Consider the following 107,888-nt stretch of genomic DNA (forward strand, 5'->3'; position numbering starts at 1 on the left):
TATTTAGCACGGGGAGAGCAACTGGCCCTATCCATCCCCAGCAAAGCATCCCTTCAGTGGCTGCTGCTGGCATCCATCTTATGTTTTTTGTTGTTGTTTTAAGACTATGAGTCCTTATCTTATTACTTTGTTATTGTTTTCTCTGTGTAAACACTTTGGGAACTTTTGTCAAAAAGTAATATATAAATCTCCGTTGTTTGCTTTTTAAGGGCTTGCTGGTGCCAAATGGCTTTTGCTGTGCTGTCCTCCTGACTGAGTTTTAATAGTTTGAACAGTGTTTAAAAATATTGTTTTAAAATTTTAAATTGTAGTAAATTTTTGACTTTTTCTGTTATCATTTATTTGGTTTTAACTCATGTTTCAACCTTTTTCTGTTGCCATTTATTTCGCTTTGTGATAAACCGCCCAAAGGCATACGTTTTGGGTGGTATGAAAATATGTTAAATACATAAAATAAAATTTAAAAAAGAAAGCACCTCCAGGGTTGCCCCACTGCTAACTAGGCAAAGAGGTGCCTTTTTAAAGTGGTGATTCTCTTCCTTGAGCAGGGGGAGACCAGCTGACCCTATCCTGCTCCAGCACAGCATCCCTCCAGTGGCTGTTGCTGGGGCCTTATGTTTTTTGTTTGTTTGTTTTTTAAAGATTCTCCTGTGTTTAGCAGGGAGAGAGCAACTGGCCCTATCCATCCCCAGCACAGCATCCTCCTGTGGCTGTTGCTGGTGTCTGTCTAATGGTTTCTTTTTTAGATTGTGAGCCCTTTTGGGACAGCGAGCCATCTAATTTAATTTAACTTAACTTTATATTTAATTTAATAATTTTATTTTATTGAATATTTAATTATTTTATTTTATTGAATATTTAATTTAATAATTTAATTTAATATTTAATTTAATTTAATTTAATTCTCTATGTAAACCGCTTTGGACACTTCTGTTAAAAAGCGGTGTATAAAGATTTGCTGCTGCGACATGCAAACAGCTGCAAACCCATCTGCTCCGCTCAGCCCTCCAGCGGCTTCTGGACGACCACTCCCAGAATCCCCAGCCATAGCAGCCCAGAGCCGGGGATGCTGGGAATTGTAGGCCACCACATAGTCGGGACAACAGGCTCCGGGAGGCAGAGCGAGGAGGACGTCGGGCGGGCCGTCGCCTTCCGATTGAGGAGGAGGCCGCTTCCTTCGCGGCTGCTGGGCGATGGCGCTGCGGCAAGCGCTGGGCCGGGGGCTGCAGCTGGGCCGGGGGCTGCTGTGGCGCTGGCTGGGAGGAGGGCCTCCGGCGGCCGCCGCGCCCCGGCCGGCCTTGGCCGCTGCCCTTCGCCCTGCGCCGCCGCCACTGCAGCCCCGCTCGGGCTTCTTTCTACGCGAGGCCGCGGCCCGGCTAGGCCTGCGGGCTCCGGGGCTGCTGCTGCGCTCTCGCCGGCACTGGGGCGGCCCCCGCCGCCTCGGCGTGGCCTTGAGCCTCGGGCTGGCCCTGCTGGAGCCCGCGCTGGCCGAGAGGAGGCAGGTGGCCGAGGCCTGCCAGGACATCCAGGTGCGGCGGGCGGAGGAGTAGGCCGTGTTGCCTTGGCAACGGGGGGCGGGGAGGGGGCGGAGGAGGCCTGGCAGGACAGCCCTGTGTGTGTGTGTGTGTGTGTGTGTGGTTGGGCAGATGATCCTCTTCCTGGGACCAGGGTCCCCCATCACAGGGATCCCCCCCCACCCGATGCTGTCGACTACAACTCTCATCATCCCCCAGTGACTGCATATGTGGATGATGGGAGTTGTAGTCTACATCTGGGTAGCCCTGTTACAGGAAGCACTACCCAGCACAGCCCCCCCATGCTGTTGACTACAACTCCCATCATCCCCCAGCGACTGCATCAGTGGGTGATGGGAGTTGTAATCAACATCTGGGTAGCGCTGTTACAGGAAGCACTGCCTAGCACAGGTATCCCCCGACGCTGTTGGCTAGAACTCCCATCATCCCCCAGCGATGGATCCCTGCACTGAGCAGAGAGTGGTGTAGCAGAAGGTCTCCCCAGTCCTCCTCGAACACTCTAATCACTATACCACGCTTCTCCAGTTGTTAGCTAGATGGAACCTCCATATACAACAGCAGTATACTTATAAATTTAGAATGTAATTTTTAATGTTGCCCTGTTTGCATGTTTTTGTGCACCGCCTGGAGTCTTCGGAGTGGGAAGTCTATTAAATGTTTCTAATAAATAAATAAATAAATAAATCCAAGTTGTCAAGAAACTAGCAAGAAGGGAGAGCTTTGCTTTCGTGCCCTTCTTGTGGCCGACCACTATTGGAGGCCATCTGTAACGCCTGTATCTAGGTTCACTCTTAAAATGAGTGAACCTCATTTTACAGTCATTCACACAAACATGTATGAGTGTACAGACATTGGTATACTCGTATAGCATAATGTCTGAATCAGGCTTCTGTGGACTTGAATACGAGCAATACGATACAATTCTGTGAATAGGATACAATTCTGTGAATTGAATACGAGCCAGCTGGGTGATGCAGCTGCTAAGAAAGCGAATGCAATCTTAAGCCTCATTAACATAGTGTCCAGATCACATGAAATAATTGTTCCACGCTGTTCTGTGCTGGTCAGGCCTCACTTGGAATACTGGCCCACATATTATGCAATGTAGCAAGGGTGTTTCTGAGCTGCTGGACTACAACTCCCATCATCCCCAGCCACAATAAATTAAAGCTGGGGATGCTGGGAGTTGTCATTCAGCAACATCTGGAGGAATCCTGGTTGGAAACCATTCCCTGAAGGAATTGTCGGCAGACCTGCACTTCTGTGCACAAGTGCGAATATGTAACGTCATGTGTCCGCACTTCAGGATCACTTCCGATTGGAAGCAATGGAAGTTCATAGGAACATAGGCAGCTGCCATATACTGAGTCAGACCATTGGACTATCTAGCTCAGTATTGTCTACACAGACTGGCAGCGGCTTCTCCAAGGTAACAAGCAGGAATCTCTCCCAGCCCTATCTTGAAGATGCTGCCAGGGAGTGAACCTGGGGCCTTCTGCATGCCAAGCAGTTGGTCTTCCCCTGGGCTGTGGCTCCATCCTTGAAGGGAAATATCTGACAGTGCTCACACATGTAGCCTCCCATTCAAATGCAAACCAGGGCAGACCCTGCTTAGCAAAGGGGACAATTCATGCTTGCTATCACAAGACCAGCTCTCCTACCCCCCCCCCCCCGCCACAAAATGCAGGTGTGCTATTGTAAGCATTTGGACACCTGCACATTGGCAGTTCCTTAGGAGCTCAGAACTGCCCGTAGGCTGTGTAACATGTGGCCACTGTGTCCAGTTCTGGGGGCTGCATTTCAGGATGTTGATAAAACTGGAATGGGTTCAGAGGAGGGCAGTCAAGGAGTTGAGGGGTCTGGAAACCCAAGTCCTGTGAGGTTCAAGGAGCTGGGTATGTTTAGCCTGGAAAAAAAGAATATCTTCAAATATCTGAAGATAATTGTGTCATAGAAGGACACTTCTCTGTTGCTCCCCAGGCCAGGACTAAAACTGATGGAGTGTCATTTGATGGAAGCAGAATCAAGAGAGCAGATTAGGGAGGAGAACTGGGTGTGTGGCAGTGAGTGTGAGTTGTCGCTTTGGCTAAGCATGGTCTCCCCTGGTTTGCATTTGGATGGGTAGCTACATGTGAGTCTGGTCTGCTGTAAGATATTCCCCTTGGGGGATGAGGCTGTAGCTCAGTGGCAGAGCATCTGCTTGTATGCAGACGGTCCTCCGTTCAGTCCCTGGCGGCATCTCCAGGTAGGGCTGGGAGACACTCCTGCCTTGGAGAGCAGCTGCCAGTCAGAGCAGACAATCCTGAGCTAGATGGACCAATGGTCTGACTCAGTATAAGGCAGTTCCAGGCTAGGCATTCTGAGGATTTCCCTCATTGTAGGCACTGTTTGGCAGCGGAAAAGTCTGCCTCAGACAGTGGTGGGCTCTCCTTTGCTGAAGGTTATCAAACAGAGGTTGGAGGGCTGCCGGTCAGATTCTTGCATTCTGCAGGGGGTTGAACTAGAAGACCTCCAGGGTCCCTTCTGACTCTATTATCTTTCTTCTTTCAGACAATATTTATCCCGAGGAATAAGCCCCAGAAAAACCCCCTCGGTTTATTCCGCCAGCGGGGCTTCAATTTGGAAGAGTACTCCATCGGCCAATCCATTGGCAAGGGCTGTAGCGCTGCTGTGTACGAAGCATCCACTCCTTTTGCTGCCGGTTACGAAACAGGCACAGAGCCGAGAGCTGGAGGCTGCAGCCGTGATGGGGGCTTGGATGGCCAGGCTGCAGAGGAAGGCCTTTGCCATACAGCTTCTTGGAGAGCCAGCTTCCCCTTGGCTATCAAGATGATGTGGAACATTTCGGTGAGGATCTGGTCCTTGGTTTGCTCCTCAGGAAACCTGGGGGATTTTTTTTTAGGATTAGGGTATTGAAAGAAATTGGATTATGTTCCTAAAAACTTGGACCTATCCCCAAACAGAGATGCAGGCGATCATTAGTGACCAATACTGCTGCATTAAAACCATCTATGAGTCAATAATTCATCACAATTGTTTTTAAAGTTAATTTCATTGGCTGACATGCAGAGTAGGGATGTGTACGAATCGAAAATCAAGATTTGATTCGAATCTGAATCGAAACGCATGGCTTTGATTCAGATTCAAATCCAGTCGGCTTTGAATTGGATTCCATTTAAAGGAATAGCTTGGTGTTTCTTTGCCCAGGTTTGAGTCAAATTGATTTGTATTCGAATCAATTCGCACAAACCTAATCCAGAGCAGCCTCATGGCAGCACTCTGAATAACCAGGCTTAAATCTTTTGTGGGGGGCTTGTTTTTGTCTTGCTTTTTACAGTACACCAGTGTTGTGTTTTTCTGCTTCTGCTGTGGCTTTATTTGGGTGTTGTTGTTTCCTAGTTGCAATGTGTGTTTATTCTGCTGCATTCTTATGATTCAGTAGAAATGTCATGACTCTTGCAGGCTGGATCTTCCAGTGAAGCCATCCTCAGGACCATGTCCCAGGAGCTGGTTCCAGCCAGTGGTTCTGCCTTCCCTGGAGAATTTGGAACAATCTCTTCTCCCAGGTATGATTTATTAGCTATGGGGGCATTCACATCTGTCCAAAAGGGTTTATGCTCTGCATGGGAGAAAAGACCAAGGAGATCCTTTTCTTTCCTTTAAAATTTGCATCCTAAAATGTCAATTTGGTTCTAGTAAGGTCAACCACAGGATGGTGCATGCAGCCTGTACCTCAAGAAGCTGCAGAGATCCCACAAAATGCCCGTGATGGTAGAACGTGGTTCTTGAATCGCTCCCTTGGTGATTCTTCTGACAGCCAGCTGCACACGTCAAAAGGGATGGACTGGAAACATTGGCTTTTCAGGACGGTTAGGGATCTCTTGCTACTAAATCCATTTGATCAGTGGGGGAGAGGAAGCCATTTCTCTCCTGACAGCTTGACTCCTGCTAGAATATTTGGTCTGCTCTCCATTTGAATCTTTTTAAAATGTGAAGGATAAAACGTGGGATGCCACCCAACAAGGCAGTATTCCGTCTCAGCCATAACCAGACTGAGGTTACAGATCCTTAGGGCAAGGATTTGTGCTCAGATATTTTCTAAAGCACCATGCACACGGATGCATTTGATGATGATGAACAACAAGGATGAATTTGCTATTGAAATAATAAAGAGAGTGCGCCGTATTTACCCGAATACAAGACGACTCTGAATTTAAGATGAGGCCCTTAACAAGTAGAGGTTATACTACGACTACAAATATTTATATACCACACTTCTACCAAAGTTCTCAAAGTGGTTTACATTGGAAAATCCATAAATAAGATGGTTGCCTGTCCCCAAAGGGCTCACAATCTAAAAAGGGAACCTAAGAGAGACACCAGTAACAGCCACTGGAGGGATGCTGTGCTGGGGGTGGATAGGGCCAGTTGCTCTCCCCCGGCTAAATATAAGAGAATCACCCCTTTAAAAGGTGTTTCTTGGCTCAGTTAGAAGGGGTTATATCTGTATTTACCTAAAAGGAAGAGCACTCTGAATTTAAGATGACTTCCCGATTTCTGACATCTAAGAACTTGGAAAAAATCGTGTCTTGGATTCAGGTAAATATAATAATTGTGTCAGGCTTCACCTAACCTGTTTTTATCAGTGTTGTTGTTATTAACCTTGCAACAGGGTAGGTGGATTTAAATCTCCAAAGGAAAAGACTAATTTAAATCATTAATATTATTATTATTCTTTATTCACACAGTCAGACAGGTGTTATTGGCTGGTTTGTTTTATCCAGACATCGAGTCCTTCCCAAGGACCTGGGATGCCTCAATTTTATTGTCAATATTGTTGTTGTTGTTGTTGTTATAAATATTGTTGCAAAATGTAAGCTGTTCCCAGTAAAGTTGCTTTTTGTAATTGACTGATGGTGATTTCCGTGACCCCTGTGGTGTTGAAGTGCTCTTCAAGGTGTTTTGGAATTGCACCTAGGGCGCCAATTACCACTGGGATTATTTTGGTCTTCTCCTCTTCCTTCTCCTTATTATTATTATTTATTTTCATTACATTTTAATACTGCCCACTCAGTGTGTCTCCAGCTGTCAGGGGCCAGAAGAGACTGCTGGATCCCTATGACCCATCCTCAAATCCACCACGAATGGAGAACCCGTGAATCATGAGGGTCTCCTGTTCTTAGCTTTGAAGCTCTGGGTCCTGGCTCTTTCTTGGCTTTGGCCAGAAACTCTACCTCAGTTACTCTTCTTAAAACAGGGGGAAATAGTGCCGTGCCTCACAGAACTGCTGTCTAAATAAAGACTGTAAGAACACTTTGGCAGATTAAAGCTGTGCTAGCGGTGATAAGTGGCCATGATGACAATGCCCTTGTCTTGCACAGGAAAGCCATCTTTGGGAAGACGCGGCTGACACCTCACCCCAATATCGTCCAGGTGATCCGCGCATTCACGTCTCGCGTCCCGCTGCTCCCCGGAGCCACGGTAGACTATCCAGATGTTCTGCCCGCCACCCTGAACCCCTCGGGAATCGGGCACAGCTGCACCCTCTTCCTGGTGATGAAGAAGTGAGTGGAGAGGGAACGCTTGGTGGGTTGGCTTCGGGGTGTTTGCAAGCACATCAAGCTGCTAGCCCTCATGGTTTTCAGGGGGGGGATTGCCCTTTTGTTCTCCCCTCTTGCCTGTGGGCTCCCCAGAGGCATCTGGTGGGCCACTGTGGGAAACAGGATGCTGGATTAGATAGGCCTTGGGCCTGATCCTGGAGGGCTGTTCTTATGTTCTTAAATAATATACTTTTATTATTTATTTATTTATTTTTTATTTATTTGATCTCTTGCAAAAGTGGCTCAGGGCGGTTTACATTAGAGACTGATCCTGTTTCAGCCAGACTTGGTGCTGATTCTGGATCCAACCAGCCTTCCCTAAAGGCCTGCTGGTTTGTCCCTGCTTGTTCCATCCAGTTACCCATGCACTCTGCGTCAGTATCTCTGCGAGAGGAGACCCAACGCCCGCCTGAGCACCATGATGCTCCTGCAGTTACTGGAAGGGGTGGACCATCTCGTCCGGCACGGCGTGGCTCACAGGGACCTGAAGTCCGACAACATCCTGGTCGAATTTGATTCCGGTCTGTGGTGTATCCTGGACAGCCGCAGAATGCTGGGCAGGGGAAGGAAATATTGGACAGCTTTGTGGCGAAACCGCCCTTGCATTATTACGCTCAGTGTGGGGAAAGTGGGAGCTTTTCTCCCTCTCTCAGCATACTAGAATTCAGGGTCACCCAGAGAACAGAGGGACACCACAAGCAGCGTGTTCAGTCCATCTAGCTCAGGACTGTCCACATCAAGGCTGTCAAACTGCAGCCCTCCTGCAGATGTTGGCCTACAACTCCCATCATCTCTGGCCCCTGTGTTGGTGGTAGGCCAGCGACATCTGGAGGGCCGCAATCTGATACTCCTGGTCTACACACTGACTGGCAGGGGCGTCTCCAAGGTTTCGGGCAGGGGTGTTTCCCAGCCGTACTTGGAGATGCTGCCAGGGATTGAACCTTGGCTCTTCTGAATGCAAAGCAGATGCTCTTCCACGGCGTCCTGGCCCTATCCTCTAGGAAACTGCTGCCTACTGAGTCAGACCACTGGCCCATCTAGCTCAGTACTGTCTACACTGACAGGCAGTGGTTCTCCAGGGTTTCAGGAAGACGTCTTTCCCAGGCCTTCTTGGAGATGCTGCCAGGGATTGAACTTGGGGCCTTCTGCATGCCAAGCAGATGCTCTTCCACTGAGCTACAGCCCCACTTCTGAAAAATGGATGGGCAGGAGATTTTAATATTTTAATCTTAAAATATTAATATTTTAATTTTTTTTAATATTTAAATTCTGGGTAGGGATAAGCAAACTCTTCTTCAGACGACACGGAACAAATTTATGTTGCTGCACTTTGCAGTAGTCCAGGGGTTGGTACTATAAAATGTCTTGCTTTAGCGCTGTCATATTACTGATCCTCTGGAAAGGTCTGCTGGGCAAGCTCTGTTGAGCCCCTTCTGTTGCTCCCTTTAATTTCACCAGGGCTTGTGCAGGCCTGCTTCCCAGGGCCTTGTGCTCCATTTTCACCTCTTAGCCAAGGATTCTCAAACGTGGATTCCCAGATTATGTTGGACTACAACTCCCATCACCCCCTGCCACAATAGCCGCCACCATCCCAGCATAGCATAGAGGTTAGAGTGTTGGACTAGGACCGGGAAGACCCGAGTTCGAATCCCCATTCAACCATGAAACTCACTGGATGACTCTGGGCCAGTCAGGTATCTCTCAGCCTAACCTACCTCATAGGGTTGTTAGGAGGATAAAAATAACCATGTACCCCACTCTGAGCTCCTCAGAGGAAGAGCGGGATAGAAGTGTAAGTAAGTAAGTCAATAAATAAATAATCTGCTTGGCAACGAATTCTGACCCTTTCCCGTCATTTGCAGCTGGGTGCCCGTGGCTGGTGATCACAGACTTTGGCTGCTGCTTGGCTGATGCAGAAATTGGGTTGAAACTCCCTTTTACCAGTTGGTACGTGGATCGTGGCGGTAACAGCTGCCTCATGGCGCCAGAGGTAATCCTTGGTCTCGCTGGGGCTTTTCACAATAACCTCTTCATGCAGTGGCTTCTCCAGACAGAGTGGGTTCCGTTTATCTGTTCCTCTTAAAATGACAAAGGCAAAAGAAAGAAGTGAGCTCAAGATGGAAATTCTCGCGGACCATGGTTCAGAACCAGCTGGTGTCCTGGGGTCTGGTGTTTTGGCTTGGAGGCTAGAACTGCTGTTCCTTTCCAGTGGTCCCAGATTTTGGCGACCGTCTGGCTGATGGAAAAGTTGGTGTTCTTTTGAGAGGCCTGTTAGCATCTCAGGCAAGGAAAAACATGGGCAGTGTACAAGACTCAAGGATCTTAGGTGCTCATGGAAAGCACCTTTGGGTGCTCTTGGCTACTGGCCCTTGGATCGAATTCAGGGTCTCCTTCTGTACTGCAGTCCACCATCCCCTGATGGGGGCTTCAGATCCTTGGGGACCCGGTGAGCTCTCTGACCCACATATCTTTCAGGGTGTGTCTGGGTGATGTGGGTTTCAGCATCCTAAATCAATTAAGATCCTATTTAACATATTTGAAAAATAGTTAGTAAAATGAAACCTTTAAAAGTACACCTTGGCATGCTATGCAAATATCTCCAAAGTATCAAAATTAGTTGAATGAAATATTTGATTAGGAAGCTCAACAAAGTGCACGTAATGCATCTTACATATTCAGACAAATTCAAAATTTGACTTGGAAATTAGTAATAGTAAATATTCTAATATATGGGAACTGAAATGACAGAGGCTTCCTTTTACATTTTGCATGCCCATTACATTTACATTTTAAGGAGAGAGAGAACTGAAACCATGGACTTCAACATACTCATTTTGGTATGCCCAAACAGCTGAGTAAGGTATTTGTCTAGGCTTTCTTGGGATAGTCATTTCAAATAAGTGAGTGTCAGTGCTGAGATTGTTCAGTCTGGCTGGTACTGTAGCCATGTAATAGTTTTAAAGTTCTAAGTTTTAGAGTTTTTATCTATATTTTAAGTTGTTTTAATTGTGTTAATGTTCTAATTGACGTTGTGTTTTAGGTTGTCAACCATCCAGAGATATGTATATGGGGCGGTATAGAAATGTGCCGAATAAGTGAATAAATTCATTATGTTACAAATTCACGCCACAAAACCAGGAGGCTGTTCTCACGCGCAGCCTAACCCAGCCTGGGTTAGGCTGCATGTGAAAACCGCAGGGATCGGGCTTGATCCCGGAGAGGCAACGCCGCCTAGCCCTGCTTTTAAACCCGGCTGTTAGCCAGGATTAAGGGCTCAAGCGAGCCCTTAGCCAAGACTCTGGAATTGTGTGTTCGCTGGGGCTATGTTTAGGCCCAGCGGACACAGAGACAGGCATCTAGTGCGCCTGTCTCCTGGGGAATCCTCCAAAGCATCGCACATGTCACGCAGTGCATTGTGGGATATCCAGTGGCCAGGACATGTCATCCTGGCCTGCGGAGCTCCACGCTGCGGCATGCAGCATAGATCATCTGGAAGCAGTGAGCGCATCTGGGCCGCATTTCCATGAACGCATCTGGGCCGCCCCCTTTCTCAGCAGTGGCTGTGCCAGGATGGGGCTCAGTTTTCGCTCTCACAGGGTTTCCCATATGATATTGACTACAGCTCCCATAATCCCCAGACAAAAGCCAGCCGCAGAACAGCACCCTTCTGGGGTGAAGGTTAATTTAACCAGCCTCCCCCATCCTGCTGCCAGTATTCCCCTCTAAGAGGGATTCCCAGAGGTTGTCGACTACAACAATGGCTTTTGCTTGGGGATTTGGGGAGTTGTAGTCCACAACATCTGGGAATCCCTGTTCGAGGGGACACTGCTCACCACCCCGCCCAGCCGTGTGAACGGCCTCCCATGTCTTTCTAGAATAGAAAAATGTCCTTGGAAAAATTATGGGCGTGTTTACGGAAACTGCACTACTGATCATTACCCAAAAGCGAGAGAGCTGCTCTCTGGGATGCTTGTGAGGTCACGACGGCCGGTCTGGCACTCCTGCAGAAGGACCCTGGATAGCATCCAGATGCGGTATGGTCCTCCTTGTCCATTTCCCCTGGCCTCTCCCTCCTCTGCAGGTGGCCACCGCTGTCCCTGGCCCAGGGATGGTGATCGATTACACCCAAGCAGACACCTGGGCGGTTGGCGCCCTTGCCTATGAGATCTTCGGTGCCAGCAACCCTTTCTACGGCCAAGGCGCAGCAGCTCTCGAGAGCAGGAGCTACCGGGAGGAGGATCTGCCGCCCTTTCCCTGCTCGGCGCCCCTCGAAGTGAAGGAGCTGGTGGCGAGGCTGCTTCGACGCGATCCCAGGAAGGTGAGTCGCGAACTTGTGTCCGTGAGTGCATCTGGGCCGCCCCCTTTCTCAGCCATGGCTGTGCCGGGTTGGGGCTCAGTGTTTGCTCTCACAGGGATTCCCAGAGGTTGTGGACTACAACTCCCAGAATCCCCCAACAAAAGCCATTGCAGTTGAGGATTCTGGGAGTTGTAGTCAACAACCTCTGGGAATCCCTGCGAGAGGGAACATTGAGGGGGGCCCTTGCAAAAGCACTCCGACCTTTATGGCGCTCCATGGGCAGCAGACGAGATTCTACTCCCAAGCCGCTTTAGCTGCCAGAATGAAGAATGCCCTAACTGTCAGAGCTGCTTGGCATTGGAACACTCTGCCTCATGAAATGGAGGTTTTCAAACAGAGTCTGGGACATAGGAGGCTGCCTTATACTGAGTCAGACCCTTGGTCCGTCAAGCTCAGTAGTGTCTACACTGACTGGCAGTGGCTTCTCTGGGTTTGAGGCAGGAGTCTCTCCCAGCCCTGCTTGGGGATTCTGCCAGGGATTGAACCTGGAACCTTCAAGCAAGTGCTCTAGCACTGAGCAAGGTCCCCATCCCCTACAATGGTGAGTGAAGCCATTCAGCCAGGTCTGAATTTCCCCCTTTTTAAATTTTATTTTATGTTATTGTTAAATTTATATACTGCCTTTCATTAAAACAATTCCAAGGCAGTTCACACAACAATTAAAACGAGACTATGAAAAGTACACAATTAAAATATTAAGCTGAAATATAAAAACATAGGCTTGATTAAAAATATTTAAAATGCAAGCATAAGATAACCATACAAAATACAAAGCAGCAGCAGTAGAGATAATCATATTAAAAAGCCCAGGTCAAAAGCCATGATTTCACATGCTTTCTAAAAACTGTGATGGAGACCGAGGAGTGAATAGCCACTGGGAGAGCATTCCAGAGTCTGGGGGCCCTGTCCCACGTACACAACAGCCAAGCTTCCCTCATTACATAGGGACATAGGAAGCTGCCATATACTGAGTCAGACCATTGGTCTATCTAGCTCAGTATTGTCTTCACAGACTGGCAGCGGCTTCTCCAAGGTTGCAGGCAGGCATCTCTCTCAGCCCGATCTTGAAGATGCTGCCAGGGAGGGAACTGGGAACCTTCTGCTCTTCCCAGACCGGCTTCATCCCGAGGGGAAGATCTTGCAGTGCTCACACTTCTAGTCTCCCATTCAAATGCAACCAGGGTGGACCCTGCTTGGCTAAGGGGACAAGTCATGCTTGCTGCCACCAAACCAGCTCTCCTCCTCATTGTCAGCATCCGGAGCAGAGCCGCCACAGATGACCTCGTCGAGCAGGCAGTAACCCTTGGTTGCAGGCGGTCCTTCAGGTATCCCGGGCCCAAACCCTTAAGGGCTTGAAAGGTCAAAACCAGCACCTGGAATTGGACCGGGGAACAAACTGGCAGCCAGTGCAGCTCTTTCAAAATGGGTGTGATGTGATCCCAGCAGGCAGCTCCAGCTAATATCCTAGCTTCCGCATTTTGCACTAGCCAAACTCCTCTCCTTTCCTCCCCTCTCCTCCTTCAGAGACTCCCGCCCCGAGTGGCAGCCAACATCCTCCACCTGAGCCTCTGGGGCGAAAATATTCTGGACCCCAAGAATCGGAGACCTGACCCGATGACTGGCTGGCTGCTTCACCAATCAGCTGTCACCTTACTGATGGACCGGCTGGGAGACGGAAGCAGGGTGGAGACGAAGCTGAAGCGGTGCTTCCTGGCAAACCTGGAGTATGACGATCTCTGGGAGGCAGCAGCCTTGCTCCGCTCTTGGAGAAGCGCAGCGCTGTGATGGCAGCGCTCCCACCTGCTCTTGGCCTCCGCTGCCGTTTCCTCCGATGCGCCACTAAAAGCACTTCCCTGACTCAGAGGACTTGATTTGTCTTCTTTGCAGGCCTGAAAAACCTTTAGGTAAGAAGCAACTTCTAAGGCAGGGCTGGGCAAAGTTGGCCCTCTGGCTGTTGTTGAACTACAACTCCCATCATCCCTCGTCACAATCGCCGGGGATGGTGGGAGTTGTAGTTCAGCAACAGCCAGAGGGCCAAGTTTTCCCTCCTCTGTTCAAAGGGATGTAGTTAGAAGCACTGTTGGGTTAGATCCTGCTCTAGGAATAACGGGTGTTGTCACTACATTTCCTTTTTGCTTCTGAAGAAACACAAGTTGATCTGTTGCGTTGTGCTGCTTTTAAACTAGCTCTGGTGACTTCGCTTCCCTTCCGAGAGTTGGGTCGTTGCTTCCCTGGGAAGGGAGCGATTCTATATAAAACATGATGTGATCCCTCTGACGGATTCCCAGAGGTTGTGGACTACATCTCCCAGAATCCCCAAGCAAAAGCCATTGCAGCTGGGGATTCTGGGAGTTGTAGTCAACAACCTCTGGGAATCCCTGCTAGAGGAAACACTGGATGTGATGTATTCATTTTAAGCCCCACCCCACCCAATTCAGAAAACGGAGACAAATGGTTGAATCTCTTTCTCCCTTGCCCCACCCTGCCCCACGGGGGCCATTCACACCAGCATTTCTCCTGAGACTCTATCAATACTTGCCAGCTAATCTCTACACTGATAAAAGGCAAAGCTGCAGGGGGCTCCCTTTCAAGTGGGGTCGGGAGGCCTCCTCCTGGCTGGTAGCCATGGGCCACGAACCCAGCCTGCCCCCTTCACAGCCTGCCCGCTGCTATCTTTATTTAATTCCTTTATTAATTTATTTTCATTTATGCTGCTAATTAGCCATCTCCGCACAGGGACGGGCAACCTTGGCCCTCCCGCTGTTGCTGGACTACAACTCCCATCATTCTTGACTGGGAGTGATGGGAGTTGTAGTTCAGCAACAGCGCGCGGGTGTGGGGGGCAAGTTTGCCCCCACCCTTGTCTTCGCACCCCAGGACATTAAGAGCATCTTCAGATGATAACAAGGAAACTGAGGGGCAGTGTTGATTTCTAGAAAGCGGCCATCTGCACTCCTGGCAGTCATCCCAAAAACCCGGGAGTCGATTCCTGCAGAAACTGTGCCATGCCGTTGGTCTGGTTTGGGTCACATCTTTAAGATGTGCCCTTCAGGGGGGCTCCTTTGCCCCTGGATGGTTCCCACGTTAGCTGAGGCTTTGGGAAAGAAAGCGAAATACAGGCAGAGCCGTGGTTGAGTCCCCTTCGACTAAGTCTTGAGTCCCCTTCGACCTGTGCCAGCTTAAAAGAGCCCTCTCATTTGAGAGCAGAAAGAAGAGTCGATGATCAACTGAAGAGGAATAATAATCTTTGGCCGGTGGTGAGCATTTCTAATGACCCTCTCGTTAGACTTCGCCCCCTGAGCTCTTTTGTTGCCCGCTGTTTGTAGGGTTGATTATTTCCCTGCAATAAAATGTGTGTGCTCTTGCTCCGGAGAGGATGCTGCCGGTCCGTGCTCATTCTGCACCCACACTTGGTACCATGAAGGATGGATTCTGGGAGATCTGCCTCTGAGCTTCCTCACAAACAGTGGGGAGGTGGGAGGAGCCTGGGACTCTTGTGCTGGCCACTGGTTTTAGGACTGGTGAACCCCACAAGTGGAAGGCCACCTAATGGCGCAGCGGGGAAGTAACTTGCCTAGGGAGCCAGAGGCTGCCGGTTCGAATCCCCGCTGCTATGTTTCCCAGACTATGGGAAACACCTCTATCGGGCAGCAGTGATTTAGGAAGATGCTGAAAGGCATCATCTCATACTGTGCAGGAGGAGGCAATGGGAAACCCCTCCTGCATTCTACCAAAGACAACCGCAGGGCTCTGTGGGCGCCAGGAGTCGGCACCAGCTCGACGGCACAACTTTACTCTGCAAGTCTTGGTACTGGCCACATAATTCAGCCTACCCAAAAAACAAATCTCAATTTCATTGTTTTTAAAAACCCACGTTTCTAGCCCTCAATGTTTATTTGTTTGCTATCATCTATTACATTTATATATACCCTGCTCTTCCTCTGAGGAGCACATTTTACATGCTTATTTTTACCCTTACAACAACCCTGTGAGGTAGGCTAGGCTGAGAAATACATGACTGTCCCAGAGTCACCCAGTGAGTCTCATGGCTGAATGGGGGCTTGAACTCGGGTCTTCCCAGTCCTAGTCCAACGCTGTGAATGTGTGTGGACAGTGTCGGATTGTGCCGGATTTCCAGTGGTCTGGGGTGGAGTTTCAGTGGTCTGCATAGATCTCTTGACCTCCTTGTACCAGGAGCAACGAGGTGATGTTATGCAAGACACTAACTTGTTTGGTGGCTACACAGAGACGGCCCTTCTCAGTCACTGTCCTGAGATTGTGGGATGCGCTCCCTGCTGAGATACGATCTGGGAATCCTTGATAGAGGGAACACTGACTACAACTACACCGGAAGCTGCCTTCTGCCGAGTCAGACCATTGGCCCACCTAGTATTGTCTACCTATACTGGCAGCGGCTTCTCCAAGGCTGCAGGCAGGAATCTCTCTCAGCCCGATCTTGGAGATGCTGCCAGGGAGGGAACTTGGAACCTTCTGCTCTTCCCAGAGCGACTCCATTCCTTAAGGGGGCTACAGTGCTCACACATGTAGTCTCCCATTCAAAAGCAAGCCAGGGAAAACCCTGCTTAGCAAAGGGGACAATTCCTGCTTGCTGCCTCAAGGCCAGCTCTCCTCCCATCAATCACCATCGCCAGTTGTAATGGCCAAAGGCCACCTGGGGACCCAGGTTTGAGAACCCCTGTATTAGTTCAAGTCATCAATTCAGATTTCCTCCTTTTTAGCATACATAGCCCTAACTGAGCCTGATGACCCTCTCTGGATATAGACACAGGGATTTCATCCTGATGAGTTACTAATGAGTCCCTAATAAACTGACATTCTGCCAGCAAAAGGGTTGAATTTTGCATATTACAATACAGTACAAGACAACAAATATTTATATACCATTTTTTTCAAATATCTGAAGTGCTGGCATATCGGAGAAGGAGCAGGCATGTTTTCTGTGGCTCCCGAGGCCAGGACTGGAACCAGTGAGTTGAAATCACAAGGAAGCAGGTTCAGGCTAGACATCTGGAGTGATTTCCCAATTGCAAGAGCTGTTTGACAGTGGAACTGTCTGCCTCATGCCGTGGTGGGTTCTCCTTCGCTGGAGGTTTTCAGAGTCCGGACGGCCACCTATCGGGGATGCTGCATTTGATTCCTGCCTACTGCACAGGGGGGTCAGACTATTATTTATTATTTATTAATTTGATTTCTATACCACCCTTCCAAGACTAGAAGATCTCCAGGGTCCCTTCCAATTCTGACATTGTTTCCCCTTTTCACTTGCAATTTGGCTATTTAGACCCCACCCTAGGTTGGTTTAGGAGGTCCCAGAAAGTAATATATATTTAGAAGGGGGACCTGGAATTCAAACCAGACATGATCCTGGAGATCTGGGATCAGATATCCTGATTTATATTAGCCTGCATTCCTTATGGAAAGCAGTCTTGAGAGATCACCTGGCATCTGTGTGCACATGTCTGTGTCCGTCTGTCTGTCCCCCTAACAACTTCACAATGCCTGGACCAATTTGGACCAAATTTGGTACAGTTGTGGTGCCACATGGCAGCATCTCAACAGTGTATTTTGTGATGACATCATCCGCCCCAGTTCAAGATGGCAGATGTGTGAACTGAAAGCAGACTAACATTTGCTTCTTTAACATGCATTTATTTAATGCATTTCGATACCACCCTTATATCAAATCTCAGGGTAGTTTATGTTTATCTCACTGAAAGGCGAGTTGGTTAGCAGGCATCGGCAGGTCCATTTACATTTGAAAAGGAAACAAAATGTAAATAAAACCAGGCAATTGGGCCTGCACGTTTGCAGCACAATGGGGGCTTCTTTTGTGAACTTCGTTGTTTCTCAATCAATCCATCAAATTTATTATTACGGTCTGTGACCAGAAAACAAACAAACAAGGAATGAAAACAATACAATGCAATAAAACTATACAACATCAAAATAATAAATTCCATAAAACGGAGCTACAAGGATGGCAAGGTCATACACAGCTAAGTTTATCTAGTCTCATTTTCCCTGCTGCAGCACAGAATCTTGCACTCTTCGTTGTTTCTTTTACATTATAACATGGACTTAACGCAGACTTCAAAGAGCTCAATGCAAATGCGTTGAGGGCTGAGGGAGATCCCCAGACGCTGCCAATGATACGGCGGGGGGGGGGGGAGAGGATCCCATTCGGGACAAGAGATTTTTGCCTCCGATACGGGACATCCCGGGACTTTTGAGAACGCTAATCTCAATAGTTTACCCGGAGTTTAGAATGGAGAGCTGTAAAATTGCACACAGTGCCGAGAGAGTGCATGAGGAAAGTAGGCTTCATTTCCCAAGACTGAGCACTTGGGAGGGAGATTTATGTGCACAGGGTTTGCCCTTTGAACCGGGGAGGAGAGAAGGCAGGCAGGAGTGCCAGAGGGGGTGTTTCCCTCCTGGGTAGGGCTTGCTTTGCCCATTCCCCTGGCCCTGCCTTCCAGAATGGCTCCCCTCCACGGCTTATTGCAGAGGGTGGTCTGCAGAACCAGCTTCACTCTTGGCATGCGATCTCGGCCACTCTCAAGGTCTCTGGCGAGCGTCCTCCGCCCTGCTCTGCTCAGCGCCAGCAGCCAGCATGTCCGGGGTGCCACAGCTTCTCCTTGGACCGGTTCCCTGCCCAGAGGCCACGGCCGAGCCTTCGTGGAAAGGGCCTCTCCCAAGGGGTTTTCTCCTGGCCGCTTTGCCTCGGGCTTCAACGTCCCTCCCAGCGCTGAGTTTATAGCCAGGCCCGTGGGGGTCTGCTCCATGTTCAAGCTGCCCGTCCAGGCTTCCGCAGAAGGTCTGGATGCCGCCTTTGTCGGGGTCCCTCTCGACACAGGGACCTCCAACCGGCCTGGAGCCAGGTAAGCAGGGACTGGTCTGAGCAGGGCAGATATCGAGGAAGCTGCCACAGACCGAGTCTGGCCCTTGTTCCATCGAGCTCAGTATGGTCTTCACAGACTGGCAGCGGCTTCTGCAGGGTTGCAGGCGGGAGTCTCTCTCAGCCCTATCCTACGATGCTTACGATGGCTACTGTTTATATACCGCTTTTCGAGAAAGTTTCCAAAGCGGTTTACATAGAAAAAGGAAGAATAAATAAGATGGTTCCCCCAAGGACACACAGAAAATGGAAATGTAAGATAAACAACCACTGGGGTTGGACAGGGTCAGTTGCTCTCCCTCTGCTAAATATGAGAGACTCACCACTTGGAAAGGTGCCTCTTTGCACAGTTAGCAGGAGTCCTGGAAATGCCAGGGAGGGAACGTGGAACCTTCTGCATGCAAGCATTCAATTGCTCTTCCCAGAGCAGCCCTGTCCCCTAAGGGGCGGGGGGGATATCTTACAGTGCTCACGTGTAGTCTCCCATCCAAATGCAAACCAGAGCAGACCCTGCTTAGCAAAGGGGACAACTCATGCTTGCTAGCACAAGACCAGCTCTCCTTTGAAAGCTGAAGATTCTTGGTTGAAGAAGTTTGGGATGTTTCACCTGGAGAAGAGTTGGTTCAGTTCAACTCTGAACAGTCAAATTGAACCAGTTCGACGTTGAACACATACGACGTCAAACCTGTTCGCTCATCGCTACCGGGGGAATGTTCAGGGATGCATGTAAAACCAAACACATGCAGTTCTGTTCAAGTCCAATTCAGACTAGAACCAAACCGGGCAAACCCGTTTTCGGCATACCCCTAAGAAGGCATAATCTGCCCAGCCCTTTTACCCAGCAGATTACCAATAAAGGAGAACTTCAGTATTCACAGGGATTCCATCCTCCGCTACTACTGCAGATATAGAAACCATCGGGAAAAGTCCAAAAAACGGGGCAAAAGGCCTTAGAAATGTGGGGTGGTGAAATGTGAAATTGCTGACCTCCTTGCTAAAATATACGTATAACTTATCCCTGCAATCAGGCTCTCTGTATCGGAGAACTGGAAAGAAGCAAATGTAACTGATTACATTTACACGCTGGCTTATCATGCCCTTATGCAAAACTCTGGCGTGGCCAAATCTGGAGTACTGCGTACAGTTCTGGTCACCACATCTCAAAAAGGACATTGTAGAACTGGAAAAGGTGCAGAAGAGGGCAACCAAGATGATCAGGGGCCTGGAGCCCATTTCTTATGAGGCAAGGCTACAACACCTGGGGCTTTTTAGTTTAGAAAAAAAAATGAGGTCTATAAAATCATGCATGGTGTGGAGAAAGTGGAGAGAGAGAAATTCTTCTCCCTCTCACAGAACACCAGAACCAGGGGTCATCCCATGAAATTGATTGCCAGGAAATTTAGGACCAACAAACGGAAGTATTTTTTTAAACAACTTGCATAATCCACAAGATGTGGTGACCACCAACAACCTGGATGGCTTGACGAGGGGTTTGGATAACTTCATGGAGGAGAGGTCTATTAAGGGCTACTAGTCAGAGGGCTGTGGGCCACCTCCAGCCTCCAAGGCAGGATGCCTCTGAGTACCAGTTGCAGGGGAGTAACAGCAGGAGAGAGGGCGGGCCCCTTTCAACTCCTGCCTGTGGCTTCCAGCGACATCTGGTGGGCCACTGTGTGAAACAGGATGCTGGACTGGATGGGCCTCCTTGGGCCTGATCCAGCAGGGCTCTTCTTTTCCCAACTGTTCTAAATTTGATCCACCACCACCCCCGACCTGCAGGTTCATGGACTTAACCCTTTTAAAACCTCCCCACACACACGTATACTGAGGTCGGGTATCTGTTACCCGGCTGCTGATACACAAATCCTCAGATGCTGGATCCGTGGATATCGAGGTTCAAAAAATTTAGAAAAAAACTAGGATTCAGGTGAATGCCGTACAGTAGTACTTGGATTCACTTGAATCCAAGACTAGGTTTCCCCCAAGTTCTTTGATGTTGGAAATGGGCGGGGTGTGTGTGTGTATGTTTCATCTTAAATGCAGGGTCTCTTCCTTTCGGGTAAATGGCATAACCTATATTTAACCCATATTTTTTAGAGGGGGTCACCTTAAATTCAGGTTTCTATTCAGGTAAATATGGTAGTTATCTTGGTGGCTGCAAAGGGAAGCTGATTTCGTCACAGGCTACCACCGAGAAGGAGCTTGTGCCTCCCGAGGGCAGGACAGGAACCGATAGGCTGGAATTACAGAGAAGCAGATTTAGGTTAGACATCAGGAGGAATTTCCTGGCTGCAAAGGATGTTGGGCAGTGCCACTGTCGGCCCCATGCGGGGGTGGGATCTCCTTCGCTGGAGGTTTTCAAACAGAAGTTGGACAACCATCTTCAGGGATGCCAGAGCAGATTCCTCCACTGAGCAGGGGGGTGGACTAGATGACCTCTAAGGTCCCTTCATGCACTAACATTCTACAATTCTAAGACTGAATTTGTGGCCCTCCTGGCTGCACGTTTCACAGGGTCCTCAGCACTTCTAGGCACATGCACTGTGTCCAGGGAAGATGCGTCACAGACTCACCTCTGACCGCTTCTCTTCCAGGTTTGGCCCTCGCCACATTCGGGCTGAGTCCTCGATGGTGAGGCAGCATAACCCAGCTACCGGGGCCAATCCGTACGACTCCCTCATGGTCGCCGACATTGGGGACGTGAACGTCAACCTGTATAACCTGAAGGACAGCTGCCGACAAATCCGAGAAGCCTTCCAAAAGATTGTGGCGGGGGGCTGCAGACCCCTGACGCTGGGTAAGTCTGCGATGACAGAGGAGTAGATCCCCTTGAGGATGACTTTGCATGCCTTGACAGTTTCCTGGTCAATATCCATCAGAGCGAGATCCTGCTCTTTCGTGAACATATCAAATCCTTGCCATTTCTTCATGTGGCAATGAGTTCCAAAGTTTGTTTATGCCAGGTGCAAAATGCAATAAAGAGGTGGCCGAGCCCCACCAGCTGCTGGCAGACGATCCTAGAAAGAAAGACAGTCTTAGAAAGTGCTTGCTCCTTTAACCTTGTTTTGGAGGCGGGCTCCAGAGGCAGGCTTGCCACCACGATCCGAGCAGTTCTGGCACAATCCGGCCACGATTCAGCGGTTCTCACACTCAGGGGAAACCGGGCTGGGATTCCGTGGCCCGGTTTCCCCTGCGCATGAGAACAGCCTCTCTGATTCGTATGTGGTGTTTGTTTTTAAAGCCCCAAATGTCTGGCATCAGATCAACAGAGCAACTGTCAAATCATCTTAGAGTTTCCGCTCTTCTCTGTCGTCGCAGGTGGAGACCACACCATCACGTACCCCATCCTGCAGGCTGTGGCAGAAAAGTGAGTACGGATCGGAGGCACCCCTGATGAGCGGCTGCTCCTTCCAGTGCTGGGGGCGGCGTGACCAATACTCAGGGTTGCATCAGGGCTTACATCCTAAAGCAATTCAGTTCTGGGGTGGATCTGCCAAACCTCCAAGATGGGCAGAGGACATGCTGTGGCAGAGTCCAGGAGAGCTGGCCTAGTGGAGAGCAAGCGCGAATTGTCCCCTTTGCTAAGCAGGGTCCACCCTGGTTTGCATTTGAATGGGAGACTACATATGTGAGCACTGTAAGATCTTCCCCTCAGGGGATGGAGCCGCTCTGGGAAGAGCAGAAGATTCCAAGTTCCCTCCCTGGCAGCATCCCCAAGATATAGGGCTGAGAGAGAGACTCCTGCCTGCAACCTTGGAGAAGCCGCTGCCAGTCTGTGCAGACAAGACTGAGCTAGATGGACCAATGGTCTGACTCAGTATATGGCAGCTTCCTATGTTTCTATGAAGCAATAGCTACTGCTGCAGGCACATGTTCATTTATATATCTACAAATAAAGCATTATTTTATGGCACCCTTATGATATGCAACCTAATGGTGCTGCGGGGAAATAACTTGCCTAGTGAGCAAGAGGTTGCCGGTTCGAATCCCCACTGATGTGTTTCCCAGACTATGAGAAACACCTCTATCGGGCAGCAGCGATATAGGAAGATGCTGAAAGGCCTCATCTCATACTGCACGGGAGGAGGCAATGGCCAACCCCTCCTGTATTCTACCAAAGACAACCACAGGGCTCTGTGGGCGCCACGAGTCGACACCAACTTGACTGCACAACTTTACCTTTATGATAGGATAGGATATTATGGTACCCTTTTGGGGCCATAACTCAGTGTAAGAGCACCTGCTTGCTTGCATGCAGAAGGTTCCGAGATCCCTCCCTGGAAGCATCTCCAAGATAGGGCTGAGAGAGACTCTTGCCTGCAACCTTAGAGGATGCTGCCATATACTGAGTCAGACCCTTGGTCCATCTAGCTCAGTCTTGTCTGCACAGACTGGCAGCGGCTTCTCCAAGGTTGCAGGCAGGAGTCTCTCTCAGCCCGATCTTGGAGATGCTGCCAGGGAAGGAACTTGGGACCTAGATGCTCTTCCAAGGCTCCATCCCCTGAGAGGAATACCTTACAGTGCTCACCCATTCAAATGCAAACCAGGGTAGACCCTGCATAGCAGATGGGACCATTCCTGCTCACCACCCCCATGTAGCCCCACACTACACCGACCTGACCCCTCAGCCTTGCCACAGCGGCGATAGGTTTTGGGGGAAGACTCAAGCCAGATCCTGGATGGCAGGGTGGGTGGATTTCTCTTGCACACTTGTGGCATTGCTTTTCTCTCTCTCTCTCCATCAGGCACGGCCCCGTGGGGCTAGTGCACGTAGACGCTCACACCGACACGGGTGATCAAGCGCTGGGGGAGAAGCTCTATCACGGGACGCCTTTCCGGCGCTGTGTGGACGAGGGACTCCTGGACTGCAAACGGGTCGTGCAGATCGGAATCCGGGGCTCTTCCTACGCTTGCGATCCGTACAAGTATTGCAGGGACCAGGTAAAGCCACCAGTTTGTTACGAGGTGCCCAAAACTGCTAGGTGTGTGCTGCCCAAAGCGCATTCAGAAGACCAAAAGCCCTCCCTGCGGGGTCTGGGCAACGAGACCGCGTGAAGGCATTTCATTTATTACACACACACACACACACACACACACACACTTTAAATTCATAAAACAGATAAAAATCACAATCGATAAAAGCACATTTTAAAAAATTTAAAATTTGGAAGGTGATGCAATTTAATCTGTTTTAATGATGCAAAGAAGCAGGATTCTTTTTCTGCAATCTGTGTCTCCTGGGGCAACTCAGCCATTGAACTGAGTGGATTGAGCAATCCTCTTGCAACGTCCAGGTCCCTGGTATCTCCAGCAGGAAGGATTGCATAGCAGGGCTAGGAAAGACCCTGGTTTTATGGAAGTGAGCATAAATGGTCTCCTTTGCTAAGCAGGCTCCACCCTGGTTTGCATTTGGATGGGAGTCTACATGTGTGAGCACCGTAAGAGTTTCCCCTTAAGGGATGGGGCTGTTCTGGGAACAGCACCTGCCTGCTTGCATGCAGAGGGTTCCAAGGTCCCTCTCTGGCATCTCTAGGTAGGGCTGGGAGAGTCCTGTCTGCAACCCTGGAGAAGCTGCTGCCAGTCAGTGTTGACATTAGTGAGCTAGATAGACCAAGGGTCAGACTCAGTCAACAGCAGCTTCCTAGGTTTCTAAGGTGGGAAGAATGGTAATAAATGGTTGGAACAGCAAGAGCAGTACATTATTTCCATGTAGAAAGGTTCTCTGCAGTACAATCCCATTGCTTCTAAGCTTCCTTCAGGGCCCTCTGAGAGAGAGAGAGAGAGATTTGCCTCTGAGACAGCAGTTAACTTAGTAGGAACTCAGCCCTACCTGGAGGCTTTACAGACAGGGCTTCTACTCCGAATCTCCTTTGGGAGAGAGTGTGTGTTCACACACCAGCCAAACTTACCCCAAAGTCCCTTTGAGATCTTTGGATCCACTCCACACACAAATCGGGCTTTGTCTTGCGAATTCTAGCCTCTCTCGAGGTATTGCCAGGTTTTTAAAATGCAGGGTTTAAGCGACTTTTTCTGAAAACGCCTGAGCCAATAGGGAGAGGCAAGGCACTGACTAGAATCATTAGCATGATAAGAGGGATGCTCTCTTTAGAAATGCAGATATAGCTCTTTAGAAAGCTCCCCCCCCACCCCCACTGGCTAGAAGGAAAACACGGAAGCATGCCATGTGAACTTGCATCAAAACAAAACCCGAGAGCAGAGGGGAGGGGCTGCTTCCCCTCAATGCCCCGAGTGCGATTCAAAGGGGCTTCGCTCAACATTTACCCCGCAGCATGAAGCCCTGTGCGAATAACGCCCTGGAAATCCTGGGCACCACTAAATTACTCAACAAGACATAACCGATATGGGGGGGCTCTCTTCACAGGGATGGGTCTGTACTAGGATTCTCTGTTCAGAAGCTTTTCTTCTCTTCTTCTCATTCCAACAGGGCTTTCGGGTAGTGCCAGCAGAAGATTGCTGGTTCAAGTCGCTAGTCCCTTTGATGGCGGAGGTGAGAAAGCAGATGGGGGAGAAGCCCGTGTATATCAGCTTTGATATTGATGGCATTGATCCCGCGTATGCACCTGGCACTGGCACACCTGAGATTGCTGGCCTCACCCCCAGCCAGGTAAGATACCTGCAAAAGGCAGAAAGCATTATAGCAGACAGCAGCTGTTCCCTGCTAACTGAGCAAAGAGACGCCTTTTTAAAGTGCGGATTCTCTTGTATTTAGCAGGGGGAGAGCAACTGGCCCTATCCATCCCCAACACAGCATCCCTCCAGTGGCTGTTGAATAGTCTGAGGCCTATTCAGACATCCTGTTGTATGTAGACAGGTGTCTGTACACATACATATGCGTTTGTGTGAATATACACTCAGTTGAAAAGTGAACCTGGGTACAGATCCCTCAAATGCAGGACACAGATGGGAATTGTACTACTCTGCACACATTGAACATTATGTGTAGATTATTTTGCATATGGACCCTGCACTGGTTGTCATTGAACATAGGAACCTGCCATATACTGAGTCAGACCCTTGGTCTATCTAGCTCAGTATTGTCTTCACAGACTGGCAGCGGCTTCTCCAAGGTTGCAGGCAGAAGTCTCTCTCCCAGCCCTCTCTTGGAGATGCCGCCAGGGAGGGAACTGGGAACCTTCTGCTCTTCCCAGAGTGGCCCCATCTCCTGAGGGGAATAGGCCACATGTAAGATTAAGTCTGGTATTATGCAGATATTAAGGTATTATGCAGATGCAGCTAGTATGTTGTATTACTTGTATTATCCCTGGCGCAGTGGTGGTGCAGTGGTAAAACTGCAGCCCTGTAACCAGAAGGTTACAAGTTCGGTCCTGACCAGGGGCTCAAGGTTGACTCAGCCTTCCATCCTTCCGAGGTCGGTAAAATGAGTACCCAGAATGTTGGGGGCAATATGCTAAATCATTGTAAACCGCTTAGAGAGCTCCGGCTATAAAGCGGTATATAAATGTAAGTGCTATTGCTATTGCTATTGCTATTATCTTTACTGTGATTTTTACTGCTTTTCTTTCATGTTGTTGGGTCAATGGCCGTGATAAAGTATCTATCTATCTAAGCGAAGGGGGATATCTTCCTGTGCTCACACACGTAGTCTCCCATTCCAATGCAAACCAGGGTGGACCCTGCTTAGCAAAGTGGACACTGCATGCTTGCCATCACAAGACCAGCTTGCTACCACAAGGCATAGCATGCAAACACAGAGCTCCTCTTGCAACAGAAACTTAGGAAGATTCCCTTCTACTAAATAAAGGTCCACCCACTAATTCAAAGCAACTGGATCTCACAATTTCCCTGCACCCCTCACGACTTCTCTTGCTTTCAAACAGGCTTTGGAGATCATTCGTGGTTGCCAAGGTCTTAATATCGTTGGAGGCGACCTTGTTGAAGTGGCCCCGATATACGATGCTTCTGGTGAGTAGAGAGAAGACCACCGTGTATATTTTGACACCTGTCATTTTAGCCTGCAGTTGACGGGGCATTTGCTTCACCAAATGCTAAACTGCTATGCTGGGCATCTTTGACCTTAGCGAATTCCATTCTGCCTTAATTCAGATTTAACAAGAATATCTATCATTGATTCCAGCACTGGGGCATGCATCCTCTGTCAATTCATTCTCTCCTCTCCTCTCCCTTCCTTTCTCAATGTATTTTATTATTCTTTATTTATTTGAAATATTTATACCCCGCCCCTCCAGCACACTACTGCTTGGGGCAGCTTACAACAATAAGATAGATACAAGATACAATAAAAGTTATAAAATTAACCAAATTAAATGAGAAACGTTAGAAGTCAGATTAAAAACCACAATCAGTATTAGCTTCAAATTAAAGGTTATTTTAAAAGCTAAAAAACCTGAAAGTTATAAAACGCTAAAGAACTTACCAGATATAACAAAAAATGGAGCATTAAAAAGCCTCTTTAAAAAGATGTGTTCTTAGTTGTCTCTTAAAGACACTGAGGGAGGGAGCATGGCGAGGCTCTTCAGGGAGGGCGTTCCAAAGCCGAGGGGCCACAACCGAAAAGGCCCTGTCTCCAGCCAGATCTCTGTTAGTGGCATAAGCAGGGCCTGAGACGATGAACGGAGGGCCCTGGCAGGTTCGTATGGGTGAATACAAGCCGACAGGTACCCCAGCCTCAAGCCATGTAGGGATTTAAAGGTCAAGACCAGCACCTTGAATCTAGCCCAGAAGCGGACCGGTATGTGTACATATGAATTGGTGAAACACTGCAAAAAAGCAATATTATTTTTCTGCCATGATTTACTAATCAAGGAAAGCAAAACAAAACAAAACAAGAATTTCTGTTAAAAACTAATCTGCCTATTCCCCCCCCCACACACTATAATCTTAATTGATCATTATCTTCTCATTAATCCACTTCCACCTCAAACATTCACTTGGCCGCCATCTTGAATTGGGGTGGATGACATCACAAACTACGCCATTGAGGTGTTCCCTAGGTGTCCCTCCAACTGTACCAGATTTGGTTCAAATTGGTTCCCGTGTCCACCATCTTGAACTGGGGCAGATGACATCATCATGAACTACACCACTGAGTGCCCCTGTGTGTTACTACAACTGTACCAAATTTGGTCCAAATCGGTCCAGGCATTGTGAAGTTGATAGTGTGTGTGTGGGCGGGGGGATGGATGGACCAATGGATGCGCACACACAGAGCATCCATGTTATGAGTTATCTCATAGGCTTACTTCCCTTAAAGAAAGTAGGCTGAGAGGGAGAGGGAGAGAGATTGACTTTCTCAAAGTGCCTCTGCCCTTTATTACAGCTTTATTGTAATGCCTGATACATTTCAGATATCACACTCATTCACACCATCAGAACCTGGGTAAGAGATGTGCCCGGCCCGAGTTCAGTAGCTGCATATGCTCTCCTGTTTTCTGATTGATTGTGAGTTAAAAACAAGGTCGGAGATGGGGAGATTGCTTGTTTATCCCTACCCAGACTCTGTCCCCAACTTCGGGACAAGGTAAAGTCAAGTCGTGCTGTCGGGTCGGTGTCAACTCCTGGCGCCCACAGAGCCCTGTGGTTGTCTTTGGTAGAATACAGGAGGGGTTGACCATTGCCTCCTCCCACGCAGTATGAGATTATGCCTTTCAGCACGTTCCTATAGTGCTGCAGCCTGATAGAAGTGTTTCCTGTAGTCTGGGAAACATACCAGCGGGGATTCGAACCAGTAACTTGCTCCCTAAGCAAGTTACATCCCTGCTGCACCATCAGGTGGCTTTTGGGATGAGGTGCGGGGGCAGGTTCCTACCCAACTGGGCCTTGCTTCTAACATGCATGCGATCAGCAAACAGGAGGACAGGTCAATCAAGGGCTACTAGTCTGGTGGCTATAGGCCACTTCCAGCCTCAGAGGCAAGGTGTCCCTAAATCCCAGTTGCAGGGGAGCAACAGCAGGAGAAAGGGCATGCCCCTCCTCTCTTGCCTGTGGGCTTCTCGGAGGCATCTGGTGGGCCACTGTGGGAAACAGGATGCTGGGCTAGATGGGCCTCCTTGGGCCTGATCCAGCAGGGCTCTTCTTATGAGTGTGTCCAGCCCCAAGCTTGGAAAGGATGTTTCCTACCCACGTTCTGATCATGTGAACCTTTGCCAGGGGCTGTCTTAGAGAATAGTCCCAGACATCAGAATAAAGAGTCATCAACCAAAGAGTCAACTGAATAGGTCTGATGCTCCACTAGCACCTCCCTCATTCCTTCAGTGCACTGACTGACAAGCACCATCACAGGAGGATGGCTGAGTGGTACACAAACCAGACCACCCATGACTCATGTACAGTAAGGTCACACTCACTGGTGACAGAGGAGAGCTGGTCTTGTGGTAGCAAGCATGACTTGTCCCCTTAGTTAAGCAGGGTCCACTCTGGTTACATATGAATGGGAGACTTGATGTGTGAGCACTGGAAGATCTTCCCCTCAAGGGATGGAGCCGCTCTGGGAAGAGCAGAAGGTTTCAATTTCCCTCTCTGGCATCTCCAGGATTGGGCTGAGAGAGAGATTCCTGCCTGCAACTTTGAAGAAGCTGCTGCCAGTCTGTGCAGACAATACTGAGCTAGATGGACCAATGGTCTGACTCAGTATATAGCAAATGAGCCAATGGTCTGGCTCAGAATATGGTAGCTTCCTATCTTCCTATAATATTTAGTTGTACATGGCCAGCTGTGGTCATACAAACGTAAGAACAGCCCTGCTGGATCAGGCCCGAGGAGGTCCATCAGCATCCTGTTTCACATCACCAGATGCTGCTGGAAGCCTACAGTCAGGAGTTGAAAGGGGCCTGCCCTCTCTCCTGCTGTTATTCCCCTGCAACTGGTACTCAGAGGCATCCTGCCTTTGATGCTGGAGGTAGCCCTCCGACTAATAGCCGATGATGGTAGCCCTCCATGAAGTTATCCAAACCCCTCTTAAAGCCATCCACGTGGTTGGCTGTCAGCACATCTTGTGGTAGAGAATTCCACAAGTGGATTATGTGTTGTGTAAAAAAGTACTTCCATCTGTTGATCCTCAGTTTTATGGCAATCCATTTCATGAGATGACCCCTGGTTCTAGTGTTGTGTGAGAGGGAGAAGAATTTCTCTCTCTCCACTTTCTCCACACCAGGCATGATTTTGTAGACCTCTCTCATGTCTCCCCGCAGTCATCTTTTTTCTAACCAAAATAGCCCCAGGTGTTGTAGCCTTGCCCCATAAGGAAGGTGCTCTAGGCTCCTGATCATCTTGGTTGCCCTTTCAGTCGTTTGCATCTGTGCGCAGAATGAGTTTTGTTCTGGGCGGTAGTATCAAGGCAGTGTCACATGTACACATGCGTTGAGACTGGGGCCTTCCTGATTCATCCTGAGCAGGATCTAAAATTAACTGAGCAGACATTAAAAAAAACCTGTGACTGCATGCGCGTGCACACGCCTTAGAGGGAAAACCGATGGCCAGGAAAGATTACATGTCAGAATCACAGGGCCAGCTGTTAAGGAGTTTGGAATGAGGTCTCTCTTCTCCCATTTCCTCAGTCCCAAGACAGCAGATTCCTCTTGACCCTGGTTTAGAGACGTGCGCACTGAAGCTCGGAGAACGAGATTTTCTGCAAGCTTAACACCCTGCTAACTCTCCGCTTCCCGGCTAGTTAGGCTAGCACAGAGGTGCTGGCCAATGCTCAGTTCTCTTTACTGGCCAACTTGTTTTAATTGTTTTTATTATGCTGTAAACCGCCCTGAGCCATTTTGGAAGGGCTTCAAATTTGGAAGGGCTACAAATCAAATCAATCAATCAATCAATTTATGGGATGTCTTCACTCTTTTTGCTTATAGGTAACACAGCCCTCCTGGGAGCAAATCTGCTGTTTGAGATGCTGTGTGTCCTCCCTGGAGTGAAGACTACATAAGCCATTTCAGAGAAGTTTCCGTTTCCTCACAGAAGATGCCCTTAATATAAAATGGGAATCCTGTCTAGAACCCAGGATGTGTCTCCTACATGTTCTGGATCTGTGTCTCGCTTTCCACTCCCTCTCCCCTTTTCAGATGAAGTCTAAAACAATAATCGGAATAGCTGAGCATGTGCCTGGTTGAAATGGTAGAGACCATGAACCTACAACACAAGTCCTTGACAATCTTGGGGTGTTTTTTTAGCAAACCAAGTCATGGCTTCAGTGAAAACCCTAAGAGCGTTCAAGTCACTGTTTAGATCTTAGAAAGCAGAGCATTTTAGCAAGCAGAGTATTTGCATTTTAGAAAGCTGAGCATCCCACTGGTGTGGGGGGGGTACCATGGGGTGTGATTTTGAGAGTGGGGCCAGGGAAGAGAATTATAGCACAGAGCATGAATCTGCAGAATCCTAATCCTAGGCAAAGAACGTAATCTTTTGCAAAAATATATACAAATTTACTTTGTTAACTTGCATCTATGTATTCATAGCACAGAATAAGGATCTAAAAACAGCCCTGTAGGAGGAACCTGATAGCTCCATTTTAGTTCAGCATTCTGTTTCCTAAAAGACATCCAGAAGGCCTTCTCTTGTCCTCAGCACCTGATAATGAGGGGTATACTGCCTCTGAACATTTGGCTATCACAGCTGATGGCCATTGATGGACCCAACTAGCAAGTATCTCTCTAGCTTTTGTGTGGCAGTGAATGCCACAAAAGCATCATGTGGGTTGGGCTAGATGTCCTCCAGGACTCTGTGGGCAGCTTGGCAATAAATACAAAGCGACTAGAAAGGGATCAGAGATTCCTGGCAAGTGGGTTCTCCAGTCGGGCTTTGTCAAGTCGATTTCATAAGGACATAAGAACAGCCCTGCTGGATCAGGCCCAAGAAGGCCCATCTAGTCCAGCCTCCTGTTTCCCACAGTGGCCCACCAGATGCCCTTGAGAAGCCCTCAGGCAAGAAGTGAGGGCATGCCCTCTCTCCTACTCTTACTCCCGTGCAACTGGTACTCGGAGGCATCTTGCCTCTGAGGCTGGAGGTGGCCCACAGCCACCAGACTAGTAGTCCTTGATAGACCTGTCCTCTATGAATTTGTCCAAGCCCCCTTTAAAAGCCAACTTCATACCTTGGTGACCAAAGTCAGAGGAATCTTGGGAGAAAGGGGGCCAGGAACCAGAGTTGGGCTGCTTCAGATAACACACCTGATGGGACTCTCCGGTTCCCTTCCTTACTTTGGGGCATATGAAGTTGTCCTATAATTGGGGGCTACCAGTATGTGTAGGCTTTAGGCTGGTTCTGACCATCGTCACTAGGGGAGGAGACATCTCCTACCTCAGTTGAAGAGCTGCAAGCGCTCCACAGTTCTGCCCATTAGCGTGAATGTAGAACAAGGTTGAAAGTGGTCCAGCCAGGTTGCAGGGTTCCAGAGCTGGAAGATGTTCACCCTTCCCAGCTTCCACCAACCTTTTTTTTACATTCACCGGCCATCTGTAATCAGGAGCACCGACAGCTCTTACCCTAGTTATGACGGTCAGAACAGCCTGTTCTGCATGGATTCTGCCACTCTTTCAAAATGAGAGTGTTGGGGCAGCAAAGAAAGGTTAAAGAAAAGAAACCTGCCGTCTCCCAAACGCCTCTGAAGGTCTTTTCACTTCTCTCTAGACTTTCTTTATTGCATATAAAAGGTTAATCGAACAGGAATCTGTTAAAGACAAACTTTTCGACATAAAGACATCATTTTCAATGCTTGATGTTTAACACGGTTTGAACCGGCATTCCTCTATAGCAAAACGGAAACTCTCCCAAGCCAATCACCTGAAGCTGACGAAAAGCACAGGGGAGAAGAGATAAGGACACTTTCCCAAGCTCAGCACTAACGGGGCGAGGTGGAGAGGAAAGGAACAAGTTAGACAGTACACCCTTTAGAGGCCAATATCTCTTGGAATTTCTTTAGGTTCCTCTCTACCATTAACAACCAGGTTTCAGTTTATCAATGTACAACGCTTCTCTGATTTCCCTTTTAAGTGTGCAACGTTCTGTCTCCAAAATACACACTTTGAGTGGTGGTGTTTTTCCTTTGTGCCTCTCTCCCTTGTGTATCGACCAAAGTGTTTCCCGATTAATGCACTTTGAGTCTGCAAGATGTTCTTTAAACCTACCCCATAGAGGCCTTCCAGTTTCTCCCACAGAACATTCACCACCATCTGCACAAGCAATCTTATGAACAACACTGTTTGGTTTACAGGTGCCTTCCCTATCTTCACACACTGGGCAAGCTTCAGTTTCACATCTTTTTATCATATAGCCTCGATCTCACCAAATGTTGCCTTAAGGTCTTAGCTGTTCAGCAAGCCATACTGGCCTCAATTCCCTTGCTTCATTGAAATTATGAGCCTGTCTGATAAAAGTCTCAGAGATCACCAATATTGTGCTGTAACTGCAATCGAGAGAGGCTGTGTGCCACTTTGTGTAACACCTGGGCACTGGAACTCAGTGGTGACTAACATGAGACTGCCAGAGGCTGTTCCGTCTACCTGCGTGCTAAGCTGACGTGGACTCATTTCCAAACAGAGCCATCGGATGATCACACATTAAAATAGTTTATTTCAGTTGCGAATCTGTCAGAGTCTTAAAGCGACAAAAAAACCAATAATCGAAAACCCAACCAGAACTCAGTGCCTGTTGACAAATACAAAATAAAAATAATTAAGACAATCTGCTCAATAAATTACTTCTCCCCCACTCCCTGACAAGAGTATCAAAAGTGCAAAATATGTGGCTGCCTTTTCAAACCGCTCCCCCACCATAACCGCTGGGTTATGGCTAGCCGTCGTTCCTGACATTTGGGAGAGTGCAGAAGACAAGGTGGCCGCCCCGAGAAGGGAGCAGCTGGGTCTACCACGGTCATGTCAAAGGAAAAAAACAAAACAGCAGACGTGGAATCGGACACTCTACTAAAATTCCCCTTGAGGAGAGGATTGACATTCGGTTCTAGGAGTTCGGATAAGGCTGCTTTTCGCTTTCTGATATCAGGCAGGGGAAACCTTCCTTTCCTCTGTAAGCCATGAAAGCCCAACTACAGGGGAAATCTGCTCCTTGTCTCATGATGCAAGTTTCTCTTAATGAAATTAATGGATTAATTAGCTGAAGGCAGACATCTTTTGGCAAAGGAGAGCTGGCCCCAGGCCCAAAGTGAGGAGCAGTGATCACTTGGCGATCACTCGCGCGCTCTGCATGATGGCGAGCTGGAGTGCCGACCTCCTCTCCGCCCCAAAGGTGACCCACCTATGAATGGGGCGTCCCGCCCAACTGGGAGACTCTTGCCCACGGAACTGCACGGACTGGACCTCTGGGAGGTTGAGCATCAGCACGAGTGCCCACTTCAGGCATGAGACGGGCTGGGTGCTGGAAGCCGGGCTCCACTCTGCCCAAAGGAGCAGAGACCTCTCTAGTTTCTGGACCAGGACAAGAACCACCACCAACCAGAGATGTGGCAGCCGCTGTTCCTGGGAAGCTCTTTCTCTCCCAGCCTAATAAAAGGGCAGGCCCACCCCCGCTGGTCAAATCCATGCGTTAGCGTCACGCTGAGCATCCTCAAAAGATGTGCAGCTCATTTCTCAAAGACGGCTTTCCCCAACCCCTTCCATGGACGCTTCTCTCCGGTCGCCTTTCTTTAACCAGAAGGCTCCACGGCTGCACGCTAGAATCGTGTGCCCTATTAAGACCAAGCGCAGCGGGAGCATTCAGGGTTCTTGGGACCGGCCAGTCCGAATCAGGGGTGGGCAAACCCGGCCCTCCGGCTGTTGAACAACCCCCATGATGGGAGTTGTGGTTCGACAACAGCCGGAAGGCCACGTCTGCCCACCCCTGCAGTAGATCATCATTATTGTCGTGCGATTTATTACAGGACCCAAATCATTAAGCAGTGCCAGTTGTCTGGCCGGAAGAACCCCTATCTCTAAAACCAATTGCTGATTTCCCGAGGCGGGATCCTTCCGGACCCAGCACGGCTGCGTCATGCTGAGGTTCAGCTCTGCTGGACTCCGACGGCACGTAACAAGATCTCCCTGCCCGACTTCTGCAGAAACCCGAGACCGTCACAGCTGGCCAGGACTGACAGAAATGGATCCGGGAACAAGACGGACACAGCACGGGAAGAGAGTGTCTCCGGAACGGCACCAGCCAGTTTTGTGCCGGGTCGCTCAGCAGCAGTTTCCCAGTTCCGCGGAGGGGGCCTCCAGCAAGCCACTCCTGTGAGAAGGGAAGGCGAAGTCCACCAAAACCAGCTCTGCCGAGAAGGCCGGGGTCACTTAACCAGCCTCACGGCTTCATCCGCACAAGCTGTATCTTCTGTTTCACAAAGACCTGGAACACAAACCCGGCCTCCCCGCAGTTATGACAGCCAGCATGGCAAGAGCGCAAGAGAGCAGATGGCCAAGCCCGTCTGCACCAGGAACGAGCTGGCCGGATGCGGGATCATGCAGAGTCATGCAGCTTGAAAACTCCCTGCATGGAGAGAGCTAGTCCATCAGGGAGAGAGGCCTGTGTGGGATCCCTGCAATGGAGCAGGATGCTACAGACGTGGTGCTTGGTTGGTTGTTTTAAACACGGAGGGGTCTTCAAAAACAGGACACGCCCACCCACAGCACTGTCCAGAGTACCGGAATTTGACCATCATTGGGCAGATCAGGGCCAAAGGAGGAAACCAACCAGAGAGAGATGTTGGATTACACTAAATCGCAGAAACGGCATCAGCCATTCCCCACAGACGGTCACTCGGCAGTCTGGGGGGTGCTGCATCTCGGAAGGAGGTCGGGGGGCAGCCCTGCAGCTTTGTAAACATACCTCCAACTCAAGACCAGTTTCGGAGAGGCCGAAACTCCCAACCGGGGGACGGGAGGGATATTTACCCGCAGGAGACTCAAGTTTCCATGAAACACAGGGTCTCTTAAGTTTGCCCTCTCCCCCCCACCCGGGATGATGCTGGACTCCAACTCCCATCATCCCCTTTGGCTGTCGTGGCAGGGGGATGATGGGAGTTGTAGTCCAAAAACCTCCAGGCGGGGCGGGGGCAAGCCTGAGAAACCTTTAATTATTGACAGCCGTGTTAAGGGCATCGTACCCCCTGACCTGGGAGATACGATCGTTAAGAGGCAATTTAAAGTTCCTTGATACAAAGAAACATCCTTAGTTAGCGTCCTAGAGATGTACCACTTCAAAAAAGAAAGAAAAACGAAAAAAAGTCCAGATGCACAAGCAGGACTTCTAAAGGTGCCTTCCACACGATTCCTAGCAGCTTCTACTGACACAGGCACGGGTTCGAGGAGGGCGAAGAGACGCAGGTCTTTCACAACGCAATCACAGACCACGAGCAGTAAGAAGGCATCGGAAGGAAGCGACCGTTTCAATGGCTCATCGTTTCGTACAGTATTTGCAGCTCGGCTGGCCCTCTCCCCCACCCGTGATGGCTTCACGAAACTGCGAGTGGATTTATTGCGCCAGGCTGCCGGTGGGGGGCAGGCCTCCCCGCGTTCCTGCCCCATCAGCCATTTGGTACAAAAGGGAGATACCCCCAAACACACCCGAGATTGCTTACCACGCGCCGGGGTGTGTGTGTGTGTAAAACCAAAGACTCCCGATACTAAGAGAACCCTTTCCCCCCGTAGCATGCGCGGGAAGAGGGGGAGAGGAGCGTGGCCAGAACTGCACTTAAATGCAAAAAACCAAAAGTTTTTTTTAAAAAAAGGAAAAACGGTACACGCACAAAAAGTGTCCCCCACAGCAGCAAGGCCCGAGGCTCGCGGAGGAGACCCCAGAGGCAGAGGCAGGGCAGGCTGGGAAAGCAGGAGAGGGCGGGGCGCTGGTGCCGTCCGGCCCCCCACTTGTGGAGCCCCTGCACGCGAGGACCTTTTGGTACACAAGTGGGCGGCAGTGCGTTTATTCCCATCGCTCCTAGGCCAAGAAAGGTGGGCGAGAGGCTTCTAAATTCACGGGGCCTAGGAGAACTCCACTAAAAAGCTACTGTCTACCCGACACAAGGTCATGCCCGGAGAAGAGAGGCCCAGGTGGGTCCCCGCGCAGAGTCTGCAGCGACCACTTCCTCCGGCCAAGGCCTCGGCTCAGTCTAGCGACGGCCACGAAGGGATATAAAACCTCTGTAAGGACCCTTCCAAGAGTCGCTCCATCCACAAGGAGAGATGGCTGAGTTTGTTCCTCGCCGACTTGGCCTGCGGGCTGCAGGAGGGGGGCTTCCCGCGGGCCTCGCCGGGGTCGGGATCCTCGCCCGGCCCGCCCGGGACGTCCCCGCCGTCCTCCGACTTGGGCGGCTTGAAGAGGCAGAAGTATTTCTTGTGGCCGTTCAGGGCCAGGACGTAGCCCGTGTAGTCGCGCTCCAGGAAGTGCTTGTCGTACTGGTTGGGGATGGGGGCCGCATCCTGCGCAAACTCCAAGACGTACTCCAGCCACTCCCGGTGCTTGTCCAGGTTCAGGAAGGAGAAGTGGAGGCAGCTGCTCCTGGGGGCGGGAGAAGGAAAAGAGGGCCATTAGGCATCCCTCCCCACTCAGAAGATTGGCTCAGCTTGAGACGAGCTCTGCATGCAAGCCAATCTGAGTGGATTCAGACACTGCTGGGCCACCAATCAGGACTGCATCCCAACTTCCTCTCACAGGAAGCTGCCATATACTGAGTCAGACCCTTGGTCCATCTAGTATTGTCTACTCAGACTGGCAGCGGCTTCTCCAAGGTTGCAGGCAGGAGTCTCCCTCAGCCCCATCTTGGAGATGCTGCCAGGGAGGGAACGTGGGACCTTTTAGGGAATGTATGCATCTCACACTGCGCGGGAGGAGGCAATGGTCAACCCCCTCCTGTATTATACCAAAGAAAACCACAGGGCTCTGTGGGCACCAGGAAACGAAACCGACTCAATGCCACATTTTACCTGAATGATGGGACACCCACTGAAAAGCCCTCTTTGCTTCCAAAGAACCAAAGAATGCATAGAATTTCTGAATGACAACTGGCCATTTGGAAATTCAATGCATTCCATGGCCATCTGGAAGCTGCCTCCTACTGAGTCAGACCCTTGGTCCATCTAGCTCAGGATTGTCCACACTGACTGGCAGCGGCTTCTCCCACGTTGCAGGCAGGAGTCTCTCTCAGGGAGGGACTCCTAGGATCTTCTACATGCAAGCAGGAGCTATGGCCAGTGTTCCCTCTGACAGGGATTCCCAGATGTTGTTGACTACAACTCCCAGAATCCCCAGCCAAAGGCCATTGCAGCTGGGGATGCTGGGAATTGTAGTGAACAACATCGGGGAATCCCTGTGAACTAGGGCTAGGGCCCTTCTGTGAGCTAGGGCCAGGGCCCACTGGCTAGGGCCCTTCCAGTCCTCACAGGTGTTGTCTCCCACTCAAATGCAAGCCAGGGCAGACCCTGCATAGCAAAGGGGACAAGTCATGCTTGCGACCACAAGCCTGGCTCTCCCCCCACCAATCCAGTAATCCTTGGGATAACTGAGCAATACATCGAAAGCAACTCTTGCTAGAAACTGGCCGTGAAAGTCTGACAACTATCAATGGGTGCGATTCACTCACAACTGAGGACGGGGTAGGCAATCCAGAGGGAGGCCCATGCTGAAATGGTGGCCGCTGGGTTGTAGTTCCAACAGCTGGAAATATTCTGCAGGCACTTGCCCAGTGTGCTATTTCAACGGCCGCGGAGCAACCCACCCTGCCCACCCCCAGGTTGCAAAACGCCAACATTTCCCTCTGCCAAGTGGTGCCCCACAGGAAGGAACCCACAGCAGAGGAGGTCTGCCATACCCACCCGGTGAACGTGTAGACCTCCAGGGCAAACTTCTGCAGGAGGGACGTCTTGGTGGGGTTGGACAGGATCAGCACCACGTTCATGTGCCCGGGTCTCAGGCGCACCAGGTTGCTGGTGTAGGTGATGTCCGTGAGCTCTGTGACCTCCACAAAGCCCTTCTTGGGGATCCTGAATGGATGGGGGGAGAAGAGAGGAGAGGCCCAAACGTCAGGGATGAGAGAGCCACTCGGCGTGCGAGTAGCCCAAACAAGAGCGTCTCTGTATCCTAGCAGAGGCACGCTCGGTGTTTGCGAGAACGGTCCCGACACCAGGAATCTCTTGCCCCCCGTTCCCATCTGTGAGACTCAGCGGATTTCTCAAGCAGGACCGTCAGTCCATCCGGATCCAGACACCATTGTGCCGCCAGTCAGGACTGAATCCCTACTCTCTCTCACCGGAAGCTGCCTTCTACTGAGTCAGGCGGTCTATCTAGCTCTGCATTATCTACCCAGATGGGCAGCGCCTTCTCCAGGGTTGCAGGCAGGAATCTCTCTCAGCCCTATCTGGAGATGCTGCCCAAACCTTCTGCATACAAGCAGGCAGGTGCTCTTCCCAGAGCGGCCCCACCCCCTCTCCTAGGGTGCTCACATATATGTAGTCTCCCATCCAAATGCAAACCAGGGTGGACCCTGCTTAGCAAAGGGGACAATGCATGCTTATTACCACAAGGCCAGCCCTGGACAGGGCCCTTGGCCCATATTCTCTTTGTCCTTCTCCACTGTCTACAGCCCTGCAGTCTCAGCTGAGAGCAGCAACGTAAGAATAGCCCTGCTGGATCAGGCCCAAGGAAGCCCATCTAGTCCAGCCTCCTGTTTCCCACAGTGGCCCACCAGATGCCTCCAAGAAGCCCACAGGCAGGGGGTGAGGGCCTGCCCCCTCTCCTGCTGTTGCTCCCCTGCAACTGGGATTCAAAGGCATCCGGCCTCTTAGGCTGGGGCGGACTATAGCCCTCAGACCAGTCGCCACTGAGCGCCCCGTCCTCCATGAATTTGTCTGAGCCCCGCGTGAAGCGATCCAAACTGGCGGCCATCAGCACATCCAGGGAATCTCACAGATTGGATTATGTGAAAACGTACTGGGTGGAAACATGTCAGCCTTCTCCTGCCCGGCGTCAGAGCCCTCGCTAGGTGGGCCGTTCACGCTGGGGCCGAGGGGGCCGGTCTCAGCAGTCACCGGAGAGGATTACGTGGGCATAGGCACTGCCCTTGCCTCAGTTTAATTCACAGCCCCTGTCAAAAACTGATGGCTCACCAGGGATAGTAACACAGGAAGCTGCCTTCTACTGAGTCAGGCCTTGGGTCCATCTAGCTCAGCGCTGCCTACTCTGACCGGCAGCAGCTCTCCAAGGTCTCTCAAGAGTCTCTCCCAGCCCTACCTGGAAACACCAGGGAGTGAACCTGGGACCTTCTGCGTGCAAAGCAGAGCCTCCACCACTGGTCCCATCCTAGCTGACAGCAGACAGTGCTACATGTAGCCACCCATCCAAATGCAAACCAGGGCAGATCCTGCTTAGCACAGGGGACAATTAATGCTTGCTGTTAGGAGGTGGCCCCATTCTCCACCTGGATGGGCGAGGTCTACGTTTCAAGCTCCAGCCCCTCCAGTGAAGGGACCTCTGGGAGCAGGAGTGGGGAAGGGGAGGAGCTGGATCCAGGACCGACAGGAGCTCTGGACCTTTGGCCACCGAGACATACGCTTGGGGCTCAGCCCTTGTGCCTGCCTAGTCCCTGCCTGGAGAAACACCCCGAGAGCTACGCCAAGGCCCGCCCGCGTCAGGAGAAGGGCTCCGGAGAAACCTGTTATCTTTCGTGAAGCCAGTGTCGTTCTTTTCGCTCTTGGTAGGGCCATCGTCTTTCTTGGGAGGAGTAGAATCCCTCTCGTCACCCGAATCACTGCAAAACAGCAATTAAGAAATCACCAAGTTGTTCTAGTCGGAACTAACCTGCCTACTTCCCTTTCACTATCCCTGCAACTGGACTAAATTCGCTTCGAATCGGTTAGGCTGTTCACAAGTTAAGACCTCTGGCGCCTCAAGCATTCACTCATCGGCCATCTTGGATCGGGGTGGATGCCACCATCACAAACTACACCACTGAGGTGTCCCTGTGTGTCACTCCCTACAATTGTACCAAATTTGGTTCCAATCAGTTAGACAGTCCACAAGTTAGCCCAACTGCTCCACATTCAAGCGTCTGCCATCTTGGATTGGGGTGGATGCCAGCATTGCAAACTACACCCTCGGGGGCATCCCTATGTGTCCCTACAGGTGCTGCAAATTTGGTTCCAATCGGTTCGGCGGTTCACAAGTTAGCCCACTTGCGCCTCAAAAGTTTACGCGTCCGCCATCTTGAATTGGGGTGGATGACGGCATCGCAAACTACGCCACTGAGGTGTCCCTATAACTGGATGCAATTTGGTTCATATTGGTCCAGGCGTTGAGAAGTTGATGAGGGGGTGGTGGTGGGGACACTCGCATGGACGGACGGGAACACACACGCAATGCCGAGTGATCTCATAAGCCTACTGGGAAGTAGGCGAAAACTGGATTCCGTTTGGCGCGTGTGGTGGGGAAAAGGCAGGTGGGGAGGGGACACAACACAGGGGGATCCTTACCTAAAAGCCTGAACAATAACCGTCCCGAAGAGGATGAAGAGGGCCGAGAAGATCAGGGACAGGAGAGGCATCATTTCCCGCCTGCAAAGAGAAGGCCGCCCATGAAGGCCAGCTGCAAACCGGAACCCAGAGCCTTCCACGTTCCCAGGCTGCCTTCCACGAGAGAGTGAGATGGAGCCACTCGGGGACCAGTCTCCTCCTGGTGGCCTCTGCAGCCCTCCTTGCTATCCTCCACCCCATTTCCCCTCAAGGGAATCCCGCCTCCTTCCACTGCCCCGGAGGAAGCCAGATGTTCACAGAAATGAGAACTTGAAAAGGACCCTGCAGAACCGGAGCCCAGGTCCAGCTATTCCAGTTCCAACAGCTGCCCACGAAACACCTCCAGGGAGCCCACAATCAGGGAGGAACATGACAAAAGCCCCCTGCTCCCAGCAAGCGGTATTCCTAGATATACTGCGTCTGAACATGGAGGTTCCATTCCGCTTTCATGGCTGATATCCATGGACAGGCCTGCTGCCGCTGCCCATAGATATGTCTGATCCCATTGTAACATCTTGTAGCAGTTTGATCCATCACTACCACAGCCCCAAGGCAAGTACTGTCAAGGACAGAGGGCATTTGAACAGAACTGCATCACCTGGAGAAGAAACCCTTAAGACCAATTCATGGAGGAGAGGTCTATCAATGGCTACTAGTCTGGTGGCTATAAGCCACCTCCAGGCTCTGAGGCAGGATGCCTCTGAGTCCCAGTTGCAGGGGAGCAAGAGCAGCAGCAGGAGAAAGGGCGTGCCCTTAGTTCCTGCCTGTGGGCTTCTCGGGGGCATATGGTGGCCTACTATTTGAAAGAGGGTGCTGGTGCCTTGGGCCTGATCCAGCAGGGTAGTTCTTTTGATATGCAAGTACACTCTTGCAGACCCAACTGAATCCTGCATAAATGAGGAAATTCATTCATTCAAGAGTAACCTATGGAATTCCCTGCCACAAGATGGGGTGATGAGCACTAGCTTAGATGGCTTTAGAAGGGGCTTAAGACAAATTCCTGAAGGGCAGGTCTGTCTGGTGGCTATAGGCCACCTCCAGCCTCAGAGGCAAGATGCCTCCAAATCCCAGTTGCTGGGGAGCAACAGCAGCAGGAGAAAGGGCACACCCTCCGCTCTTGCCTGTGGGCTCCTCAGAGGCATCTGGCGAGCCACTGTGGGAAAGAGGATGCTGGACTGGATAGCCTTTGGGCCTGATCCAGCAGGGCTGTGCTTATAAAGGCAGGTCTGAACAAGTTTTCTTGGGTTAGGAGCCAGCCGGAAAATTCAGAAGCCGGAAAATGGACCCTTGACTTGTGAAGGGGGAGGGGAAACCGGCTTCTCTTTGCCCCCCTTACAGGAGGGGTTGACCATGGCCTCCTCCCGCACAATATGAGATGATGATGCCTTTCAGCACCTTCCTATATCGCTGCTGCCCGATAGAGGGGTTCCCCATAGTCTGGGACACACACCAGCAGGGATTCGAACCAGCAACCACTTGCTCGCTGGGCAAGTCATTTCCACACTGCGCCAGCAGGACAGAAACATTGGTCACATCCGTATTCATAAACCCCCAGCCACAATAATACAACTCCCATCACCCCCAGCCGTGTGCCGAGCCCTGGCTCAAGACGGCACCCGGCCACATCTGCCGGAAACCAGGGGCTCCCAACCGGGGGTCTGCCCGATGCTGCCGGACTACAACTCCCAGCACCCCCAGCCTGGGGACGATGGGACTTGGAGTCCAACCCCCTCCTTGAGTCCAACCTCCAAGCTGGCCCACTCCTCCTCCAGGGAGAACGTCCCCACCCTGAAGCACTGCGATCCCAGCCCCACCCTCCCGAAACCGTCCTGAGGTTTTGCCTCAAACGCTTCTGGGAAATTTCCGCTCTGCAGCCGCAGCACGAGAAGGTCGGGCCAAGTGTCGGGGTTTGGGGGAAACGCTGGGATCCTCCGTCCGCGGCAACGAGGGGCTCCTACATTCCCGAGGCACGGGATTCCCTGCCCCCCCCCCAGCTCCCTCTCTTCAGCGCAAGATGCTGAGCGGCCATGGGCTACTTCTGGGTTTCATACGGGGCGGGGGGGGGGGGCGGCAGGGGGAAATGCGCACGGAGGAGTCCGTCAGCCGCGGCCGCTTCTCCAAGCACCCGCACCAGTTGCTGTGGAAGAGGCTGTCCCAGCAGTCCGAGACGTAGTCCGCAGCAGAATAGAGCCACCGGAGGAGGAAGACCTGCCAGGGAAGGAGAGGCAAGGTCAGCGCCACGCAGGACCGGCAGGACGCCAACCGCAGGCCCCTTTCCAGGCAGGATGGCAGGCCCAGGGGCTGGCTGACTTTATGTACCTATTCCTTTATGCATTCTGTTTCTATACCGCCCTTCCCAGGCTGGTTTACACAGAGAGAAATAAGAAATAAATAAGAAGGCTCCCAAGGGGCTCACAATCACAGTCGCTGGAGGGTGGACAGGGCCAGGTGCTCTCCCCCTGCTCAATAAAGAGAATCGCCACTTGGAAAAGGGGCCTCTTGGCTCAGTTGGCAGGGGCAAAGCCGCTGGCGGAAACGGGCAGCCTGCAGGACGCCGAGTAGCGAGTCCCGGCTAACTTCCATCCTCACTGGGGATTCATCAGAGGTTAGCCGGAGTGCCCCCTCTGGGAGAGGGACGATGAGAGACCTGCCTCGCAGTCTCACGGCAAGACTGGATTAAGTCAGGAAATGTAAGGGGAAGAGAGCTGGCCCTGGGGTCACGAGTATCAACTGTCCCCTTTGCTAAGCAGGGCCCACCTTGGTTTGAATTTGGATGGGAGACAGGCACTCCCCTTAGGGGGTGGGGCCGAAGCTCAGTTCTAGAGCATCTGCTTACATGCAGAAGCTCCCAGCTTCAGTCCCCAAAAGCACCTCCAGGTTGGGCTGGGAGAGACTCCTGCCTGCAGCCTTGGAGCAGCTGCCGGCAGCCAGTGCAGACGATACTGAGCTAGATGGACCAAGGGTCTGACTCGGTATATGGCAGCTTCCCATGTCCCTAACTCCTCCAGAGGCCCTGAATCTGGAACCTGCGGATGCTGAACCCAGAAAGGCCTCCCTTCCAGACCCAGCCCGACCTCTCCATGACCACCGAGGAGACTTACAGGAGCCAGCTCGTCACTCAGGTCCGGCAGAACGGCGTCCGAAGAGAGCAAGCCGGGGTTGGTCCTGAGCTGGTCTAAAAGGTCCAAGAGGACGAAGTTGTCTTCTTTGCTGCCGCTCCAGGGCTCTTCCAGGACTCGGTAGGCCAGCCGCCCGGCGTTGTTCCGCCTCTCCAGGATGACCACCTGGACCAAGGGAGAAGGGTCAAACTAGGCAGGGGCAAAGCCGGCACCGATGCTCCTAGCCAGACTCAGCATCAGCAGGGCGAGGGGGTCACAGATCCCTGTGCAGGGAATCCAGGCTGCAAAAACCTTGTGGAGGGCAGGTCTATCAAGGGCTACTAGTCTGGTTGGCTATGGGCCACCTCCAGCCTCAGAAGCAAAAGGCCTCTCAATCCCAGTTGCAGGGGAGCAACAGCAGGAGAGAGGGCATGGCCTCACTTCCTGCCTGTGGGCTTCTCAGAGGCATCTGGTGGGCCACTGTGCGAAACAGGATGCTGGACTAGATGGGCCTCCTTGGGCCTGATCCAGCAGGGCTCGACTTATGTGATGTTCAGAGCGCCAGTGCTCTGGTGGGTGATCTGGTGGGTGTGTCTAGCTTAGTAAGTAAGAAAGAATTTATTACGGTCAATGACCAGTCAACATACGCACCAAAATATAAACCAGCAGAAAACAAAAATCTTTTAATTAGATACTGTTTTAATCGTGTTTTAATAGTTTTAACTTTTTAATTCTAATTGTTGAAATGTTTTAATCTTTTATTGGCCGTCTTCATTGTTTTGTAAACCGCCCAGAGAACTTGCATTCAGGGCGGTATAGAAATGTAATAGTCAATCATAAATAAATAAACAAAACAAAATCAAAACAGTAAAACAACAACACATCAGCTTGCGCAAAAATCTCAGTTACCACTACTCACTTGTTCCCGTCCCAGGTTGACAGGCAGCTGCGCAGAATCTTGCTGTGTGCCTAGCTTAGCTGACGGGATCAATGCAACACAAGGCATTTTACATTGCTAGGGCTGAGATTAAGTATTGCCAAGCTGATCGTTTGGGGTGGATTTGGGGGGTTCTGGAGAGCAGGACGCCCTTCTGAAATACTCCTGCTTCTCTTTAGCTTGCACCTTCTGTGTCTGCTCACACAGAAGTGAGTTTCTGCCTCTCTTTTTGCAACCTGCTGCCTCTTACCCAGAAAACATGGGGGGAGATGGATTAAGCACGTGGAAATAAAGCAAGCCGAGCCAAAAGGCTGGGCTGGGCGGAGACCCAGAACACTCACGGCTGACTTTCCCTGAAACCTTTCGTCGTCCATCAGCAACGCGTGCGCAAAGTCCCGCTGGCGGTGGCTGCAGATGTGCACAAACCGCAGGGTGTCTCTCGTGTTGGCCACGGCGAAAGCCAAAAAGGCCTCGTAGCCCGCGGCAAACTTGTCTCCTTCCCCGGTAATCAGGACCACACAGTACCTAGAAGGACGCAAGGGAAGAGAATCAGAGCCACGCCTCGTTTCCTGGTTGGACCAAAGTGGGAGGCAGGATTCCCCAGTGTTCCCTCTCAGGCGTGCGCACACAGGTTTCGGGATGTCCACTCAGTTAATTGTAGATCCCGCTCAGGTGGAATCAGGAAGGCCCCACTCTGAATGCGTGTGTGCGCACACTGCCTTGACACTGCCGCCCGGAACAAAACTCATTCCGCACAGAGATGAAAACGGTGAGAGAGAACCCTGATCCAAAAGGACAGCAGTCGGCAACCTAGCTCTCCAGCTGCGGCTGATGCACTACAACTCCCATCATCCCCGGCCGCAGTCAACTGTAATGTTCTTCATTGTAAGGCCTGGGGGCCGGGGTGGCCTCCCCATCTGCCCTAATTGTTTCGGGGGTCCATGTGAAGCGGGATACTCGGCACGGCCCTCTTGGTACCACGTGGAGACGGCTGAGCTTTGCCCAGAGCTGGGGGGTCACCCTTAAGGGAAACGGAGGCCTCTGGAGCCCTCTTGGCGCCCTCTTGGATGGCATGCATGGAGCGCTGGGAAGGGCAGCCTGGCCCACAGAGCTCTTGGGGGGGGTCTTCCATCTCTCTTAAAGGACCCGCCCAGCACTCAGGAAGAGGCTGTCGCTCTGACATGGAAGGCTTTTTACCAAAGCGGCCCTCGCTTGGAAAACAGTGGCAATCACTGTCATAAGAACATATGAACAGCCCGGCTGGATCAGGCCCAAGAGGGCCCATCGGGTCCCGCCTCCTGTTTCACACAGTGGCCCACCAGATGCCCTCGAGAAGCCCTCAGGCAAGAGGGGAGGGCCGGCATTCCAAGAGGGAATTCCAGATGTTGACGACAACTCCCAGCATCCCCGGCCGGGATGGCCTTTGGCTGGGAATTATGGGAGTTGCAGCCCAGAACATCTGGGATTCCTTGTTGGAGGGAACATGCCCTCTCCCCTGCGCTTGCTCCCCTGCAACTGGGATTCAGAGGTATCTTGCCCCCGAGGCTGGAGGTGGCCCACAGCCACCAGACTAGCCACTGACAGACTCATCTTCCAGGAAGGATGACAACTGAGGGAGACATTCGCAGAGTTAGCTTCAAGCTGCGAGAAAGCAACACAGAGATGCTTCAAGCACAGGGTTTGCGAAGTCACTGCGTGGTTTACAGAGAATTTGCATTCGCAGACCCCAGGTTCCAAGGCCGATGTAGAGTTGGGGACGGGTAGGACTCTACTAGTGCAAAGTTGCAGGGGAGCAACAGCAGGAGCAAGGGCATGCCCTCAACTCCTGCCTGTGGCTTCCGGCGGCATCTAGTGGGCCACGGTGTGAAACAGGATGCTGGACTAGATGGGCCTTCTTGGGCCTGATCCAACAGGGCTGTTCTGATGTTCTTAAAGGAAGTACTTTTTGCCGTCTTTGCAAAACTACCAAAGGGGCAGATTGCCATGAGGCAGGGGCTGAAACCAGGACTGTCCTTAGGGTGGGATGAGAAAGGGCACCACCAGGGCCCAGCTCTTTGGAGGGACCCCAAACACTTGTTGCCACCACTAACGTGAGCCCCTGGCCCCATTGACATAAATTGCTCCTAGCCCTCTTTCTCCTACACACAGCTTGCACACAAGTTGGATCGTGCAGCCAAAGTAGATTATATCAGTCAAGTGAACGTATGCATGGGAGGAGAGCTGGTCTTGTGGTAGCAAGCAAGAATTGTTCCCTTTGCTAAGCAGGACTGACCCTGGTTTGCATGTGCATGGGAGGCGACGTGAGCATTGTAAGAGAATCCCCTAAGGGGACGGGGATGCTCTGGGGAGAGCACCTGCCTGCTTGCACGCAGAAGGCTCCAAGGTCCCTCTCTGGTAGCATCTCCAAGAGATGGCTGAGAGAGACTCCTGCCTGCAACCTTGGAGAAGCCACTGCCAGTCTGTGAAGACAACACTGAGCTAGATGGACCAATGGTCTGACTCAGTATACAGTAGCTTCCTATGTTCCTCCTTCCAAATGGCCATGGAATGCATTGGATTTCCGAATCGCCAATGGCCGTTCGGAAATTGCATGCATTCCTATAGTTCTTTGGAAGGAACGAGGGCTATTCCGTGTGCATTCCCTGTCATTCATTTTAGTACATTCCCCTAGAGCATCTGCTTTGCATGAAGAAGGGTCCAAGTCCCCTCCCTAGCAGAATCTCCGAGAGAGGGCTGGGAGAGACTCCCGCCTGCAACCTTGGAAAAGCCGCTGCCAGTCTGTGCTGACATCACTGAGCTAGACAGACCAAGGGTCTGACTCAGTAGAAGGAAGCTTCTTATATTCCATGACGAGGGAATCTGGGCCTGTTGCATGCAAGACCCCCTCTAAATCTTCTTCTGAGGTTGCTAGGAACACTCGGCTCATATCGAGCCTTGAGAACAGCAAGAAAGAGGCTTCAAGTGCCCATGAGGTGGTGCTCGTATTGGACGATGGGTGACCCCTTCACAGAAGCAGGGAGGCACAAGAGAGGGAGGAGGAGAATGCCTGCCATGACTCACTTGCGCTGCCTGTGTGTCTTCTTAGCAGGGCACAGCTCCTGAAAAAGCTTCTGGCTGGTGACCCTGGAGGCCATCAAGAACTTGTTCTGGGAGAGGAAGTCATCAATGAGTTGCTTCTTCATGCCTCGAGCCTGGAAGGAGGAGAGAGGAGGAACCAACACACACACACACACACACACACACACACACACACACACACACACACACACACACCTGCTGAGACTGGAGCGGAATGAAGCCCTTCGATTGCAATGAGTCTGCAATGAGAGATGGGGCAGCTTTTCACTTGGTGCCTCTTTTCCGCCACTGTCTTTCCTCCCCCCGGATCTACCCGAATAGAAGACAACCTTGAATTTAAGATGACCCCCTTAAAAAAATATGGGTTAAATAGAGGCTATACCAGGACCCTGAATTTAAGACGACACCCACCCCCCATTTCTAACATCAAAGAACTTAAGGCCGAGCTGGTTCGCCATCGGCTAGCGGCTGGTTTGGGGGTTCTAAAGTTAATTTTAAAAAAATTAAACACTCACCGCCGGGTGTGGCTGGGTCATCACCCCGGCCACACAGATGGCTAGGGAGCATGCACAGCGGCCTCCAAAATGGCCACCGCTACCAGAGAAAGGGCCAAAACGGCCCTTAGAAGACCGGCAGGGGAGGGGGGGGGAGGCAGGCGGGGAGAGAGGGAAATGGTGGAGACCCTTCTGCAGCTACCGGACCCAGCAGTGAGTGTTTTTTTAAAAAAAAAAATTATTATTTTTACTTTAAAACCCCCGAACCGGCTCAAATTCAAGCCGAGCCGGGGGTTTGTTCGGGGGCACAAAACCAAACCTGCCCAGTTTGGATTCGAACCAAACTGTGAAAACTGGCTTTATGCACATCCCTAAAACTTAGTCTTGAATTCAGGTAACTACACTATTTGCCTGTTTGAGGGGAAGCTTGTAGGCAAGATCTTGTCATTAATCTTATTCTTGTACAGAATCCCGTTTTAATTGGAAGGAAAAACAAAATAACCAGCCTGCACCCCTTAATCCCTTTAACAGGTTACCCAAACCTCCAGGCATGACCCCTTCACAGATACCCAATGAATATTCATTTACTGATGGACTATTCATTTATTACACCTTCTCCCCGCCCTTCTCCAAGGAGCTCAGGGTGCTATGCATGCTTCTCACCTACTTGGACCTTGCACCCAACCTGTGAGCAGGCTAGGCTGATAAAGAGTGGCTGGCCCAAGTTTAACTGGGTGGATTTGAACCAGGCCTCCCTGGTCCTAACCCAAGCCCTTCCACATCCAGAACCACTGACCCTGTGGCATCCCTCTTGGATTCCCTCTGATGTCCCCCCCGCCCCACCACAACTTTAATTTAACAAAAGCTGCCAACAGTTGCTAGGGGAAAAAATAAAAACGTAAGAGAAACCCACCCAAACAGTCTTAAAAACCCACACAAGTGTGCTCTTAATTCTCAGCCCTACTAATTACTTTAAGTCTAGTGTGTTAAGATTTTGCTGGAAAGATAGTTTAAAAAATGTTGAAAAGGCCCACTGGCCCACTTCAATCACCCTCTTTTATTTAAAAGATTTAATACTCTGCCTTTTAGTGTGGCAGCTTCCAACGTCACAAGGAAACAACATGCCGAATCATCAGATCCATTTCCTCTTCCACCACCACTAATGCAGAACAGAAGGTTCCAAGTTCCCTCCCTGGCAGCATCTCCAAGACAGGGCTGAGAGAGATTCCTGCCTGCAACCTTGGAGAAGCCGCTGCCAGTCTGTGAAGACAATACTGAGTTGGACAGACCAAGGGTCTGACTTGGTATATGGCAGCTCCCTATGTTCCTATGCAGCTTTCTGCCTGGCTTTTCCTTGTCGCAATCCAGCCCCCGGTACCTCCCATCCTTCACGCTGCAACACCTGCCTCCAATTCCCTCTACCTGGCCTCCTGCCCATTCTCACATCCAGTGCAAACTCCAAGCCCTTCCCTTCAGAGCCACCCATATCCTCACACCCCAAAGAGTATCCATTCCCAAATAATATCCATCCTCACACCCCAAATCAATTCCTGCCCGTGACCTTCGTTCCTCCAGCTCCCCCATCCTCTCTTGCCCAAAGATTCCCTGGCCTCTTAAATAGCCTCTGCCCATTTTCCCTTGCTGGCTTCTAACGCCTGAGAAGCCCCACTAACTGAGCAAAGAGACACCTTTAAAAGGGGTGGTTCTCTTACATTTAGCAGGCGGAGAGCAACTGGCCCTATCCATCCCCAGCACAGCATCTCTCCAGTGACTGCTGCTGGTGTCTACCTTATGTTTCTTTTTAGACTGTCAGCCCTTTGGGGACCGACAGGGAGCCATCTTATTTATTTATTTCTATCTATGTAACTTTCTGTTGAAAAGCGGTATATAAATATCCGTAGTAGTAGTAGTAGTAGTAGTTTTGGCCATCTTGGGAGTTTTATGCATTTTTAATAATAAATAATAAATAAGAACAGCCCCGCTGGATCAGGCCCAAGAAGGTCCATCTAGTCCAGCATCTTGTTTCACACGGTGGCCCACCAGATGCCGCTGGGAAGCCCACAGGCAAGAGGTGAGGGCATGCCCTCTCTCCTGCTGTTACTCCCCTGCAACTGGTACTCAGAGGCATCCTGCCTTGGAGGCTGGAGGTGGCCTATAGCCCTCCGACTAGTAGCCGTTGATAGATCTCCCCTCCATGAAGTTATAATAAACAATAAAAGAAATAATAAATAACCAAAGGCCTACATACTTGCAAATACATTCACACATTCCCATTCCCACTCTCAGTCGTTCCCGACCCTCTCCCTGTACAAATGTAGCCCGCAGGATGCCTTGTTCTGTAGCATCGTCCCGTAAACTGCTACGGCGCGCAGATGGCCCGACTTCTCTAGCACTAAAAATCTAAAGAGGCACGTTAAGACGGGCAATGCATGGCCACACCGAGCAGCCGCAGGCCGATACCTGGATGACGTCAGCAGGCTTCTCAATGTGCTCCTTGAACACCATCATGGTGGGGGTGTAGACGTTGATGTTATACTGGCTGGACAGCTCCTCGGTCCCTCGCAGCCCCACGTACACGTAGCCAAAGGACAAGTAATCCTTGTAGGCAAAAGCCGTCAGCTGGAAGGGAGGGGAGGGACAGAGAGGTAAGCGGCCCCGGGGCATGTCCACTGCTCAGCCTGCAACCCTCCGGTCAATTCAGTCCCGCCCAGGCACAAAGGAGGGGAGAGCTGGTCTGGTGGCAGCAAGCATGACTTGTCCCCTGAGCTAAGCAGGGTCCGCCCTGGTTGCATTTGAATGGGAGACTTGATGTGTGAGCACTGGAAGATCTTCCCCCACTTAGGGGATGGAGCCGCTCTGGGAAGAGCCGAAGGTTCCAAGTTCCCCCCCCGTCAGAGAGAGCTGACAGAGAGTCTCTTCCTGCAACCTTGGAGAAGCCGCTGCCAGTCTGTGAAGACAACACTGAACTAGATGGACCAATGGTCTGACTCAGTATACAGTAGCTTCCTATGTTCCTATGAGAGCAAGGAGTTGGGCTTGCTAGCTCTACACAGCTCCTGAGAGAGAGCAGGGTGGTGGGATGGCAGTGGGAGGAACACAATATGGCATGGAACAGCTTTCTAAGGGCAGCTTCATTCGGCTGACGACAAGTAGGACCTAGGAACATAGGAAGCTGCCATATACTGAGTCAGACCATTGGTCTATCTAGCTCAGTATTGTCTTCACAGACTGGCAGCGGCTCCTCCAAGGTTGCAGGCAGGAGTCTCTCTCAGCCCTATCTTGGAGAAGCTGCCAGGGAGGGAACTTGGAACCTAGATGCTCTTCCCAGAGCAGCTCCATCCCCTGAGGGGAAGATCTTACAGTGCTCACACGTCTACTCTCCCATTCATATGTAACCAGGGCATACCCTGCTTAGCTCAGGGGACAAGTCATGTTTGCTATCACAAAACCAGCTCTCCTCTCCTCAGACCTCCAGGCTTGACTACTGTATTGCACTCTACGTGGGGCTGCCTTTGTACATAGTCCGAAAAAAACAATTGGAACAGAATATGGAAGCCAGATTGGTCTCTGGGTCAACCCGAAGGAACTATATAACACCAATTTTGACAGAAATGCACTGCCAATATGTTTCTAAACGAAATACAAAGTGCTAGTTATTATCTATAAAGCCTTTAACGGCTTGGGTCCAGCGTACTTAAGAGACCGCGTTCTCTGTCATGAACCCTGTCGCCTATTAAGATCATCTGGAGAGGCCCAGTTATGGTTGCTGCCAGCCCTTCTCTGCTTGCTTTTAGGAAGAACCTCAAGAGAGGGCTGAGAGAGATTCCTGCCTGCAACCTTGGAGAAGCCGCTGCCAGTCTGTGAAGACAATACTGATCTAGATAGCCCAATAGTCTGACTCAGCAGATGGCAGCTTCCTATGTTCCTATGTAAGATGTACCTGTTTCCCCAGGCTTTTAAATGACATTTTAAAATTTAAAATATGTTTTTATCTTTTGAAATTGGTTTTTTAAAAAAACTTGTTTTGTGAATTGTAACTGTTTTATATTGTTTTACATTCGCTATGTTTTAACTTTGTACACCACCTAGAAATGTCTGTATCAGGCAGTATAGAAATATGATCAATAAAATAAAAAAGCAACAAGTGTGCCAGACCCAGAGCAGACACTCACCTTGTATAACAACGGGACGAGGGGCATATGATCAAAGAGAAGGACGTGGGGCTTATTCTCTTTCTTCCAGTTCGACAGGAATCGGACATAGTTTTTATCTGTAATCTTCAAAGGGAAAACAGAAATATCAGTCTTCACACATTAAAGGAAATAGGAAAGGGTTATACTGGTGCCTCAGAAAGGGAATGCTTCAATTTCTAACAGCCAAACAATGTGTTACTGTTGAAGATCAATGATTCATTTTTTTAAAAAAATAAAAATAAATCTAAACTCAATAGTGGAGGAAGGTTGCAGGGTGTTTGGGAAAAGGCTGCAAGGCCTGGTGGCATTAAACCCGTCGCCTGAGCCATTTTCCTAATCTCAAACCACCAGCACCTGAGCTGTGATTTGTTCTGGGATGAGAGCGAAAAGACGGGGAAAATGTTAAATGACCACTTTGCCTATGAAGCTCTCCTGATCAAATGAGCGCCCTACCCATCTGGGCGGCCCTTGATGTTCGACAGAATAAACCAATAAGCTAAAAAAAAACCATGAAATCCGCCACCAACTCCCAGCAGAAATGCATACTTTGGCCCTGCGGCAGAAGTCGGATTTTATTTATTGTTAAATTTATATACCGCCTTTCATTAAAAACACTCCCAAGGCGGTTTAGAAAAGTTTTTTTAAAAACATACAATAAAAGTGAACAATTAAAAATATTAAGCTGAAACATATGAAACATATTTTTCATATTTATCGGATGCACATTATGCAGGCCAAGTTATTATCATATATCATTTTAGATCGCCAGTGATATTTTGTGGCCCTTTGCTAACGACAGGCTACCCCTTCTGGTGGGTCATGCGACACCCAGAGCCCTAGACTGTGAGCAAGGAGGCCCACCTTCAAGACCCTGCTCAGCCTGGAAGCCCATTGGGTGACTCAGGACACTCAGACACCCCCAGGGCAATTGGGAGGATGCGACTTGGGGATAACACTCTCTCTGGTTTTTTCCATCTGCACGGAATGAGGTTTTCTTTGGGCGGCAGTAGCAAGGCAGTGTGGCACACATGCATTCAGAGTGGGGCCTTCTTGATTAAACCTGAGCGGGACCTAAAATTAACTGAGTGGACATCAAAAAATGTGTGAGCGCGTGCACATGCGCACACATGCCTTAGAGGGAACAATCGCTATGAACTAATAGTGCCCCTCCTAGAAAATTACCCTGGCTGCCCAGATGAATTCTATGTTAGCTATTTTTTATCTGATGGATTAAGTGCCGTGAAGTCGGTGTCGACTCTTAGCGACCACATAGATAGGTTCTCTCCAGGATGATCTGTCTTCCACTACTATTCTGGACCCAGAATTCTATCATCCTTGCTGCTCTCTCCCTATTCCAGTTCTACCCGGAGTAAAGTGGGAACCCAGCAATTCTAAAACCTCTAAGTCCTTCTAAGAGTCAAGAGCCTAAAATGAACCCAGGAGTGCTCATTACCCTCTCAACAAGGTTCCCTGGAAGAAGGCTCTCCACAAACTGCCGTAGATTTTCCCGAACAACCGCGTTGTGGAAAAAGGTGATCTTCCCATTGATGAGTCCCAGAATGGACGGGGTGCTGTGTGCTCCCAGGTGGTGTGCCAGGCGCCTCTCGTAGCCGGCGTGAACCACGCCAATTCCCACTCCTGAAAAGGGGAGCAGGGTGCGAGTGCATTGATAACATGTTAGTGCTCCTCTTTCAGCCAGAACAAGCTGACAAATTCAATAAGAAACAGAACACAAACTCCAAAACCGAAGCTCAAACAAGCTGTAGGTCAAAATAAGAGACATCTGAACAAGGCAGAATTGGACTTCTTTGTGAAACTGCAACACGCTTTCAGGAAGTCTCAAAAACCAGAAAGCTGCGATGGAATCTGACACGGGGTGGCTTCACATGATAATTGGCTGTAAATGTGGTTAATCCTGGCAGGCGTGTCGTCTGAACCTGCCCAAGTTGGCTTCCTGAGCCGGACTGCTGAAGCTGGGTGGAGAACGTCGGGTGAATGTTGGCAGTCCAGCTCAGGAATGTGTAGTGGGACCCCCTGGGGGTGGAGTGTATGAAGCCACCCGCTGTGGAACATGGAGATCTCAGCAACTGACCATGGCTGCAATTCCTGCAACAGCAGAAGCAGGAGGAATGAGCCCAGTTCTGCGTGAACCAGATAGGATGCTTTCTGGCCTGCATTTCCATTTAATTCAATTTATTCAGTCTGTGTAGACAATCCTGAACTAGATGGACCAATGGTCTGACTCAGTATGAGGCAGCTTCTGATGCTCCCAAATGTGATATCAGAGGGATGACTGGCAGGTTCCCAACAGCCCCGAGGACCTGCCCCATTCACTCAGCGCCCGCCCCCAACCCCCTTCCTTCACTCACCCAGCCCTTCAAGTTCCTGAACCACCTCCTTCCAGACAGGCTCGATGTGGATACAGCTGAAGCACCAGTCCGACGTGATCTTAATGAGGTAGGGCTTCCGGAAGCTATCAGGCACAATCTCGTTGATGTAGTGCGAGAAGTGCAGTAGGTACTTCTCGTCCGAGGAGTCTCGGCGATCCGAGTTGAACGGGAAGTGGAAGAAGGAGTCATCGAAATAGAAGCTTTCGTGGAAGTGGTGGAATTGGCTGTGCTGCTGCTGCTGCTGCTGTGGGTAACCCTGGTTTTCACCCACATCTCCATAGCGATCGAAATTCAACCTTTTTTCTTCATTGGACAGTAACTGTTTCGAGAGAAAGGTGGAAACTGACTTAACCTGCCCAACTTTCAGTATTTAAACCACCTAGAGCAGGGTTTCTTAACCTTGGGCCCCCAGATGTTGCTGAACTACAAGTCCCAGCATTCCCAGCTATGATTTATTGTGGCTGAGTATGATGGGAGTTGTAGTCCAACAACATCTGGGGGCCCAAGGTTAAGAAACCCTGACCTAGAGCCTTTGGAGTCGGCCAGTACATAAATAAATAATACATGTTTGTCCTCCTTTCTAGGCATAACACCTCAGAAGGCAGCTCACAAAAATGTCACATACATTTGCAGCAAGATGTTCAGTTTACCACATTAAGCCAGGTCTGCTCAACTTAGCCCCCACCCCGCCCCCGCTGTTTTTGGACTTCAACTCCCATCATCCCCAGTGGCCAATAGCCAGGGATTATGGGAGTTGTAGGCCAACATCTGCAGGAGGGGCAAAGTTGAGCAGCCCTGTATTAAACGAACACACAAGAGAAGCAGAGTTAGACTGAATGCAAGACTACAAGTAAAGTCAACTGAAAGCCTCACGGACGAGCAGAGACCTCACAACAGCTGCAATGAGGCCAGGGATACAACTTGGTGGCTCTTTCTCGGGAGAGGGAAAAGAGATTCTGTGCTATGAAGTGCATCGGGTTTTCATGGAAGGTCCTCAAAGGCCCAGCAGATGTCAGTGTCTGGCTCTTGAAAGGTTAGCGGGCAATTACTCCTTTCGGGGTTGAGGAAGTGGCCTTATACCGAGTCAGACCTTTGGTCCATCTAGCTCAGTACTGTCTACACAGACTGGCCGCGGCTTCTCCAAGGCAGGAGTCTCTCTCAGCTCCATCTTGGAGATGCTGCCAGGGAGGGAACTTGGGGCCTTCTGCATGCAAGCAGGCAGGAACTTGAAACCTTCTGCTCTTCCCAGAGTGGCTCCATCCCCTGAGGGGAATCTTTTACAGTGCTCACACATGTAGTCTCCCATCCAAATGCAAACCAGGGTGGACCCTGCTTCACAAAGGGGACAGGTCATGCTTGCTACCACAACATCTGCTCTCCTCCTGTTTCACAGCTCTCAGTGGGTGGCCTCAGACGGCATTCCAACAGCTGAATCGCTGGATCCTGGATTTTGGTGGAGAACCCAGTTTCCAGTGGGTGTGTGTGGGTGTGTGTGATAGGATACTGGCTATGTCATGTAAACCCGTCACTGCCCACATATCCCTACAAAAGAGGTGAGAGATGTCTCTCTTTCCTATAGGGGGTACCTTTAAAACAGGAATCTTAGGTTCCCAAATTCAATACAGAAAAGAAGGGTGGGATGGGGTGGGGGGAATGAAGTGAAAAAATACCTCATAAGCTTTGCTAATCTGTATGAATTTATCTTCCGCTCCTGGGTCCTTGTTTTTGTCCGGATGCCTGGAACACAAAAAAGCATTTGAAGCGTACGCAATTATTTGCTCATTGAGGTCTGTTTGGTTTTTTTTTTATTTTCCATTTTAGATCAGAAGAACAAGTCAGCAGTTTGATCGCAGGAGGCTGTCAACGCATGCAATGGAGACACAACTACTACTTCTACGAATATTTATACACCGCTCTTCAACCAAAGTTCCCAAACCAGTTTACATTTAATTTATTTACCAGTTTACATTTAATTTAATTTATACACCTCCCCAAAATGGCTCAGGGTGGATATAAACTCCGGGAACCTCCCACCACCACACACAAACTGGACTTCTGTGGACAGATGAAGCTGTCTTAGGTTGAGTCAGACTATTGATCTATCTAGCCCATTCCGTTCTGTTTGGACGGGCAGAAGCTCTCCATGGTCTTTCCCAAGGCTGCGATTTGAGCTTTTTACACTCGAAATGCCAGGAATTAAATGTGGAGCCTCCTATATTGAAAAGCAAGTGACCCATCATGATGGCCAACCCAGCCTCCTGGCTTCCCCTTCTCCTTGGAGGCCCCCTTTGTCTTCCACCACACACCATCTCTACTAATTCCATACTCCGTCTATACCCCGGCTAACTGAGAAAAGATGCATCTCTAAAGTGGTGATTCTCTTATATTTCGCAGGGGGAGAGCAACTGGCCCTATCCACCCCCAGCACAGCATCCCTCCAGTGGCTGTTGCTGGTGTCTAACTTGTGTTTCTTTTCAGACCCCGAGCCCTTTGGGGACAGGCAACCATCTTATTTATGTATTACTAATCAATCACTCTTTATTACAGTCACAGACCAGCATAAAGTATAAGGATGATTACATGTTAAAAGTGGGAGTAGATAAAAAGTGATTACATATAAAATGGTGCATATTAAAATGGTACATATTAATACTAGAAGGACTATAAACACCAACTATAAACATCAAGAGCATGAGGGCCTAAATGCCTGAGAAATTGTAAAAGTCATAAAAATGCATGAAGGGCATAAAAGGGGGGGGGAGGCATAAAAATGGATGCAAAAAAGTTAAAATACTTGAGAAGACAGAAACATATAAAATCCCGGGTAATAAAACTAAAAACTGTATTACTTATTTTCCTATGGGAACTTTGTTGAAAAGCAATATATGAATAGTAGTAGCAGCCTCCTGCTTTCCAGGCTCCCTTCTCACCAACAGCACAAGGTCCCCCTTGCCTTTAGGCCTTGGGTCAGGTTCTCTCCCCCCCAGTTGTTAGAAATGCTCTGTTGCAATCATTTTGTACTGAGCCCTTTTGGCTTTCAGATCCCCAAAAGTATTTAAAGAACTCACAGGATGTATGCCGGATCTGGACAAGAGCTGTATAGAATGAGAAAGATCAGGAGTGCAATACACAAACACATGCTGTGTTTATTAACTGAAAATTAATGTCCATAAATCTTAGTAAGCAGAATTGCAATAAATGTTCATCCAGAATAAACGCCTTGAAAACATGAATACATAATCCAATAGTGTAATTCATAGGCAAATAATGTAGAACTAGCTGGGCTGGGCTCAGTGCATCTGCACCTCTAGTTCTCTTCCCCGCCCTGCTGTTTTCTTTCCCTGCCCACCCGCCATGGCCGTTTCTTCCACGCTCCCGCCATTTGTTTCCCGCCTCGCCTGCAAGCCTGTCCACTGGTGCTGCAGCTTTCCTCTCCCCCTGCAGACAGCCGGGATGCTCGCGAACTCTCACGAGAGCTGCCACGCATGGGATTAGCAACTGGTATGTTGCCCAGACTATGGGAAACTCCTATATCGGGCAGCAACGATATAGGAAGTAGCTAAAAGGCATCATCTCATACTGCGCGGGAGATGGCAATGGTAAACCGCTCCTGTATTCTACCAAAGACAACCACAGGGTTCAGGAGTCGAGGTCACCAGGAGTCGACACTGACTCGATGGCACACTTTACCTTTACACCTTAGATAGATAGATAGATAGATAGATAGATAGATAGATAGATAGATAGATAGATAGATAGATAGATAGATAACTGGCTTAGATTAAGTCTCTTAAAGGTCCAAAATGTAGTCACACATTCAGGTTCCCTTGTTTGTCTTGTAGACCCTTTGTTCTTTTACAAGTTTGCAGGATGGGCTCACTGGATTTTGAATTAAAGTTTCCAAGGTGTTTATTCTGAATACATATTTAGCGCATTTCTGCTTATTAAGCGAACAAACACGGTATATGTTTGCAGACTATACTATATGAGAGGAGGAACTGTCAGACCACACTGTGGGGAATGTCACCTCCAGTGACTGTTGCTGGTGTCTATCTTGTGTTTCTTTTTAGAATGTGAGCCCTTTGGGGACAGGGAGCCATCTTATTTATTTATTATTTCTCTGTGTCAACCGCCCTGAGTCATTTTTGAAAAGGCGGTATAGAAATCGAATAAATAATAATAACAATAATGCTTACACTCTTGGTTTAATTATGATGCACCAGCAGGACTCAATACTATATCATTCCAACATCACACAGCAATATATCATATAATGCTTCATTTCCGTTGGCCACACCAGCGCATAGCATGGCAGCAAAGGCTGTGAGATCTCACAGGCAACAGGGAGCCTACCAGTTAGACAACTCCCATTCCATTCACACTGATATTTCTCAACTCACCATTCGCGGGCCAGCTTCTTATACGCTTTCTTAATGTCCGCCTGGCTGGCTGTCCTGCTAACTCCAAGAATCCGATACGGGTCAAAGTCAATGGCAGACAAGATCTGCAGGACCAGGACAAGAAACAGGACCACCACCAGCGAGACACTTAACCTTTTCATTTCCATGCTGCTTCCTGCAGGGAACCTGCATGGGGAGGGTTTTCAGAGGGACAAAAGACAAGTGAAGGAATTAGGACCTGGCTGTGCAGAAGCATCAGGATGAGAGCCTCGCTTCTTAGGAACATAGGAAGCTGCCTTATACCTAGAGTCAGACCCTTGGTCCATCTAGCTCAGTATTGTCTGCACAGACTTAGTGGATGAAGCTGCTCTGGGAAGAGCATCAAGGTTCCAAGTTCCCTCTCTGGCATCTCCAAGATAGGGATGAGAGAGAGACTCCTGCCTGCAACCTTGGAGAAGCCGCTGCCAGTCTGTGTAGACAATACTGAGCTAGATAGACCAATGGTCTGACTCAGTATATGGCAGCTTCCTAGGTTCCTATGTAAGAAGTCCAAATATTACAAATGTGAGGCAGTACAAGAATTAAGCCCAGCTGGAGGAAAAGCGAGAGATTCCAACTGCAAAGCCACCCAGCCAGCAGATCACCCTCTGGTGACCTACTCACAGAAGGATTCGGATATCATCCTACAATTGCAATGGCTGATTATGATTACGTCTGGCTGAGGTTCCCATCCATGCATACTTGGCCAACATATGTACCAAATGGGAATGGGAGGCTCTAGAACCATGAAATGGAACTGACCATTGAGAAATGTCCCAGCATCTGCCATGACTGCAACGGATTCTAGGTACAAACTCAGTTAAGAAGGAACATTGATCAGGCCTGTTTGGGGCCTCACTGCAAACCCATCTGGATGTGTCCTCCAGAACAATATTCCCTGCATAGGGGAAAGCGTCTGCAACATTTCTCTCTTTATTGATGAAGCCCCTGAGGAACTTACGAAGAAGCCCCAGGGTTTCCTTGAACACCATTGCTTTAGATCAAGCTAACGTTAGACAGGAACAGATTAGGCAAAATATAACAATTCAGTTCTCAGCCCAAGAGAAGAGAGAAACACAACCTCAGCACTCTATAAACTACACCAGCCAGGGCGTGAATATGTGTGCATAAATATGTGGAGTTAAATGTAGTTCCAAACAAGGACACATTTCCATTCGCTTTTCCTTTTGCATTAGCTTCAGACATATAATTTGCATGCAGTACATTTCCATTATTCAAAAAGGTATAAACAGTAATTAGCCAGAGAGTACTGGAATATTCACTCTTCTTCCAGTGGGTGGAGGGGGGTGGGAGGTCATAAAGATTACATTTTTGACCAACCCTTCCTCCAGGGAGTTTAGGTGCCCCTAACCAATTTCATCCTCACAACCACCCTGTGTGGTAGGTTAGGCTGAAAGCCAGTGACTGACCCACAGCTATCCAGTGAGCTTCATAGCTGAGTCAGGATTTGAATCCATACCTAGCCCACTGTAAGCACCACACACGAGGAACATAGGAAGCTGCCATATACTGAGTCAGACCTTTGGTCCATCTCGCTCAGTATTGTCTGCACAGACTGGCAGCGGCTTCTCCAGGATTATAGGCAGGAGTCTCTCCCAGCCCTATCTTGAAGATGCTGCCAGGGAGGGAACTTGGAACCTTCCGCTTGCAAGCAGGCAGGTGCTCTTCCCAGAGCGGCCTCATCCCCTAAGCAGTTCCTTGTCTTACAGGGGTGGGCAAACTTGGCCCTCCAGCAGTTGGTGAACAGCATTCCCCTTCACCCCCATCCACAATTTATTCATTTGATATTGGAGGCAAAGCTAGTAACTGCTGAGAGGCCTGCCCTCCACAAATTTGCCAAATCTCTTTAAACACACACACACACACACAGCTTTTGTCTTCAGTGCTACCAAAAGCTACACACGCCTGATAACAGAAACAGAGTATCATGAAAACATATAACAATTGCTATGCAGGATTGGACCAAGATCCACAAACCACTTATGAGCTGGCCAACGTCCACGCTTGCTGGGGTCTTTCTTCAGTTTAATTTTTGAACTGTGACTTTGTTTGGGACAGGGAACCATCTCCGGGCCTTGTTGCAGTACACAGTTTGAGAATCATCCCACTAACTGTGCAAGAAGAACCTCTTAAAATGGGGACTCTACAGTATTTAGCAGGGGGAGAACAGCCTCAGTTCAGGCTGTTTGCTGGCGTGTTTCTTTTTACCTTACATAGGAACATAAGAAATTACCTTATACTGAGTCAAGCCATTAGGCCATCTAGCTCAGGATTGTTCACACTGATTGGCAGCAGCTCTCCAAGGTTTCAAGCAAGGGTCATTCCCCTCACCCCACCCCGCCCAAGCACTACCTAGAAATACCCAGGATTGAACCTGGGATCTTCTACATGCTATCAGATGCTCTTCCGCTCAGCTACAGCCAAGGGAAATATCTCACAGCGGCCACGTATAGTCACCCATCCAAATGCAAACCAGGGCAGGTCCTACTTAGCAAAGCTGACAATCCATGCTTGCTCCCACAAGACTGGCTATCCTCTGGTAAAGACTGTGGGCTCCTCTGGGGAAAGGAACGTTGTTCTCGTTCCTTCTGCCACACTCAACCCCACTATCACTATTTACATACCACTTTTCAACCGAAGTTTACAAAGCAGTTTTCTTATGCAAAGCATAAGAAAAATAAACAAACAATAAATTGTCCCACTTGTCCCCAAAGGGCTCCCAATCTAAAACACACACACACACACACACACACACACAAATAAGGTAGACACCAACAGCTGCCACTGAAGGGATGCTGTGCTGGGGCTGGAAAGGGCCAGTTGCTCTCCCCCTGCTCAATACAAGAGAATCACCACTTTTAAAAGGTGTCCCTTTGCTCAGTTAGCAGGGGCCAACAGACAGTGTTCCCTCTAACAGGGGTTCCCAGGTGTTGTTGACTACAACTCCCAGAATCCCCAGTCAAAGGCTACTGCAGCTGGGCATGCTAGGAGTTGTAGTCAACAACATCTGGGAATCCCTGTTAGAGGGAACAGTGGTCAACACCACATCGAGAACTTTTTGTTGTTGCTGCTGAAAAGCAGGAGATGCCTGTCCTTTAGCAAAACAACAAAGAAAGGTTTCCAGCCGTGGTCAGCCAGGGGCATCCGAGAACCTCCCAAGCAAAGGCTCTTAACCTCTAACAGCCCATCCCAGAGGTTGCTGACCACAACTCCCAGCATCCCCAGCTGCGATGGCCTTTGGCTGGGAATTATGGGAGTTGTAGTCAACAACATCTGGGATTCCCTGTTAGAGGGAAGACGGCTCTTGACGCACAGCCTTCCCCTCTCACTTGCCTCCCAAGGAGCTGGCTCGTGGAGGCAGACTGCCACTGCGCATGGAGGTTCCACTGCAGCCAGTGACTGCCAAACCAAACCTCACATACAATGGCACAGAATATATATTGCAATAAGCAACCGAGGGCTGCTGGTGTGGCAGAGGAACCATGCACAGTGGCAGTCTATCTCCATGCAGACGTGTGTATGTAAGTAAGTAAGTAAAACTTTATTTCGGCCATAGACCAGCAACTATGTGTATGTATATATCTATACACACACATGCATACACACACCCTCCATACAGAGGTTTCCACCCACCCCCCAAAGCCATTTTCCTCCCAGAAAAGACCCCCCCCCACAATATTCCCTAGAAAGAGAAGTCCCCTTCCTTCCCCTACCCCTTTTCCCTCCCCCTCCTAGGGGAGCTCCCCCCACCTTCAACCCCCCCCAGTACCAAGCCCCCCCTCCAATCCGGCCAGAAGGGTGGGGGCCCCTAGAGGCAAGTTGTCGACCCCCCCCCACTCAGGTCACGTAGCCCCCGCGCCCTCCCAGGGGGTGTGGTGCAGGGGAAGGAGGGAGCGCCGTGTGTGGGGGGGGTGCGGGGGGTCCCCTTCGCCATACCCACCTTCAGCTCCCGTCTCCCTGAATCCCACTTCCGGCTTGGCGGCCCCGCCTCTGGCCGCCGTCACCATAGAGACGGCGCAGCCACCGCGCTCACTTCCGTCCTAGCCGAGGCCCCGCCTCCCTCCGCCCTTCCCCTTCGTTGGAGCATAGCAGCCTTCCTTAGGCAAGGCTAGAGCGGGTGGTGCCGCGGTGCTTGTTGGGAGAGGCCGAGCCAGTGAGGGAGGCGTCTGTGCGTACCACTCGATGATGATGATGATGATGATGGCAAAGTGTTACTACACCGCGAGTGTTTGCTGCGCAAAAGAGGCGGGGATTGTGACGTCACCGCCAGGCTGGCTTCTTGGGGGATGGTCGTGGAGACAGATCAGCTGTTCGGCTGACATCAGCCAAGATGGACGGATTGCTATGATTATAAATACATAAATGCATAAAAATGCATGGTCTTTTGATTTTATCTATTTATGCATTTCTATTTCATAATATCTATCTATCCATCTATATATTTATATATTTATAGCTATTTGGTGTCCCTCGTTTATTTCAGCCTCCATTTAAAAAAAAAAAGCCATTGGGGGTTTTCTAATTTGGGCCCCCCACACGATGTTGCTCGACTACAACTCCCATCACCCCCTGCCATGATGGCCCTTAGCCCCAGTCTTTGGCCTTGTGGTGGGGGATGATAGGGGTGGTAGTCCATATATTTTATAGACTGGTCAGAGACTGTAATAAATAAATTGAAACTGAAATTGAAAATATTTCTTGTTGGTCTGGATATCAGCCATCGTCATTGCTGCTGTTACTGTTGTTTGACATCTAGGCTAAAAGACACATGAGGAGTCCCACTGAGATGAATTATGACTTGAAATGACATTGAAATTAGCCATGACTAACTTGTCCGGTTAATCTCAATGGGACAGTAATGCAATAATGCATTAATAATAATACATAATAATATGTATTAATTATACATTAATATTAATACATAATAATCACTTATGTGGCATTTATGGAGTATTTATACAGTATTTATGGAACATAGGAAGCTGCCTTATACTGAGTCAGACCCTCGGCCCATCTAGCTCAGTATTGTCTACCCAGACTGGCAGCGGCTTCTCCACGGTTGCAGGCAGGAGTCTCTCTCAGCCATATCTTTATTTATTTTTATATTTATATCCCGCTTTTTCTCCAGAGGATCCCAGAGCCCATGATTATATTTATCCTCACAACAACCCTGTGAGGTAGGTTAGGCTGAGAGATATGCAACTGGCCCAGAGTCACCCAGTGAGTTGCATGGCTGAATAGGGATTTGAACTTGGGTCTCACCGATCAAAATCCAGCACTCTAACCACTACACCACTCTGGATCTTGGAAATGCTAGGGAGGGAACTTGGTACCTTCGGATGCTCTACTAAGATCTGTGGACCCATCCGCTAAGGAGAATATCTTACAGTGCTCACGTGTGATATCCCATTCAAATGCAAACCAGGGTGGGCACAAAGGGGATGATTCATGCTTGCTGCCACAAGACCAGCTTTCCTAGTATTTATACAGTATTTATTATTTAGGGTAATCAGCCTCAGAGGTAAGATGCCTCTCAATCCCAGTTGCAGAGGAGCAACAACAGGAGAAAGGGCATGCGCAGACCTCTTGTCTGTAGGCTTCTCCAGAGGCATCTGGTGTGCCACTGTCTGAAACAGGATGCTGGACTAGATGGGCCTTGGGCCATCTTGTTGTACTACTACTACTACTACTATTATTATTATTATTATTATTATTATTATTATTATTATTCTCTTGTTTACACAGTCAGACAGGTGCTATTGTCTGGTTTGTTTTATCCAGACATTGAGTCCTTGATGGCTGAATTTTATTATCAATATTGTTGTTGTTATATCATTATTATATTTTATTATTATATTAGTATTTATTATTGTTGTTGTTGCATTTGTTATCAACACTTGCCACCACTCAGCTCGCCCCGCTCCCAAATAAACCAAAAAACCCCTTATGTGGAAGGAGCCTAGAAAGCACCCTGCCCAAATGTCCTTATATGGGCTGTGACGTCAAGGGGCGGGGCCAAGGAAGGCCCTCCCTACCCGGAAGCGCGTGTCTCCCACTCTCTCACCCCCGACGGCCATGGAAGAGGCGCTTCGGCAGCGGCTGCAGCGGAGCCGGCTGCGGCTGGTGCAGGAGCTGCGGGTGGAGCCGCTCTGGGACCTCCTGGCGCAGCGAGGGATCTTCACCCAGGACATGATCGAAGAGATCCAGGTGGGATCATTTGTTCTCTGACGGGGAGGGCTCTCCTGGCTTGCTCCACGGGGTCTGCCCGGCGGGTCCCCTTCTCCAAAGACGACTCCTAGAGCCGATTCTAGGACAGGGGCGGGCAATCTTGGCCCTCCAGCTGGTTTTGGACTACAACTCCCATCAACCCCCCCCCCGCCGCAGGCCAGGGGGATGATGGGAGTTGTAGTCTGACAACAGCTGGAGGGCGAGTTTGCCCCACCCCCCTAGGGCGCTAGGGCTCCAGTCATCCCCATCTCCTTCACAAGGAGAGAGAATTGGAATGACCACCAGCCCCCTACTTGGTGTGGTGGGAATCCCTTCTAAACTAACATACATGTACATTTTAGGTACATTTTAAAAATGAGCCCTGTGTGTGTTTTTGTTGTTGTTGTCTTTTTTACTTGGTAAAAGGATTCCTGTTTCTGTCTTTGAACTGAACAGCTGACAGCCAAGAATTAAGAAAAAACCTCCCAGAATACATTCCTGTCCCTATTTTTGCTGCAAAAAATAAAAAGAGGTGTGGATCGTGTCAAGGGGATTTTTGGGATGCTGGTCAACGGAGCTCCCACTGTGAGCATCCCACCAGCATCCCCACACTTCCTCCAGAAGTATCCAGCAGGAAGAAAAGAGGAATGGGGATGAACAGGAAAAGAAAGAGACCGGGAGAGAGGGAAAATAACAGAAGGCAGGCAGTGGGGATGAAGAATTCAAAGGAAGCAAGAAAAAGGAGAAAGTTAAAGAAGGAAGAAAGGTACCTCCAGTTTTCTTTCTCACAAAGAATGAGAAAGGAAAGTGTCAGCATTCTTTTTTTAATAAGGTTATGAAGAGGAAATAAAGTCTTCACTTTCATTTTCTGTTCCTCTTTCTTTTTAAATAAACAACCCACTTCTTTATTAAATCCTATTGGCCCAACTGCACAGAAACTTGATTTCCACTGCACGTTGTTGTTGTTGTTGTTGTTGTTTTTGCACTGCTCGAAATGCACCCATCTGCATTTTAGACTAAACCTTGGACTGTCTGAGCAATTGGGGTTCAGGGCTCAGACCCCTCCCCTCGTCCCCTACGGAATCTTCTCTGCTGCGGTCTTCATTGCATTTATTTCTTTTTAAAAACATTTAAGCCCCGGCTCACTTAAATACAGTTCTGGAGGCAGCTTACATCATGAAATCACATGAAAGCAATCGATGCCAGCAAAGAAAATTGAAACAGAAGAACACAGCCCTGCTGGATCAGGCCCAAGAAGGCTCATCCAGTCCAGCATCCTGCTTCACACAGTGGCCCACCAGATGCCTCTGAGAAGCCCACAGGCAGGGGGTGAGGGCATGCCCCCTCTCCGGCTGTTGCTCCCCTGTAATACTTTCTTATAGCAGCCCTAAAAATGCACTGCATTAGAATGTCTGGACCAAGGATGGCGGATTACCGCATAGGCAATACAGCCAGCCACCTATGGCGGCAAATCTTGGGGAGCGGCATCTGGAGGGAAACTTAATTCTTCGCCCCCCCACCTTTAAAAATGCCACTGTGTAGAGACAGAGGCTTTGCCCACCTCCTAAACCATCACAGGAGATGCGGTCGGGCACTGGAGAATAGCGGCGAAAGAGGTCCTCCCTCAAGCTTGGCTTACTCGCAAATGACACGGAGCGGGCGGTTTTGGACCTTCGCGCATGTGCGCGCATGCACAAAAGCCCGAAATGCAGAAGCCATGGTCCTATCATCCTGTGATGATAGGAGGCGGGCAGACCCTGTGGCACTACACAGCAATGTTTTTCAAGGTAAAAAAGCAGAGTTAAGTTCCCCCACCCCAAGCCCCCTTACTCTTGCCCCTGGGGTGGCAAATCTTTGACTGCCTATGGACGGCCAAAAAATTAATCCGCCCCTGAGAAGAAGATGTTCGTTTGGTATCTAAAACTCCTCTGTCGGTGTCAGGTCTTTTAAGCTACAGTCGTCATGGCGCAGCGGGGAAGTAACTTGCCTAGGGAGCAAGAGGTTGCTGGTTCGAATCCCACTGGTGTGTTTCCCAGACTATGGGAAATGCCTGTATCGAGCAGCAGCACTATAGGGAGATGTTGAAAGGCATCATCTCATACTGCGCGGGAGGAGGCAATGGGAAACCCCTCCTGTATCCTATCAAAGAAGACCACAGGGCTCTGGGTCGCCACGAGTCGAGACCGACTCGATGGCACAACTTTACCTTTTACTTCTACACAAGATCCCGGGTTCTCTCTCTGTCAGCGTCTCCAGGTAGGGCTGGGAAAGACTCCTGCCTGAAACCTCGGAGACCTGCTGCCAGCCATTGACAGTACTGAGCTAGATGGACCAAGGGTCTGACTCAGTAGAAGGCAGCTAAATATATGTGTAAGCAAGAGGGCTTGCAGTTTGCACACACATGGACGTCTTCTTTCTGTGTCGTTTCTCTAGTCGTTTCTCTGTCTCGACTCTAGTCGTTTCTCTGTCTTTGGGACCTCATCCCCCATGCTTTCGAATTGGAGAGTTTCCCACCATTTTTCCTGGACATTAATGCATTTTTCAGGGGTTTGGGATTTTCGTGGCGATGTGGCCGAGGTCTGGAACCGACCTGCAGAAATGCTGTGTTTCTATCTTTGTGCTTTGGTCTGGGAGTTGCTTGATAACCTCAGTCAATATATAGTCATATATAGTAAAAAAAGATGACTGAGGACACAGAGACAGATGAAGCCAAATTTTAGTTGAGCATCTTGGCTTATGCTTTCATCATAAGAACCTATGAGAGAGGAGAGCTGGTCTTGTGGTAGCCAGCATGACTTGTCCCCATAGCTAAGCAGGGTCCACCCTGGTTTGCATTTGAATGGGAGACTAGAAGTGTGAGCACAGTAAGATTTCCCCCTCATGGGATGGAGCCGCTCTGGGAAGAGCAGAAGGTTCCAAGTTCCCTCCCTGGCAGCATCTCCAAGAGAGGGCTGAGAGAGATTCCTGCCTTCAGCCTTGGAGAAGCCGCTGCCAGTCTGTGTAGACAACACTGAGCTAGAGAGACCAATGGTCTGACTCTGTATATGGCAGCTTCCTATGTTCCTAAAATAGAAAGGCACATGGGAATTTTCCTCTTTCCTCTGCATTTTCTAGAAATTCCCCGAGGAATCGCTTTGTTTTGCTTTGTCCCCAGAAAGCCGGTACCCGGAGAGACCAGGCCAGACAGCTAATCACGGACCTGCAGACCCGAGGAAAGGAAGCGTTCCCTACTTTCATCTGGTGCCTCCAAGAAACGGGGCAGGGTGCCCTGGCGGCTTGGCTGAGCGAAGGGTATGACCAGTCACAATGGGGTCCAGCTGATCTACGCCCGGTTGAAGTCCATTCCCATTCTGGACTGAGTGACCCACGTATGTACCCGTGGAACTGTTGATTGCCAGATCTTGCAGGCTCACTCAAACTCACCTGTCCACAGACCCTAGGAAGAGGGAAGATTCCTTGACTGCTTGACTGATAACTCTGAAACAATTTATTTATAAGTAGTAGAACACACAGAGCCTACTTTCCGGTTCTTGGAGCACTGTGGCTCTTGCCTATCTCCAAATACTTCAGATTCATGTTCTGTGAATCCGGCTTGTATCCAGCTGAAAGCACGTGGTTACAAAGGGGCAGAACTGCAGGCACTCTCCATGACAGCCCCCATAGCCACACCCACCCTGACAGCCACACCCCATGGCCACGCCCACCCCAATGGGCCACACCCCTTCTTGAGATAGATGCAATCATTTGGAGGGAGGTTTCAACATGGCCTTGTGCATCATGTCAGCCCCTGTGATTAAGTCTTTCTGATCATGTTCACACCCTCATATCTGTACATCGAGTTTCTCCTGGGCGTGCCACACATACACTGATCTGATTGTTATTTATTATTTTATGATTTGAAATATGTATTTCCCGCTTTTTAAAATTAAAAAGCTATCCGGCTGTAGGAAAACACATTTAAAAATCTCTCTCTACAAGTAAGTTTTATGATCTTAAAAAAAACCACCAAACCTTACAGGAGTTTTTAAAACTCCCTTTAATTGATGCTTCATTAGATACAAATTTCACTTAGCAGATGGGAATAGATGATTCAGGGCTCATGTCAGGGTGGTGGTGGGAAAGTTCCTCCTTCCCAGGCAAGGAGGTTTGCCCCCTGAAACCTGGGACTGGCCCTGAGATTACAGAATTTCCCAGGCCTGGATTAGGTACAGGAACACAGGAAGCTGCCATATACTGAGTCAGACCATTAGTCTATCTAGCTCAGTATTGTCTACACAGACTGGCAGCAGCTTTTCCAAGGTTGCAGGCAGGAGTCTCTCTCTTGGAGATGCTGCCAGGGAGATGCTGCCTATCTTGGAGATGCTGCCTATCTTGGAGATGCTGCCAGGGAGGGAACTTGGAGCCTAGATGCTCTTCCCAGAGTGGCTCCATCCCCTGAGGGAGAATATCTTCCAGTGCTCACACAGTCCAGTCTCCCATTCATATGCAACCAGGGTGGACCCTGCTTAGCTAAGGGGACAAGTCATGCTTGCTACCACAAGACCAACTCTCCTCTATACCATCATATGGATGAGAAATCTTGACTTTGTGGGACAGGAGGATTCAGAAAATCATGCCTAAACGCGGAGCCTTCCTATTCTTGCAGGTGTCAGGACTTCTGATCATTTGCCTTCTCTAGTCCCGGTGGCGAAGGAGAGATTCCGAGAACCAAGCCGTGACACTGAAGCCTCTCGGGGTAAGAAATCTGCTAGCAGATTGTTGGTGTTAAAACTGGACTCTTTCTGGCTCCCTGTTTTCCCTCCATGCTGAGAAAGTGTAGCTAGAAGATTTGGCGTGCTTACATAAGTGGGAACCGAACTCTAGAACAGATTGTGAACTGAATTTCACGCAGATGGCCAGTGCGGATGTGCGGCGTCCTCCAAAATGTCCGCCGCCAGCGCAAAAAGGCCCAGAACGGGCTGAAGACAGCCCAGAGCCTCTGGATGGGGCGGTTTATAAATGTAATAAATAAATAAATAAATAAATAATAAAAATGGCCCAAACCGGACAATTCGAGCCGAATCGGGGGGATTTCAGGGGCGGTTTGGACTCAAACCGAACTGGGCATACTGGTTCCATACACACCTCATCCCTTTGTGAAGGTCTGTTTGACCCAGGTCTACCTGCTAGCTTCCTTCTCTTTGCCAGAGATGCCATGGGGGAAGTTCCCTGCAGGAACATGTTATTCTAACCTTGGGTAACATCGCCCCACATCTGCTTGTGCCAAGTGACCAAATTTCATAGTTTGCCAAATATGAGCATTTGTAGAGTTCCTGGTCTCGTGAGCTCAGGTATACAAGATGGAGGTTGCAATTCCAGATATCATAGAGGGGTGCTGAGTTGTTCTGGCAGCATATGTCACACGAGATCCTGGTTAGAACAAACCAGCTTCAGACCTTGGGTCATAGGAACTTAGGAAGCTGCCATATTCTGAGTCAGACCATTGGACCATCTAGCTCAGTATTGTCTTCACAGACAGGCAGCGGCTTCTCCAAGGTTGCAGGCAGGATTCGCTCTCAGCCCTGCCATGGAGAAGCCAGGGAGGGAACTTGAAACCTTCTGCTCTTCCCAGAGCGGCTCCATCCCCTAAGGGGAATATTTTACAGTGCTCACACTTCTAGTCTCCCTTTCATATGCAACCAGGGTGGACCCTGCTTAGCTAAGGGGACAAGTCATGCTTGCTACCACAAGACCAGCTCTCCTCTCTTAGGTCTCACTGCCTAAGATAAACCATGATTCATTGATGGGTGTGAGTTCAGATATATAAACGGATCATGGTTAGGCTACATATAGCAGGGTTCTGAGTGATATCGGAATCTGCAATCCCATGAATGAATGAATGAATACTTTATTACAGTCCTTGACCAGAACACACAATCCTGTGATGATTTCTGAATAATCAGTGGGTTGCCCCTTTCTGGGCGCAGAGGCTGATTGATATGAGTAGGAATGTTTCGATATCCCTTTCTATGTCTTACCAGAATGAGTCTGACAAGCATAATCTCTGACAACTTTTTAAAAAGTCTTTAAAGACACATTTGTTCACCCAGGCTTTTAATTAGATTACAGTTCTTATAGTTTTAATGGTGTGTTAAATTTTAAATTGTTGTAATATTTAACTTTTTAAATTGTGTTTTAATTTTATATCATTCTGTTGTAAACTGCCCAGAGACGTCAGTTTTGAGCAGTATACAATGTGCTAAATAAATACCAGTAAATAAAATTAATACTCTGTGGCTGGGCTGATGTGTTTGCCCCTCAATCTGTTTTCTAGGCCCTGTGGAGGAGACATCCCAGAGGGACTTTGAAATGGTTAGTTTCTTGTTTAATGCACACCCTTTCTCACTTTTCCTGAGTTACCACATAGCTTTATCCTTAAGCATGGCTGTATCAGCATAGAAGTGTTCAACAAAATGAAATGCACCACACCCACCCAGACTCTCAGAGCTTTTCCACACTCTTTCATGTCGAGTGAACTGGTAAAAAAGATTTCCTTTGGTTCCCCAGTCTATTTCTGGTCAATGTATCATGCTGTTAAGAATCCTTAAAGCTGGGCAAGAGAAGTTGGTTTTCTCCCCGCAGATACTGCGATTTTGTGCAAAATTACTTATCTCATTGAATTCAGTGTGGCTGACTTTGGAATACACCTGCATAGTATTATGCTCTTAATATATGAAACCTGGTTCTCTTTTTCTTCTGCCAGCCAAACTAACTTTTCCACTTCCCTCACAGTAACTATACTTTTTCAGCATATGTGACTGACCTTTCTCCCTAGAGTTAAAATATTCATGTTCATCAGTATGAGTAGGCTTTTTTTTCTTCCCCCAAGGATGAAGGTGAACTTCTTCAGGTACAAAGAAAGAGAAGGTTGGAAGGGATTAAAACTAGAGGGCCTAGAGACAAGGCCTTTTTGGTTGTGACCCCTCAGCTCTGGAATACCCTCCCAGTAGAGCTTCGCCACGCTCCCTCCCTCAGTGTTTTTAAGAAACAATTGAAGACACATCTTTTGAGAAATACTTCTAAATATTTTATCTGCTGCTTATGTTTCTTAGTATTTAGCTTTTATAACTTTTAATTTTAAATTTAAATTTAATTTAAGTTTTTATAACTTTTTTTGATATATATATATAATATTCTGCTCTTCCTCCAAGGAGCCCAGAGTTAAGTACATAGTTAAGTTTCTTCTCACAACAACCCTGTGAAGTAGGTTAGAGGCTGAGAGAGAAGTGACTGGCCCAGAGTCACTCAGCAAGTCTCATGGCTGAACGGGGATTTGAACTCGGGCCTCCCTGGTCCTAGTCCAACCCTCTAACCACGACATCATGTTATTTTAATTGTGGTTTCAGTCTAGGCCTTTATTTTTTTATTTTTTTAAAAAATAAAATTATTGTTCTGTATTGCATCCATTGTATTAATTATGTAAGCTGCCCTGAGCAGAAGTGCACTCCAGGGGCGTGGAATAACTATTTTAAATAAATGTAAAACACAAAAAAGGAAATTAACATCAGCAGAGAGGGAGAAAGATGACTGATCAAACTAATGACTGGTGCATCTCATTCAGCCCACAATTTTGCCTTTGGCAATTAAATTCAGGATAACATCAGTATTCACGGGGAGTTCTGTTCTCCACTGTTACCATGGACACGGAAAACGCGAATACTGGATTATTGGGGCAATGGGTTCGTGGGGTTAAGTTCCCGGAGGCCCGAAAATCGGCAAAAAAGTGCCCCAAAAGGGTTGAAAGGCAAAATAAAGTACTCTGCCGTGCTCTGCAGGCCTCCAGCAATCCAGCAATACCCCCCTGAATTCCATTTTCAAGCATTTTCCAGCGATTTTTTCAGGTTTTTCCCAAGTAAATGAGCTCCGTTTCACAAAATGGCAGCTGGAAATGACCTCCACGGTCACTTCCGGCTGCCTCTGACCTGGGGATACGCAGGGGTAACCCCTTTTTTGCCAGCTTCTAATTGCGTTTGCCGAGGTCGGGTGTCAATCACCTGACCGCGGATCCGCGAAACCGCCCATGGTGGACCCGCAAATATGGAGGTCCTGCTGTAAGTTGGTTTAATTCTCGTCTGCACTGCCTGACAGGCTTATACCCTGAAGAGCATCCCGTGTGGTTACTGCCTCATTATCAACAATGTGACCTTCAGCAGGGACTCTGAGCTGAATCCTCGGCTGGGATCCGACATCGACTGCGAGAGGCTGGAAAGGCGCTTCAGACTCCTGCACTTCACCGTCTTGGTCCGGCGAGATCTTAAAGCTCAGGTCAGCGTGCCCAAGAAACGTGGCCCCAAACTGGGCTGTTCTCTTGACCATTTGGGAGCAAAGAACTCCTCTAAAGGATCCAAGGTGCCATCCTAGGCCTGCTTCAGTGAGATAGAGAGTCCTGCCTGCAACCTTGGAGAAGCCACTGCCAGTTTGGGTAGATAATACTGAGCTAGAGTGACCAAGGGTCTGACTCAGTATCCAGCAGCTTCCTATGTTTCTGTGGTTGTCTGTGGACCCTCTGGGCATGCTTGTGGCACAGCTGAGCTCCAGCTAGTGACTGAGAATAATATTCCCAAATAATATTCCCTTGTGTTGGAATCTCCACCCCCACAGCCAGATGGCCCCTTCCTAAATAAACAGGCAAGAGTCAGACAGGTGATGACAGCTCCATCCTCATCCCTCATCCTTGGCAACTATATCTCCAGGCTAGAGCTGCAGAGTGTGGGAACCTTTAGGAAGGGGACGACTCCCGTTGGCTTCAAGTTATGCTGCCTTTTAGCAGCACATCGCTGATGGGGGCGGGTGTACACAGGGGGTCAGAACAAAGCAGCAGTGTGAATCCAAGGGCATGTTTTTAATCTGAGCTCTTTGCAAATGTCTACAGGAAATTGTGAACGAGCTTCAGCGCCTGGCAAAGCGGGATCACAGCTCTCTGGACTGCTGTGTGGTGGTGATTCTTTCCCACGGCTGCCAGGTATGTAAGTCTTGTGCTTGATTCTGTCAGGGAGATTGGAAGCCCTTTGGGGCAGAGACACCCCCCCTCTCTATTGTGTTCTTCTGTCAAATGCCAAGTATGCATCTGACATCAATTGGTATGGTAATAAATGATTTGAATGTGAAGGATGGAGCTATCCCCCAGGGAAAGAACGCCTTAATTGATTAACTATGTTATTATTTAGTTTTGTTGAATTGATCAACTGATGAGGTCTGCTTGAGATCTGATGAGATCTGCACATGAGAAAGGTTAAAACTCTATTTTCCTCGTGTGCAGAGTTATGTAGTTGATTAAATCAGTTGATTAATCATCGGTTGGTTAAATCAGATCAACTAAATGTCATATGATTAGTCAACGCTAAGATTTAAAATTAAGGATGGAGCTATCTCCTAGAGAAAGAAAGAACTTAGTTGACTAAATATATTATTATTTAGTTCATGAGATCTGCTTGAGATCTGTACCTGAGAAAAATTAAAACTATGTTTTCCTCACGTGCAGATTTCATCAGTCAATGAAAACAAATCAACTAAATGTAATATGATTAGTCAACTTTGAGATTTGAAATTAAGGTTGGAGCTATCTCCCAGGGAAAGAACTCCTTAGTTGATTAACTATATTATTATTTAGTTTTGTTGAATGGATCAACTGATGAGATCTGCTTATTTGCATATGAGAAAAATTAAAATTATATTTTCCTCGTGTGCAGATTTATGCAGATTTCATCAGCTGATTGAATCAGATGTCGTATGATTAATCAACTTTAAGATTCAAGATTAATCAACTAAAGATTCCTCTCTCCACAATTCCATTGTGCTTTTTCTCCCAGACCAGCCACATTCAGTTTCCGGGAGGAATCTATGGTACGGATGGAAGGCCCATTCCGGTGGAGAAGATAGTCAGCTATTTCAATGGGTTGCACTGCCTCAGCTTGAGGGGGAAGCCCAAGCTTTTCTTCATCCAAGCTTGCGGAGGAGGTGAGTGTGGTGGCGGGTCCTTTAGTACACCTGGGCACGTGGGGGCAGGTACCTAAAGCCAACATAATGTTGTAATCCATCTTTAAGCAACAACATTATGCCCCAAGAAAAGCTAAATTCTGCAACCTGAATAAATTACGCACCACGAAGAGCTAAATTCTGCAACCTGAGTAAATTATGCACCACGAAGAGCTAAATTCTGCAACCTGAATAAATTATGCACCATGGAAAGCTAAATTCTGCAACCTGAATAAATTAACACAAATTAAGAAAAGTTGCATAATTTACCTGCATAATTACACTGTTTGGCATGTAACACTGCATAATTACTGTTTGGCATGTAACAGGAGAGGACAAGAACCTCACCCCCACTCATGAATTTATTTTTCCCCGCCACCATTCTGGCTTTGGGGTTTCCCAGTACTTTGAAGCCTTTATCCAGGGCTCTTATTATCGTTAAAAGAAAGCAAACTGGATTCTTCACCCACAACAATATTCTGTGCTTTTTCCTCTGCTCCCAGATTTACGGTGTATACTCCGGCAGAGGGAGGCATCACAGGCTAGGAATTGTAGAATCGCAAGAAAATAAGAACAGCCCTGGTGGATCAGGCCCAAGGCCCATCTAGTCCAGCATCCTGTTTCCCGCAGTGGCCCATTGTGGGAATCCCACAGACAAGAGGCGAAGGCATGCCCTCTCTCCTGCTGTTGCTCCCTTGCAATTGGTATTCAGAGGCATGCTGCCTTTGAGCCTGGAGGTGGCTTCTAGCCACCAAGCATCAAAATAATTGAATGTTAGCATTGAAAGGGACCTTGGAGCTCTTCTAGTCCACCCCCATGCACTGCAAAAAATCCTACGGCATTCCTGACAGATTGCCATCCAATTCCTGTTTGGAAACTTCCAGAGAAGGAGAACCCACCACTTCGAGACTGTACCACTCCTTAAAAATTCTTTTTTTTTTTTAAAGAGAGACTGTTCCACTCCTGAGTAGCTCTTATTAAGTTTTCAAAAACCCAGTTCTATGCTCATGGGGGTGGGGGGGAGGAAGAAAACTGCCCTTGACCTTGAATGATTAATGAACAAAGAGCCAAGTCTTGAGTGGAGTGTGTTATTAATACTTGTGACCATACAGATGGAATATTTAAAAATATGAATATGATGATTTTGTTTGTTTGTTTATTCGATTTCTATGCCACCCTTTCAAAAATGGCTCAGGGTGGTTTACACAGAGAAATAATAAATACATAAACAAATAAGATGGCTCCCTGTCCCCAAAGGGCTCACAATCTAAAAAGAAACGTAATAGGAACACCAGCCACAGTCACTGGAGGGGTGCTGTGCTGGGGCTGGAGAGGGCCAGTTACTCTCCCCCTGCTAAATCAAGAGAATCGCCACATTAAAAAGGTGCCTCTTTGCCCAGTTAGCAGGGCTTTCACAAAGCTGTTTACAGAGAAAAATACATAAATAAGATGGTCCCCTGTCCCCCAAAGGGCTCACAATCTAAAAAGGAAACCTAAGATAGACACCAGCAACAGACACTGGAGGGATGCTTTGCTGGGGTTGGATAGGGCCGGTTGCTCTCCCCCTGCTAAATAGAAGAGCATCACCATGTTAAAAGGTGTCTCTTTGCCAAGTTAGCAGGGTTATATAGGGGTATTTATATACCGCTTTTCAACCAAAGTTCCCAAAGCAGTTTACATATAAACAAATTAATAAATTAATTAATTTAAAAAATTAAATATGGCTCCCTGTTCCCAAAGCACTCACAATCTAAAAAAGAAGCACAAGATAGACACCAGTAACAGCCACTGAAGGGATGCTGTTCCAGGGATGGATGGGGCCAGTTGCTCCCCTCAACGCTAAATAAAGAGAATCACCATTTTTAAAAAGGTGCCTCTTTGCTATATAACATTCTATATCCCACAGAAGAGAGGATGGGAGTGCAAAAAGATGTACAAGGCGGCCCTCATGATTCGCGGGGGTTCCATTCTCGCCTATAGGCGTAAATACGGAGGACGCGGATAACGAAACCGTAACTCTGTGAGAATTGGGGGGTTATGTTCCGAACAGAAAACAAATACCTAAAAAGTAGAACAGGGGCAGAAATAAGAGTAGAAATGCACGATACCTTTCTCTCCAGGGCTGCAGGGCTCCAGAAATGCCCCCGAAAACCCCCAAATCAGCTGAATTTTCGGCAAAAAAAAATTAAAATTGTTGATTTTAAAAAGAGAGCCTCAGAATGGATGTGTGCTCTAAAATGGTGGCTGGGAGTGAACCCGGAAGTCATTTCCGGCCACTCCGCAGCAGCAAATAGGCAGATTTTAGCCTGTTTTAACACCACAGATAAAGAAACTGGGTCTCTAAGACCTGTCCGTGGAAACACAGAACCATGGTTGCTTGAAGCGCGGGTGATGAGGACCGGCTGTATTGCAGCTTCAGTTTTTAATTCCGGTTTTATTTGCTGTCTCGCCAATGGCCATTACCAAGATAAATGATAAGCAGTGAATCCTGAAATATCATAAATCATAAGATTTATTACATATTTGAAGTTGTCTTTGTGCTGGTTTGGAGAATATTTTGCCCACCCGCCCCTCATAATGAAGACTTGAGTATATCATCTGTAACAGATGCATTATTTACCATCCGGCTCATTTTTTCAATAGTCAGATTTGGCAAACTGCACATGTTTGCGAGAAGGAGGATGTACAATAACCTGGTGAGAAAACTGTCTTTATTTTTGATGTTTGGGAATGACAGAATGCAAGATAAAGTGCAATCACACGTCCAATTAATTATCTATCTGTTATTCTTGCTTCAGTCATTTGACTGCTCCCTGCTCTTTTGTTTTTGTGACAGCATATTTCTCATTTTAATCAAAGTCGTTTTAAAAAAATATGAATGAGCAAAGAGCCCACTGTGCAAGCCTAATCAAGTTTGTAGAAACACATAATTAGATTTTTAAGGTTATTGACAAAGCTACTGCAGAAGCCTCCGCAAATTCAGTTTCCTTTGCGAGTGTGAAGCATTCTTTGTTTTCCTTTTGCTGCCATATTTATAGGGATAGCTTGAGCCTTCCTTCCCAGCCAATTACCAGTTTTGTAGAAGAAGGTTCTTACTGCAGACAGGGAGTCAGAGAGTGTAGTGGATGAACTACAATTGGGGAGACCCAAGTTCAAATCCCCATTCAGCCAAGAAACTCACTGAGTGACTCTGGGTCAGTCACTAATGCCATGAACGAGGTAGTCACAAGGATGTTGTGAGGATTAGCATAACCATTAGGGTTGTGCAGGAATCAATTTTTGCAATTCGATACAAGCTCAAATCTGCCTCGAATCTGGGGTTGATTTTATTTGAATTTGATTGATTCGGCATAATTTTCTTAGGACTAGGGGGCACCAAAGTGGGTTGGGTGGTAGGGCCTCATGGATGCCAACTACCACCCAACCCCCAAAAGAATCAGGCAAAGGGGTAAATTTTTAGGCATTTTTATGTGTTCTCTGTTGTGAAATAACATCTTGATAGGGGATCCTTCTGATTCTTAGGAGAGCTGATCTAGGAGAGGAGAGCTGGTCTTGTGGTAGCAAGCATGACTTGCCCCATTAGCTAAGCAGGGTCCACCCTGGTTGCATATGAATGGGAGACTGGACTGTTTGAGCACTGGAAGAGATTCCTTCTCAGGGGATGGAGCCGCTCTGGGAAGAGCAGAAGGTTCCAAGTTCCCTCCCTGGCAGCATCTCCAAGATAGGGCCGAGAGAGATTCCTGCCTGCAACCTTGGAGAAACCGCTGCCAGTCTGTGTAGACAATACTGAGCTAGACAGACCAATGGTCTGATTCAGTATATGGCAGCTTCCTATGTTCCTATGAAGGAGTTATTTCTCAACTGAGAATCCGAAGCAAGGGAGATAGCGCAAAGGAACCAACCAGAGTGGCAGAGCGGCTCAAAGGGCTGTCCCCAGGATTTGGAATGCTGTTCTGCCTGGCATCTGCTCCTCAGTCTCCTTGACAGTTTTTAGGGAAAAGTAAAGACATGGCTCTTCACACAGGCTTTTACATGAAAGTATTGTTTTTACTGCTGCTGATATAAAAATGTCTCTATTTTTAAACAGAGATATTATTTTTATATTTATATTACCTGTACTTTTGTATTCTAATTATACATTGTTTTAATTACGTTGTAAAACGCTTTGAGATTATTGCAATGAAAAAGCGGTATATAAACCAAACGATAAAATAAACAAATGTACTAAACAATCCCACATTTCCTAAAGAAACATCTCAGACCTTTAAATAGTAAGATCATCCTAAAACCCCGGATCTTCTATCTCGAAATGTCTAATCGCAGCTCTACCAGATCTTGTGAAATCCAGTTCTCAGATGAAATGAATGTCTTTCCCAAGTGGAGTGCCAAATCGAAGGAACAGGTACACAGTCTGGGGGTACTTCTGGACACAAATCTCTCCCTGGTGTCCCAGGTTGAGGCAGTGGCCAGAAGTGCCTTCTATCATCTTCGGCTGATACGCCAGCTGCGTCCGTTTCTTGAGATAAATGACCTCAAAACAGTAGTACATCTGCAGGTCACCTCCAGACTTGACTACTGCAATGTGCTCTATGTGGGGCTGCCCTTGTATGTAGTCCGGAAACTACAGTTGGTCCAGAATGCAGCAGCCAGGTTGGTCTCCGGGTCATCTCGTAGGGACCATATTACTCCTGTACTGAAGTAGCTACACTGGCTGTCGATATGTTTCCAGGCAAAATACAAGGTGCTGGTTATAACCTATAAAACCTTAAACGGCTTGGGCCCTGGGTATTTAAGAGAACGTCTTCTTCATCATGAACCCCACCACCCATTGAGATTATCAGGAGTGGTCCGTCTGCAGTTGCCACCGGCTGGTCGGGTGGCTACTCGGGGACAGGCCTTCTCCGCTGCTGCCCCAAAGCTTTGGAACACACTCCCTGCAGAAATAAGAGCCTCTGACAATTTTTAAAAAATCTTTAAAGATACATTAATTTTTAAATTAATTAATTTTAAATTAATGTAATGTATTAAATTAAATTAATTAATTTTAAAGATATTTTAATTTTTTAAAAATCTTTAAAGCCTGTTCACCCAGGCTTTTAGTTAAATACCCTCTGCTGGTCAATGACTGAATAAACACATCTATCTATCTTAAATACTGTTTCAATAGTTTTAACATTGTTTTTAAAAATCGTTGTAAGGTTTTAACTTTTTGTTGTCATTTATGTTAACCCATGTTTTAATTTCTCTGTTGTTGTTTATTTGTTTTAACTAACCTTTTAACTTTTCTGTTGTCATTTTGTTGTTGTTGTTGTTGTTGCTGCAAACCGCCCAGAGATGTAAGTTTTGGGCGGTCTAAAAATATGTTAAATAAATAAATAAAAATAAATAAATAAAATGGGATTGCATACCAGTCTTCATGAGAATCAATATTTAAAATGCCAGACGCGTTTCCACAACAACTCATGCTTGCGACTTTGTGTCTTGCTCTCTGCAGAGCAAAAGGACCGTGGCTTTGAAGTGGATTCTGAGCCTTCAGTCAATCAGGCCCGTGGTAGCACCCTTGAGTCGGACGCTATCCCCTTCCAGGTGCCTTCAGGGGACTCAGATGAGCCAGACGCTGTAGCAAGCTTGCCCACTCCCAGCGACATCTTGGTGTCCTATTCAACTTTTCCAGGTGGGCAGTTGGAGGGGGAGAGTCTGGCTGGCCATACACGGCTGTGCCTTCTAGCGGCGCACTTCTGCGGATTCCAGCTCTCTTCACAGATGCTCCCAGACAGGCACCCAAGTTATGTTCCACACATGTACAATCTGTGTGCAGTGGCTGACCTACTGCGTAGCTTTCTGTCTGCCTTGTAATGGAACGTGGGTGCAGTTGCACAAGAGCATTCACATGCAAACCACAAGAATTGTGTGAGAATCTTGTGCAAACCATAAGAACATAAGATCAGCCCTGCTGGATCAGGCCCAAGAAGGCCCATCTAGTCCAGCATCCTGTTTCACACAGTGGCCCACCAGATGCCCCCAGAGAGTGCACAGGCAAGAGGTATGTGCATGCCCTCTCTCCTGCTGTTACTGCCCTGCAACTGGTACTCAGAGGCATCCTTTGAGGCTGGAAGTGGCCTATAGCCCTTCAACTAGTAGCCATTGAAAGACCTCTCCTCCATGAAGTGATCCAAGCCCCTCTTTAAGCCATCCAGGTTGTTGGCTGTCACCACAGCTTGTGGCAGAGAATTCCACAGGTTGATTATGCAAGTTGTGTGAAAAAGTACTTCCGTTTGCTGGTCCTAGATTTCCTGGCCATCAATTTCATGGGATGACCCCTGGTTCTAGTGTGACGTGAGAGGGAGAAGAATTTCTCCCTATCCACTTTCTCCACACCATGCATGATTTTATAGACCTCTATCATGTCTCCACGCAGTTGTCTTTTTTCTAAACTAAAAAGCCCCAAATGTTGTAGTCTTGCCTCGTATGAAAGGTGCTCTAGGCTCCTGATCATCTTGGTTGCCCTCTTGTGCACCTTTCCCAGTTCTACAATGTCCTCCTTTAGATGTTACGCAATGGACAGCCACTTGAAAGAATGGGTGTCCATTGTTCAGAGAGGGTCTGGTACATATTATCAGTGCTTCTCTGAGGAAGGGCAGGATGCCTCCTTGTCTTAAGGAGGCTATTTATTAGTCCTTGCTCGAAGAAACCTGCACTGGATCCCTCAGTCTGTTATAGACCAGTCTTCCACAGTTGGGCAAGGTGATTGAGAGGGTGGTGGCCTCTCAGCTCCAGGCGGTCTTGGAAGAAAGAGATTATTTAGACCCATGTCTAACTAGCTTTCAAGTGGGCTATGGGGTTGAGAATTCCTTGACCAGCCTGATAGATGATCTCCAAGTGGTCATTGACAGAGGGAGTGTAACTCGGCTGATCCTTTTGGATCTCTCAGCGGCTTTAGATACCATTGACGATGGTCTCCTTCTGGATCACCAGAGGAGGGTGGGATTGGGAGGCCCTGTTCTCCTCCTACCCCTGGCAGATTCCAGATGGTGTTGCTTGGAGACAGAGTGAGAACTAAAATGTGTTAATGGGCCATCATATCAAATGTTAGAGAGCACCCCTGGCTTGGTGACCCCCTTCCCCAGCCCTGGCAGGGTCTTCTCAAGGGCTTCTTTGTACCTCTCCGCAGGTTTCGTATCTTGGAGGGATACACAGAGTGGCTCCTGGTACGTCGAAACCCTGGACAGTGTGTTGGATCAGTATAGCAGTTCGGAAGATCTCCTCTTCATGCTTCTTAGAGTAAGCTCTGCTGATGTAACCTGCAAGTGATATATATTTTTTAAAAAATCAGATTTATTTATATATATTTTTAGCTCAATGTTTTAATGTGTCTTTTTAATAATCTTGTTTTTAAATTTTATTGTGAGCCACCTTGGGATTTTCTTAATGAAAGGCGGGGTATAAATTTAACAAGAAATAAACAATAAAAGATACTTTCCTGGCTTTTGCAAAGTCAGCGAAAGCAAAGTCGGTCTTGTGGAAGTGAGCATGGGTTGTCTCTTTTGCTAAGCAGACTCTGTCATGGATTGCATTTGGATGGGTGGCTGCAAGTGAGCACAGTAAGGGGACAGAGCCATAGCTTAGAGGAAGAGCATCTGCTTTGCATGTAGAAGGTCCCAGGTTCACTCCCTGGCAGCATCTCCACGTAGGGCTGGGAAAGACTCCCATCTGAAACCCTGGCAAGACGCTGCCAGTCAGTGTTGACAATATGGGGCTAGATGGACCAGTGGCCTAACTCTGGAGAGGAGAGCTGGTCTTGTGGTCGCAAGCATGACTTGTCCCCTTAGCTAAGCAGGGTCTGCCCTGGTTGCATATGAAAGGGAGACTAGAAGTGTGAGCACTGCAAGAGATCCCCCTCAGGGGATGGAGCCGCTCTGGGAAGAGCAGAAGGTTCCAAGTTCCCTCCTTGGCTGCATCTCCAAGATAGGGCCGAGAGAGACTCTGTCCTGCCTACAACCTTAGGAAGTCACTGTCGGTCTGTGAAGGCAATACTGAGCTAGATGGACCAAGGGTCTGACTCGGTATGGCAGGACCCTGCTTAGCTAAGAGGACAAGTCATGCTTGCTGCCACCAGACCAGATCTCTATACAGGTATAACCTGCATAGAGGTATAACCTGTATTTGACTTCTAAGGGAGTCATCTTAGATCCAGAGTCGTCATCTATTCAGATAAATAAGGTATGTCAGCCACCAGCTACTGGAGGGCCACTGAGCTTTCTTTGACGAGGGACGGTGGCTCTTTCCCTGCTAGATATAAGGAGAATCATCACTTGGGAAAAAGTCACGTCATACTTAAGCAGGGATTAGCAAAGGTGGCCTCTGTTGTGTTTTAACAGAACCCTCCTGCTTAATATTGTATTCAGCTAAAACTAAAAACAGAGCCTATCAAGGAAATGCTTGATAGGTCCCCAAGGAGTTGGGGACAAGATGGGAGGGGTCTGTGCATCCCAGCGGCTCCCGAAATTAGCCTGGTTCAGCCACGGGTGCTTCAACACAGTCTGCTGGTTTGTTCGGAAGCGACATCGCCGTGGCTGAATCGGGCCGAATCTCCTCCGAATCGAGTCCACAACCAAAGCTTTTCACAGCCCTACTTGGAGATGCTGCCAGGGATTGAACCTGGGACCTTCTGCATGCAAGGAGATGCTCTGCTACTGAGCCATGGCCCCAAGGGGGATGCCCCAAGGGGGAAATCTTTTACAGTGCTCACTTGTAATCACCCATTCCAATGCGAACCAAGACAGAGACTCGGGACATGTGCGAGAACAGCTCCACAGTGCGGTCTCCTTTTCTCTCCCGCAGGTGGCCGACACCGTTTCTGCGAAAGGGAAGTACAAGCAAATGCCCGGCTGTTTCAACTTCCTCCGAAAGCGCTTTTTCTTCATCACTCAGTGACCACTCCGCTTCACGTGACAGGGAGACGTCTGCTGGTATATAGGGGCAATGCTCCCAGGCAGTAGGGTTTTCTCGAAGATGTCCGACATTTGGATGGGCCCTCCGTGGATCGATTTTGTTCCTTTGGCTTGTCATGACTTTGTCACCATCGATTACTGTGAAAAGACTCCTCTTCTTGGTGGAACTTCCAGGACGGGCTTCCTAGCCTGGGCCACTTTGGGAAGAGCCTCAAATGGATCCCAGGAGCTACTTTACTCCTGCGGTCTGCTTTACTTTCCTTTTCTGTCCATGGGGTAGTTTTATGGCTCCTTCCATGAAAAATATTGTGCAATCTCTCCCCCTCTCTCCTCTCTCCCCCTCTCTCCTCCTCTCCCCCCTCTTTCCCCCCTTCCTCTCCTCCTCTTCTCCCCTTCCTCTCTCCCCCCTCTTTTCCCCTTCCTCTCTCCCCCTCTCTCTCCTCCTTTCATCTCTCCCCCCTGTCTCCCCTCCCTTCCTATCTCCCCCTTTCTCTTCCCTCCTTTCCTCTCTCCCACCCCCTTTCTCGCTCCCCTCCTTTCCTCTCTCCCACCCTCTCTCGCTCCCCTCCTTTCCTCTCTCCCACCCTCTCTCGCTCCCCTCCTTTCCTCTCTCCCACCCTCTCTCTTCTCCCCCTCTCATATTTCAGTCCCAGCTTGCTTTATTGTCCAATGCTACCAAGCATCTTGAACCTAGTTTAATTGCCATGGCTCTTTCCCCTCCCTGGCTTAAGGCAGGGATGTCCAACTGCAGGCCCCTCCAGCTGTTGTGGCCTACAACTCCCATCATTCCCAGTCACAGTGGCCAGTAGCTAGGCATGATGGGAGTTGTAGGCCAACCGTGACTGGAGGGCTGCAGTTGAACACCCCTGACTTAAAAAATGCTGCAGAGTGAGTTAAGGTGCTCTAAATCATCTTCTCTGAAGCCCCTTTGAAGCTCCAGTTCCCAAATCACTCCAGGGAAACCAGAATAGGTAAACCAAGTTTCTAGTGTAGATGAGCCCTTGAATAAAAAAAGAAAGAAAAGAAAAGAAAAATCTAGCATTTTTTGTTTAGGGAGAGGGAATGCATTTTGCATGTTTTCTGTTGATCATTTGTAATACTGTATTAAATATTCTATATTTGTACGCTGTCTGTTTTGCTGGTATTCATTTAAATTTTATACCAGGGTTTGCATTGGTTCTGCAGTTCTGCCTCAGGATGGAAGCACAGAATTCTGCATGTCCGTAAGCTCATATCTTACTGTTAAAAGAAGAAGAAGAAGAAGAAATCTAGTTGCTGTTATTTCTGCCCAGGCATTTTAAAGCTGCACATAGAAAGTGGGTTCCGAGGAGTACTACAAAGAAGATCTGGAAAATGAACATGGGGAGAGGAAAGACTGAAAGTGTTGGAGATGCAATTCCATCAGCATCGACTCTGAACACCCATAATTAGAAGTGTAGGCAGAAAATGTAGGGCTGACCCCAATGTTCTCTCTCTTCTCTTCAGTCTCTGCTCCGAGTCTGACTGCTAGACTGCTACTCTTAGTTCCCTCCCATCTTCTTTGTTCTCTCTTCTTCTTCCTTGCATCATGAACTAGCTAGCACAGGGTACCAGGCTTTCTATGTCTGTAACCTCTTAAAACAAACCTCTACTTGTTCTAGGCCTCAAGTAATGGTCTCCAGATCTCCGCTGTGAGCTCTGTTCTCATCAAACTGGGTTTCTCTGCAAAATAAGGGGTTGACTCAAATTCTCCCCTACGCAAAGAACAGGGTACAGTATGTCTAGCCTCAAAAATAAAAGACTGTGGGGGATATGGTACCTGAAGGGATGTTCAAATATCAAGAAGGCAAATACTTTGTTCTCTGCTGCTACAGAGAATCTAGATCTAATGGGCTTGAGTTACAGGAGGGTAGATCTCAAGGAAATACTGAGAAGCTCTTGTGCAATCTCTGGAATGATCTGCAAGAAGAGCTCCTTCGAGGTCTGTGGGGAGAGCGGGTTAGCCCAACCCTCAAGGACATATTTCTTGAAGGCTCAGTGGGCTGCAGAGGGAAGAGGGATATCAGCAAAAATCATCCCTCCCTCACTGTAAATGGGGAACATATTCACGAGTGCACAACATTTGTCTGGATGACAATCTCTGCCTAGGTTCAGAAGTAATGCTAAACCATGGTTAGCGGTAACCATAGCTAAGAATCCACACCATGGTTTGAGCTTCTAGATGTACAACAGGCAAACCAGGGATTTCATGGGATGGTGAGGCAAGGGCACTAACTGTGGATTCTCAAGGGTAAATTGATGGAAAACATACCTAAGGACAAAACTGTTAAACATATAGAAGAACAGGCCTTGCTGAAGGAAAAGCAGCATGGCTTCTGCAAGGGAAGGTTTTGCCTCACTAACCTTTTGGAGTCCTTTGAGAGTGTCAACTGGCATGTGGATAAAGGTGATCCAGTTGACATAGTATACCTGGACTTCCACAAAGCTTTTGACAAAGTTCCCCACCAAAGGCTATTGAGTAAACTTAGCAGTCATGGGATAAGGGGACAGGTTCATGTGTGGATTGGTAACTGGTTGAAGGACAGGAAATAGAGAGTAGGAATCAATGGACAGTTTTCACAACGGAGGGAAGTAAGAAGTGGGTACCCCCAGGATCTGTAATTTATTCATACATGATCTAGAACTTGGGTAAGCAGTGAAGCGGCCAAATTTTCAGATGACACTCAACTATTTTGGGTAGTGACATCCAAAACAGATGGTGAGCAGCTCCAAAAGGATCTCTCCAAACTGGGGGAGTGGGCGACTAAATGGCAAATGAAATTCAATGTAAGCAAGTGTAACGTGATGCATATTGGGGCAAAAAAAACCCAATTTCACATGTGACTGACCAGGAGAGAGATCTTGGAGTCATGGTGGGCAGCTCGTCGAAAATGTTGACTCAGTGCATGGCAGCGATTTTTTTTTTTTTTAAGGCAAACTCCATGCTAGGGTTCATTAAGAAGGGGGGTGAAAATAAAAGTTATATCATCATCATGCCCTTGTATCAATCTATGGTGCAGCTACATCTGGAGTACTGCAGACAGTTCTGGTCACCCTAGCTTAAGAAGGATATTGTATGACTGGGAAAGGTGCAGAAGAGGGCAGCCAAGATGATCAGGGGTCTGGAGCACGTTTCTTTTGAGGCTACAGCATTTGGGATGTTTTAGTTTGAAAAAGAGTTGACATGATAGAAATGTATAAAACTTTGCATGGACTAGAACTAGGGGTCATCCCATGAAACTGAAGGACCACCATAATGGCTTTTGCTTGGGGATTATGGGAGTTGTAGGCCACAACGTCTGGGAATATCTGTTTACTGTTTACACTGCTTACTACTCTACCAAAGTGTGTTTCTGCAACATAGGTTTGAAAGGCTGTTGTGGTAGACTCAGCCTAAAGCACAAAAGTCTGCTTGTTGGCAGAGAGTAAACTTGTGATTTTGGGGGAGATCCATGTCTCATGTTAGCAGCCAGGTGGATCCTCCACAATGACTAGTGAGCCTATGTCAGATTGTGTTGGTTTTAGTCAGACACGACCGCAGGAAGCCTCTATTATGTCGGAATTATCGGAATACATCCCTCATCTGTCGGAGTTCTGTTAGAATTTTCAGATCTATTTGGTGCTCTTTATTTCTTGAAGGCACTGAGCTATGGAGGGCAGAGAAGGTAACAGCAAAAATCACCCCATCCTCACTGAGCATGGAGAACATATTTTGGTAAAATGAAATAGAGGGATCCATGTCAGCAGAGATGGTTCCAAAACAATATGAGAACGGCTGATGAAAAAATATTGATTCCAGCACATTTTGATAATATCTTTTTCAAGGAAAGAAAAAGGTTTTGTAAACTGCCCAGAGAACTTGAGTTTTGGGTGGTACAGAAATGTATTAAATAAATAAAATAAAATAAATAAGGAATATTTTCACTTGACTGCCTGAGAGAGATGTGTATTCTTGCCAAAGCCCTAAGTGTTCAAGTGAAAATATTTCCTTGAAAAAGTTATTATCAAAATGCGTTGGAATCAATATTTGGAACATATTTTGGTGCACACAATATTCATCTGAATGTCAGCCACTGTACGTAGGTTCAGACGTCATTCTGATTCATGGTTTGCGGTAATGTTCGGAAGCTGAAACCATCCACACCATGGTTTGAGTTTCTAAAGGTAAAAACGGCAAACCAGGGTTAAGTCTTCATGGGGTGGTGGCCTTTTGAGGCAAAGCACATACCACAAGCATTTGTTCTTAGCATCGCTTCGGGCAAATAAGACCAAGTCAGGAAAGTACAATGACCATGAATTAGCCTTGGAACTTCTGCATGATTTATTTACAATTCTTGTTTATTTCGCAATAGGTTTTTTCCCCCCCTCATGGTGGTTTCGGCAACAGTTTCTCGTGGTTCCCGGTGATTCTTCAGTTAATATTTGGCCATCACCTGTGGAAAATGTCAGATGTCATTTCAACTGGCAAAAAAGGATCAATCTGCATTTCTTGGCCTCCCCTGTTTAGTCCAGGTCATTTTGTCTATGTCCACACACACCTCCTTTGGATCAAGGTTTGACCCATCTGGATCATATCTTAATCCAGATGGGTGTGCATGGAGAAGGGAGAAAGTGTGGCAAATGCCTGAGGACCATCTGAGAAGTCCAGCCTGTGCTAAGGATGAGAGAAGCCTAATTCTGTTTCTTTATTTTTCTGTGAGTTTGCTCTGCCTGCAGTTCCACTCATGCTGAATTCTGGTTTTTGTTAAGAAAATGTGTAACATTAATCCTGGAAGTGGAGTACATATAGTTTGCCATTCCCGTTCCTCTCTACTTCATATGTGCCCTTTGATAAAACATTGCAAAAAAGCAGTCTCCATATAGGACCATGCATGATTATGCCAGGATGCTTTCTGTGCGGTGTTTTATTGATATGCACACATACTCCTTTGCCAACCGTAGCCGTGCTGACAAGTGAAAACTGTGGCACACTGTGGCAAACATGCCCAGTCCTTTGTTAAAGGTTCAGGACTGGAAAAAAATGGGATAAGGAAGATTCCTGATGGATGTAATATTTTATTAATTAAGAATCCTCCATTAGAATTCTGAACAATGAGGATTCCTGATGAACTTAATCCTAGCACATCAGGAATCCTCCAGTAGAATTCTGGCTTCCTGATGAGCTTAATCTAAGCACATGAGGGATCCTTCATTAGAATTCTTCAGGATTCCAGATGAACTTAATCCTAGGACATCAGGAATCCTCCATTAGAATTCTGAACAATGTAGGATTCCAGATGAACTTAATCCTAACACATCAGGGATCCTTCATTAGAATTCTGAACAATGCAGGATTCCTGATGAACTTAAGCCTAGCTCATCAGGAATCCTCCAGTAGAATCCTAATCCTCCATCAGATTCAGTTCCATTCTGGAAACCAGTGTGGGCTATTTGGGACTCCAGAATCCAGGGATAAATTTATTTAAGAAGAATTTTGAAAGCATCCATAGGCTGTAGTAGAAAGGCAAGTGTCCCCATCATTTCTACCCTGCCAAAATGTTTTGCCTGGCTGAAGTAGACTCTTAGAGCTGCATCCATTTTAAGTAGTGAGAAGGGCCACGGCACAAGATTTATCACTCACCTCAGCAATCCAGGTGTTAAAAGCAGAGACACGAGTGAAAACGGACGGCTTCTGGTAGTAATTGCAGCCAAGAGCAGAACCAAAACTGACGACACCATGGACTTCCCACTTGCCAGACGACTTGCAGTTGAGCGGACCCCCTGAATCCCCCTACAAACAACAAGGCAGATTTTGATTTCCTTTCACACACACACACAAATGCAATAGGTGCTCAGCTAGGAATCTGTGTGCCCAAGTGCTTAGTTTGAAATGTGCATACATAGGAACACAGGAAGCTGCCATTTACTGAGTCAGACCCTTGGTCCATCTAGCTCAGAATTGTCTACACAGACTGGCAGCAGCTTCTCCGAGGTTGCAGGCAGGAATCTCTCTCAGCCCTATCTTGGAGATGCTGCCAGGGAGGGAACCTGGAACCATCTGCATGCAAATGCTCTTCTCAGAGCAGCCCATCCCCTAAGGGGAATATCTTCCAGTGCTCACACATGTAGTCTCCCATTCAAATACAACCAGGGCAGACCCTGCTTAGCAAGGAGGACAACCAGAGGCATATCTAGGGAAAATAGCGCCTAGGGCAAGCATTGAAATTGTGACCCCTGTCCAAACATCTGACACCCATCTTTCAGATAACTTTACCATAATATCAGCTGAAAAATACAAGTCTGAAGGTCACATACAAGTCACATATCTGAATATGTGTACAGTGACTTATATTATATTATTTTTTTAAAAAATAAAAATTTACCTGTAGCCCCTTCGGGGGGCTTCCTAAAGGCCGTGGCTGGGGGTCTGCAAAGGTCCCCCCTCCCCCCTGCTGGCCTCTGGCATGTGTAGTGGCCATTTTAAAAAATATTTATTTTTTTAAAAAATGGCAGCTGAAAACAAAATGGCCAGCATGCATGCTCAAGTGGCCTCTGTGAGGCCTGGTATGGCTAGGGCCTCACAGAGGCCATTTGAGCATGCGCGGTGGCCATTTTGTTTTTGGCAGGCTTTTTAAAAAAAATTAATTTTAAGAAATGGCGCCCCCTTCAAGTGGCGCCCGGGGCACGTTCCCTGCCTGCCCCACCCTAGATATGCCCCTGAGGACAACTCATGCTTGCTACCACAAGACCAGCTCTCCTAACTAGACCTCAACCTAACGGGTGAGACTTGCTGTTTCTGATCCGCAGAATCGCCTGTGCCACAGCTGTGCCATCTTGAGAAAGCCCACAAGAGAGGGTGCTGAGATAGGAGGCATTAAGTGGGGGGATATTATAGGGCAGTCGGAAGGTCTGCCCCATAGAAGAAGGAGTGGGCCTGCTCTCTCCCTGAGGGCAAGACCAAAATGGGAAGGAATCAGATTCAGGCTAGACAAGAGGAGGGATTTCCTGACTGTAAGAGCCATTAGACCAGTGATTCCCAATGAGGCTTCCTCCAGATGTTGCTGAACTACAACTCCCATCATTCTCAGCTACAATTTATGGTCGCTGTAGTTACAGCTCAGCAACATCTGGAGGAACCCTGGTTGGGATCCACTGCATTAGACAGTGGAACAGGCTGCCTCAAACTGTGGTGGGCTCCCATTTACTGGAGGTTCTCAAACAGAAGCAGGACAGCCATCTGTCGACAGGGTCCAAGGTCCCTTCCAACCTGAACATTCCATGATTCTGGACTGGAAGAGCTCCTCCAATCACAGCAGCGGGGCTATCTCGCCACCCAATCATACCCCAACAATCTGCCACCTGAGGCAACTGCCTCACTCTGCCTCACAAAAGGGCCGCCCCTGTAAATTTTTCACTGCACATCTGGAACTTGTGCCGGATTTATTCCCATTGCGGGATATGGTGTCTCTGGTTGCAGAATTGGGCGGAAGCGGCTGATACTCACATTGCAGCTGGAAATCTTGCCATCACCCCCAGCACACACCATGTTGGTTTTCACCGTGCTGCCCCACCAGCCGGACTTGGAACAGGTTGCGTGGTCCACCACAAGCAGACGGCCCTGCTGCAGGACTTGCGGGGAGGGACCGTTGGCTGGAAGTGACCCAAAGCAAGAGACTTGTGAGGTCAAGAGACTGGCATGTTTTCAACATTAGGATTGCGATCTCCACTGATTTTACTAATTACGCGCAGTCTGTATGACACATGAGAGTATCATCTTTAGACAGGGCTAACAACTGGTGGCTCCCAGGCAGAATCCGGCCCCTGAGTGATGCTCTCAATGGCAAACCCAGAAGAGGGAAGGAGGCGTGACTGGTGGGGCCATTTCCACTGCTTCCAGTCCTCCTAAGATAGTCTTCTAGGGAAAGCAGTTGCTGACTAGGTCATTAAAGCAAGGGGTTCCTGCCTCATTTGTCCGGGGGCAAACGGAACCCCACAATGAGCATTAAAGGATCTGAAACAAAGAAATCAAATCACAACCCAACAGATCCAATGATGCAATAAATGCAAAAAAAAAAAAGCATGAAAAATTAAATATATTAATTTTGACTGTATTATAATTCATGGAATCATGTAGATATAGGAATAAAAATTGATCCTACAAAGGAAAAATATGGATAAAACATGAGAGACACTCACTAACACTCAATCCCAGACACCTATTTTAGGAATAAGGTGGCCAGCGTGGTGTAGTGGTTAGAGTGCTGGACTAGGACCGGGGAGACCCGAGTTCAAATCCCCGTTCAGCCATGAGACTTGCTGGGTGACTCTGGGCCAGTCATTTCTCTCTCAGCCTAATCTACTTCACAGGGTTGTTGTGAGGAGAAACTTAAGTCTGTAGTACACTGCTCTGGGCTCCTTGGAGGAAGACCGGGATATAAAATGTAAAATATAGATAGATAGATAGATAGATAGAAAGAAAGAAAGAAAGAAAGAATCTGGACATATTATCTCACAAGAGAAGATATTGAAGTTCCTTATGAAAAGGATTCATTCCATGTTTCCTAAAGTTTTATCAACACTGTTCTTTAATCACAGTGAAGATATTGTTGATGTTTATGAGAAACAACACAAACTTATACATGGATTCTTGATGAAGAGGTTTGGAACAGCTTATCACCGGGTTGCTGTCATTTTGGTATATATTATGGACTATATGGTTCTCGTGCTAGGCATCATTAGGAGGGAGACTGAAAATAAAAATGGTAATATTATCATGCCCTGATAGAAATCTACGGTGTGGCCACATCTGGAGTACTGCGTACAGCTTTGGTCACCATATCATAAGAGGGATATTGTAGAACTGGGAAAGGCGCAGAAGAGGGCAAGCAAGATGATCAGGGGCCTGGAGTACCTTCCTTATGAGGCTAGGCTACAGCATCTGGGGCTCTTTACCTTGGAGAAGAGGTGACTAAGGGGAGACATGATCAGGGTGTATAAAATTATGCATGGAGTGGAGAGGGTGGACAGAGAGAAATTTCTCTCTCACACACAACACTAGAACCGGGGGTCATCCCATGAAACTGAAGGTCGGGAAATTTAGGACCTACAAGAGGAAGTACTTTTTCACACAGCATATAATTAAATCTATGGAATTCTTTGCCACGGGATGTGGTGATGGCCACCAGCTTGGATGGCTTTAAAAGGGGCTTAGACAGATTCATGGAGGACAGGTCTATCAATGGCTACTAGTCTGTTCTCTGTGGGCCTTCTCCAGCCTCAGAGGCACGATGCCTCTTAATACCAGTTACAGGGGAGCAACAGCAGGAAAGAGGGCATGACCTCAGCTCTTGCCTGTGGACTTATCAGAGGCATCTGGTGGGCCACTGTGCGAAACAGGATGCTGCACTAGATAGGCCTTGGACCTGATCCAACAGGACTGTTCTTATGTTCTTAAGTTCTTTTTTGATTGGATGTTATTTAGTGTCTCTCATGTTTTATCAGTATTTTAAATTCATACGATCAATTTATATTCCTATTTCTATATGATTCCATGAGAAGACCCATGAGAAGACCCAGCTCCCTTGAGAAGTCTATAATGCTGGGGAAAGTTGAAGGAAAGAGAAGAAGAGGACAACCAAGGTGGATTATGACAGCAATGAATGCACCACTGAGAGACCTTAACGGCCAAGCTGAAGACAGATCATCCTGGAGGAAATCTATCTATGTGGTCACTAACTTGACGGCACTCCATCCATCCATCCATCCATCCATCCGTAAAGTTAATATATTTCATTCCTCATGCTTTCCGGGGGGGGGGGGGGCATTTATTGTATCATTGGATCTGTTGGGTTGTGATTTGAATTCTGGAGCAAAAAAAAAAAAAAAAAAGCATGTTGCCCACACCTCCCAAGTAGCTTGGCTGCACATCCCTGTACATACACAGGCACGTCTCTATTTTCCTCAATGAAATGTCGGAGGGTCTGCACTTACTTATGAGTCTTCCCCATCCCGTCACATAACATGCAAAGTTATTGGCTAAGATGCTGTTGGCCTGTGGGAGGCACGCTGGTTGGATCTGGTCACTCAGGGTGACGTGTTCTGCCAGCTTGATCAGTGCGATGTCATTCCTGGAGGGGATCGGGAGAGAAGGACAGCCATGAGAAGCCAGGAGCTGCGTTCCACCTGCTCACCAGGGCAGACCCCATTTTCTGGTCACTCAGGGCAATAGTTCCACCTTTTGGAAAGGTGCCTGCGCATGTGCACAAGTGTCTTTGTGCTTTCAGTTCCAGCTCCATCCTCCTATTTCCAGAGTTCATCTACATCCCACCCCCATTTCTAGATTAAGCTTGAGTTTAATGTGCATGCATTTAAAGGCAGGCGCATGAACACTAAGGCACAGGACTCCCTGGGACCCTCTTCCTTTCTCCTCTTCAGCCTTAGCCATGAGACCTCCTTTGAGCCGGGGCTCTGGTGGGAAGTGGGGGTGCAGAGCGGTGTTCCCTCTAAGGCCTGCGCATGTGCTCCCACTCACATGTTTTTTGATGTCCGCTCAGTTAAATGTAGATCCTAAGGTTGAATCAGGTTAGGAGGATCCTAAGGCTGAATCAGGAAGGTCCCACTCTGAATGTTTGTGTGCAAATACTGCCTTGATACTGCCGCCCAGAACAAAACTCATTCCGCACACAGATGAAAAAAATTAAAGTGAACACTGCTGGAGAGCAACACACACACACACACACACACACACACACACACACACACACACACACACACACACACACAGCTTTAGAAGTACACACATCCAACATGGATTGTATTCTTATAAAGCCTCTTGGACAGTGAAGGCAAATTGCTAAAGAAATATTATTATTTATTATTATTATTTATTCGATTTCTGTACCGCCCTTCCAGAAATGGCTCAGGGCAGTTTATACAGAGAAATAATAAATAAATAAGATGGATCCCTGTCCTCAAAGGGCTCACAATTAAAAAAAGAAACATAGGATAGGCACCAGCAACAGTCACTGGAGATACTGTGCTGGGGGTGGAGAGGGCCAGTTACTCTACCCCTGCTAAATAAAAGAGAATCACCACGTTAAAAGGTGCCTCTTTGCCAAGTTAGCATATTGTTATTTCAGGTGATATGCAAATTCATTTAAATTTAATGGGTTGATTATTTATTTATTTATTTTACATATTTTTATACCGCCCAAAACTTACGTCTCTGGGTGGTTTTCTGGTCAGCAGCCCTCTAAACATTCTCAAATGGATTGACAGTCCTGCTAGATGCCTCCTGCGTTCTCAATTCACTTTCAAATCCCTCTTTCCATATTACCTGTGGGCAGGAATTTCTGGCCACTTCTTGGAACCCTTTCAGACACGAACCACCGCCAACCAAATGCACAGATACTTTTCTTATTTGGCTGGTTGCACTTCTTTGAAATGTCTGAGGAGTTACCAGGTCCCTTTGGGGATATTTCAGGCCCCTCAAGAATATTTCAACTTCCATTTTTTTAAAAAAAGAAGTCCCTTTTACTTATGGGAGGCACCTTAAGTGGTACAGCAGGAAATGCTTGACTAACAAGCAGAAGGTTGCCAGTTCAAATCCCTGCTGGTATGTTTCCCAGACTATGGGAAACACCTATATTGGGCAGCAGTGATATAGGAAGATGCTGAAAGGCATCATTTCATACTGTGCGGGAGGAGGCAATGGTCAACCCCTCCTGTATTCTACCAAAGACAACCTCAGGGCTCATGGGGCACCAGGAGTCGAAATTGACTTGATGGCACACTTTACCTTACCTTTTAGGAAAAGGGTGAAGGCAGAGTGGAATTTGTTCCCATTATTCTGTTCAATGAGGACAATAAAATAAAGCAATATGCATATTTCATCGTTGTTACACGGTCTTAAAAAAGGTTTAACAAATATCTCAAACTCCCTGGATTTACAAACTGCAGCTCTTATGTCCGGATTTGAGACCTGCCTTCACTCTTGGTTTCAAGGTTTGCACATGGAGGTAGATGGAAACACAACCCCCATACAAGATTCAGTCTTCCACCACTTCGCTCTGCTTAACATAGGAACCTAGGAAACTGCCATATACTGAGTCAGACCCTTGATCCATCTAGCTCAGTATTGTCTTCACAGACTGGCAGCGGCTTCTCCAAGGCTGCAGGCAGGACTCTCTCTTAGCCCTATCTTGAAGAAGCCAGGGAGGGAACTTGGAACCTTCTGCTCTTCCCAGAGCGGCTCCATCCCCTGAGGGGAATCTCTTGCAGTGCTCACACATCAAGTCTCCCATTCATATGCAACCAGGGCAGACCCTGCTTAGCTATGGGAACAAGTCATGCTTGCTACCACAAGACCAGCTCTCCACACTGAGACCAGCTCTCCTCACTGAGAGAGGAGAAGTGTGCATGTGTGGCTTACAAAAGTGGTGCAAGCACACTAAATTAAAATAATGCAGCTCATGTTTACTCAGAAAATGGGAAACATTAGCTGATTCTTCTGGCAAGTGGCCCAGAAGTTTTTAAAAGGTCTCCTCCCCCGCCCTCCCTCGGCAACTCTAGTTTCCAACCCCTTGATGAGGGGGAAATAACGGCTTCCAAGTTACCCATTAGAAACCCTGCTGGAGTCCCAGTTAGGATGAACAATGATCTTTGCTGGAGTAGCAGCCACGGATCCTTTCTCGCTGGCCGTGAGGTTGTACTTGCCCAGGTACACACGATAGGTCCGAGAAGAACTGGAGAAATAGGAAAAACCAAGAATTGATCAGGCAGCCCTGTAGCTTAGGATCGTAGAATCGTGTAATTTTAGAGTGGGAAGGTACATCAGAGAGCTCTTCATCCAAACACACACACACACAGATGTATCTGTGTTCTGATCTCCCGTTGTGATCAAATTTCTCACAGTTCTCACTGTCGAGTGTGTCATTTCGCCTGGTGAACATCTGGGTTTTTTTTTTAATGGAGGGTGATCTATTTGCAGAGTAAACGATTTATTTCATTTTAAAGCCATTTTTCTTCCCTTGTGGAATTCAAGGTGGGGTCTCTCATCCAGGGACATAGGCCATGCGTCATGTGCCATCACACAGTATCTGAAAGTGAGGATAAACCAATAGATTGTCCGGCAGACGGAGGGATTCTGTGTATATTTCTGTTTCACTACTGCAAGTGCCTCTGGTTTTACATAGAAGAGCAGGGATAAGTATTTTAACCAGGGACATTGACAGCATTGGGCCATCTGGGCATTTGCCCTGGATCAATTCTTTAGTGCCCTGGTCCTCTCCATTGCCTGACATTGGTAGATGCATTGGTGATTAATGCCTTCAAAAACTGAGAGCATTGGAGAGCATGAAAAGGTTTAATTTTCAAAATGTGTGGGTGGGGTGTGGTGGGTGGGGTGGCAAGCTATGGGCCTGGGCCCCATATCTTTTAAGTACAAAGGAACATAGGAAGCGGCTATATACTGAGTCAGACCCTTGGTCCATCTAGCTCAGGATTGTCTACACAGGCTGGTAGCAGCTTCTCCAGGGTTGCAGGCAGGAGTCTCTCTGTCTGGAGATGCCAGGGAGGAAACTTGGAACCTTTTGCATGCTAGCATGCAGGTGCTCTTCCCAGAGCAGCCCCATAAGGGGAATATCTTCTCACATGTAGTCTCCCATTCAAATGCAAACCAGGGTGGATGCTGCTTAGCAAAGCGGACAATTCATGCTTGGTACTACAAGTCCAGCTCTCCATCCTACAGTGCCTGGCAACATTCCTGATTTTAATTACATCTCAGAGCCTAACCTGTCTCCGCCAGTGATTTAATTGAGTAGACCACATCGGCTGACATTTGGATTAAATTACTTGATGGGAGTCCAATTTAAGGGGTCCTTTAGGGTAGTACTGTTGAGGAACAGTCTGGATGTCAGCCACTCATCCTAAAACAGATTTGGGGAGGAAACCTTCGGCTTGGATGACTGCATTTGCAGCTGGCCAGAATCCCCAGATTTCAGATGCAACAGCAAAATTTTGGTTTGGACGTACCTGATGCAGTGTGCGGCTGTCATGACCCAGTTGGTCGCTATGAGGGTCCCTCCGCAGGTGTGACGCCATGTGCCACTGGAAGAGTACTGAAGGGAGGCCTGGGAAATGGGTGCATCAAATGGTGAGCCTGGCAGTCATGGGCTGTCATCCTAACTACTAAGGATGGGTGAGGCACTACAACTGTTGAGTCAGTTAGGGATGTGCACAAAATTGGCATGAATCAATTCAAATCCGAATCAAATTTGAATCGATTCGATTTGGAACCATTGACTAGAGCGGAGATTCATTCAAATCGATTCGAATTCATTCAACTTCGAATCTAATTTGGGCGATTCAAATCCCCCAAACTCAAATCGATTCGAATGAATCGCCACCCTGTCCAATGGTTCCAAATCGAATAGATTCGAATCCCTTTCAAATTTGAATCGATTCATGCAAATTTCAGGGACCTCCCTAGTGTCAGGGACACATGTCTGCCACTTTTGTTCCAGACTAGTGTTGTGCTACGTCAAGCAGACTTATGCACCAGTGCACAACTGCTGCACGTCCCACGAGTTTCAAATGGAATTTCCCTCCAGTTGTGCAAATCTTTGGCTTTCCCCCCGGTACAATGATCACACCAGCTGGGCTGATGTCTGGCATGTCCGAGGATGCTGGTTCCATCCTCCTGAAGGTAAAGGTGTTCAGGTAGCCACTACTAGGGCAGGGAGGCAGATGATCGCTCCAAGAAAAGCCACTCACCTGCCACGGCCAGCTGTTGGCTCTGGCATCATCCCCTCCAACTACTCTGGAAAGGTTGGGCTGGTAGGTCGGAACCCCACAACTGAAGGCTGCGAGGGAGGAGGAGATGACTGAGGATTCAGCATTGCAAACTGACAACAGCAGAGGTCGCAAAATGTCTAGCTTTCTATTCCCCCCATCTAGCCCACTTTTCCTCCAAGGAGCCGCCCAGAGTTCTGTACATGGTTATGTTTGTCCTCACAACAACCCTGCAAAGTAGGCTAGGCTGGAGAAACGCCTGTCAGAGATGCACCAAACAGGGAGTTGGGCCAGAAGACCGCCAACCCAGCTGTCCCAACATTCTATGATTCGATTATGAATCACTCTCAAAGGAACCAATCTATTCTTTGGTTACAGAAAATAGCACCAACCCTCTAAGATATTTCCCCCAGTTAATAGCGTTGGGTGGCTGGTATACTGACCATATAGTCAGTATATGAATACAGACCATCTAGCTCAGTACTGTCTACACTGACTGGCAGCAGCTTCTCTGAGGTTCCACGCAGGGGTCTTTCCCAGCCCTACCTGGAGATGCTGCCAGGGATTGAACCTGGGACCTCCTGCGTGCAGAGCAGGTGCTCTTCCACAGAGCCAAGGCCCAATCCTCCAGAGAACTGCAGTTTACTGTGTCAGACCATTGGTCCACTTAGCTCTGTAGTATTCCAATAAAATCAGATTATAAAATATAGCACTTAGCAATAGCAATAGCACTTACATTTATATACCGCTTTATAGCCGAAGCTCTCTAAGCGGTTTACAATGATTTAGCATATTGCCCCCAACATTCTGGGTATTCATTTTACCGACCTGGGAAGGATGGAAGGCTGAGTCAACCTTGAGCCCCTGGTCAGGATCGAACTTGCAACCTTCTGGTTACAGGGCGGCAGTTTTACCACTGCGCCACCAGCGGAGATTCATGATGATATATTATATTTTAGAGACCTGCAGCAGCTTCCTAGACCAGCATCTGGTGGCCTAAAGTCGGGGCGGAGCCACCATCAGGTGAGTGGGTTCAAAGAACCTGGGCCGCGCCCAATCAGGGGCCGCGCCTCGTGGCCCCGACATGCCCTCCGTGTCTGACGTCAGACGAGGGGGGAAGGGGTGAGCAGGGCTGCCACAGCCACACACAGGCCACTGGCGGTCAGGCTCCGTGCCTGCCTGGAGTCATCCCCATCCAGAAAACGATGGGCTATGGATGGTTCACCAGCGGCATAGGAAACCTCCCCCCTCCACACACCCCAAACCCTCCAGGCAACAGGGCCACGTAGTACTTACCTTATTTTCTCAAAAAGCAAATCTAATCTTACTCCCCTTCCTACTTAATCTGAATCATTTTCCTCTTCCTCTTCCTCTCCCATCTAATCTTACCCCCCTTCTAACAACTTTGTTTCTGCTTCGTTCTGTTGACTTCCGCCATCTCATTTTCACAGCAACCACCTCACATTCCTCTCAAGAAGCAAGAAAGTGAGCAGAACACAGACAAGAATGAATGACATGCGAACATTGGAAGCTGCCTTCGACCGAGTCAGACCCTTGGTCCATCTAGCTCAGGATTGCCGACACAGACTGGCAGCGGCTTCTCCAAGGCTGCAGGCAGGATGCTCTCCCAGCGCTATCCAAGAGATGCCAGAGAGGGAACTTGGAACCTTCTGCATGCAAGCAGACAGATGCTCTTCCCAGAGCAGCCCCATCCCAAGAACTGATAGTGCTCACACATGTAGTCTCCCATCCAAATGCAAACCAGGACAGACCCAGCTTAGAAAAGGGGGCAATTCATGCTTGCCATCACAAGACCAGCTCCAGGGGCATAGCTAGGGGAGAGGGGGTCCGTGTTCACCCCTCTCCCTGGCGCCCCCTTGCAGTGAGGAAGATAATGAAGAAAATAGGGTGGGGTGGAGCTGGGGGGCCCTCAGGAGCTGGGGACCCCGTGTTTTTAAACCCACCCACTCAATTATCGCTACACCCCTAACCAGCTCTCCTCTCCATAACGAGCTGTCTAGTCTATACGGACATAGGAAACTGCCAAGTCCAACTTGGCTCAGTATTCTCTACACCAGGGATTCTCAACGTTGGGTCCCCAGATGTTACTGGACTTCAACTCCCATAATCCCCAACCAAAGGCCATTGGGGCCGGGGATAATGGGAGTTGAAGTCAGTAACATCTGGGGACCCAACGTTGAGAATCCCTGGTCTACACGGACTGGCAGCAGTTTTCCAGGGTTCCACGGAGGGCTCTTTCCCAGCCCGGCCTGCAGGTGGCAGATACAGAACCTGGGGTTTTCTACATGCAACGCAGCTGCTCATCCATGGAGCTCTGGCATCCTCCCATGCCCCTTGCTTTGCTGAATCTGACCCAAAGTGCGTTGCCGCCGAGAAGCAGACCTAATGGAAATAGCCCTGTTGCTCGGCGTTTGACACTCAGAAGTAGAGTGCCTCTGTACATGTGCCAGCTTAATTTACGCCTATCATGGCTAATACCCTTCTCCTTCTCTAAATCTTTTTGAAAGTCTTTCTCAGGCCATCATCACATGCTCGGGAGCTGTGTTGCATGAAGAAATAGTCTTCCCTGTTGATCATGCATCCAAATCGTACCCCCAGAGGCCAACGCCAGAGCAGCCAAGATGACGCCGATCATGGTTGAGTGTGTCTCCAAGGAGGATAAAGGTCTCCATTGGGCTGCTTTATATTTCAGACAAGATGGTCCTAAGATGCAGCCTTGAATGACGTCATCCCTGGTGGAAAAGTTAGGGACGGAGCCTTGGTTATCTGCCAGCAGAAGACATGGCTGCAGAACTGTTTCCATCGGAGGCCTTCCTAAGGTTCTGCCAAGGTGTTGCCGATAGCTGATAATACACACACCTGCTTGTTCTCCCACCCAGGGCAAGCTGTGTGGTGCCAAATCAAGATTGTGGAAGTGCTGGACAGCCAAGCTGCCATATACTGAGTCTGACCATTGGTCGATCTAGCTCAGGATTGTCGACCCAGACTGGCAGTGGCTTCTCCAAGGTTGCAGGCAGGAATCTCCCTCAGCCCTCTCTTGGAGATGCTGCCATGGAGGGAACTTGGAACCTCAGATGCTCTTCCCAGAGCAGCTCCATCCCCTAAGGGGAATATCTTGCAGTGCTCATACACGGTCTCCCATTCAAATGCAAACCAGGGTGGACCCTGCTTAGCTTAGGGGACAAGTCATGCTTGCTACCACCAGACCAGCTCTCCTCCTGTACCATACTCTGGAATGGGCAAAGCAGGGCAAGGCAATCAGGGCTTCAGCACCCTGGAGAGCTCCAGTGAGCAACGTGTTCCAAGATAGCTGGAGCTGGAATAAGGCCCTAAATCCTTCCAGGGACCACCTGATTCCCCCACCCGACCCCAGTCTCTGCCTCCCTGCCTGGAGAGTAGAGAGAGTTAAGCAGGGCCCCTCCGTTTAAGTTGAATCTAACACTTTGCTCCATCAAGTCACTCCTGATCCACTGCAAACCCTGACCTACAGTTTACATGGTGTGGAATGGGCTGGTCCATTGGGGGTCTCAGGCTCAGCAAGTGCCCGTTCTGGGCTCTTAGATTTCTGGGGTCTCCCAGCTAGCAAACCCAGGCCCCAAGACGGTGTCAACACTAGGGACTGGGATTGTCCCAGAGCCGACTCCTCCAGCCGGACTGCTCCCCACTACCTTCGGATCAGATTTTGCCCTATTGCTCAGGACTAGGGTCATGACAAGGCCACCCCTCCATTCTCCCACACATGCACACATCCCATCATGCAACGGCAGGTTCTCTGTTGCTGGAGGTATCCAAACAGAGGCTGGATTGGCCACCTATCAGGGACGATCTAGCAGATTTCTGCATTGGGTTGGACTGGAAGACCATCAACTCGAACATTCAGTGAAGAGGGAGAGGGGGAAGTATCTATCTATCAATCGATCAATCAATCTATCTATCTATTTGCTACATTTATATCCCACTCTTCCTCCAAGGAGCCCCTAATTACATGGAGCGATGCTTATCTCCACAACAGCCCTATTAGGTAGGTTAGGTGGAGAGATCAGTGGCTGGCCCAGAGTCATCACCTATTGAATTTCATGGCTGAATGGGGATTTGAACTCGGGTCTCCCCAGTCCTAGGCAGTGTTCTCTCTAAAAAAAAAATTCATCTGTGCGCGGATTGAGTTTTGTTCTGGGCGGCAGTATCAAGGCAGTGTGCGCACATTCAGAGTGGGGCCTTCCTGATTCAACCTGAGCGGGATCTAAAAATTAACTGAGTGGACATCAAGAAACTTGTGAGCATGCGCATGTGTGTGCACATGCGCATTCAGAGTAGGGCCTTCCTGATTCAACCTGAGCGGGATCTGTTGTTGTTCTCTTGCTGATTCAACCTGAGTGGGATCTAAAAATTACTGAGTGGACATCAAGAAACTTGTGAGCATGCGCATGTGTGTGCACATGTGCATTCAGAGTAGGGCCTTCCTGATTCAACCTGAGCGGGATCTGTTGTTGTTCTCTTGCTGATTCAACCTGTGTGGGATCTAAAATTAAATGAGTGGACATCAAGAAACTTGTGAGTGTAGGCATGTGCGCACGCCTTAGAGGAAACACTGGTCCTAGGTCAACATCCTAACCAAATCACCACTCTGGCTCTCGACCACATGAGCTCAGGATGACTCTTTTTTTAACACCCATTCTAGTTAAGTGGGGGGAAACACACCCCATGGAAGGCCAACGTTCCTATCTAAGAACTTTGAAGGTCTTGTGCAATGACCTTGCAAAGGCTGATAGCAGGAAGGAAATCATCTGGGGACGTTTGCATCTGGTGGGAATTCCACATATGGAGTGATGGGAGGTTATCAGCAGAGGAGGGAAGGCTGACTCGTTCTGGCAACAACCCCATCAAGTCTGCTGGATGCTAAACACTTACACTGCAGCCACATGGCACATTCAGAGAATGTTAGCACCGGAAGGGACCTTGGAGGCCATCTAGTCCAGCCCTCTCTCACTGTGGGAAGCACTACAGCCTCCCTGGGAGATGGTTGCCCAGCTTCTGTTTTAAACCTCAGAGGAAGGAGAGCCTGCCACCCAGTGCCTAAGGCATAATCTGTCCAGCAGGGTAAAACTAACCTGTCTCACAATGGTCTAGGGAGGAGAGCTGGTCTTGTGGTAGCAGGTATGACTTGTCCCCTTAGCCAAGCAGGTTCTGCCCTGGTTTGCATTTGAATGGGAGACTTGATGTGTGAGCACTGTAAGAGATTCCCCTGAGGAGATGAGGCTGTTCTGGGAAGAGCATCTGAGGTTCCAAGTTCCCTCCCTGGTAGCATCTCCAATTTAGGGCTGAGGGAAATTCCTGCCTGCAACCTTGGAGAAGCTGCTGCCAGTCTGTGAAGACAATACTGAGCTAGATGGACCAAGGGTCTGTCTGACTCAGTATGTGGCAGCTTCCTATGTTCCTATGTCCAACAGTTCTTACAATTAAGATAGAAGTTCTCCCTAATGTCTTGTCTAAATCTGATTCTCGGCCATTTCAACCCTTGGCTCAAATCCCACCCTTGCTACCCTGGGCCTATTACAGGAAGGGGATGATATAATTGTCATCAGAACATAAGAACAGCCCTGCTGGATCAGGCCCAAGGCCTCTCTAGTCCTTCACCCTGTTTCCCACAGTGGCCCACCAGATGCCACTGGGAAGCCCACAGGCAAGAGGTATGTGCATGCCCTCTCTCCTGCTGTTGCTCCTCTGCAACTGGTACTCAGAGGCATCTTCTGAGATGCCCGATAGCCATCAGACTAGTAGCTATTCCTCTTAAAGTCATCCAGGCTGGTGGCCATCACCACAGCCCATGGGAGAGAATGCCATAGGTTAAGCATGCATTGCGTGAAAAAGTTAAAAGAAAGAAAAAAAGAAGATATTCCCTTAAGGGATGGAGCCGCTCTGGGAAGAGCAGAAAGTTCCAAGTTCCCTCCCTGGCAGCATCTCCTAGATCGGGCTGAGAGAGACTCCTGCCTGCAACCTTGGAGAAGCCGCTGCCAGTCTGGGTAGACAATACTGAGCGAGACGGACCAATGGTCTGACTCAGTATATGACAGCTTCCTACGTTCCTAAAGAAAACATATTTGGGCATCTATCTATGAAGAGAAACTCAAGTATGTAGTACACCGCTCTGGGCTCCTTGGAGGAAGAGCGGGATATAAATGTAATAATAATAATAATAATAATAATAATATTTAAGTTAGAAAAAAAGCAAAATTAAGTGAGAATATGTCTGTCGATACAGTTATGAATGGTGTGGAAGATGCTGAGAGAGAAAATGCCATCTCCCTCTCTCCTAAAATACAAGAATTCCAGGTCATCCAATGGCATTGATGGACAGGAGCATCAGGACAAGGGAGAGAAAGGGGAGGACAGCTGCCCTTGTGGTAGTGAGTCCCCTTTGCTAAGCAGGATCCAACTTGGTTTGCATTTGAATGGGAGACAACTTGTGAGCACTGGAAGAGATTCCCCTTAGGGGATGGGGCTGTCACTCAGTCAGTGGAAGAGCATCTAAGGTCCCAGGTTCAATCCCTTGCAGCATCTCCAGGTAGGTCTGGGAACGTCTCCTGAAGAACCTTGAGAGACTTAAAAACATAAGAGCAACCTTGATGGATCAGGCCCAAGGAGGCCCATCTAATCCAGCATCCTGTTTCCCACAGTGGCCCACCAGATGCTTCTGAGAAGCCCACAGGCAAGAGCTGAGGGCATGCCCCGTCTCATGCTGATGTTCCCTTGCAACTGGTATTTAGAGGCATCTTGTCTCTGGGTGGGAGGTGGCTTTTATTTATTTATTTATGAGGGAGAGAGAGAGAGAGAGAGAGAGAGAGAGAGAGAGAGAGAGTCCAGACTAGAACCATTGATAGACCTGTCCTCCATGAATCTGTCTAAGACCCCTTTAGCAGTAATAGTAGTAGTAGTACTTTATTACAGCCAACGGCCACTCAATACAACAAAATAACACACACAACAGTGCACGACACATCAGAAACATCAAGAGAAACTGCAATTAAAACAGTACAGTAAAAGCCATCCAGCCATCTAGCCATCCATGCTGGTGGCCATCACCACATCTTGAGACAGAGAATTCCGTAGATTAATTATGCCCTGTGTAAAAAAGTACTTCCTTTTGTTGGTCCTTCAGTTTCATGGGATGACCCCTGGTTCTAGTCCATGCAAAATGTTGTACACTTCTATCATGTCACCTCTTTTTCAAACTAAAACATCCCAAATGCCATAGCTTAGCCTCATAAGGAAGGTGCTCCAGGCCCCTGATCATCTTGGGTGTCCTCTTCTGCACCTTTTCCAGTCATACAATATCCTTCTTAAGATAGGGTGACCAGAACTGTCCGCAGTACTCCAGATGTAGCTGCACCATAGATTTGTACCAGGGCATGATAATATTTCCATTTTTATTTTCAACTCCATTCTTAATTATCCCTAGCATGGAGTTTGCCTTTTTTTTAAAATCACTGCACTGAGTCGACATTTTATTACACAATGAGTCGACATTTTCAATGAGCTGCCCACCATGACTCCAAGATCTCTCTCCTGGTCTGTCATATGTGAAACTGGGTTTTTTTGCCCCAATATGCATCACGTTACACTTGCTCACATTGAATTTCATTTGCCATTTTGTCATCCACTCCCCCAATTTGGAGCGATCCTTTTGGAGCTCCTCACTATCTGTTTTGGACGTCACTACCCTAAATAGTTGAGTGTCAACTGCAAATTTGGCCTCTTCACTGTTTATCCAACTTCTCGATCATTTGTGAATAAATTACAGATCCCTGGGGGACCCCACTTCTTACCTCCCTCCATTGTGAAAACTCTCCATTTATTCCTACCCTCTGTTTTCTGTCCTTCAACCAGTTACCAGTCCACACATGAAACTGTCCCCTTATCCCCCGACTGCTAAGTTTACTCAAGAGCCTTTGGTGGGGAACTTTGTCAAAAGCTTTGTGGAAGTCCAGGTATACTATGTCAACCGGATCACCTTTATCCACATGCCTGTTGACACTCTCAAAGAACTCCAAAAGGTCAGTGAGGCAAAACTTTCCCTTGCAGAAGCCATGCTGGTTCTATTTCAGCAAAGCCTTTTCTTCTTTATGTTCAACAGTTTTGTCCTTAAGTATGCTTTCCATCAATTTACCCGGCACAGAAGTTAAGCTAACTGGCCTGTAGTTCCCCAGATCCCCCCCTCGATCCCTTTTTGAAAATGGGAGTTACATTAGCTACTTTTCAGTCCTCTGGTACAGAGCCTGATTGTAGAGATAAGTTACATATTTTTGCTAGGAGATCGGCAATTTCACATTTGAGTTCCTTTAGAAATCTTGGGTGGATGCCATCTGGCCATT

General features: G+C 48.4%; 5 protein-coding genes and 1 non-coding gene across 6 annotated transcripts; 3 read left to right on the forward strand and 3 right to left on the reverse strand.

Moving 5' to 3' along the window:
• Positions 1 to 1,068: 1,068 nt before the first annotated feature.
• On the forward strand, positions 1,069 to 14,864 carry PINK1 (PTEN induced kinase 1). Its single transcript, XM_053281258.1, has 8 exons — positions 1,069 to 1,529; positions 4,086 to 4,382; positions 4,998 to 5,101; positions 6,917 to 7,099; positions 7,493 to 7,656; positions 8,998 to 9,125; positions 11,217 to 11,453; positions 13,017 to 14,864. Exons 1-8 carry the CDS (start codon positions 1,194 to 1,196, stop codon positions 13,275 to 13,277), a joined length of 1,710 nt encoding a protein of 569 aa, XP_053137233.1. The 5' UTR covers positions 1,069 to 1,193; the 3' UTR covers positions 13,278 to 14,864.
• Positions 8,250 to 8,321, reverse strand: TRNAA-GGC (transfer RNA alanine (anticodon GGC)). The gene has a single exon. It is a non-coding gene; the product is annotated as a tRNA-Ala (tRNA).
• Positions 14,865 to 17,785: 2,921 nt separating the features above from the next.
• Positions 17,786 to 32,437, forward strand: AGMAT (agmatinase). Its single transcript, XM_053280918.1, has 7 exons — positions 17,786 to 18,391; positions 21,003 to 21,205; positions 21,727 to 21,775; positions 23,154 to 23,349; positions 24,854 to 25,033; positions 26,268 to 26,352; positions 30,261 to 32,437. The coding sequence occupies exons 1-7, from the start codon at positions 17,991 to 17,993 to the stop codon at positions 30,332 to 30,334; spliced, it is 1,188 nt and encodes a 395-aa protein (XP_053136893.1). The 5' UTR covers positions 17,786 to 17,990; the 3' UTR covers positions 30,335 to 32,437.
• A 516-nt stretch (positions 32,438 to 32,953) lies between these two features.
• DNAJC16 (DnaJ heat shock protein family (Hsp40) member C16) lies at positions 32,954 to 63,733 on the reverse strand. The gene is made up of 15 exons (XM_053280916.1): positions 63,480 to 63,733; positions 59,480 to 59,665; positions 56,750 to 56,816; positions 55,059 to 55,398; positions 54,143 to 54,327; positions 52,669 to 52,773; positions 50,957 to 51,115; positions 47,985 to 48,115; positions 45,266 to 45,449; positions 43,991 to 44,173; positions 43,021 to 43,097; positions 40,851 to 40,931; positions 40,034 to 40,129; positions 38,199 to 38,366; positions 32,954 to 36,885 (listed from the first exon to the last, which is right to left on the reverse strand). The coding sequence occupies exons 2-15, from the start codon at positions 59,644 to 59,646 to the stop codon at positions 36,492 to 36,494; spliced, it is 2,337 nt and encodes a 778-aa protein (XP_053136891.1). The 5' UTR covers positions 59,647 to 59,665; positions 63,480 to 63,733; the 3' UTR covers positions 32,954 to 36,491.
• A 1,854-nt stretch (positions 63,734 to 65,587) lies between these two features.
• On the forward strand, positions 65,588 to 85,835 carry CASP9 (caspase 9). The gene is made up of 10 exons (XM_053280917.1): positions 65,588 to 65,746; positions 68,901 to 69,114; positions 70,392 to 70,481; positions 72,060 to 72,097; positions 73,874 to 74,050; positions 74,658 to 74,747; positions 75,595 to 75,742; positions 81,255 to 81,434; positions 82,932 to 83,041; positions 84,602 to 85,835. Exons 1-10 carry the CDS (start codon positions 65,615 to 65,617, stop codon positions 84,692 to 84,694), a joined length of 1,272 nt encoding a protein of 423 aa, XP_053136892.1. The 5' UTR covers positions 65,588 to 65,614; the 3' UTR covers positions 84,695 to 85,835.
• Positions 85,836 to 90,307: 4,472 nt separating this feature from the next.
• On the reverse strand, positions 90,308 to 102,154 carry LOC128338614 (chymotrypsin-like elastase family member 2A). The gene is made up of 8 exons (XM_053281335.1): positions 102,112 to 102,154; positions 99,481 to 99,569; positions 98,740 to 98,837; positions 97,334 to 97,451; positions 96,506 to 96,510; positions 94,699 to 94,835; positions 92,213 to 92,358; positions 90,308 to 90,499 (listed from the first exon to the last, which is right to left on the reverse strand). The coding sequence occupies exons 1-8, from the start codon at positions 102,152 to 102,154 to the stop codon at positions 90,308 to 90,310; spliced, it is 828 nt and encodes a 275-aa protein (XP_053137310.1).
• Between the last annotated feature and the right edge of the window lie 5,734 nt (positions 102,155 to 107,888).

Source organism: Hemicordylus capensis, chromosome 16 (genome assembly GCF_027244095.1).
Source record: "Hemicordylus capensis ecotype Gifberg chromosome 16, rHemCap1.1.pri, whole genome shotgun sequence".
NCBI classification, from domain to species: Eukaryota; Metazoa; Chordata; class Lepidosauria; order Squamata; family Cordylidae; genus Hemicordylus; species Hemicordylus capensis.

What these genes read in the sequence shown, in the direction of transcription:
- PINK1 (XM_053281258.1), top strand. Translation starts at nt 1,194, where the DNA reads ATGGCGCTGCGGCAAGCGCTGGGCCGGGGGCTGCAGCTGGGCCGGGGG. An exon ending in CTCTTCCTGGTGATGAAGAA is followed by an intron (nt 7,100 to 7,492) that starts GTGAGTGGAGAG and finishes TGTTCCATCCAG; the next exon opens with TTACCCATGCACTCTGCGTC. An exon ending in TTCGACGCGATCCCAGGAAG is followed by an intron (nt 11,454 to 13,016) that starts GTGAGTCGCGAA and finishes CTCCTCCTTCAG; the next exon opens with AGACTCCCGCCCCGAGTGGC.
- LOC128338614 (XM_053281335.1), bottom strand. Translation starts at nt 102,154, where the DNA reads ATGATCGGCGTCATCTTGGCTGCTCTGGCGTTGGCCTCTGGGG. An exon ending in CCAACAGCTGGCCGTGGCAG is followed by an intron (nt 98,838 to 99,480) that starts GTGAGTGGCTTT and finishes CCCATTTCCCAG; the next exon opens with GCCTCCCTTCAGTACTCTTC. An exon ending in GCAAGATTTCCAGCTGCAAT is followed by an intron (nt 90,500 to 92,212) that starts GTGAGTATCAGC and finishes TGTTGTTTGTAG; the next exon opens with GGGGATTCAGGGGGTCCGCT.
- AGMAT (XM_053280918.1), top strand. Translation starts at nt 17,991, where the DNA reads ATGGCTCCCCTCCACGGCTTATTGCAGAGGGTGGTCTGCAGAACCAGC. An exon ending in CTGCAGGCTGTGGCAGAAAA is followed by an intron (nt 21,776 to 23,153) that starts GTGAGTACGGAT and finishes TCTCTCCATCAG; the next exon opens with GCACGGCCCCGTGGGGCTAG. An exon ending in ACAAGTATTGCAGGGACCAG is followed by an intron (nt 23,350 to 24,853) that starts GTAAAGCCACCA and finishes TCATTCCAACAG; the next exon opens with GGCTTTCGGGTAGTGCCAGC.
- DNAJC16 (XM_053280916.1), bottom strand. Translation starts at nt 59,646, where the DNA reads ATGGAAATGAAAAGGTTAAGTGTCTCGCTGGTGGTGGTCCTGTTTCTT. An exon ending in AGCCTGCTGACGTCATCCAG is followed by an intron (nt 48,116 to 50,956) that starts GTATCGGCCTGC and finishes TCCTCCTTCCAG; the next exon opens with GCTCGAGGCATGAAGAAGCA. An exon ending in GGTTTCAGGGAAAGTCAGCC is followed by an intron (nt 44,174 to 45,265) that starts GTGAGTGTTCTG and finishes CCCTTGGTCCAG; the next exon opens with GTGGTCATCCTGGAGAGGCG.
- CASP9 (XM_053280917.1), top strand. Translation starts at nt 65,615, where the DNA reads ATGGAAGAGGCGCTTCGGCAGCGGCTGCAGCGGAGCCGGCTGCGGCTG. An exon ending in CATCCAAGCTTGCGGAGGAG is followed by an intron (nt 75,743 to 81,254) that starts GTGAGTGTGGTG and finishes TGCTCTCTGCAG; the next exon opens with AGCAAAAGGACCGTGGCTTT. An exon ending in GTCCTATTCAACTTTTCCAG is followed by an intron (nt 81,435 to 82,931) that starts GTGGGCAGTTGG and finishes ACCTCTCCGCAG; the next exon opens with GTTTCGTATCTTGGAGGGAT.